Consider the following 115,723-nt stretch of genomic DNA (forward strand, 5'->3'; position numbering starts at 1 on the left):
TATAAAGAAAAGAGGTTTAATTGATTCACCAGTTAGCGTGGCTAAGGAGGCCTCAGGAAACTTACTATCATGGCAGAAAGCACCTCTTCACACGGCTACAGGAGGGAGAATGGGCGCTAGCTGAGGAAATGCCAGATGCTTATAAAAGCATCAGATCTCCAGAGAGCTCACTCACTATCAGGAGAACAGCATGGGGGGAATCACGTCCATGATTCAATTACCTCCCACTGGGTCCCTCCCACAACACTTGGGGATTATAGGGATTACAATTCAAGATGAGATTTGGGTGGAGACATAGCCAAACCATATAACTTGGTAAGTCATTTAACCTCTCTTTACCTCACTTTTCCCACCTGTAGAATGGAAGGATAGTAAAACCTCATTAAATTGATAGGATTAAATGAGCTAATATTGAGCTTAAAACATATTAACTACTCAATATATGTCAATTAGTAGTACTGTTGTCATAGTAGGGAGTAATCGAGGTCCTGACCCCAAGTTCCTACTGACTGGCACATTACTTAATCTCTCTGGGTCTCAGTTTTCTCATCTATAAAATAAGGTTTACTAGATAACTCCCATGGTTTATTTTAATCTTTAAAATGTTATTCATTTTTATACAGATATGTTTAATATAATATTTGTTTTACCCACATACACATTTCAATCTTGACTCGAATTCTAATTTTTCAAAGATTGTCTAAACTTATTCTGTTAGCAAGCAGTTTTGAGGACCCTCTAGTACTGGCCACTTTGCATTAGAATGTGAATACTACATTTGCTCACAAAACTTTTTTTTTTTTTTTTTAATCACAGCTGGTCAGCAAACAACTGATATATTTGAAGCAAAGCCTTTTCAGGCTTAGGGAAATTTAGAATTGCATATTCATTTGAAGCCTATGATAAATATGTTTATCACATAAAAGTAAGAAAAGATCCTCTGAAAATGAAATTCTTTTACCTCAAATTTTACCATTCAAGGTATCTCCAATGTAGATATTTTTATGTTTCTTTCAGTCTTTTTTCACTGCGTTTTTTAGAGACATTCATAATGTATACTCAATTTTGTATCTTTTGTGCTTTATTAGTTTATACCATTTTCATATTACAGCCTTTCTACTGAATTTCAAAGTTAATTTTTCTGTTTATTAAAGTTTTATATGCTTATTTATAAATTTTGCAAAGTATACAAAAAAATAAAGAAAATAAAATCATTCGTAATTGCACTTATGGCCCGCTGTTAAAGTATCACATTTCAAAATACGTTCTTTTTGTAGCTTTAGCAAATTCCAAACAACTAAATATTATACAAAATGTGGTTTTTATTGGCTGCATAAAAAACACTATCACAGAAGTATTGTAACTTATTTTACATTAATTTACAAACCGTGGCATTTCATATTTTTAGTCTCACTTTCGGTGATACTTCTCGACTATGGGATAGATAGATGATCATACATATCACTTATGTGACTGTTAAGATCATTTTTCTATCCCGTTCTTGTCATCCCCCATAATTAAGCTATTCCCGGAGACCTATGCAAACGCTCCACCTTTTGGACCCAAGCGATCCTCCTGCCTCAGCCTCTCCTGTAGCTGGGACCACAGGCACGCGCTATCCTGCCCGGCTTTTTTTTTCTTTTTTGGTTAGAGAGGGCGTTTTGTTGCCCAGGCTGCTCTCTAACTCCTGGGCTTAAGCGATCCTCCCGCTTTGACCTTCCAAAATGCTGGGATTACAAGCACCAGCCACCGCGCCTAGCCCAACATTTAAAAAGTAACAAATGTATTAATTTACAAACTTTCCTCTGGATTTTTGAAAACTCAATTGAACTTTTTCTCTTCTAAAAGACAGTCTATTTACTAAACTTCAGTTTTTCAGGACCCCACACAATGGCAGCTTAAGTTGGACCAACTGGAAAGGCTTTTAGTGGATCTTGAGGAGGATCGGAGGTAAGGCGAATGGGCTTTATTCTCTTAAAATTTCCTGACCGACAGTGGACACACGTTTGCTTGAAGTCACCAGGAGCAAGAATTACATTTCAGGAGCTGGGAAGAAAACGACAGAGGCGGCTCCCTTGCCCCCAAGAAGCGGCCCTGGGTCGGCAGAATCTGACAGACAACTGCGATCGGGGATTTTCCAAGCAGAATGCGGGAGCAGAAGAGGAGGGAAAGTGCGTGCGCCCACGTGACCAAACTTCACTTTCATGCTTGAGGAGCGGAGCTGCCGGGACAAATACCCATCTGCTACCGATACTTTCCCTCTCTTGGGCCTGATAAAAGACCCTCCAAGTTCCGGGAGGCGTGCTTCGAAAATTGTTGGCAGGAAAAAAATAAGTTCAACTGTTGCCATTTAGCAATGCACTGACAGCCTTTTGGGGATCATCACTACTTATGGCTCAGACATCTGCCCTCCGCTTCCTCCGTCCTCTCCCAGCCCTCCTCGAGTTTCAGTTCCACTAAACAGAGAACAGCCAGATCAACAGTTTGGTGGCCGACCAGCCAGTCTCCAGGGCGCGCTCGCCGCGCCGCGGGTCTCACACCTCACCCCGGACTTCGGCTCTTGGTCCGCCCGAGACACCGGCCGCGCCCTTGGTACTCCCTACCCCGGTTCCCTGTTCTCGCACGGCCCTCGAGCCCCCGGCCCCTGTTCCTTCCCCACCGGTCGCGGCGGGCAAAGCGCGTCTCCTCTCCACAGGCGGGGGTGCTGGCCGGGCGCATGCGCGCGACGCTCCCGGGCGTGCCGGCCACACTCCCCCCACCCACTCGGTGAGCTTGTCACTTCCTGCCCTCGCCCCATCTCCGTCCGGGGTCAGTCAGTCGCTCCCTGTCGCTGCCGGAGAGTCTCTGCTTCTCCCTTCCTACGCGCTCCGCGGCGGTAGCTTGGACTCTCCGGGGGAGAGGGCGACAGAGAAAAAGAGAGGCTGACTTAATAAAGTTTCCTCAAACAACAACTTCCACCGAAAAGGCCCACGGTGGGGGGAGACCCCCATTCTTCCCCGCCCCTCTCCTAAGCCTGAGGGACCGTTGCAGGTGGAGCGGCGCTGGGGAGACTCCGGCTGCGGCAATAGCCGTTGCCCCTGCGAGGGGCGCCTCAGGTCCTGCCCGCTCCGGTTCCGGCTTCTTCGGTGGAGACGGCGGCTGCTCCCGGGCGGTTCCTCCTGTCAACTGCCTGCACCCGCGCGCCGCCCGCCTAGCCACACAGCGCGGAGGACGCCGTGAGGCGCCGTCGCCGTCGCCTCGGCCCGCGGAGAGACGTGGTGAGCTGTGGCGCTTCCGCGTCAGCGCCGGCGGGGACTCTTTGGGAGCGCGTCGGGCCCGAGCCCCGGTTCCCTCGCGTGGGCAGCGGAGGCTGCGCCAGGTGGGGCCCGCAGCCGCCTCCCACGCCAGGCTGTCCCCGCAGCCGCCCGGCCTGCCTTCCTTCCGCCCGCCCGCCGGCCCGCCGGCCCGCCCTAGGAGTTGAGTAAGTTGGGCGCACTTGTTTGGGGGGACCGGGTCCCCTCCAGGGAGATCCCAACGCCCGTGCGTGGCGGGAGGGCGCGGCGTGGGCCGGCAGCCGGCGGCAGCGGCACCTCAGTCGGATCGGAGCCCCGCGGTGCCCGCCGCGCACTGCGCTCCCTCCCCGCGCGCCCGGGACGGCGAGGCCGCAGCCGCCCGCGCAGCCGGCCAGGCCTTCGCCCTGCGCTGCGCACCCGAGGCTGCGTTTCCGGGTACGGCGGTGAACCTCTGCGGGGAGTTGGGGCTGAAGGAGGGTCTGTGCGTCTTTCTGTTTTCATCTTCTCGAGGGAGGTGCGGATCCTTGGAGGGAAAGCGGAGGGCTGGTGATGGGAACGTCTCTGGAAAAGGCAGCCCGTGCCCACCAGAAAGTTGAGGGCGAGTGACGGGTTTGTGCTTCTTTCAACAGCCGCGCCGCAATGAAGAGCTTCTTACAGTGAAAGGAAAGTAGGTCGAGTCCACTGAAAATGCCTTTGAGGGACAAATACTGTCAGACTGACCACCATCACCACGGATGTTGTGAACCAGGTATACCCCTCTTCGTCCCCGGTTGCTTTGCCCTCCATCAGAGCCCCTCTGCCTTCTCTTTCTTTCTAGTTTTTTTTTTTTTTTTTTTTTCCCTCCTGCCCTAGTAGTCATTCTTAAGCAGGCTGTAATTTTCCCCAGCATAAGCCAGTTATGAAGCTAAAAGCTTGTACAAACAAGAGGTCTCCCCTGCTTGATCCCTTACAAAAAGTACTGCAAATGTCACCTTAAATCATTTCCACAAGATCAGTCGCTCAGTCCGTTTTCCTTCGTTTTCAAGGCATCCTGCAGTTAGTATACTCTTATGGTCTGTAAATGTTTAAAACTGAAGAGAAAGGAAAAGATAGAATACTAGATTTGTTGTCATGACATTGTGTCATTGAAACTTTAAAAATTGAAAGTTTTTTAATGCATTTTTATCAGCAAATAGTTCTGAAAGCATAAAAGCGAGTTTAGTTTGGGTTTTAAAAGTTTGTAAGTCACTGGGAGAATCAGGTTTTGCTAAGTGTAACCTTTAAAAAAAATTTTTGAGCAGAACATACTATATTGCAAAATAAAAGAGAAATCTCTTTTTTTAAATTTAGGTAGACTACGTAATTATTTCCCGGGTATTTTATGGGATGAAATTTGGTTTAGATGAATTTATGAAATGAAAAAGTTGTCAGAGTCTCTTGAGGAATACTAGTAAACTTTAATTTGATAAACTTGAGATATGAACTGTTGACAGTTTTTTCCACTTAGAACTTTGATATACTTTATGATATGCGTTTTATAAAAAGTATAACTTAAAAGGGAATCATTGAATGCATACCATCATTAAATCAAATAAAGGCTATGCTATTCTAGTTTAAAGGTAGATGTTTATCATTATTTTTGACCTAAAAGTTACTACATTTTTTTATACTTTTACTTGCTTTTTGTTGGAGTATTTTAACTACACTTACGTACTTGGATTTTAACACAGTAGAGTTCATTTTAGGTAATTTTCTGATTAATGAGAAAAAATATCAGTAATAGGGAAGAGCTTTCATTTTCAGAAAACTTTGCTACACATAAGGATAAAATTTGTACTACAACCCTATCTCTACTGTACTTTGCTGAGATCAATAATAACTTACCTGTACTAATAAAACAGGCAATCCCTGGATGGTATCTAGTTTCTATTGAACTGCTCTTGTTTATCTTTCAGGATCCTTTCACATTGCATATTTTGTGTATTTGAACTTAAGATATAGCACTTATGTTTTACCCATGTTGAATGGAATTTGCTTGTTTGGAACTATACAGGTGTGAATGCCATTTAAACTCATGTTCCACTGACCTAGTCTAGTTTTTTTGTTTTTTGTTTTTTTCCTGAGAACACTTCTAATCATTGAAATTGAATTAATGAAACCATCTTAATTAAGAAGAAATTTATTTGCTCATTCATTTCTTTAACAAATCGTTATTGAACACCTATTGAGAGCCAGGTACTGTCAAAGGCAATGGGAATATAAGTGGTGAACAAGACAGATACGGTCCTTTCTTTATAAAATGTTTCAGTGGGAAGAGATAGACACAAAGAAGTAAACAGATAAGCTAATCTGTGATTATACCTTATTTAGTATGTTCTGGTAATGAAAGTTTTCTGAAGACTTTAATGTCTTTTTAAAGATGTTTTCTACAGTTGAACTTTTTAATGCGTATTGAAATGTTTTTGTTTGTTGTTTTTTTCTCCCCAGTTAGCAGGAACTCAGATAAAATTGCATTAGTTTAAAATTTTCATCATCTTTTACTAGAAACTTTTTTTATGCAAGTTAATTTTCAGATTTACCAGGTCAACAGCAGTTATTGTTTCCTTGCCTTCTTAGCATGAATCAAACTTTCTGACAAGTTTGTTGAATGGAAAGCTAGAAGTTTGTTAACTTACAGGGTAGTTCATTGTCATTATTTCAGGGGAAGGTATATATGCTGAGTGGTAGGATATTTCCAAGACTGAAAGAAATATGTTGTAGTATGATAGCTTTTAAAAGAACTTGTCCACAGATGGAGGATGACATAATATTTGAGAAAAATCTGTCCTCATTTGAATTATGAACACTGGGTGAGTCTCCAGAGGAGAGCAGTATATTCCTGAGGAGGTCATTGTGCCTTGAAGAGATAGGTCAATTTATAGTGAAGGGTGGCACTGTAAACCTGACAGTGTATGTATTTTCTTAGATATGTTTTAAGATTTTATTAATAGAAATTTCCCAACCTTCAAAACTAGAATGATACAAGGAACTTGATGTAACTGTCACACAACTCCATCAGTTGTTGTTACATGGACAATCTCTTTTCTCCTATGTTCTCTCCTCCCCCCGCCACCTCCCGCCCCGCCGCCACCGTTCCCTTCTCTACCTTCTACCTACTCTCTCTTCCCCCTAGTGTTTGTAAGCAGTTGCATACCTCATAAGTAGAAGGATCTTTTAAGGGTTTTGTTTTAAGGGAGGAGAGACTCTTAGAAAAGTAAATGTTATATTCTGGGAAGTGTATTTTTAGGATGGTAAGGAAAGATGTTCTGAGGATTTGGGTTTTTGGGTGGGAGAAAGATGCTTTTTTCTAAATGATCATGTAACCTGGGTGGGTCTGGTCTTGGGAGGATGATAGAATATGTAAGAAACAATTTTTATAAAGTATTAATATAATAAGGTTTTCTAGAGTTAAGAGTATGTTTTCAAGTGAAGAAAGAATTGTTTCTTTAGAGTGGGAGCTACACAGATGTATATACCAAGTGGTTGTATCCAGGCACAGCTCAGCTAATCCTGGGTTTATTTTGAATGTTATCTCAGGATGTATGTGTGTTCTGGTGGAAGCAGTGTTCTGAGGGTGATGGGTAAGAATATTTTGCTTTAGCTTTAAAATGAGATATGGCATGTGAAAGTAGAAGTTGGTGTATTTTATATAAAAGGTTTTCTGGAACACATTCATAAATGAAGGAGCTCTAAGGAGAAGAGTGTTTTCCCCAATATCTTTCCCTTATTCATTTCTGTTTTTTCATCCTCCAATTGTAGAATTCTTTTAACTGATAGAGGCAAACTTTGAAGCATTTTGTTTTTTACACTTGTGTGGGTTTTCACCCTTTTTTTGGTAGTTAACTTTTTTTTTTTTTTTTTGGTAGTTATCTGGTGCTATAATGTATAGATAAAACAAATCCATCTATTCAAATAGATGATACTGGTCTGTTTACAAACTTCTGTTTTCCTAAGAGGTTGAATTCTCTTTCTGTTTGATATTGAAAAAAGATTTTTTAGCTTTTGATGTCAGGAAAGCAGTTGATGGATGCGTGTTGATGACGGTGATGGTAGAATGTTTATTGAGCACTTACTATGTTCCAGGCTCTGTTTTAAGTGGCCGACCTGCATTAGCTTATTTAACCCCTATGCAATCCTATGATTTAAGTACTTTGAAAATCTCCATTTTAGAAATGAGAAAAGAGAAATCAGAGAGTTTAATTTGCCCTAATTGTATCTAGTAAATGGCAGAAAAAGAATTTAAACACAGACAGTCCAGGTCTGGAGTCTTATGTTTTTAATTGCTGCAGTTAGTGCCAATGTAAGATAGTCTCAAAATGAGTGTATGTGTGCATATGCGTGTGCAGGTGTGTGTGCGTGTGTGTGTGTGCTTAATTCATCTAAAATACACCTAAAGTGTTTTGTGTTGTTTTTGAGACAGTTTTGCTGTGTTGCCCAGGCTGGAGTGCAGTGGCGTGATCACAGCTCACTGCAACCTCTGCCTCCCGGGCTCAAGTGATCTTCTCAGCTCAGCCTCCCAAGTAGCTGGGACTACAGGCATCAGCCACCATGCCTGGCTAATTTTTGTATTTTTGTAGAGATGGGATCTTGCCATGTTGCCCAGCCTGGTCTTGAACGGCTGGACTCAAACTATCCTCCTGTGTCAGCCTCCCAAAGTGCTGGAATTACAGGCCTGAGCCACTCACTGCACCAGGCCAAGTGCCTCTTACAATTGGGGAAATTTTGTTTGATGAAATGAGTTGGTCCTGAAACATCATTTCTCCTGTTTGTGTACACTGAGCACTAGTCTTGAAGCATAAAGGTGAATCGAAGCCTGTATCTATATACATAGTACAATAGGTTGGTTTTGCCCCCTTATCAGAAAGCTAAGTGCTGGCTAAGCCTAAACCCTGAAGCAAGAGTAGCATACATCATTGAAATCACCCTTCATTTCTCCTCACACTAAGCAGGTGGTCCTGCATTACAATGGTCATAGTTGAGTGGAACATTATAGCATATTTAAAAAAGAGATAATTAAAATGGTGAGTTTTTCTCCACCACAGCCTTCTCCATTTGATAGCTGATGAAGCAGCTCAGTTGTCCTTTTCTGTTGCCTTTATTCATATTACTGAAATTTATTTTATATCTATACTGCTAATCTGAGAATCTTTGGCATTAGGGATAATATAAACCTCTCTATATGAAAATGAGTTAAAAATTTTTTTTAAGGGAAAGATTATTTTTACTTATTGTAAAAATATGTTCTTTCTAAAATGCATACTTTTGAAAGCCAGGCTTTGAAGCAGCATTGAAGTGTGAGGCAGAAAGCAAACATCATCCCTAAAAGCCCACCCTAACAGCATTTATACATATATACATATATATATTAAATTTATGTATTTCTGTATCTACCTATGTATTAATGTAAATAAGATCCTATTCTATAACCTGTGTTTGTTGCTTAACAATTATTGTCATCCTTTGTTGTAAATACACATAGAACTAACTCATGCTTTCTAACAGCCATGAGAAGGTCTGTCATATGGACATTTCATAGTTTATTTGATCTGGTCACTGCTGAGAGACTTTTAAAGTGTTTGAAATTGCTCTCAATTATATACAGTGCTTCAGAGCACTACAGTGAACATTCTTCTGCATCCATCATTGTGCACTTGTTCAGTTATTTCCTTAGGCAGTGAGTTTTGACTTTTTGCTCATAAACGTCCAGAGTTTTACCAGATTATCCAGAGGATTTTGAAATGATTTATTAAGTGTGGCTAGGCCTTAGAATTTTTATTAAATATAGTGGTTCCTCTTTAAAGGGAATAAGAAAGCAAACATGAAGATTGTGTACTAAATAATACCAAAATAGTAAGGTATTTTTACTTAAACCTAATACCTATCTTTTTGCAGCCTTAATTTAGGCTTTACTTGAGAATAGTTTTAGCTTTTTTCTCCATGTTTCATTTTGCCTCATAAAGATGGTTAAAATTATATGTATCTGCATATTATATATATGTCTGTGTGTGCATATGTGTGTGCACAAGTGTGATTATCCATAATGTAATTGTAGCAAGCCATTGTTTTACTTTAATAGTAAATGATTTAAATAACCCTTTTTTTGTGGGGATTGGGGTGGGTGTTTGTCTTCCATGTAGTTTATATCCTGGAACCTGGAGATCCTCCTTTGTTACAGCAACCACTACAGACATCCAAATCTGGTATTCAGCAAATAATTGAGTGCTTTCGATCAGGTATGAATGTTTTAGGATATATTTTTCAATCTTCACATAGTAGTTAAAAACTACATAGAAGTCCTTAAAAATAATTTTTAAAAAACATTAAAATGTGTATGTTGGTTTTCTTTATCGAATATTTAAAATTTTCTTATTTAAAGAAGTAGATGTCTAAATATTGACATGGTTTAGAGATTATTCTTCAGTACTATATGTGGTATATTCATTTTAAAATAAATTTGTTTAGTATGATTTAAAGAAATACATTATGTGGTGTATTTTCTGTTAAAGCACTTCTTAAAGGATCCCTTGATATCTTTTGGCATGTTTTGTGTAAACTCTTAGAACGCAGTAAATTATTCTGGGTTTTCATGAGCTTCGGTATAGTAGATTACTCAGAATGTCTGAGAAGTCATTTGTTCTAGGTTAATTACCTTATCTCTGTTTATGTGATTCACTTTCTTCTCCCTAACCCTTGAGTTTGTGGAGTTTTGGCATCTTTAATAGAGCACAAGATAGAAGAAAGACAATATTCCAGCCCTGATATCTTCAGATACATTTGCTTAGATTTTATTTTTATTAACTGATAATAAGAATTAGCTTTATAATAAATATAATTGTGTAGTTGCAATCTAGTGTTTAAAAACAGGTGTTACTTACAACATGTAAAATGATTGGGAACTGTTAGCACTCCTATGTTATCAGTAAAATGTTAGGTTGCTGTGATTTCTATGATCCACTTGTCCACCTCTTGTAGATTTGACTTCTCTGACACTACAGACTATTCACTCAAATGTGGATAAGCCAATAAATATAACTGATGGATATCTAACTGATGGACACTTAGAGGATTAGAATATCTTGTCATTTTATTTTAAATCTTACTACCTTAATGAAAAATTTCTGAGGTTCAAAGGAAAAAATAATTCATATATAACTACTTGTGTATTCATGAGAAATTTTTTGAGATGCTTGTTTTTAAATTGTTATACAAGGGGAAAGCATGTGTTTGCTTTACTTTAGGATTGTAAGAAATAGGTTATCCCTTAATCTAAATTAAAACATTTATTTTTTTCTCTGACTCTCCAAAAGATCCATTTCTCAGACTTTTCATCTGTAGTACTCATGGTATTGCTTTTATCTATATTTAATTCAGTAAGTATAGAGTGTATACCAAGTGCCTCTCCTTGTATTGGATGGTGGTATAAACTATTTTAGGGATTTTTTATTGTTTTTTTACTTTTGATAATTGCCCTCAACTGACAAATAATTTATGGGTCAAATTTTCCTGTGATAAATTCAATTAAAATAGAATTTTACTCATTAGGGACAGTATATTTCTGGCATAACAGAAAAAATCGTTTGTTTGTTTTAGCTACTTTTCAAATAGAGATTAAAGGTTCTTTTTTTGTTCTTATACCATGGAAATGAGAGCAATAGCTTTTCATATTTAGTAATATTACTTGTTATAGGTTTATTTTTTAAAATTTATAATTCAGAATTAATAAAGCTATACTGTGTCAGTTTATTGTAGTGTTTTTTGATTAAGAAACTTAGAATTGGCCGGGCGCGGTGGCTCAAGCCTGTAATCCCAGCACTTTGGGAGGCCGAGGCGGGTGGATCACGAGGTCGAGAGATCGAGACCATCCTGGTCAACAAGGTGAAACCCCGTCTCTACTAAAAATACAAAAAAAAGTTAGCTGGGCATGGTGGTGCGTGCCTGTAATCCCAGCTACTTAGGAGGCTGAGGCAGGAGAATTGCCTGAGCCCAGGAGGCAGAGGTTGCGGTGAGCCGAGATCGCGCCATTGCACTCCAGCCTGGGTAACGAGAGCGAAACTCCGTCTCAAAAAAAAAAAAAAAAAAAAAAAAAAAAAAAAAAAAAAAAAAAAAAAAAAAAAAGAAACTTAGAATTAATTAAGTCATAAGTGCTATGACTTGTTAAAAAAAAATGCCTTTTCAACAAGAACCTGTATCCAAAATCTCTGTGGGTACAGAATTTAAAAAGATTCCAAAAACCTTTTTTAATTTTAGAAAGCAAATATTTAAAGATGAAATTAATTATTTTCTTACTGTGTTGTGTGTTTGTCATATTTTTACTAAGCTAAAGAAGTGAGGCAGTGAAATGGATAATCTGAAATGGTATATAATTCCAAAGCCATTTTATGTTGATCTTTTGAACTGTGCTCTTTTTAAAATGATATCAGCAAATTTGCCTTTCAAGTTGTTTTTTATTTAGGCAAATTCTGAAAATACTATTATTTTAATTTTCTACGTACCCAACAGTTCTAATTAGAGGTGATTTAGAAATGCGCTGAGTGGTACAGAGAAACTGATTTTGGATTAAAAAAAGAATTATTTTACTTCATTACTATATCCTGTAACTAAGAAATTTTAATTTCTTTAAGATAGTAATCTCTTGCGTTTCTAATTAATCTAAAGTCTACTATGATAGCTCTTCTTTATCACTAAGGTGTTTGAGACTGACTAAAACCTTGGGAGAATGCTACAGAAGTTTGGACTGCATAACTTGGGAAGTAAGGTCCCTTCTAGCTGTGAGGCTCTGTCGGTTCTTCCCTGTTCCACTCTACTCCGAAGCACACCCTCAATGACTCATCTATTTCTAGGCTCTTTACACTACAACTAGGTCACACATATTGCATTTAAAGAACTGTTCTGGTGGTGCTATATATCTTTGATAGATATCTGAAGATAGAATCCTGAAGTCCATGCTTTTGCTTCTGTTAACCTACAGGGTATAAATCAGGTTGAGCAGTGGTAATATGTTAGGTTAGCTACCTTTATCTTCAAGCTCAGATAGTTATCTTCAGCTGCTGTATCATATCCTTTGTGTCTCACCTTCCTCTGCCTACACGGGGCTGTCTATGACCAGGTATTAATTCCTGTACAAGCTGGAAGTTCATAAAAGGTTCTGTCTTAGGAAAGAGTTGACTCATTTTTAATGTCCACCACTCCATGTATGCTATACTGACTGCTTGACCAGTTTTAACCCATTCTGTTTGCCTGACACTTCAGCTTTTGCTTTGAACTGTTTTCTTGGATTTAAATTACAAATTTTTGTTGACTTCTGGTATCTCTTTATTTGTCTGCTTAACTTGCAAGTTAAGCTAAATGAGTTTTCTTTTTCTAATAAGTAATAAATGTTTGTAGTTTTAAATAGTAAAGTACAAAAGGTTATAGAGGAAAAAGTAAGTTTGTATGCTATTCTGTCCTCTAGCTCCACGTTGCTCAGGCAACACTGCTATATGGTTTATGTGTTCTTCCAGAGACCTTTTTATACATATACAAACATATATATCTCATTTTCTTCCTAATACAAATGGTAGCTCACGCTGCCTACTCTTCTGTACCTTTGCTTTATTGACTGTAGAGTCAACTATTTTTGACATCAGTCTCTAGATAAAGCCTGCCTGTTTTGCAGCTGCAGGTTTTCTACTCAGAAATTCCTGACGGTTGGCTGACTTGAGACCTGCTATTTGCTCTGAAGCCCTGGCTTCTGGTACTACCTTGGCTGTGCCTTGCCCTTTGTGTAGTCTTGCTTTGGCTGTTTCGTCCTGCTAGGATCATGTTTGTAATTTGATGTCTTCAAATTTCCCTCCTTTCTGTAACTCTTTATCTTCCTTCCTGTTTGACCTCTCTCCCCAAACTAAACAAAATTTTAAATAGCAGATAAAAAGTATACTACCTTTACATATTTATTAAATATCTTTTATGTATTTATTAAATTGGTTTAGTTGAGTTTAATATTCGTTCAGAATCTCTTAGTTGTCTGGTAGAGGCAAAGGAGTTTTGGAATGCCCCTGTGGTTAGAAAGATAAAAAATGATTTTGCCCAGTATTCAAGACTGGTTTTTAATATGAAGCTGACATCTTCTTTTGAAATTCATGAAATATGTAATATTGTAAGAAGATAAATGTATAATTTGTAGAAAAGATTCTACAGACCTTTTGTACTTTACTATTTAAAACCACAAACATATATTACTTATTATAAAAAGAAAACCCATTTAGCTTAACTTGCAAGTTAAGCAGACAAATAAAGAGATACCAGAAGTCTAGAATACGCTAGAGTAGTATGTGCAGGGTGCTGTATCTTTTTTTTGACTCTAAGGGAGGAATAAGTTGTAACTTAAATAGTATGGTAATGAAAAATGAGAATTAGCTTCATGTGATGCTTTACCGTCATTATCTTTCTAAATTTAGGTTTGATCATTTAACTCTTTGGCTTTTCTTTTAATTACTTAAAACAACTTTAATTGCAGTTAGTTTAAGCTGTGACTGAATGGTGACGCTTCAGTCCTGATTCTGAAGGCAAAGCATAAGGTGGATATGATTTTTCTGAGGTACATAGGAGAGTGCCATACCTATGATGAATTTTTCCTTTTTTGTTGTTATGTAGCAGTTACAGGAAATTTAAAATGGGACTAGTTGTTTTTTTTGTATAAGAAAAAAGTAGATTTGTTTGATTTGTTGTTCTTACATTCAGATTCAAAGCATGTCATTTGGTGTTATGTTCCCAAGACCAAAGCCATTTATATGAGTCTGAGTTTCTCGGGGGGCACAGACCGTATCTTTCTTATTTCCAATGAGTAACATTGTACCTGGTATTTAATATGTGCTCAATAAGTGTTTGTTAGGTTAAACCAAAAGATTCCCCAACTAGGCACTGTCCTAAGATAATTTTATTCTACTTATAAGTTTATTGTGGTATGTGGCAGTGCTCTATAATTAATATATTTTTTTAACCAACCCTTATAGGTGATAGTTTTAGGATAAAACTTTCAATTTCTTAAGTTTTCTTTGCATATTCAAATCCTTATGTTAAGGGATGATCACTAAGAAATTTCCTTCAGGAGTTGTGATAAGGAACACACATTATTTGCTTGCAATGTTTGGATGATATTGTAGTTAAGTGGTCATCTTAAATAAGATTGAGTTTATGTTTGAGCCAATAGTAAACAAGCAGTATACCATATAAGAAGCATTCCTGTGATCAGTTAAAATGGGTGTTGACCAAAATATCAGTGCATTAAGGAAGAAAATGAAACCTTGTCTTTTTCTAGCATAGAAGAGTTGGAATTAATATTGTCATATTGTAATGTGACTACCATCCAACGTAATGTAAAATTGTATGCTGATTCCTTTTGAAAATATATTTTAAACATTTTCATCAGTACATGCAATGCACTTGCCATTAAAGAATAACACAAGGTTAATGCTTGATGAAATGTAACTAATTTTTATTGAGCACCTGTTATATGTGAAAATCTGGAATATACAGTCATTAATCTTTAGCTATCACAAGGCTTTCCTTTGGAAGGCTGGATGTTTGAAAGGTACTGATCTATGTAAACAGTTAGTGGTGATTTCTAAGATAATTTAAAAACCTAAGGCAAGAAAGAGAGCAGTGTAAGAAAAGAAGGAAGGCAGCATGGCTGGCTGTTTCTCAGCATCAAGAGCAGTGGAAGAACTTTATGTTGCTGTCTAGATGACTACATCTGTTGTCTCAAGTGACAGAAAGTTTTAGCTAGCTGTTGACAGAGATACTTAGAACTGGCTGTGTCAAATTGTAAGTGAGCAGAGCAATCGGAATATGGTAGCTGACTTTGAATAAAGCCATTCCATCCCCACGGGAAAAACATAACAAAATCTCAAATGGTGACTGAAACTAAGGGAAAAATTTTTACTATCTGTTTGTAGACTGAGATACATCTTATTTGTCTCATTTGTTAAATATGTAAGTGGAATTAGAAGAGTTTTAATGTCTCATTTTTGACCCCTCCATTAACTTCATGTAGATTTAAACTTATTTTTAGAGAAGTTTTTTTAAAACATAGAGCTCTCTAGTATGCCATTTAGCAAATGTTAATCACACATTATCCTGAGGCATGGGGTAATGTTGAGCATCAGAGATATCTTCTCTGTTCTAATCTTCCAGTTTAATGGGGATATGCAAAAGTAGTTAATTACAAAATAGTAGCATAAGCTCGTATAGATGTCTAGGATGCTATGAGAATATAGATGAAGGATTTTTAACAACAACAACAAAGCAGATAAGATGTGATTGAAGGCTTCCTGGAAGAAGTGACATCTAACCTGGGATCTGAAGGATTATTAGAAGTGAGTCAGATCAGGAAAGTGGGAGAACACTGTAGTCAGAGAGGAAAAATGTAGGTGAAGGCCTGAAAAGGGAGGGAAAGAGAACGTTTTGTGGACCTGAAAGAAATTTGGAATGCTTGGATCAACAATCACACACACACACACACACACACACACACACACACACACACAGAGGGAGAAAGAGAGACAGAGTGTGTGTGTGTGTTAGAGGGAAGTGTTTGTGATTGATAATTAAGACCAATTAGTTAAGGTTAGAGGAAAATACTTTTTTTGGATGTTGAGAATAAATATACAGTCCCTACTGAATATAATTAACTGTTTAATTAAGACTAATTAAGAAATTGATAGGATCTTTATTTTTCTGTGATCAAGAACCTGGTAGACAAAATGATATGTCAATTTAGGGATGCAGTCTTATATTTTTCACTTGACTATTTTTTATGTATAATCTCATGTTGTTTACAGACTGGTTATTTTATGCTTTAAATGCTGCCAGGTACAGCATCTTATTTAAATCTTAAGTTGAATTCTTAAATTAAACTTATTTCAGATTATCTCTGTGTTTCCTCTTCAATCTTTTTTGACTATCCTAAAGACAGAATTGAATCTGTCTGGCAGGTTTTATAGTTTAGAATCAGTGGGCAAAAGTTTCCTGTTTTCTTCCCACTGCTGTTATACTCACCTACACTTCCTGAGAACTAGATATAGGTCAATTAGAAAGCCTTAACCAAAGCGTTTTTATAATCATTCTACCTCTCATCGTTTGTCATTCACTTACAAAATTAACTATGAATATATTAGCAGTCCATTGCCAAGGTATTTTGTAATATGAAATGGACTTCAGAAATATATATATGAAAGTTTACTTTTATATAAAGAATAACACTCAGGCTATTTTCTGAATCTTTTTAAATTTATGTTTTCTGATTTTGTAGTAAGGACTAGTGGAGTACACATAGATTTGGATTTGGGAAATGCAAGAAATTATTTTCATTCTATACATTTTTTTCCAGTAGAAACTCAAGTATATAATTTCCCTGGGATTTAGGTTCATATTTTCTTTAATAATTCTTCAATATAGGTTTGGTTAGGTTTGTTCTATTGTATAATGTGAGTAAACCAAAGTGTAAAGGTTATAAAGCTCTTTAAGGTCACACAGGTAGATAATATCAGGTTTGGAATCTCTAAAGACTTAGTAAAGTTGTGATAACCTAGTAGCTTTTTTGCAGTAGGATTTTGAATGTTTGGATCAACAATAATTCTCTTTCTCTCTCTCTCTTTCTCTCTCTCTGTGTGTGTGTGTATGTGTGTGTGTGTGTGTGTGTGTGTGTGTGTGTGTGTGTTTCAGGGGGTGGGGAAAATGATTTTATTGTTTTCAGAATGATAAAATACACTTCAAAGATTAAATGTAAACAGATTGCAAAAGATTGAATCTGAACTATTTTATTTAACTCTTACAGACCCTACAATATACTACTAAGATACCTTATACTCTTTAGCAGTCCCAGAACTTAATAGACAGGTAAATGTGTCTTAAATGACACAACACTTTGCACCTAGACAACCTTAAGGATATTTTTCTGGGCACTTGGGCTTTTCCTGTTCAAGTCAATATAATGTCATTAAAATTATTTTTTAAATTTGAGGAAAGTAAAGGCACATTGATTAGTAAAGTACTGTAGATCAGTTTTGCCAACTTACCTACAGCAAAGAGCTGTAGGAAAATAGTGACTAAAGACCTTCCGTTTGTATTTTATTTCTGCTAGATGTTTTTATTTTAAATATTGGGTACTTTTTGCCATTTATTTTTTCTCTGTCTAAAGATACTCTGTCATAGTACTTAGATTCCCTAGATAGTAGCGTTTCTTCAACAAATAGTTTTTGAGCGTTATAGGAGCTGAACACGTTGCACTTGTAAATAAGATAGGCTTATTCTTGGCTGCTTTGGAATGTATAATTTAGTAGAGAAGGTAAGCATTAAACTAGTAATTATATCAATACTTAATTGTAATTGGGATATTTTAAGGGAGAAAGGCTTTTAATAAATTTATAGTGCTGTCAAGAGGCCTAAGCAAAGTTCAAAATTATTTCTTAGTATGGACAAAGATTCTCTATTTTGTGGAGCATCACATGAAATAGGCATAATCCCATGTTGGCTCAGAACTTGAAGTAATTTGAGCTGAAGTTAAAAATAAAAGTCACAGGCAGTCCTGTAATAGAGTTTTGACATTCTTTAAGGAATCAGGGGAAAATGTATTGAAAAACTTGCTTACTTCCTAATACAGAAAAGAGCTTGAAAGCACCATCCAAAAGTTTGGCAGGGAGTAATGGGGAAACATTTAATTTTTCTGCCCTACTCCAGATCTATTAAATCAGAATCTCTAGGGCAGGGCAATGCATATCTTTATTCCCAGCTCATTGTAATGATCAACCTCATGTTGGAACCACTGCCTTGGGATATATCAAGAATTGATTGGCTGCTGAAGTGGAAAAGAGGCATCAGTTTTAGTTGTCCTAATTTCCAAATGATAGTAGGATTTTGCTTAGAATTTAGTCTGTAACTTAGTTCTAAATATACTGTGATAGAAATTGGCAATGCCTGTAATTTGTTGTCAAATAGTAACTGCACTTTTGGATTGTCAACAGTGGTTGTCCAGTTTAAAAGTGCATGTTAAAGTTACATTTTGTGTTAAGTTTTTCTTTTTTTCTCTCTCTCAGGAACTAAACAACTTAAGCATATTTTATTAAAAGATGTGGACACTATTTTTGAATGTAAGTTGTGCCGCAGTCTCTTCAGAGGATTACCAAATTTAATTACCCATAAAAAATTCTACTGCCCACCAAGTCTGCAGATGGATGACAGTAAGTTTTATTCATATATTCAGTTATGCATTTTACAGCTAAGTATTCTTACAGAGCAACTATAAATTTGCATTGAAATGGTATCTTGTCACTGATAATTTGATAATAATGTCTAGTTACAGATAATTTTTAGATGGAGATGGAGAATAAAATTAAATACTTGACTCACTGTTATATTCAGTTTCTTAGATACTTTCATATCAATGCTTTCCACTTGGATTTTCCTAAAGATGATCTATAAGTGGTTAGATTTAAGAGGATATTTATTTGTATTAAAATATTAGATATTGTTTTAGAATGTTTATATGGGCCATAAGTGGATTTTCTAGTTTATATTACTTTTTATGTCTTTATTTTTTAACAACTTGCAACCAGTTGTGATTGATCACTTATTTAGATTTCCCTTAAGTAAATGAGAAGGTTTGGAATAAAGAGCAAAGAATGAGGTAAATTTTTTCATTTCTTTGGAATGGTGGAGAGCATTAAAAAGTCTTTATTAATCTTTCTAGTATTTTCTAGGTCTTGCTTTGAAGATCAGTTTTGTTCTCAGAAAAATTTAGATAAGTCATTTCCTCAGAAATTACATTATGTTACAGGCTAACTTGAGATCCATAATAACTTTATGTGATAAAGGCAGATAGCAGACTAATATGAAGTCTTTCTGGAATAGAATGTTGGTTTTGAACGCTGTGTGTTGTCTCTGTATGATTAAGTTAGCAGTATATCTAATCGTATTATTTTTCTTTCTTTAAAGAATTAATGTAAATTAAAAAATTATTCAATAATGGTTTACCTTATTATTTCTTGTTTAGGGATTTAACTCTTAGTTGACTTACAAAAAATGTAGAACCTAATTTGTCAGTCTGATACCATAGATGCATTGTGGATTTTGTGCATTTTTCAACTTAACCTTTTAGGGGTGGGTATGAAATCCAATCTCCAAATAACAAAGTATGGCTTTAATTATAATGAAGCTGACTTAAAGTATATTATAGGGCATTGATTAAATAAAAATTTCATACTTCATATTTATCTGAAAAATTTTCCTGCTATTTGATCTTACTGTTCTTTTTCTCATTGAGATCTAAATTAAAAAGCAGTCTATAGAGATTCATTTCAAATCTAACCTTTTAATTAAAATACTAGTAGAAAATTAGTTTGTCTTTTGGTAGTTATTATTTTTTATTATAGAGTTAACTTACAGAGTGAAATGGAAAAATGGATTTGCTAGATTATTGTGCACTCATCTTGGCAATACTCATTCTAGAAATACTTTTGTGAAAGTATTTTTCTTATAGGCACTACTTTATTCATTTTAAAAGACAGATGAATAGACTAGAAGAGCTATAATGAACCACTTCTTGATTTGTATAGATACCAGATTTGGTACTAGATTTGTAGCTAGATTTTAGTGTAATACAAGGAAATCTAACCAGTGTTAGACAACGCTGTTACAATAGGATGTTTGATTGCCTGTAGAGGGTGTGATTATTGTACAAGAAAATAAAACTATCTCTAGTTTTTAAATAAATCTGTAAAGTTTTTAATCATTTGTTTTAGTAAAATTGTGTCATTTTAAGAAGACATGTAATAGGACTGAGTTTAACAAATACTTCTACACATCATGCCACTTATGTTTACATGTTTGCTTACAAATCTTTCATTTTCATAAGGTGGTCAAATAGACTAGATTAGATTAGACTGTTTCAGATTAAATCGATAGGAATGGTGTTATATTTTCTAAAAAATACCATTTTTGTTTATGTAGTAACATTTTTCATGCTGTTTTATCAATCTTGGGTTATAAGAACTTTGAGTTGCCTTTGCTAGTCTAAAATATTCAGATGAAAAATATGAAATATCATTTTTATTGTTTAGGAACCTAAGTGCTTGTATATTTTATATTAAGAGCATTTGAAGCAAAAGCAGCCCTTCAGGTTGTTATATATTCCTTAACATTTTTGTATATTATGATGAGAATTTAAAGGAAATTTTAGTTTAATACTAGTTTTTATCTTTGTAAAATACTGAAAAGTAGATAATGCTCTTATAAAACTAAACTGATAATAGGTTCTGAGATAGAGGTTCATAATATATCTAAAAATATTAGAGGGCTAGAGCAGGCTAATTACTTCAGATTAAAATGTTGTTTTTTCCTTAACAGACCTTCCTGATGTAAATGATAAACAAAGCCAAGCCATAAATGATCTCCTAGAAGCCATATATCCAAGTGTGGACAAACGAGAATATATTATTAAGCTAGAACCCATAGAAACTAATCAAAATGCAGTGTTTCAATATATTTCAAGGACTGATAATCCTGTTGAAGTCACAGAGTCAAGCAGTACTCCTGAACAAACTGAAGTTCAAATACAGGAAACTAGCACTGAACAGTCAAAAACAGTACCAGTTACAGATACAGAGGTGGAAACTGTAGAGCCCCCTCCTGTTGAGATTGTTACAGATGAAGTTGCACCTACATCTGATGAACAGCCTCATGAGTCACAGGCTGACTTGGAAACGTCTGACAGTTCTGATTTTGGTCACCAGTTGATATGTTGTCTTTGTAGAAAAGAATTCAATTCTAGACGAGGTGTTCGCCGTCACATTCGAAAAGTACACAAGAAAAAGATGGAAGAACTAAAAAAGTACATTGAAACACGAAAGAATCCAAACCAATCCTCTAAAGGACGCAATAAGAATGTTCTAGTTCCATTAAGTAGGAGTTGTCCAGTATGTTGTAAATCATTTGCTACAAAAGCGAATGTAAGGAGGCATTTTGATGAAGTTCATAGAGGACTAAGGAGGGATTCAATTACTCCTGATATAGCAACAAAGCCTGGGCAACCTTTGTTCTTGGATTCTATTTCTGCTAAAAAATCTTTTAAGACTCGAAAACAAAAGTCGTCTTCAAAGGCTGAATACAATTTAACTGCATGCAAATGCCTCCTTTGCAAGAGGAAATACAGTTCACAAATAATGCTCAAAAGACATATGCAAATTGTCCACAAGATAACTCTTTCTGGAACAAACTCTAAAAGAGAGAAAGGCCCTAATAATACTGCCAACAGTTCAGAAATAAAAGTTAAAGTTGAACCAGCAGATTCTGTAGAATCTTCACCCCCTTCCATCACCCATTCTCCACAGAATGAATTAAAGGGAACAAATCATTCAAATGAAAAAAAGAACACACCGGCAGCACAGAAAAATAAAGTTAAACAAGACTCTGAAAGCCCTAAATCAACTAGTCCGTCAGCTGCAGGTGGCCAGCAAAAAACCAGGAAACCAAAACTTTCAGCTGGCTTTGACTTTAAGCAACTTTACTGTAAACTTTGTAAACGTCAGTTTACTTCCAAACAGAACTTGACTAAACACATCGAATTGCACACAGATGGAAATAACATTTATGTTAAATTCTACAAGTGTCCTCTTTGCACTTATGAAACTCGTCGGAAACGCGATGTGATACGACATATAACTGTGGTTCATAAAAAGTCATCTCGTTATCTTGGGAAAATAACAGCCAGTTTAGAGATCAGAGCTATAAAAAAGCCCATTGATTTTGTTCTAAATAAAGTGGCAAAAAGAGGCCCTTCGAGGGATGAAGCAAAACATAGTGATTCAAAACATGATGGCACTTCTAACTCTCCTAGTAAAAAGTATGAAGTAGCTGACGTTGGTATTGAAGTAAAAGTCACAAAAAACTTTTCTCTTCACAGATGCAATAAATGTGGAAAGGCATTTGCCAAAAAGACTTATCTTGAACATCATAAGAAAACTCATAAGGCAAATGCTTCCAATTCACCTGAAGGAAACAAAACCAAAGGCCGAAGTACAAGATCTAAGGCTCTTGTCTGGTGAGGAACAGTTACAGAGTTTTGCTTTTTTTCCCCCATCGAACTAAAAAAAAAAATCATTTGACCATAATTTATAGCTGGTTCCATTTTAACACACATTTGCTTCCATATATCTCATGGCAATGGGAACTGCAAGAGTAATGTGCATATTGCATTTACCTCTTCAGTGACCTTTATTCCAGTGGCTTGGGAACAAAAGTTAACTTCAGAACTTATCTTCCACAGGACAATGCAATGTAGTTACAGGTAGATGGCACAGGGTCAGTGCTTTCCTTTTAATGTTGTAAAATATATACATTTATATTGGTTTATGTTTACAATAGAAGTCTTCTGTTTAACTAACTTTGCACAGGTTTAATTTGATTTAGTGACTTAGTTTACTAATTAATGAATTGTAGGAAAGTTAAATCTATTAGAATGAATTTGTGAAGGTGATAATTATAGGAAAAAATCTTTCAAGGCACTGTAATTATTGTAAAAATTAATCTGTGACGGCTAAATAAAGTGCTGCACTCAGAAGAAAAAAATCCCCAAATTGAATTAAAAATGATTAGCATTTATCACTTACTTTTAACATAGTGCCGCCAGGCAAAGGGGAAAAGTTGGTAAACAGAAGTTTGAATTTTTTTTTTCCCCTTCCCCTTGGGAGTATATGTTAGTTACTTTTTTTTAGTTTTGATTTATGGAAACAATGCTTGCTTAGGTTCCAGATACCCTTATTTTTCCCTCTCTTTTTACTAACCTTTTTGGTGATCATTTTAACATAGTTGATATTATTAACTAGGGATTTTTTTGTGGTTGTGCGTTGTAAGAAAAATAAAATTCTTATTTGGAAAAAAGAAAAATATTTTTTGAGAGGAGTTTTGCTCTTGTTGCCCAGGCTGGAGTGCAATGGCATGATCTTGGCTCACTGCAACCTCCGTCTCCCAGGTTCAAGCAATTCTCCTGCCTCAGCCTCCCAAGTAGCTGATATTAGAGGCATGTGCCACCATGCTTGGCTAATTTTGTATTTTTAGTAGAGATGGGGTTTCACTATGTCAGTCAGGCTTCTCTTGAACTCCTGACCTCAGATGATATGCCCAACTTGGCCTCCCAGAGAGCTGGGATTACAGACATGAGCCACTGCACCCGGCCGAAAAATACTCTTTTTAAAGGTGGTTTTGGAACAAACGTAGATTTTTAAAAATGCAACAAAAATGAGTAGACTCCCTGTACTTGTTTTCTCAAGTCTATATATATTTTAAAAGTTTACCTTCTATACCTGTGTCCCTTGTATTAAGACATTTAATGTATTTATGAGTATTAAATTAGTTTCAGATTCAGGTTCTAAAGCAAAATACTAGTTTGCTGTGTAGGTTAAATGTTGTGGTTTGATTATCACACATTTTTTTGTTTGTGTGGAGAACTTGAGATGAGACCATCTTTTAGAAGTAATTTACTGTTGCATAATTTTAAAAACAAGGTTTTATTGGTAAACTCAAAAGTGTTCATTTATTCCCATTTCTCCTCAGATAACTTCAAGTGATGTACGAAAAGGTTTGGAGTTCATTTTTATGGAAAGACTTTAAATTGGTGTTAGAACCACTAAACATCTTCAAATGGTACTATGAGGAAAAAAAGAAAAACATTTTTCTAAATATTCAACTATAACTGCTGTTTTCTGACTAAAATAATAACCATCTAACCACTTGTTTCTAAGGCACTGCCTATTCCAGCACTTTCAAGTAGCTGTGACATTACATGTTGTCATCACAGCCCATCAGCTAACCACCCTTGACCTTGTGCGTTTGGTCTACAGTTTCTACAAAAATGTTACAAATTTTGTTTTCTAAACAATTTGTTGATTAAGTGATCAACAACCTGAAGAAATAGCAGTTTTTAATTGACAAAGACTTTATATCTTAGTGATTTTAGTTTTGTTTCACTTTATTTGGCAAAATTTTCATCTGAATTGTATAGATAAATGATTTTCTAGTGAGTGTATGTTAGGAACAAAAGACAAAATAGTATCAACACATTATAAATATTTAGCCTACTAAATATTTGTAATTATTTTTACATCCATTTATTTCTAGCTTGTTCTCCAGCACTTAAGTGTTTGAAAGTTTCATTCTAAAATATATACTACAGGAAAGTTCCAGTTCATTTTCATGCATGGATCATTACATTTTTCACTTGTAAACATAGGTTTTTATGAAAATTAAACATTCCCCTATTTTTCTTTAAATTTTATACAAAGCACTTTAATGATAGATGCAACCTTATTTTTCAGTTTCTATTTTTTTAAAGACCACACATTTACTAATGTTAATATGAAGGTAATAAATAGCTTACTGATATTTTATGGATGCCGACAATCCATGCACAACCACTTCTTATGATACTAGTTTATTTCCTTAAATATTGCTACAAAACAAAGATGCGGGTGTAAACCCTGATTTTTTTTCCTCCCAAGAAAAATCTTAAAGGACCACTTTAGGTAATATTTGATTCCTACTGTAAATTTGGAAAATGATGGATCCTCGTCCATTTTTGTAATCAAGTTTTAGAAAAAACAGAAGTACATCTATCTTTATGAAATTTTGGGCAGGTTTTTGTGTATCAATACTTTGTACTTTTTAGGGAATATTTTATTTTTTAGTTATTTGTGTCAAATTATAAAAGGTACAGCAGAAAATATACCATGTTTTTATATAGGTTCACACCTGTACTTAGGAGGGACCCTGTCCATCTATATACTTTTTGTATAAAATTTTAAAATGTTGAAGATCCACAAGGTCTTAATAAAATGATTCTATAGCTAGAAAAACATTTACCCTTCCCAGTGCTTTGCACTAAAATATACTGTGAAAGGAAACTAGAAAGACTGTAACTGTTGCTGGAAATGTTCTATATTGAATGTACATGCTCTTGTTGGAAAAATGTACTATATGTGATGGAAATAAACCAGACTCGAAGTTATTTCAGCTAAATGTGCTTCAGCAAAGGTGCATTGGTTGAAACTTAAATGTTTTATTATCAAATTTAAAATTATTCAGTGACTATGAGCAGCTACACTTGAATTATATTCTGATAGTTTTATTTTTAAGAAATAGAATAATAATTTCTCTTTAATTTAAAAACAGATTTACTTTCCCACATATGGACAATTTGTACTTACAGATCTAACTTTAATAACTAATAGTATAATATATTTAGGGAACTAAATGTGTAGGTGGTATTTCATTTATAAGCCATCTTCATTAGTTGCACATTATTAAACCTATATGTTTGACTTTTGCAAGGTGTTATCTTTTATGCATTCCTACACACAAAACATATTCCAAAGATATTTTCCAGATAAATACCAATAACCCCTGAAAAGATTTGAGGATTCCTAAAAGCTTGGGGTTGCTTTTTGCAGCATCCTCTCATTTGTATGCCAGACTTTCCCTTTCTGCCGACTTGTTAAATACTATAGAGAAGAAAGAAAAATTGGCGTTGGAGGAGGGGAGCCTATTGATGGAATTCCGTTACTCTGCCCACCTGTTTCTACGGGACCATTCACAGTATGTCTCCTCTATAGTAATTCTGGGGCCACAGGATAGGCATCCAGACCAGGAAATAAATGAGAGTTCCAAGGCGGTCAAAAGATTTCATTTGGGTCATGTAGGAAAAATAGCACTGTGTCAGGACTTGCTAGGGAGACTGAAAACATTTTATTGTAATAGCTGAATTAATGGACCATGGCATATATAAGAGAAGCTGAACTAGGATCAGTTTACAAAGGTAGAACAAACAAGTGACTAGAAAGTATTGTTCTTTGTATTCCTTTGTGGTCTTCATCCTTCCTGATTTGACTTGAGCTGTATCATTTCAGAGCCTCAGGCTTAAGGCTCTTGAGGAGAAGAGGCCTAGTAAGTTTGTGCCAGAAGCCAGGCTACATACACACATATGTTGATGACTTTTGTTGTTAGAATGAGGATTACAGCAGATAAAGACCCATCAGAAACTGTGTATTTTATATAAGACCTATCTGGCTATAAATTATATCTACCATTGCTGCTATTTGAGCAATTAAGAGTTTTCCTCTAGAACTGAACTTAACCTTCCTTGCTAAAAATGTCTCCCATTCCTAAGTGTGGTGGAAGAGGAGAAACAAGTATAGGTTGCACTTCATAAGTTTGTGTAGTGCAAGTGAGAGTTGGATGAAGAATAGCTGACATTGGGCAGGTGTTCATTAGACATGCCTTGAATACACAACTGCTATCTTTTTGGTTTATGCATTGATAAATGCATACCTATACCTCCCCTTTGCTCTTTAAGAAGAAAACCTTTGAAGAATGTATGCATTACCCATTCTTAGGTTTTAGGGTTTTTTTTTTTGCCTACTGTTGTATATATGAATTAAGTTTTTGGTTGACACAGGTTGCTTTAGTTGTTGAAGTATACCTTCACATTTTTTAGGAAAGTATTTATTATATTACTTTATGGTCAATAAATAGTCTGTTCTACTCAGTTTGCATTAAAGTATGCAATGGATGCAGTAGCTGGGAGTTCGTGGTTTTGCTATGGCATGAGGCCGTGGGTGTAGAAAGAGGAGTTTCCCTATAGGTGTTATGGTAAATACATGTGGAGATAGGTACCAGTGGCTATTATTCCCTGTTGTGAAGTTGCAAAAGATCTCTTCAATCCGACTTCTGAAAATGAGATAGAGATGCTTGGAAATTAGGTTTCCAGGTTTCCTGCAGTGACCCACTGAAGTATTCTAGAACTTAGTTTGCAGTTGGAGGAGTTATTTTTCTAATGGAATCCATAGATTATCAGGATTATGATTTAGCTATGGTGTTCAGTTGATCTGAAGCCAAGCTCTAAGATATGTCCAGTATGACATCGGCTGTGCTGTTAGACAAAATCCTTCCGTACTCTGCGCTGTTCTTTCACCTCTCTTTGACTTTAAGAGCTAAAGGGATCCTTGGTATTGAAAAGGAATAAGGATCAGCAATTTAAGGCATTAAACACATGGTAGAATGCAGAATAAAAGCATGTATCACTTAAACTTAACTGCAATTATTTTGGCTTTTCTAACTTTTCAAATTCATTGTTCTTCTCGTAATTTGTTTCTATACCCTATTCCTCTGAGCTTCCATTTCCTATCTTGCCTTTTTTTCTTCTGGTTTAATAGAGATCATTAGTACCAAAATTGCTAAAGTGTTTTTTTGAAGGGTAAGAGTGGAAAATGCAGCTCATTTCCTCCTAAATCTTTATTGCTCCACACCAAATTTGAGAGGCTTATGATTTTTAAGCCTCTTCTAGGTATTTTCACCACAACACCACAAACAAAAGGGACCTAGCATACCATAGGTGCATCTGTTTGAGAAACTGTGCAAAGTTGGAGGTTTTGCTGTTTGAGTCCACTCAGCAGAATTAATTTTGCTTGATTGTGTATTTTTGATGTCAGGGACTGTCTTGATAATTTTGTACGGTGTCTAGCACATTTTCATCTATAGCAGGGTACTTTAAATAATGTTTGATAACGGTATTAAGGCAAGTATTAATGGTATTAAGGCAGGTAAGTCTTTTCCATCTCTAAATTGTACTACCATATTCTTTGAGACTTAGTCTTAAACTTTTATCTTCTCAATATTGATGGATTTCATTTATTTTAGGAAATTTCGCCAGTGCTAAGTATTTATGAGAAAGAAAGATAATTCTTAGTAATAGCTAATAATGATGAACATTTATGGTGTGCTTGTTATATGCCAACCACTCTGCTAAATCTTTACATGCCTAATGTACCTAATCCTACCAACAACCCTGTGAAGACCTGTTCTTTTCATTATCCCTATTTTATAGAACAGAAAATAGAAGCTTAGAGAATTTCAGTGGTTTATTAGGTTCACATAGCTGGTAAGAGACTTACACTAGATCTGACAATGCCTGTGCCCTTAGTGCAACCTTACATTTGTGCATTTTAGTGTTTGCAAGCATATTTATTACATTATATTTTTGTTAGCTTAATGTAATGATCTGGAGCTAGATTAGTTGTTGAAATTTTTGGATCCATAAATTATTTCCTATGTGAGACCTTGTGCAAGTTTACTTAAAACCTTCTGTGCCTTAGTTACCTATAAAATGGGGATATTGTTTCTTACCTCATAGGCTTTTCTGAGGATGAAATGAAAAATACCTATAATGCACTTAGAATAGTTTCTGGCATGTTACAATAAATGTTGTATAATATTACTGTAAGTGACTTGTACAACATATTCAAATACAGAATTTTTACTTATTTAAATTTAGATGGAAATTTATGCATTAGGTGAGAGAATTTTATTGCTACACATTCAATTTTATCTGCAGATTTTATATTTAATTGGGACAATGAAGGCAACTAATTATATTATTTGCTACCAATTCTGTTATAGTCATATATTAGCATATCATTCTCATAAATTTTTCATTTTCTTTGAAAAAGACATTAGGGAGTTTTAAGCATGTCGAATATAAGTTAGGCTTTGTTTTTATGGTTTCTCCCCAGAATAACACATCTTTCTCAACATTTTCATTAGTCATTTGTCTTACCACACTACTTTTTTCCTTTTGGCCATGTGTAAAATACTGACATGAAGCAAATATTAATTGGATAACATTGCCAAAATATTTTTATGAAACAAAACTAGTAGCAATGTAGTACTAGAAAGGAGTCATTCAATTATGGAAGGAAGATTCTTCAGGAGAGCACGATTTGGGCTGTCAGGAATGTTTTTGGTGAATGTGTCATGAAGAGATAAAAAGAGAACGGCAATTATCAAAAGTCCTGCCAGTGGTTGTCATTTGTGGCAGTACTCCATGTTTTAGCTAAGGCCCCAGTGCTGTTAAGTTATCTGCTAAGAGAGTTTGCTGTCACACCTGACTGTTTTTGATCTGGGTTTTTAAGGTGATGATTTTAGAAATGTCACTGTTTAGGGATTAGTATAATTTGCATCACCAGAGAACCCTTGTGTCCCTAGGTTTGGATGACCCTTTACATCCTGAACTTCAGATCAAATGCTGCTGTTCTTATACCTGTGCAACTTCTTTGTGTTTCTGATATTCAAGTGCTTCTGTCAGGTAGCTAGAATATATTCCTGGGATGCAAACATTGTAATCTTTAAGCAGTAGAATGGTGTGATTAAAAAAAAGAGCCAAAATAACAATAGCAAAAACCCGCTGTGGGTGCTTGAGCATCCTGTTCTGTATAATTTGGTAACATTTTCAGTACAAGAGTATGTAATGATATTATGTTCAGACAAGAAGTTATACCAAAATGAACCTTGGGTGCATTTATCTTTCATTACAACTTAGGTTTTGAATATTGGATTTTAATCTCTTCTGTTTGTGGTACTCTCCTGAAAATAAATTAGCTCTGAGAAATAGAACTGTGGCTTTTAGTCAGACTTTCTCAGCTGTGCAAAAGTGTTTTTAAAAACAGTTGAAACTTTTCTTGCTTTGGTATACCTGAACCCTAAAGTACTTGCTAGTTGTGACTTGTAGTAGCTTTTATTTTAGATGGACAGAAAAAACAAGGAATACTTCTAAGAAAAAAATAGTGAAGCATTAGGAACACAGTATGTACAAATTGTTGAATTATATAACCCGTCTCCCCCCACTGCCCAGAACTTTTAGGGAAATAATTTTTATGTAGTTTCCTTCAATTTTGACATATAAGTTGTTGGGGAGGGTAGTTTTACATAAACTTCTGTAGGAGAGTAGCCATGTCATTTGCATGCCTCTTAGTTACTAGATATTTATCGAATTCCTTGTGATGCAATGCATCACATTTATAGATGTTTGAGAACTTTTGAGCCTCATTCTCCTTTCTTTGTATAGGTAGGCTTTGAGAGGATGATAGGCTAATGGGGGCCATAGAGACTAAAAAAAAAAACAAAAAAAAAAAAAACAAAAAAACCCCCACACATTTAGTGAAACTTATGAATACTTTTCCAGACTTAGAAGTTATACTTTCCACAAAATGTCTTCCTAATTTTCCAATTTTTCCTTTATTTACCTGGCCATCTTGACTAATCAGCTATTGTTTATTGTGATTCTAAGAGAACAAATTCACTAATCAGCTATTGTTTATTGTGATTCTAAGAGAACAAATTCACTTATTTCCCATAAAATTCAGACACAAACAGATTTACATATACATAGGAGCAAGAAACTTTTTAAGGAGTTTTTGGTTTTGTTTCTTTTACTGCCCTGGATATCTTTTTAATTTCAAAGTGCACAATTGTAATGGTAGGAGGTATTAATTCTTCAGGTTCAGGGTAAAGGCCCTTCTCTCTAGAACAGTTAACTAGGGGTAAGTAACACAGTGTCCAAACCACAAATGCTGCAAGATGGAAGTCAGACCCACAATGCTTGGATTGCCAGCCACCACCCAGCTTTTCATGTCATCTAATTGGAGGTGTGTGAGTGTGTATGTACCCATATATACAAATACTATGTTATGCTCTTTTTTTGAGTTGCAAGCACAGAATTTTACTTGGTAGTTTGGAAGGGGAGGTCTATTAGAAGACTTCATGTGGGAAATATGGGAGATATGAGTGGCCAGGCCTTATAGGAATCTAATTGTACAACTTGGCTTCACCATACAGATTTCAATTAGGTAGGTGTTATGGAAACTAGAAAAAAAAATCAATGCAACTCTAGTGTCTGGTTGTTGCCCTTTGAGCAGTAGAAGTATTGCTTCTCTGCTGCTGTTAGCCATTTTCAGACTTTTGCCTTATTATTATCTTTAAAACGAATTATCTCACTCTGTATCTTCTCAATATGGTTGTAATTGCCTCAGTCTGCCCTCTGCTCTATGTCTTTCAGCTACTTTCCCCCTCCATACATAGCTTGAGTTCAGTCTCCTATAAGAGGAAATGTAATTGGTCCAGTTAGATACATTGCCTGCTGGGCAAATCTCTCATGTCAGGCCCCTTCACAGGTTGCTGGCCAGTCTGTAGATAGACTGCTCTTGGGATAGTTGCTCTCTCGGTCCTGTCATTTGTGATCATGGTGGCAGAGTCAGTGGCATAAAACATGGCTCTGGACCCCATAGGAGGAATCTTTTGGTGGGAATCTTTTAAAAGACGGTCCTAAAATGTGATGAGCTTTTCAGTATACATGTTTTTCTTCCTTTTGAACAGTGACAGAATGAAAGGCAACTTGCGATCTTGACTGTTAATGTCAATGCAGTGTCACTGATGCTGCATCCTTTCCATACTGAGAAAATGTGGAAAATAGTCTTTTGATCAGTATCTGTAATTCCTTTTCTAAACTGCCTGATGACATTCCTCCTTTGGTTTTGTAGATTCATATACAGCCTGAAGTTTTCACTCAGAAAGAACCATTACATTTTTTGTAGCAGCGTATTAGGCCATTGTGTCAGTTGCTGCTAGTTTCCAGACAACCACAATTATGCTGTACAGTTTGAGTTGGTAATTTAGTATTGTTTCTGCTTTTCTATTTGTGCTTTCCACATTTGGGCTTACTGTGCAATGGCTGCTTTATTTCTTGTCATTCATTCCTTCATTGACAGACAGTGTCAAGCATCCATCATGTGCCTAGCATTATTCCATTCTTTTGGGGAAACAATCATATAGTAGTTAAAGCATGGATTTTTAAGAGTCGTGAAGTCCCGAGTTAAAGTCCTGGCTTCTTTGCTTACTAGCTCTGTAGTTTGGGCAAGTTACCAAATCTTTCTAAGCTCCAATTTTCTTGTATGTAAAATGGTTATATTAGAAACTACCTTACAGGTACTTCTGTTGTGGGAATTTATAAAAGCTTAATGATGTATATAATGTACTTAGCACAATACCTGGCTCAGGGAAGAGCTCAGTAAATATTACTGTTGTAGTGATCACTGAAATTCTATCCGTTTCTTTCTGAAATACTCTCTAGCACTTAGCTTCTGGTTATCTTTCTTTGCCATTTGATGTTCATTGCCTTCTTGGCATTAATTCAACCGTTAAATGAAAAGTCAATGTAACATCTGTGATAAAGTCAAGATACACAGAAGTTTATTAAATTAGAGCACGTCTTTGTTTTATGGACCTTTATGCTGGAGTTTGATGCCATTTTTGGTGGCACATTTTGCTAATTGTTGAAGAATTTGCAGACCTTTTATGATATTATTTTGCTTCTTCATGATTAATGTCTTACTGAACAATATGTAGTTTTGAATAGCAAAACTCAGGACAGCTTTTTTTTTCTTCATTTTTTTCATAAACATTAGGCTATGAGTACAGGAATGTATTTTGAGTTTACAAGAAGGAATTGTCTTTTCTTCATATCACCAGTGCCTCATAGTGTACCTAGTACATAATAGTAACTAAGAGAATGATGGAGGAAGGCAGGAACAACACTTCTGATATTTTCAGGCTTATCAGTAGTCAATAATCTGTCTTGCCTTTTACTTCTTTTCCTATTACATTATCTTCTAATCTCTCTAGCTTCTCTACATGAGATTTCTCTTCATTTCTGGATACTTATGGTTTCTGTTGCCTATCTTCATTGCGTGAATATTCTAGCTTTTGTCATTGCTACTAAGTAATAGTGACAGGTTCAGACTCACGGGAGTGCTACCTTGACTGTATTAGTATTAGCCCATATATAATTGCATGCTATATGGGTATGCATTTAGTGATTTTTTTAATAATTCTTAATTCTTACCTTTGTTTAATTCATACTTGTCTAATTCCATGAAATGCAGCTTACCTTCCACTTCATGTTCCATTCCCAGATCCAAACAAAGCATGCCTACAATTGTTGATTGATTGCACTTTCTGTCATTTATATAATCTTAAGAAGTGGAGTTGATTGGTTATCATTTCATTTCTCTAAGCTTCCAACTTTTTTTTTTTTTTAAGTGAAAGCAGTTTATTAAGAAAGTAGAGGAATAAAATGGCTATTCCATAGGGAGAGCAGCCCTGAGGGCTGCTGGTTACCCCTCCCCCCCTTTTTTTAAATTATAGTTTATGTTCTGGGATACATGTGCAGAATGTGCAGGTTTGTTACATAGGCATACACATGCCATGGTGGTTTGCTGCACCCATTAATTTGTTATCTGCCATTAGATTTTTCTCCTAATGCTATTCCCTCCCCTAGCCCCCTACCCGCTGACAGGCCCCAGTATATGCTATTCCCCTCCCTGTGTCCATGTGTTCTCATTGTTCAACTCCCACTTACGAGTGAGAACATGCAGTGTTTGGTTTTCTGTTCCTGTGTTAGTTTGCTGAGTATTTCCAGCTTCATCTGTGTCCCTGTAAAGGACATTAACTCATCCTTTTTTGTGGCTGAATAGTAATTCATGGTGTATATGTGCCACATTTTCTTTATCCAGTCTATCATTGATGGGTTGGTTCCTGTTCTTAAGCCTTCAACCCCATTTTTGCTTCCTTTATAAAAGTCAGCTCTTGTTTGTATCATGACAAAAGGTAGAGGACATTTGTTTATGCTGTCTTTTCACATAAGGATTTTTTTTTTTTTTTAGTTCTGTCCCTTTTTTGGAGAAAGAGTCGTTCTTCTGCTTCAGGTCCAGCACTTCCACCCTGTTCTGTCTACTTCACTGGACTTTCTTCCGACAACTCCTCCTCTTTACCCCTCCCTCGCTTCTGTCTCCCTGTTCACTAGCTCTTATTCCTTAACCTGCAAACATGCTTAAATTCCTTTCAGTCAAAAAATAAACCTGTAGACTACCTTCAACCTAGGTACTGCCATCTAGTCTGTCAGCCTTTCATGTTCTCTCATTCTACCCTGTTTTGGTACTGATTCTGTCACACTGTAATTGCTTATTTCCTTGTTTTCCTTCTGCATCAGACTGTAAGCTTCTGAGAAATCTGTCTCTTAATCACAGTTGATTCCTCAAAGCCCACGCCATTTCTAGTGCATAGTGGGCATTCAGTAAATATTTTTTGAATGAATGAATAAACAATATCAAAGCCATCCCTATGCCATTCACTTTGTGAACCATCTGCATTTTTTTTCTAGCCCTACATTTCAATTGAAAGTTCACTTGAAGGTCACCACATAAATGTGAAATCTGGTGGCTTCTTTTTTTACATCATGCTTGACCTCTGCAACCACTAATGCTTACAAATTTACCTTTCCCACATATTCATGGTCACCTATAACTGGGTAACTTTGGGGCAGTCTCAGTATTGCATTCAAAAGAAGCAGACAAGCCCCAAACCTTCGGAAAGTAATGAACTTCTGTAATATTTTACTGAAGTCTTGTAAAGAGATAGAAATAGACAGTTACATAAAGCTCAGCAAACTTAAAATAAGTTCTCTTTACCCATGTTTCTTCCCAAATCCTTATACAACTTGGCAGCTTCAAACTCTCTTCTGTAACAGTTCACCCAAAACTTGTAGAATGAGAAAATAAATTACGTTTTTTTTTAAAAAACAAACAAACAAAAACCCCTTGTCTCTTGTCCCCTGTCTTCATCATCTGTGTTCATTTTCTTCCAAGAATAGATTATTCTTTCCAGTTGAAATCACTTTAGCCTCTTGGCTTCTTCCAACCAAGTTCTTTCCTAAGCCAATTATCTTAGTATTCCAGAAGTCCAGGAGCATTGTCTTGATTTCATTTGGTTTGCTCCTATCAACTTTTTTTGCATAATTTTATTTAATCTTAATTAGTATTCCCTGACCTTCTGAGTGTCCGCCTTCTGTGTCTCTGTGGTGCCCCATTTATAACTCTCAGGAAATAATTGTATCTCATCTGTAGGCCATACATTTCTTAAGGGTAGGAGTCTTGTCTTTTTTATACTCCTGTATCCAGCATAGTACCTGGAACATGGTGGATGTTGATAAATGTTTATTGGACTGATGCTTCTGTGAAATTTAATACTTTCTCTTTTGCCGCTGGCTTTTGTTACTAGGTCTTTATGGATTAAGGTTTCCTTAATCTCTTTGTTTTTATATTATTTTAGTGAATTCTCCATTCCCAATGTATCACTTATCACTTCTATAAAGATGACTCCAGGTCCATTTTCTAGTCTGGCTGTTCTCCTTATTATAAGACCATTTGTTTTCAAAGTTGCATGTCGGACATCTCCACATGAATAGATCTCCAGTATCTTAAATGCAACAAAAAACGCAGTAATCCAAACTTATCTTCCTTTTAAAATTTGTTCCTCTCTTAAGTGCTCCTTGTCTCAGTTATTCTAACCCCTACCCTTCCAGTTACCTATGCTAGTTAGAATCCTGGCAAATGCCTTAACTTCTTTCTTTTACACTCTCCCTAATCTGTGATCAATGCCTGTCCATCCTGCCTCTGAATGTTTCTCACACTTGCTTCCCCTTCCCATCTCCACTTTTAGTAGTTTTGTTATCACTTACCTTCACTATTGCAGTAGTCTCTTAACTGACCTCTTCACTTATCTGTCTTCCATGCTGTTAGGAATATCTTCCTAAAACACAGATCTGTTGTTACTGTATGTTCATCACTTGACTAATTTACTTATCTTTCAGGTCTCTGCCAAATGTCATTTCTAAATAAAGATAATCTAAATATGTCAGCCTCCCTTGTTGCTTTGTTTCATGTTTCTTTTCTACTGTCATCGAATACAGTTTTTGATTATGTTTATATTGCACATGATTTGTTTAATGTATTTCTTTCCACTGGAGAGATTTATGTAAGAGACTAGGACAGTTCTGTAGACCCTGGGCCTATCACAATGCTTGGGACATAGTAACACTTGTCTGTGTAACTCCTATCTGCTGAATGAGTGGATGGATAATAGCAAAGTACAGGCAGTACAAACAGATACCAGATAGCAAAGGCAGGGAAGTTACAGAGTCCTAGAACCTTACTACATCTCACAGACCTTACTCTGTGGTTTAAAATAGTAATGGTCTTCTCCCTTTTGCTTTTTGCATTTATTTCCCTAAGGATGAGGCTGAACAAATTATTACCCTACACTTAACACTTTAGTAGGGCACTGTGGACCCTTTCCAATCAGAAGAGGGAACCAGACTTGACGATGAGTCAATCAAAGCAGTTGTAGTGTCAAACTTGTCTCATGGAGGCTATTTGTATTTCTGAGGAAATTCCAATCAAATAACAGATTACTAGACTTTTTTCCTGGTCAAAATATTATTTTGGGGCATTTTCTGCAAAAAGCTTTTTGGGAAAGGTGGCTCTTAGGCTGGGGCCTGGAATACTTGTATCTCTGTGCTTGTCTTGGAATAATTCTGTCTTCATTGGAACTGTGCACATGATGAGTCTGAGGTCTCATAGAGAACCTTCACTGTGTAGCTTCTCATATATTCAGCATCTTAGGAGAGAATCATATTCAACATAGTTTTGCTTTAAGCTTTTTACTTGATACCAGCAGTTTTGCCTTAAGTTCTAAAGCTTAATGACAAAACTGTTGAATGAGAACCTTTCGAAAGGTATACTTTTCTACATAAGCTGAGTTTGTTCATCCAAAGTCATCAAGAATTGGTTATGTTTAGAATACGTGGAATGAATGAATATCAGTGAATTCAAGAACATAGTTTATGGGCCAAATTTTATTGGACTTTTAAATTTCTTTATATATAATTCCATTCACCCATTTATTCATCCATCTACACTTGAGCAACTGCTTTATGCCAAGACTGTGCTAAACATTTAGGATTTGAAGAAAAATAAGACTTGATTACTCTCAAGAAGTTTATAAGTCTAAGCTTTTTTCATGTCAGAGGCCAAGGTGATTTTTTTTTCCTTTTTTTCCACTCAGGCTGAAGTACATAGTGTGTAATCCTAGTTTACTCTAGCCTCCTGGGCTCAGGTGATTCTCCTTCCTTACCTTCCTGAGTAGCTGGGATACAGGCCTGTACCATCACACTTAGCTAATTTTTATTATTTATTTTTTGTAGAGATGGGATCTTTCTATGTTGCTTAGGCTAATCTTGAATCCTGGCCTCAAGCAATCCTCCTGACTTGGCCTTCCAAAGCAATGGGATTACAGGCATGCCCACCACACCAGACCTTAGAGTGACTTTTCTAAAGTGCAAATTCGTGCTTCATCTTTTTCCAACGTCTCAGCTTGGAATGTCCCCTTGTATTACCCACCTCTCCTCTTTTAGGACTCCTCTCTTAGGAACTCTCCCTGTCTTTCCAAGGCAGCTGTAGATGTCCCTTCAATGTACTCATCCCACCCTCTCCCTCTCCTGCTGTGGCAGTTACTACCATGTTTTGTAACTACATGTTTATTTGGGTCTGCCCAGCTAGACTGAAAGCCCCTGAAGGCAGGGCTGTGTCCTTGTGTCCTGAGTGCTGAGCACAGTACCTAGTCCACAGTTTGTGATCAATAGAATTTGTGGAGGGAATGCATTTTGGATGGAGGCTGTTGGTAAAGTGACCTGCCAAAATGCTCCAGTATCATGTCAGGATCAGTCTTCTTTGCTCATTATTGATGAGCAATACTAAATTATGTCTTTATTCCTAATTTAATTATACTCAAGCACACATTTGCATGCTTCATTACATGCCTTAGTGATATCAGTGATAACTGATAAAATATTTTTTCATATTTTAGTTCTCATGTTTTTGAGTCTTTATTTTAACTTTGTTGATTGAATTATTTGAGTTGCTGTTAGTATAAATAGAGTTGCCCTCTTGGATGATTTACCATGTTAAAAAAATCACAAGTAATATTATGTGCTAGTGATACCTTGTGATTTCAAATGTATTTTGTTCAAGCAAAGAACCAGTTTGGGTTTCAGAGTTGACCTCAACTTTTCGGTAGGACAGAATATTGAATCTATTATAAAGGATTATATGTAAATATATAAATTAACATTTGTCTGTTTGACAAAATAGAGTGCCTGAAACATGAATATATAAAATGTTATTTTCAATGTACTAGAGAGTTTGGTATTTAAAGGAATTCTGTACTTTGGTAAAGCCAAGATTCCTTTGATTACACTAGTGGTTGGTTATTTAATCAGGATATGAATTCAAATTTCCTACAAAATTTTGAAAACATGCAGATGTCTGGCTTACTCCACACCTATCAGATTGTAATTTCTAGTGGTAGTGTCCAAGCTTCTGTATGTTTTGTACCAATTACCTGGGGAATTTGATGGATTAGCCAGATCTACTCAACTATATAAACCAGAGAACCTTAAACCTTAACATGTATGTATATATATATATATATATATATATATATATATATATATATATATGTGGGACCTTGTTAAAATGCAGATTCTGAGTCAGGCGCTCTGGGTGTGACATCCATGTGATGTCTGTGCTGACGGTATGTGATCCACACTTTGAATAATAAGGCTATAAATAATAACCCTCTGCATTTTAAAAGATTTTCTTTTTTTAAAAAAATTAAGTGTGGTGTATCTGTTCCTACACTTGCTTATTCTGTAAGATGAGTGTAATGGGCTTTAGATTCAGTCTAAAATAGTTTTGTTTTGGATATTGTCTTCCATTAAAGTTTCAGTACACAGGGGATGAAACTTTGTCTTTCATTTTTTCCAATGATCATCAGATAAATGATAAGCATGAATCTGAAAGTCATTTCTCATTTCCAATCCTGCTGTCAGCTATGGTCCTTTGAGGTCAAATAAAAGATGAGTAGAAGAAGCAAGTCATCTATTCAGAGACTCTGTTGCCTCTTAAAAATAAAACTCAACTCTGAAAATTACACATGCTTAATTTTCATTATGATATTGTTAGGACTAGGTGTGTTTATTGTTTTTTAGGCATCGACTGACAATTTTGTTTTTTGATAGGCTCTATTTCAAAAATAACTTTAATTTCTTTATCTAAAAATAACTTTAATTTCTTCATTTAAAAATATTTTCCTTTCAGATCCTCTTTATTATATTATTAATTTGGTATGTGCAATACAGAGGTGGAAATAGAGTTACAGCTTTTAAATAACTAAATTATCTTTGCTCCTAAGAATTAAAAATAATCCAAACTTTACTGGGTTGAATATAAAGCTGAAGGGATACTAGGGCTATGATATGTGACAGGAGGTTTACTGATGTAACTGCAGTTGATTTAGGGGCTTTGGGGTGGTGGCAGCTAGAATTGTTTACATGCTACTGATGGCGCATATGGTGTCCCAGGTATGCAGGCAAACAGGTATTTGCTGGGTTGAATTAACCCAGATTCCTTTTAGTCTCTTGAGTAATGCAGGCCTTTGTATTACATGTTAATTAAAGAGTTTATTACTTGTAAGACTAGTTGTGTTTGAAATGAGATATTTGCTTTTTAAAAGTTGAAGATTTCAACTTAGCACACTTTATTGAATAGAAGATGAAATAAATTATTTTAAAATATGATCAGGGACAGATTAGTAATAATTAGCAAGTTAAATGAAACAATTTCTTTTGGCAAAGCTTGTTCAGTATCAAAAGTTAAAGCATTCCATGATTATTCTTCAGATTTCACTGTCTTACATTGACTTATTTCATTCAGTCAGTAAACAAATGAGCTCCTGCTTTGTGTGAGGCACTGAGTCAGGTACAGAACTAAGCAATGCAGTTCCTCTTCAAGTATGATGGAGGAGGAATACATTATAAGGACATAGAAGTGGAATACTAAGGCACACTGAGAAGTTAGGAAATACTTATTCCTAAATTTATTCTTGAGTTTTGAAAGAGATAGGCAGAAAAGGTTTCCATGTAGGTACAGAAACATGAAATCACATGTAGATTAAAGGAAGGAGTATGAGACAGGGAAATGGCCAAATCAAGGCTTTTATGTACCAAGTAAATAGTTTGAACTATATTTCAAGATTAGGAATAGCTGTTGAAATATTTTAAATAAAGACAAATGATAGCATCAAGGGGACTGAATTGGAGTAGGGGTGGGGAGGTAGGATTGTGTGGGGGAAATCAATTAGTAGACTGTTTCAGAAGTCTAAGAGTGATAGGACCTAAATTTAGGTTTTGGCAATGAGACTATAGAAAAGGATACAGATAAAATAATTATTTCAGAAATGAAATTTTCCAGGCAGTGGAGACGAAGAAAGAATCTAGTGTGATTCCATTTCAGACATTCTTGTTGAGCAGATGGGTGGCACCCTTCTTCAAGGTGAAGAATACAGAAGGAAGAAGAACACTTTTCCAGGGGGAAATACTGAATTAAATATGAGATTTGTTGAGTTTGAGGTGCCAGTGGGACATCTAATTGGAGATGCTTAATAGGAGTAGGATATATAGGTTAGAGGTCAGGAGAGAAATTGCTCAGGGGCTAGAAATTTGGAAGTCAGTAGTGTTCACGTAGTTGTTGAAGCAATAGACTTTGAAGGGATTACCAGGAAGAATAAATAGAATCAACGAATTATGCTACTACCTGAGTTCTCATTCTTTTCATTTATCATGTAATTTATAATACCAACCTGTTTCAGTTTTTCATTTGGGACTAAGTATCTGGCTATCTCTGGTTCTCTCTCTGTGTCCTCTCACCTCCATATAAAATATGTAATATAACATGTATTTGATGTTACTCTGAGAAGTACTGAATATCTAAACTGTAATAGTATTAGACAATGTGAATTAATTTATGTGTTATGTTCAGAGAGCTTTTAAGATAAAATCTGTAAGACTTATTTTAAAAGATATTTATTAGCAATTTATTAGTGTTCTTGGACTAAATAAGATTTATTTGTTAAGTCCCATAGCTTTGATCTGTCCAGGAATTTTCATGATTTAGTCTCCATGCCTCTGATCAAGGCAGGTACTGTCTGTGTGCCTAATCTAGTGAGCGAAACTAGGAGAAATCCATCTGGCTGATGAGATCCTGATAGAATTTGACGTAATCCGTATGAGAAACTTAAGTAATTTAGTATCCATAGCCAGAGTCTAAGGGAAAAAAGGTACTGTTAAAGATTGAACAGATGACTTAAATATATGAATTACACTTTGCAAAGCTGCACTTTTTGGACTGGTGAATACCTAATTAATAAAATGTAAATCCTGCATTATCATCCTGTGGCCCTAACTGGTTTTTCCCTTTTCCACCTCCTTTCTGGAGGAAGAACCTAACGATAAAACTGTTTTTGATCTTGCCATCTCGAAAACCACTAGTATTAAAGTGGAAATTTTTGTCTCCTTGAAAGTGAAATGAAGCAGCCTATTTACTACCACCCACCCCCAGGCCAGTGGGTACTTATGAGGGCATGCAAAATGAATTTTTACAAGTCAGCCCTGCTTGGGATTGAAACCATTCGTTTAATAAAGAAAGCATAGGTCCGTATACCACTCAAGATGCCATTGGTCTATATCCAACTCTTTTGGCGTTAACTTTCAAAATATGCCTTTAAAGGAAAGAATTCCCGGGAGACTTTGTCAAGTTTCAATAGAGTAAATTTTATGAATAAGTTATAACTCCTAAAAACTGAAGTCAGTAATAGAAATGACAGACCTGAATTAGATGAGGATAGCTATAATAAAACAACTTTTTGTTATTCTCTTCTGATCTATAGTTAAAAAAAAAAAACCCACACGTTTTCAAAGTTTTTTGTTTTAATGTTTTACAAATGGTTTCTTTTTCTTGTTATTTATCCTTTAAATTAATCAATAATGGGTATTAGCATTACAGACTAATATCCACATCAAATAACAACAAGGCACACCGCTGTAACACACAATTATATTAACCATAAACTTTAAATACCTGTTTCGAGTCTCTTTTTAAATACATTTGTTTAAACATCATTTTTTGTTTTCCTGGCAAGCTTCTATATTCTCATTCATACCCCAGTAAATCACTAAGAGATTATTGATGAAGATATGTGTATTTGGGTGTTTGAAGGATTGTAACAAAAATTTAAAGTAGAATAGAATTTTAGAATATATGCTTTCTGCATTGAGGACTTCATTTGCTTTATAACCTTCTTCATATTTGTTTATATTCCTTCTTGCCCTATGCCAACATTTAAGAAATACATTTTTGGAAATTTCTTACAAGGTTTGTCAGTATGCTACCAATAAACACATACACAAACACACCTTTTTATAAATCACTAGATCACTGACAGAGGGTTTTTTGGTTTATTTTGTTTAGACATTTTTCATATGGTAAAACCCACAGAACTGAATTTCATCACCCAGGCCCAATTCACAGACTCAATCAATGGCAAAGTAAAACTGGCACCTCTTGATTTCTTGGTTTACGTTTTTTTGGGTGGAGCTGATTCCTGACCATGAAAGTTGTGTTAGGAAATAATATTAGGTACCTGCAAGAAAATACTGGAAGATGATTGCTAAACATCCTGTATGATTTTCTCATACCTCACGGCCCTGCCTATTAAAAAGTTGGATTTAGATGTGTGTTGATCTTGCCTAGTCAGCCAGTTTTGATGTATTACTAGCATGTCACCATTCCCATGTAGTATTCTATACAGAAAATTTGGCAACCGAACATTTGAAAAATAATTTTTAATATTTTTAGCCAAGTTACTATTTAGAATCAAACTCTTTCTAAAACTTAATTCATCATCCTCTTATCTATGATTACTGCTCCCATCCTACTAGAACTGACTCTCCTAGCTTGACTTCTTCATTTTATCCATGCTGCTGATCGATTTTAATCTTTGCTTATGACACAGACTTCAAAGTCCTATTTCTTCAATGAATCTGTTCTTGATAGTTCCAAGTCATGGAGTCCTCTTCTGATAAATTCACATTTCCTTACCATTTATTTTTCACTTCCATCCTTTATGTTATTATTGCATTATTAATTACATTGTTCTGCAAGATTAGACCCTAAGCCCTTTGAGACCCAAGGCTCGCAGTTTTACCCTGCAGCATGTAGGATTATGAAAGAATGGGTCACTAGGCCTGTCCACATTCTCCCTGTCCTATAAGGTCTCAATAAGGTTTTGATTCCTTTTTTGTAGTGCCTTCTTCATGTCCTACTTTTCCTGGTTAAGCTTTCTATTGCTCTACTCTTGGTTACCTCTGGTTCTTTTAGTATCTTCTGTTTATAAAGATTATCGATGATTTTTAGAATATTTTTTTGGAGACATAGGGGTGATTTTCAGCTTTTTCCTATCTCAGGTTCAATTTTGAAACTCTACCACAAAAATTCTACCTCTTTATATTTACATTTAATATTTATTCAATAATTGAAATGTTTTGAGAGTGTATATCTCAGAAGCAATAGTTTGCATATGTTAAAAAGGTGGGTTAACCACACATTTGATACAGAATAAAAAGAAGAGTAAGTCATTGCATATTAAGGCTTATAGTTACTTTATTTAACACCTGTTATTTTGTATATACCTTTGATTGAGCCATAATTTTGTTGAGTCGTACATGGAGAATCTAGAGATTTAGTATCTTAAAATGGAAAAAATTGAGGTAAGTGATTGCACAAGGTCAAATGTGTAGTCAGGAATAGAAGCCAGCTATCTCTTAAATATTATTTTAATATGTAATAACATGTTTTTTAAAAGTACAAAAAAGTATACTGTGAAAGGTAAGTTTTTTCCCACCTGATCTCTCAGTTCTTCCATTATCTTCCCAGAGGGAAGAAGTTACCAGTTTCTGGGAGTTTTAAGAGCTATTTCATGTATGTACAACAATAGAAGTATATACATTGTCCTTCACACAAATGGTAGCATATTATACATACTTTTCTGCACCTTGCGCTTTTTTACTTAACAATATGTCTGGAAATTGTAGAACCTGGGATTTTTTGTTCCTTGGTGCACGAGCCTTCCATTTTGCTATACTGCCTATTATTTAGACAACTGTTTGTTGTTAATATGAATGGACAGAGTATTAAATTATTTCTAGTATATGTGTTGAGTACCTCTCATGCAACATGATGTAGTATTTCACATTTCTTTCAGGAAGAGAGGGTCACTGATTAATTTTGTGATAAATAATGTTGAAAGTTAAAAAATAAGGGAAATTTATAAATAGCTGTTATTGCTGTTTACCAAAAACAGCTAATTGTATATTTACTTTTCTATTCAAGAAATAATTGGCAGATGAAGTTTCCGGGGAAATCACTTACTTTCAGACTTGTGTAAAAATGTATACAGTTTGTACAGTTTATCTCAAGACTAGTGAGAAGCAGTGATGTTGTAAGTATCAAACCATAGATGTTTGTTTCATTTTCTAAATTTTAAAATCTCCAACCTCAAATGCATATCACAGAAATAGTTTTTCATTTGTTTCTCAAAACAGTAACTATATCTTTTTATCTTGGTATGACTCATGATCATCTATATAAAAATACACCATTAATTTTGATCATTCTGGGGTTTTTTTGGCCAACTTATCAGTGCAATTATTGCTTTAATTTTCAGAGAAAAATAGAGCCTGTCAGAACTGTTTGATTTTAGATCTTATGGACCAGATTGTATGACAAAAGACAAATCCATTAAAAAATGTGTCCCATGCCAAGTGTCCGTGATAATATTCATAGAGGTTGAGTACTTAAATTTGAACTTTATGTTATATAATTAGTCAGTAATTCTGCTTTCTTCCTAAAGATGGCAGGCCTTTGCAATGTATTATTTACCATGTAATTCTGTTTGAAAATAGTATTAACTATTCTCCAACTGTTGTTGATTGGAAAAAAAGTTAATCAGACTAAAAATCTATTTTCATAACACCATCATCATAGTTAAAATTCAGTAGTTGAACAAGTAAGATCATATTCTTGAGGTTCATAGCTTTAGTGCAGCTTTTATGTGCGTTATCCTGAACCCTGAATACAGGGTTCTAATTGCATTCTGACTTTGGGATTCTTGATGTGAGATAATGAACTAAAAGTCTTGTCAAGAATTATGATGAGTCATATTAGGATCCTGCTATATTTATTGAGTTTCTCTCCTATGGAAATGATGTCAGGAAACAAAAACTGGCCAAGAAAAGATCCCAAAAAGAAACAACATCCCTAAGTAATGATATATTGCATGTATTTGTGGATACCTGAAATGTTTTTACATTTATTCTTTGGTAAAAGTTTATATGTCCAAGTTCTTGAACTTTTTCTTTTTGCTTAGGTGACTGATTCTTTTAATAATCAAAATAAGTACTTATTGGTGCCATTGGGAAAAAAAGAAACACCTTTGGCCTTCTCTGCTGTAACAACTAAGCTCACAAGGTAGTGCTCTAGATCATGGAAAAACACTATATTTTGTTCCTCCTTTTCCCATCATTTCCATTTCTAATTAAAATGGTTATTTCTTTTGTGTGTGTATGTGTGCATGTGTGTGTGTGTGTGTGTGTGTGTGTGTAATCACGGGGATTTTGCTGTTTAAAGAAGGTGAACAGCAAGACAGAGGGCAGGCTGGCCTCCCTGCCAGGTCTCACAGATAACTTTGATGTGGCCACTGCTTTCTAAGGCTGACCCTGATTATTGGTTCATCCAGTGAGGCAACTAGGTACTAGAAGCCTGCACCACTTTAGCCTCATAGATAGTAGCGTATAAATACCACAATTCGGTTCTTTAATTTGTGATAGGAAGTATCAGGCCCAATAGTTTCTCATGTTTATGGTTCAGTACATTTTCTTCCAGTAGGCATCTACATAGAGAGATAAATTATAATCAGAAGGTTGCTTGATGAGCATTGAATCAGCTCTCAGCAACCAGTGTCAGCAAGCTTTGGTAGTGCAACACACTCATCTTCCCCATAGGAATGCAACTGCCCCTCAGACCAGATATTGTTCAATATTCAGAGCATCCTTTCTACTAGACCAGGCCACAGATGTACAGCCAGCTTTTACTTTCTTCATTTCTTACAGAGGTGTTACAGACTTTCTCCTTTAATACATTTTTTCAATTAAAATTTATTACAGTTGAGCTAATTAATGTATGTAAAACACTTAGCCCAATTCCTGGCATACAGTAAGTACATGATAACTATTACTATGAATAAGCATAACCGGTTTTGAGTCCAAGTCACCCTGTTACTTGTAATATCAAAGACAGTCTTTTGGGCCATTTTAATAGATGAGTGTGATCCATCTTTTACATTTTGAGTTATTTTGATCCTTTAAATCTTTTCATTTAATTCTTCAATTTCGTTTCGTTTAACCGTAACATTGACTCCATGAGCTAATTAGGACAGTGCCTTTGACTCTGTGTGCTTTTGCTGTTATTTTAACTTTGAGATTTTTAATTCTTTTAAATTTCAGTTTCTTGCTCTGAAATACCCCGTTCTCCATATTTCCCCCATGTGTAATGTGAATCTGCTGGAAGAGATGAAGTTACTGCTCAGTTCCAGAATACATTTGATTTTATATCTTATTTGAGTATATGATGTCAGTTGTAGCCCTTTCCATTAATTGTGCTTGGTTTCATTTTAAGCTCTTTAAATTCTTTCTTATAGAGTATAAAGTTGTTTTGAAAATGATAGCAGCATCTGAATCCTTAGCAGGATGGCTATGGCACTGGGAGGTTGTGATGGAAAATCCATGGGTAAAAGTAGGATTTCAGCAGTCAGCAATGACACTACAACCCTGACAGATACACGACTGACAAAACATTTTGTGTGAAAATGAGTACAGAAAGGAATGATTCAGATGAGTCAGTTGGTTACCCCAGAAAAAATATTCATTGTCAGTCTTCTGCTCTCCCATCCATCTGGGAGGTGAATTACTCTTTTAAGAGTGGCAAAGAAGATTCAGGAAAACTGGAGAAATTACCACAGCTCTTTCTGGTGCTTGTAAAAATACATATGGTGGAGTTTTGAAGGTGGTGGTCTCAGAAGCACATTTTGAGAACTGGGTTCAAAGGTAGGAACCATTGTCGGAGTTCAGAAGAGAGAGAGAGAGAGATCATTCAAGGCTGCAGTAATCAGGAAAAGCCTAATGAAAGAGATTGGCTTTGGTCTGGGTCTTGAGAGATGGACAGAATTTGAATAGATGAGAGGAGGGAGAAAACGTTTTTCAATGGGTGAAATGCCAAGAACAAAACTATAGAGGCTGGAAACAGTAGTGTAAGGAAATGCAGAATCAAATAGTTTGACTCAAAGGTTCTTAAATGGGGCCCATGAAAGAAAATTGAGGTCTTCTGTCAGATGACACCACTCACTTCAGACTTGGAAGAAATGGGCAGCTATGCGTATTTCTCTTCAGCATGCAACTAGATGAAACTGTTGATGCCTCTCAATGCATCCAGCTTCACATTTTCATGTGCTTGCTGATGTCATCAAAGGAGAACTCCATTTTAGAACACCTTTTGGAAACTGGAAAGATTGTCAGCATCTTCAGAATAATCTTACTCAAGTGGAAGAAGAAAAATTGCACTCTGAGGGCAGCTGGTGCACCTGTGATGTCAGGAACACAGCATGGTTTTCCTGCTTGATGAGGAAAGGATTGCTGCACGTCATTGTGCCTCGTTACTTTCCATATCAGCAGCTGTCGCCACCTTTCCAAAAGGTGTTGCCAAGAAATAGGAACAGGGTGTGATGTTTTTCTCTAACCAGACAGAAATCTGCTGAGTTTCCAGAAGTCTTAACTGAATTTGAAGGCGGAGGAAAGAATGTAACTTGAGTCTAACTTGAAAGTCTTGGAGGAATTTGGTGTTCCAGTATGCAGGCCACCTTAATCTGGCAAATTTCATTCTATGAAGTTTTGCTTTGGTTCTATTAAATACGTACTTTTGCTAGTCAAGGATTTCAGCACTTGTTGCCATAGGGAAAAAGTTGTAATGGATTATCAAAGAAGTAGTATATATTGCCATGTCAAAAGCCAAAGCACAATTTCAACTCATTTAAACTAATCTCATTGAGATGTACTAGCGAAGTCAGAATTTTCTAAACATTTTTCCCCCCAGGAAACAGCCATTTTTCTTTCAAAAGAGAAAGAAGGCATAATCCTTTATAAATATTGCTTATGTTCAGGAAATCAGTTTCTGGTGCAGTGAAACAAAGTATATGGTGTATGCATTTCTGTGCATGTTTCTGGAGGAGGAAGTCCATATCTTTAGTCAGAACCCCGTAACTAGTCTTTAACTTCCCTGAACGGCTAAGAACTATTGATTTAGCTATTGTGGAGACAGTGGGTTACTCTGGATAAATCTGAGCAAAGAAATGACAGGAAATCAGCTCATCTGTAGAATATGGGATGTGAAGCTTTGGCAGGACAGTGGTGAGTGATTTAGGGATGCAGGTTAGCCCCCGCATCTGAGTAATCTGAAGGTAATTTTCTAGATAGAGCTTCTCAAATGTAGGAACGTTATCTTTTTTGTTCTTACTGTCTGAGGACAGTGCAGAAGATATAATAGGCACTCCAAAAATGTCAAGTTAAATTGAAATCACTGGTTAGCAAAAGCTGGACTGTAGCACCAATAATAAATGCTCTTCTGTCTTATCTGTATTTAACACTGTTTGGTTACAACATTTGGTGAATAATAAGTTTTCTGAGAGAAAATGTTTTATAAAAACTCCTACAACCTTCATTTTATTCAGGAGCAGTTGGTTAACAAAAACTTTTGGCCTTAAGGGGATTTGTTCTCTTTGGACATTTTATGTTTTTCTGATTTTTTTTTTTTAACCAAAATTATGCTTCCAGACACAATAATTGTATCCAGTACCTTCAGGGTTAAGGAAACTTACAGGATGGTATGATTACTTATGTCATCACATGTTGCTTTTAAGCAACAAAGCAACATTCCAATAAACATCTAATCTTGGATTTGCTCATCATTAAATAAAACTAGCCTGACAACTCTGAGCTCACTTTAGCTTAAAATATATTTGAAACTTATAATGGATCTTCTATAGATCTAATAACAAAGGCCTGGAACCCCTCTCCGGTATTAAATTATTATAATTATCACTTTTATGCACATTCCTGGAACAAGGTTTAGCAAAACCAAGACTCTGTAGGTATTAACTTAAATTTTTAAATTAATTTATGATTAGGAGACCAGGATGTTAAGCTTAGATTCTAGTTCATCATCATATTTTAGTTTTGATCCCATTGAATTATTTCAAACTAAAGAGAAATTCACTGAATTACTGTAAAACATTGGTATTACCTAAAACATTTGTTCCACATTTTTCTATTTTTAGGAAACTTTGTGTTCCCAAGTCAGTGAAATTACAAATCAAATTACATTTCTCATTTCTCAAAAGCCCAGAATTTTTCTTCTGAAGTGGAAATTATTACTATAGTTAAATAAGGTACAGCATCACAAAAGACAGTGGCTTTGATTAACTGCAAAATGTTTAAGTAATAAACTCTTCCGTAATACTGTAATATACACATAACTTTTGAAGAAAATAAACTACTTTTGTGGACTATCTATTCATTTAAAAAAATCTTTTGATGTCCACCACTTTGCTACACAATAGAAAATAAATACTTTCATGAATTTGAATTGAGATAAATATACAATGGGTATGTAAGAATGGAGTAAAATTCCTTGTATTATATATTTTTTACTATAAAATATGCATATAGTATGAAATTTGGGAAACATAAGTTAAAAAAGGGTGTCCTGTAGCTTTATCAGCTGGAGATAACTGCTTAACGTTTTGGTGTGTTTCTCTCCATTATTACAAAAGTGATGTGTCATTTGTACACACATGTACACGTAAGTATACACTCACATATAGTACAAATGGAGATGAAACTGATTTTTTTGATTGCATATATCAATTCTTTTCCATATCATTAGATATCATTTCACAGCATTATTTTAATAGCAGTTTAGTATTCACTGTAAGAAAGAGACTATAACCAATACCTTATTGTTGGGTATAGGACATTTCCATTCTTATTGCCCTTTTTTCTGGGATTTTTTTTTCTATTATAGGTACTGCGCTGAACACCCTGTATGAAAAATTTGTACGTATTCATAGTTATTCCTTAAGGGAAAATTCTCAAGCTAGACTTTCTGGGTCAAACAGTATTCAGCCATGTAAGGGTTCTGATACATTTTCCTAAATTGCCAACCAGTTGTTGCATGAGAGCTGAATTGGATCTGTTTTCCTCTGACCACTGCAGTTTTCTCTCGTGGCACCCTGTTGGGCGAAAGTGGCACCGCACTGCCCGTGGGTCTGCAGCTCTTGCGGGGCTGAGAGGCGTCGGCGCGCTTTCCCTGGTTTCTAACCCTCGTGTCTTTGTCTTTCCTTCCTGGGGACCGCTGCCACCCGTGCGGGCCGAAGCCTCGCGAAGCCGTCGCCCCGCAGCGCCGCCGCCCTGCGCCCGGCCGGCCCCGGGAGCCGCTGCCCGCCCGCGGGCGCCGTCACCACGCGTCAGGCTGCAGCCAGCTGCCGCGCCAAGCTCCGCGGTGGCGCCGCCCGGGAGCGCCAGCTCGCATCCCGGGGCCTGGGTAAGCCCGCGGCCCCGTGAGCGCCGCCGCCTGGCCGCCGGCGGGACCTCGCCCTCCCTTCGCACCGCGGTACCTCAGGCGCCTCGCCGCGGCCGTCTCCACGGGCAGTCCTGTCATCCGCAGACTCCTGAGTCCTCTGCCTCGCCTCAAACCCTTCTCACCGGCCCTGTTTTGAGTCCCGCGAAGCCCTCTAGAGGACCACGTGCCTTAGGGACGGGCTGGGGCGGCCTCCGTGCGAGTCGTGGCTGCTCCAGGGCAGTACGTCCTCTGCCTGCCAAAATCCCGGCTTCTTTGAGAATCTTGTCACTGGACAATACCATCTTTTTTTTTTTTTTTTTTTTTTTTTTTTTTCCAGTTTGTAATTTATAGATTTCCTATTCATAGTGAGTTTTGTCATAATTAGTTCCTCAAAGACTAGCTCCTACTTGAACCTTCACCTCAAATCCTGGCATCGACAAGCTAGTTCCCCAGCCCCCGACCCCCCACCACCACAACCACAACCCCAAATATTGCCATCTGCTAGAAGATTGTTTTAATAATTGTACATATCCTCTGTGAGTGTGGGGTGCTTGACACAACCTGAAGTTGTGTTAGGCATAACTGTGGTTGACCTTGAACTCCAACATCTAGTCCCCACCTTCCTATAACTTCATCTCCAGTGATCATTTCTCCCCTTCAGACTAAGTCCTTGCTCCTGCAGTTCCAGACCTTGTCATCATTAGAATCTGCGTCTTCTCTACAGTCTTGTCTGTGGTGACCATGACCTCTCAGATCTCCTGCTCCAGGGAGTGGAGATGATGACAGGTCCCCCTGCCTTCCCAAAGCATTCACTGTTGGGTTTGCACTGAGGCCATGCTTCTCCAGCACTACTCCCAGTCAGTGATCGGGCACAGCATGGGGTGCTGGAGGTGGCACGTTCATGGAAGATGCGGGACTCCTGTGATGAGCAAGTTTGGCTTGGGAACACCTGAGCACTCTGGTTGAAACTTTCTGAGAACTGTGCTGCATGCACTCTGAGGCTCTTGGGCCCAGTTCGCCTCTCCTTTCACAGATGTCAGACCCGTATTATGACATGAAGTTTCCCTTGCCCTCTCCTGCTTCTTCCCCTTTATCCTTCACAGGAGTTACCTCAATAAAACTCGTGCACACTGTACCCTGTCTTGGTGTCTGCTTCTAAAAGGACCTGAACTAGCACATCATCCGGCATTCCATGCTCCAATCACCATCTTCCTAGCCTAGATTTCTTGCTCACTGACAGCTAATTCGTTTGCTTCATTTTTTCCACTGTTTATCAGCCCCTGTCTTGCATTCTCATCCTTGCTTAGCCTAGATTCTCTGGTCCATTATCATCATCATTCTCCTTGAAATACAGTGCTTTCAGCACTCTTGAACCTCAATTTCTATTTACTTTCCTGACAAAATCTCAATTCTGGATAAATCTTACCATCTGCCTTCCATTGGCCTTTCTGGGACAACTGAACATTTTGTTTGAGAAAAACACACAATTAAACCAACTAATTTTTACTTTCAATCCATTAACTCAGACCTCAAGTTGGTGCTGTTGCTCCTACCTTTTCTCAGTTCCTCACATCTGAAACTATTGTTCATACCTTTTCATCTCCTCAAAATGGTCTGATCTTTTCCTCCCTGTTTGCTTCACATTTCCCGAAGAAAACAGAATTTCCTCATCTTGTCACCACAAGTCCCTCCAACCCAGCTACCTTGGTAACCTTCCTTTCTGTGATAGGGAACTTCACAGGCAAGTCCCTCCTTTTATGCCCCAAATCCCAGCCCCTTTGCCTTTTCAAGGACTTCCTCCTTAGGTTTTCACTTTTCTCTCTTCTGCATCCTCAATCCCGTCTCCTCTCAATGGATTATTCCCTGTACATGTGCTCCAGTGTATTTCATTTTAACCACACCATTCCTCGTTCACATCTTCTCCATCTGTGAGCCATTTCTCAGCTCTCCTTTAGAACCAAACTTTTAAATGGAGTTGTCTATTCTTTCCTATAGGTATATTGTGACACCTGTCCTACCCGGTCTCTCTGCCACCATTCTTAACCACTCCAATACATTTTTGATAGAGTGGCAGCAATAACCTTTCTCACAAATTGAATTAAGCAAACTGTTGCTTTTAGGGTAAAATCGAAACCCCTTACCATGGCTCATATAGCCTTGCACAATTTGACCCTTACCTATCCTTCTACCCTAGTCTATGCTCCTCTCTTTACTGCCCACTCGAATGCAGCCACACTGATTCCTCCAATATGCCAAGATATTTTCTGCACCTCAGGGGCCTAGGAAATGATGTTCTGTCTATTTAAGCTGCTTTTCACAGCCACCCTCTCTCCCACAACAACCCTATCCTTTAGATAACTGATGAAATATAACATATTGAGAAAGACCTGCACGGAGCACTCTATTGAAAGTAGACCCTACCTTTCTCTCTTCCCGTTTGCTGTATCAGTCCTCTGTTTTCTTCATCACTCTAATCCTGTATCTCAACTTGTAATGTTATTTACTTGTTTATTTACCTTTTGGGGAGGTCTGTTTCTCATACTAGAAAGTATAAAGGAAGAGACCGTGTTTGGATGTCTAGATTCTTCAACATTGTATTCTCCACCTGTAGCACAATATTTGACACATATTAGGTACATAGTAAATATCTGTTGAAGGAATGAATGAACATATTTGGTATTTTTTCTGTTGAGGGTTCACTTTTTATTGATTTGTAAGAACTCTTTATATATTAAAACCACTAACTATTTGTTTGTTCTGTATGCTGCAGACAGTTTGTCCTTTGTCAAGTATCTATCAATTTAATCCATGATGTTTTTGATAAACAGAAATACTGCAGTTTTCATTTAGATAAATCTGTCTTCCATGATTTCTGCTTTTGGTGATATGTTTAAAAAGGTCTTCTCTTTCCCAATGTTATATAAATATCTCTGCTTTTTTATTTTAATTTTTTAGATTTGAATTTTTACTCCAAATGGAATTTATTTTTGATATAGGTGTGATTAAGGGTCTAAATATTTATTTAGTTGTTACATCATCATTTATTGAAAACTTCCTTTTCTACTGTTTTAAAAATTCCACATATATCAAATATTAAATTCTTACACACACTTGTAGTGGTTTCTGAATTTATTGTTTGTTTAATTTTTTTGTATTCTCTGTTCCTGAACCATGCTCTTTTAGTTATTGTCATTTTATCATTGGCTTTACTGTGTATTTAGCATCTTAATTAATGGGGTAAATGTTACTTTTTAAAAAAAAATATTTTTAGATATATTTGTGCATGTATCCTCCCAGGTAAGCTTTAGTTATGTTTTGATCATATTCCAGAAGAAATTATATTGCAATTTTGTTTAGAATTGCTTTAACAGTATAGACTAATTTGGGGAGAATTGCCAACTTTGTAATATTAAATTTCTCATTTATGAACTTGTCGTGTGTCAAGGTTACTGAAGACAATTCCCAAATGTTCTTTAGTAATTTTGTATGTCTTGCATATTTTTATTAATTGCATTATTAGACATTTCATTTATTTTATTGCATTTGAATGGGATCATTTTTCCATTATTTTTAATAACTGATTGCTCCTTCTGGGGTCTAGCTATTGATTTTTGTGTTGGTAGCTTTTCTGAAACCCTTCATTAATACTCCTAGTTGATTCTTTTCTAAGTAGCCAGTCATTTTAAATATAATTAATGATGATTTTTCTCTCTTCCTTTGTAGTACTTATGTCTTATGTGTTAAATAAGTGATGGTGATAACTTTGCCCTTATTCCTGAATTGTTAGGTATGCCATTAAATTTTACCAGCTTTTAAATATTAGCTCTTAGACTGAAATACAGGTCTTTATCAGGTTAAGGATGTGGTTTGCTGGTTCAAATATACTAAGCATTTTATTGAAAGTTGTTCAGTTATATTAACCATACTCTAGGCAACTAGAAATGATCATGTGGTTTTAATCTTCTGGCCTGCTATCACAATAAATAATGTTAATAGTTTCTCAATATTGGATTATTTGTGCATGAGATGTATCCTGTTTCATCATGGTGGTTCCCCTCCTTTTTTTGTATAACAATATTGAACTTAATTTCTTACATTTTATTTGGATTATTGCATTTACATTTATGAATAAGATTGGGTTGTAGTTTTACATTTTTGAATTCTACCTTTATCAGCTTCAAAAAAATGAATTTTCCATCTTGTTCTATGCTCTAGATTGGTACATAATATATGAATTGGCTATTCTTTGGGGTCTGGAGAAACTCAACCATAACACTGTTCAGAACTCAATCTCCTTAAGGGAGGATGAGTCGAAGACAATTCTCTGAAAACTTAAAAACTTTTCCTATAGTTTTAACTATCACTTCTTGAGTATCAATTTAAAGAATTGTATTTTTAAAGAAAATCATGCATTTTCATAGAATTTTAAAATTTGTTGTCTATATATAATTATAATTAAAAATATTTTTCTCTGTATCTCTGGTTATGGCTTCTTTCTCATTTCTAGTCTTTTTTGTTACTTTTTTCCTTTCTTTTATTAGACTTGCCAGTCTTTTTAAGGAACCAACACTTGAGTATTTCATCAATTCTATTTTTTCTATTTGATATAATATTAATATAACTTTTCATCTTTAGTCCATTCCTTATTTTTTATAAGTTTATTTTTTTGTTTTATGAATGTTTTGTACTAATTGATGACTTAGCTAATTTATTTTTATTTTTTCTTATTTAATAATAGGACACGTAAGACTATAACTTTACCTCTGGGCACAGCTTTGACTGCATCTCAAAGGTCTTGGTATGTAGTCTCTTAATTGTTGCCATTTAATAATAACAGATTATAATTGCTGCTTTTATTTTATTTTTAATGTATTATTTAGGATAGTTTTGTGATGTTTTTGTTATTGTTAATCCTGCTTTCTTTTTAATAAAGAATAAACTTATTAATATTTATGTCGCCACTTTAATAAAGAGCTGATTTTGTTTGGAAAAAGTGAAATTATCTGTGAAGTAGTCTCATCTGAAGTTGTATACAAGCACCGTGGAGAGTCCCTTGTTAGAAGATTCTACCAATAGCACCAGCTAGTGGCAGCTATAATAATCACTGACAGCAGGGACTTGGTACACCACTAATGGCAATAATTTACAGGAATTCTGCTTTTATGAAGTCCTATTTACCCATATAAAAGTCAAGAGAGAACTTTAAAAATGTTTATTGCACCAGAAATCCTCAAGTATGATAAAATTTAAAAGATCAAATGATAATTAGAGCAACTCATCAAAGTTTATGAAATTAGGAACGATTTGAATATTGTGAACATAGACTTTGTCTCAAAATTTTGGCATTAGAACAATTTTTCTTTTAGACTTGGCAAAAGTAGTTTGAAAGGTATTTGGTTTTTATAATTACAGAAGTAATTTATGTACATAAATAAAATAAAAGTTCCCTGTAACTTCATTACCCACAGAAAAGCATTGCTAAAATTCTATTGTATTTCCTTCTAAGATAGTTCCTGTAAATCTTTTTCTCTCTTTCTTTTTGTTGAATGGGGCTCATGCTCTTTTTGCTTATTTTTTCAATTATTATTTGTGATCATCTAACTGTGATGTTGAAAATGGAGATGATTGGTAACTCATTTATCTCAGTAACAGTAGCTCTAGGGCAGGGCTCTTCTTGCTGTGGTTTCTACTGTCTGAGCTGCTTGCTTTTCAAACTGGAGCCTTGAAAGCTCCCTGATATCCTTCCACTTATTCATTTGTTCTTTTAACTGGCCATAAGTATTTTATATCCTGTGTACTCAAGAACTCTGATATAGTGATTTTTTTTTTTAGTTGATTGATAGCATTTTCAGAATTCTACTGCTAAGAGATATACATACATGTGCAGGCATGTGTGCATACACACACACATACATAAGCACACACTACACGAGTCTGGGACATATAACTTACTTTTTTTTGTCTATTTCAGGATTCACAGGCCACATTCTTATATTAAAGGCTCCTGGGCAGGTGTGGTGGCTCACACCTGTAATCCCAGCACTTTGGAAGACAGAGGCAGACAGATCACTTGGGTCAGGAGTTTGAGACCAGCCTGGCCAACATGGTGAAGCCTCATTTTTACTAAAAATACAAGCAAAAAAAAAAAAAAAGCCGGGCATGGTGGTGCACACCTGTAATCTCAGTACTCGGGAGGCTGAGGCAGGAGAATCGCTAGAACCTGGGAGGCGGAGGTTGAAGTGAAGCAAGATGGTGCCATTGCATTCCACACTCCAGCCTGGGCAACAGAGTGAGATGCTATCAAAAAACAAAACAAAAGGCTCCTAGGAAAAAAAGTCTGCTTCAAAATATGTATTTCTTCAATCATTTTGTTATTGAATACTTTCTTCCAATAAGACCTGCTAATAATTTTTATACAGCTTTGGAAAACAGTGAATTGTTTATTGGTTTAGCAACATAGTCATGGGTCTTTAGCTTTGTTACACATATAAGTGTCAATTAAATTAGCATTAATAGTCAACTCTCAATTGATTTATCATATGGAGAAAGTTTACTTTTTCTTTTTTTTTGACATGGAGTTTCACTCTTGTCACCCAGGCTGGAGTGCAATGGGACTGTCTCAGCTCACTGCAACCTCCGCCTCTTGAATTCAGGTGATTCTCCCATCTCAGCCTTCTGGGTAGCTGGGATTATAGACACACACCACCGGTGCCAGCTAATTTTTGTATTTTTAGTAGAGACAGAGTTTGACCATGTTGGCCAGGCTGGTCTCAAACTCCTGACCTCAGGTGATCTACCCACCTTGGCCTCTCAAAGTGTTGGGATTACAGGCATGAGCCACCGCACCCAGCCAGAGAAAGTTTACTTTTTGATGCTTCTTGTTGCTTACTGATTAGTTGGTCTGGCTGTGCTGTAGGATGTGGTCTCAGGATTGCAGTCAGACAGGCAAGACAGGCCCTACTTTAGGCCCATGCTTTACAGGGCTTCCCCTGGCTCTCCTTTGGGCACCTGCTCTGCCAGGGTAAAGCATCTGTGCAGGCAAGGGCATATGTCCACTTAGAACCTAAGCTCTCTTCTTTAGGATACATTCTGGGCTCCTTGGGCCCAGAACTCTCAATCCAAGACCCACCTTCAGGTTCATCCTATTGTGCCACCAGTTGAGCACACCTAGGACCAAAGGGAGGCCAAAGGATGGCCATTTGCTGAGGTGTGGATGTAGCCTGGTTCTTCAGGCTAAAGAACCACACACAAGCATGTGAGGCCCTTTGGTGAGATGCAGTAGGGGTATGGAATAGGGACTTATACTTACCAGGCCACCATGTTCTAGCATGGGACTCCAAGGAATCTAAAAATTCTTAATTTGAATGTAAACTTCTAGGAAATTTCATAGGTATATTTGTCAGCATAGAACAATAGAACACATTTTATTTGACAATTCATTCACTTTGTAACTTTGAAAATATTTGGGGCTGGGTGCAGTGGCTCATGCCTGTAGTCCCAGCTACTGAAGTGGCTGAGGCAGGAGGACTGCTTGAACCCACAAGGTGGAAGCTGCAGTGAGCTATGATGGAGTCCCTGCCAGAAAGAAAAAGGGGAAGGAAGGGAGGGAGGCAAGGAGAGAGGGAGGCAAGGAAAGAAAATAAAAGAAAGAAGAAAATTTTTGGACATACGATATATAAGCTTCCATTTTACTCTGCAAATATTAGGGGTGAGATTGGTGCTTAGAGGCTCCAAGCAAAAGTTGCAATCACAATGGCACTGGGAAGTCTTGGGGCCTGAGAGGAAAGTGACTGCAGGGTGCAACCTGAGAGAGAACCCTGGGTGTCAGTCATAACACTCAGCCTGATGGAGCCCTAAAGCTTGGCATGAAGCACCAGAGCCTTCAGTCTTTGAATAGACCATACACTGAACAATGAGTACCTCAGCAGGGACCTGTGACCACAGTGGACTGAAGACTAGAGACTCCTACCCCAAGTCCTAGGCACTACAGAAGCCTCTGGAATTCCGTGCTCTAGCAGACCTGCCAAAACATGGCTGATTGTGATTATTTTCCCACAGTAGCGAGTGAGAAATTCAGAAATCAAATTGAATTTTATTTAGAAAATTAATAGCATATCTGTTACACCCAAGTGTAATGGTATGAGAGTCACACTAGCTATATTGTAATAAGCACAGAATAGTAGAAAACAAAGCACAGCATGCCTTGGAAGAGTGAAACACAGGAACCTCTCTTGGTCTGGAAGTTTAGGGAAAGTTCTGGAAAGGGCGACATTTATCTAAGAGGTGGAAAATGAGCGGAGTTTTCAGGGACAGTGTTCACGGTAAGAAAAGAAGAAGAGCATAGCAAACAGGAGAGAAGACCATATGGGGAGGTTGGAGGTGGGAGATAATAGGATGAATTAGAACTGAATGGAGGCCTGCAGGGTTTGGGAGTTGAAAGCACGACAGAGAGTGGATGGATGAGACAAAGAGGAATGACACAATGATGCTTTCTCTCATCATGGTGCACTGTAACCACATCATGAACTTCTCCAGGAAAATAACCAGACCACGGCTTTTACCTTCAATGAATTCATGGTCTAGTGATTCTAATAAGAAAATAAAGAGGTAAGTGCTGCACTAAACATCTACTCACGGTTATCTGAGAGCATGGAAAAAAGAGCACTGAAATATTGCTGAGTGAATCAGAAAAGGATTTTCAAGAACTTGAGTGCCTGAGTTGAGCCTGGAAATTGAGTGGGAATTTTCCTGGACACAAATGGGTTGTGAAGGAAAGAGAATGGGAAAGGGAAGAGCAACAGAGCAACAGCAAAGTCTTGGGGGATAGAAAAATGCAGTGTGGATGGAGGCTGGGGTGCATGTCTTGCTAAAGAGCTTGGATGTTTTCATCTCTTTAAAGACTATGAGAAAGATCATTCCAAGAACAATGTGGAGGATGAGTTTGAGAGATCTGAAACCAGTGCAGGGAGACATGGTAAAATGTATTGCCATTATATAGGTGAGAGTTGGGGTCACTGAATGAGAGAACTGGTGTGGAGGTGGTGCTGGGGAGAAGATGGTCTCAAGAGATGTTTCACAAATGGAAGAAACCAACTGGCTTCCCCCAAATCTTAGTGCCTCATCAGCTTGGCTTCATACAACCGGTAGGTTAATAATGGGCCAATCTGTAAGAGAAATTTGATGATCCCATTCACAGTAACCTATCAATGATAACAGTTCAATGCACTTCTCAGAGGATATTTAATTTAAAACAGTATTTCTGGAATGGGCAAAGAGTGTGTTGAATGATGGAATTTCAGATGCTTTGGGGTTTGATAGGGAGGTAATTACTGGGTACAGGAAAGGCAGGAAGAAGAGACACTCTTCCCTTAAATCAGTGTTTCTCGACTAGGGGCAATTTAGTCCCCCAGTGGACATTTGGCAGTCTGAAGGCACTTCTGGCTGCCATAAACTTGGAATGGATGTTCTAGAGGTCATTGTCCCTTCAATGCATAGGACAGCCCCCTCACAGCAAATAATTATCTAGCCCAATATGGCAATAGTACTAAGGTTGAGAAACCCTGCCATAAATCATAGTTTGAGTGGCTCTGTATGAAAACTTCCCCTGTATCTGAGTAATGTAATTATTAGGTTAAACAATCGTAACTTGTGGGACAAAATCAGAAAGTAACTTCTATTCTGGTCTTCAACTGTTCCTTTAAAATGATTCTATGCGATTTGTTCTTGACCTGTTATTTGATGAAAACTTCAGCAGACCTCATGAATTTTCTGGTCACTGTTATACAACGAAAAAAAGTCCTGTATTCACTTGAAACCATAGAGTACATTCTCAATTCAGTAATTAGCATGTCTATTCTCTTATAATAATAAATTTGATTTAAAGTGGAGCCTCTCCCTTCCCCTGGTGTGGGGAAGGCTGCACTTTTCACTGGCAGGCTTCTCCCTTCCCAGGCCCAGCGCTCTGACTCCTCCCCAGCTTGCCAAGGCTCTGGGTTTGGAGCACGGGGTGGGAGGTGGGGAAGGGCACCAGGAAAGTTATTCATAGACTGATAGTGTAGTGAGTTAGTGTGGAACTCTCTGCCTGGCAGGTATTTAACGATGATTTTATCCTCATGGATGTTCGGGGGGGACTTTATCACCTAGCGTTCCCTTTTGTGAATGATACACTTTCTCCTAGCTTGGGGCTTCTTGAAAAACCATCTGTGGTAAAGAACCAAGGTTTTTTGTTTTTGTTTTAATTTCCATTCTGCCGTGGATTGATACTTTTGAAAACACACAGTAAAAATGAATGACTGCAAAGATAAAATAAGAAAAAAAGTCTTACAAAATAGAAGCCCACATTTTAAATCATCACACTGAATAGACATAAAATTACTGTCAAGCTGCTATAAAATTTTCTAAAAGCATACTTTCAAGGGCTGCGGGCAGTGGCTCATGCCTGTAATTCCAGCACTTTGAGAGGCCGAAGGAAACAGATCACTTGAGCTCAGGAATTTGAGACCAACCTGGCCAACATGGGAAAACCCCATCTTTACTAAAAATACAAAAATTAGCCAGGTGTAGTGGCCTGTGACTGTGGTCCCAGCTACTCAGGAGGCTGAGGTGGGAGGATCACTTGATCCCTGGAGGTGGAGGTTGGAGTGAGCCGAGATCGCACTACTGCCCTACAGTCTGGGCGACAGAGTGAGACCCTGTCTCAATAACAATAAAGCAAAGCTTACTTTCGATTTCTGTACTATTCCCACCATACTGGTTAATACATCGGTAACAGTCAATGGACCAGCCTTGATCTTCAGGTACCACATGAAGAGCACAGATCTAGCTTGTTGCTCCTTCCCTTCTTCCCTAGTCCCTGGAAAATGGTGGTATTTGGCTTATCTCCTCTGAGGCTTGTCTGCTCTCACAGCAACTGAATCAGTCTCTCTTTCTCTCTCTCTCTCTCTCTCTCTCTCTCTCTCTCTCTCTCTCTCTCTCTTTCTCTCTCATTGTCCACTTGTGGTCCATGGCATCTTTGCCCTGATGTGGTCTTGGAGCACAGGTTGCCCAATGAGACTTCCTCCCCTGGCTCACTGCCCAGCTGCTAGCCAGTGGGTGCTCCTCAGATGTGCTTGGACAGAACAACTGCTCCATGCAGAGATGTCCATGTCTAATCCCCAGAACCAATGAACACATGTTGCTTTACATCACAAAAAAAGACTCTGAGGGAGGCATGTGATTAAGGATCTTAAAACATGGAGATGGTCTTAGCTTATCCAGGTGGTCCCAAATGTAATTATGTTTCCTCTAAGTAAAAGAGGAGGTAGGAGAAGTAGAGAAGATGTGATGACAGAAGCAGAGGCTGAAGGGAGACACCAAGGAATGCTGGTGGTCTCAGAAGCTGAGAAAGGGAAGGGAGATGATTCTCCACTACAGACCCCAGAAGCAACACGCCCCTGCTAACACCTTGATCTTATCTACAGAGACTTCTGACTTCCAGAACTTTAAGATGCCCAAAATGTGACTCCAGCCTGGGTGACAGAGAAAGACCCAATCTCAAAAATATATATAGAAAAGAAAGCCACTAAAATTGTGGTAATTTGTTGTAGCAGTAGTGGAAAACTAACACAGGCAGGGCTAAGACCAAAGTTCACTCTGGGCCCAGAATTGAAGGAAAGCATAATTTCATCCAAGTGGTCCTTTAAAGTCCCTCTGCTTTGACCTGTCATAGGTTAGATTTCAGTTTTATTTCTGAAGTGCATGGTGTTTAGAACCTTGGTATAACTTTCTCTTAAGCAGCTTCTTAGCTCCCTGTGGAAAAAAAATAAAGCCTCGAGTTTACCTGCCAGGCCTTAATGAGCAGTTTACCAATGTTGAACTGAATGAAAAAGCTTTCTGAAATTATAAGCCTTAAATCTGCAGTTTTACTTATAAGTCTTTATTTTACTGATACAGAATATCTGTGCCTATTTTGGGAATACATGTGATATTTGCATACATGTATACAAGTAATGATCAAAGCAGGGTAACTGGAATATCAATCACCTCAAGCATTTATCTTTTCTTTTTGTGGGGAGCATTTTAATTCTTCTCTTCTAGCTGTTTTGAATTATACAATATGTTATTATTAACTATAGTCACCCTACTATATTATCAAATACTAGACATTACTCCTTCTATCTAACTGTATTTTTGTACCTGTTAACCAACCTCACTTCATTGCCCCACTTTTCATACCCTCTCCAGCCTCTGGTAACCACCAGTCAACTCTCTCTCTCTCCATGAGATGTACTTTTTTTTTTTCAGCTCCCACTTATGAGTGAGAACACGCAATATTTATCTTTCTGTGCCTGGATTATTCCACTTAACATAATGACCCTCAGTTCCATCTATACTACTATAAATGATAAGATTTCATTCTTCTTATGGCCAAATAATATTCCATTGTGTATATATAGCACGTTTTCTTTATCTGTTTATCTGTCGTTGGACACTTAGGTTGATTTTATATCTTGGCTATTGCGAATAGTGCTGTGGTAAACTTGAGAGTGCAGATATCTCTTCAATATTTTGACTTGCTTTCTTTTAGATATCTACCCAGCAGTGAGATTGCTGGATGATATGGTGGTTCTGTTTTTAGTCTTTTGAGAAACTTCCATAGTTTCCTATAGTGGCTGTACTAATTTACATTCCCACCAACAGTGTGTGAGACTTCCTCTTTCTCTGCATCTTCACAAGCATCTGTTATTTTTTGTCTTTTTGATAAGCCATTGTAACTTGAATGAGATGGTATTTCATTGTGGTTTTAATTTGCATTTCTCTGGTGATTAGTGGTGTTGAGCACTTTTTCATATATCTGTTGGCAATTTTTATGTCTTCTTTTGAGAAATGCTTATTCAGATATTTTGCCCATTTTCATATTATTTATTTGTTTTTATTTTATTTTTTATTTTTTTGAGACAGTGTCTCAGTCTGTCACCAGGCTGCAGTGCAGTGGCATGATCTCAGCTCACTGAAACCTCCACCTCCCGAGTTCAAAGAATTATCATGTCTTGGCCTCTTGAGTAGCTGGGATTGCAGGCATGCACCACCATACCTGGCTAATTTTTTTGTGTTTTTAGTAGAGTTGGGTCTTGCCATGTTGGCCAGGCTGGTCTAGAACTTCTGCCTTTTGCCCATTTTTAAATCAGATTATTTGTTTTTAGTTAGTTGTTGTCATCGCTTTTGTATTCTGGCTATTAGTCTCTTGTCTGATGAAATATTTTCTCTCATTCCATAGATTGTGCCTTTATTTTGTTGATTGTTTCCTCTGCTGTGTAGAAGTTTTTTAGATTGATACAATCCCATTTGTCTGTTTTAGCTTTTGTTGCCTGTGCCTTTAAGATCTTATCCAAAAAGTCTTTGTTCTGATCAATTTCCTGAAGCATTTCCCTTATGCTGCTTTCCAGTAGTTTTTAAATTTCATTATCTGAGATAGATTTAGGTCTTTAATACATTTTGATTTGATTTTTTTTTTTTTTTGGGTATGGTGAGAGATAAGGATCTAGCTTCATTCTCCTGCATATGGTTACTGTGGTTTGTCAGCACTGTTCATTAAAGAGACTGTCCTTTCTTCAGCACATGTTCTTGGCATTTTGTGGAAAATGAGTGGGCTGTAAATGTGTGGATTTATTTTCAGGTTGTCTATTCTGTTCTATTGGTCTATGTGTCTATTTTTATGTCAGTATCATACTTTTTTGTTTACTATGGGTTTGTAGTATATTTGAAGTCAGGTAGTATGATGACTTCAGTTTTATTCTTATTGCTCAGGATTGCTTTGGCTATTCAGGGTCTTTTGTGGTTTCATATGAATTTTAGGACTGTTTTTGCTATTTCTGTGAAGAATGTCATTGGTATTTTGATAGGGATTGTATTGAACTGGAGATAACTTTGGGTAGTATGGATATTTTAACAATGTTAATTCTTCTAATCTATGAGAATGGGATATTCTAAGTCATCCTTTAACACTATTAATTGTTTCTAACTAAAAGGGATATGCAGTTATCAATTCCACTTTTTTGATGGTTTTAATTATTTTCTATAACACTTTTAAAATCCAAATATTGTGAAGTGCGTTGTAGAAATTAGATTTGATGCAAATAATATCATTCATCCCTCTTTGTAGGTTTTTGTTTACAGTGTTAGCAGAAATCTGAAAATGATGTATACAAACTCAAGATTTTTAGGATAAAGCAACACTTAAAGGAAAATATGGTTTGCTATTGTTTTACTCAACAGATTCTCACTACTCCATGATATATGACGCTTTATCATTTTGCATAATACATCAAATACAATGGCCTAATGGTCTGGAACTTCTGCTTTTTGCCCATTTTAAAATCAGATTATTTGTTTTTAGTCAGTTGTTACCTTTCCTTATATATTCTGGCTATTAGTCTCTTGACTGATGAAATATTCTCTCTCATTATGTAGGTTTTGTCTTCATTTTGTTGTTTCCTCTGCTGTGTAGAAGTTTTGTAGATTGATATAATCCCATTTATCTATTTTAGCTTCAGATGTTCTTCTGAAAGCACTTCAGCTATTATATGATTCCATTATTTTCAAGTCAGTAGAAGTTCTGTATTTAAAAGGGTAGGCTGAGGTTCAGAAAGAAAGAGCAGTGAGGGCAAGACTTAAAGTTCACAGTTCTTGGAAATGTTCCTATTCATACTTCTTAATATAGCCATTTGCTCACTATTTAAAATGTAAGATAGCATATTAAATTCAATAGAATGTCAGAAGTTATTTCTCTAAATTAATTGCCCAGGAAATATTTTTACATAATTCGATGATCATCCTCTTGCATATAACTTTTTCGAGTAGTTGCCCACATCAGCACCATATCATAAGCAGAAAATCAAAGGAACCAAATGAGAAACTAGAAATATGTTACTTGAGAAAATCCATTTTGAAAAGACCGGTTTCCTGGCTGAAGCAAATGCTTTAGGATAATCACATTTTTAAAAAATGTTACACTTTCTTTCTTTATTTTTTTTTCTTTTAGACCTCTGCATTCTCATGTAAGTTGATAAAGATGACAAAGGAACTAAAAAGAGGAGAAATGATTTGCTTTTGAGCTGTCATTATTTCGGAGTCCCTATGCAAATAACTCAGTTTATTTTGATTGAATGAGTTAATAGAAATGAATGCAGAGAATTGAAGTACAAATTGAAAAAGAGTGTGACTTAATAGGATAAGCAGGGCATTGGGACATGGATCTGATGTTTAAACATTTTTGGTCACAGACACTATCTTTCGATGCTGACTTCTAGGTTACGAATAAAGTGGAATCCATGTAACTCATGTAACTCAGCGCTTTTGGAAAACGGAGGAAATAAGCCCTGATGTTAATTCTTGCTGAAATCAGGGTGTTCCTTACCATAGCTTTCTTTCTTTTTTTTTTTTTTTTTTCAGATGAAGTTTTGCTCTTGTTGCCCAGGCTGGAGGGCTAGAGTAGAGTGGTGCGATCTCAGCTCACTGCAACCTCCACTTTCTGGATTCAAGTGATTCTCCTGCCTCAGCCTCCCAAGTAGCTGGTATTACAGGCGCCTGCCATCATGCCCAGCTAATTTTTGTACTTTTAGTAGAGACAGGGTTTCACCATGTTGGCTAGGCTGGTCTCAAACTCCTGACCTCGTGATTTGCCTGCTTCACCCTCCCAAAGTGCTGGGATTATGGGCGTGAGTCGTCCTGCCCATAGTTTTCCATTTTTAGATGAATTGTTTTTATTTGATTTTGATTTTGATTTTTTTGAGATGGAGTCTTGCTCTGTCATCAGGCTGGAGTGCAATGGCATGATCTTAGCTCACTGCAACCTCTGCCTCCCGGGTTCAAGCAATTCTTCTGCCTCAGCCTTGTGAGTAGCTGGGACTACAAGTGCACGCCACCATGCCCAGCTAATTTTTGTGTTTTTAGTAGAGACAGGGTTTCACTATATTGTCCCAGATGATCTCCATCTCTTGACCTCGTGATCCGCCTACCTCATCCTCCCAAAGTACTGGGATGTTTTTTATTTTTACATTTAAGATTCCTAACACTGTTGGCAGTGGGGATTCTTTCTTCTCAGTGCTACTACTAGAGAGAATCAAGTCTCTAACAAGATATTTAAAACTTAAAAAAGGAGGTAGCATTATCCTAAATTCTATCCTGTCTGGAAGAAAAATCAGGTTGTTCAGAAGGTAGCCAGCTTCCTCACAGCTCAGGCACAGGCCTGAACTGGCCGATGTAATCTTAAGTCTCCATAAAGATTTTTTGGTAAAGACAACAAATCCACGGATTGAGAAAGAAGTCTTCAGAAATGATACACTATGGTTCAGCACTGAAAAGTTCCTATGTAGAAGGAAAGGCTCAGAAACAGAGCAACGGGACATACATTTGATACCAGTGAATCGGATATTCATTGTTGGAAGAACAACTTCAATGCTGTATTTCAAAACCAAGTTCTTTAAGGTACCTAAGAAAGGAAGTCTCTACAAGTAAAGGAAGGTGTGGTATGTTTCATTCCTGAGATACGGGCAAAAGGATGACCTATTGTAGCCCAACTAAAACCTCTGAAAGCAGAAGAACTTGCCGCATCTCTCAGAATAGGTAATAGAATTTTAAAGCAAAGAGAGAAGCAGGTGGGACCAATCCACGCCTGGTGCAACTCTGCCGTAAGGCATCAAACATGAATTTATTGCAAAATTCCTGCTCACCTTTGACTAGACGCTCCTTAACTTCAAGTGACATGTGATTTCATGGAGGAAGAAAATTAAACCATGAGTTTAGTCAAAGTGGCAATGCTCGCAAAATCTAAGTGTTCTTTGATGTGTCTTGAAATTATAATGTCAATGCAAAGGTGCGAGACAGGATCAAGATCAGGTGAGCACAGATTACTGGACACCTCTCTCTAAGTATAAAAGCAATTGTTTTAGTAAGTATAAAATAAAAATTCCAAGACAAGAAAGCAGTGCTATTTACTGCTTAGTAGTACATAAATGAGTGGCACCTTAGATTCCATAACTTGTCCTGGAATCCAATGTCTACCACAGGCCCATCATCCTGAGGGAGTTCAGTAAGAAGTTATTGATTGGCTGGCAGAATGAATGGTGCAGGACACCTGGAACTGGATGCTTTTTACGTGGGCACTCGGGAAGTTTGCAAAGAACACCTAGGTTTTACTAGCATTGCCACTTTGACTAAACTCATAGATTAATTTTTCTCCCTCAAATTAGGTGGGTTATCTCTGGCTGTGTGGATTCCTACTACGCTTGAAATGTACTACTGTTATTCCACATACTAAACAAAGAGAACATGTGTGTCTCATTGGAAAAGATCTTAGTTATGTAGACAAGAGGAGGGACAGTAGCTCTAGATGTGAATTCTTTTCTGTCTTACACCAGCTTTAAACTGGGGTATAGCAGAGACACTAAGACCACAGACTTTGGAGGAGTCAGGCAGGGACTGGTGGTACCACTGACTTGACAAGTGGCTTTCATGAAGTTATTATTTAAGTCTCAGTAGCTTCCTCTGTGAAAGGATAATAATAAAGGAGCTCTCATATAATGGGGGTGTTTGCTGAGCACAGTATCTGGCACATAGTAAGTGTCCAATGAATGTTGTAATGATTATTAAAATAAAGATAGAAGGAATCAGTTTTCCCTCTCTAAATTATGGGAGAAGAAAATAGATGAAAAGTTATGTGAATGAATTTTAGCCACCAAACTGATTAAAATTATAAAAGCTGGGCGTGAAAAGTGGCACAATTACTTTGGAAAAAATTCTGGCAGGTTCTTATAAAATTAAACACATGTCTATCTGATGACTCAGAAATTGCGGCCAGGCATGGTGGCTCATACCTGCAATCATAATCCGAGCACTTTGGGAGGCTGAGGCAGGCAGACCACCTGAGGTTAAGAGTTCAAGACCAGCCTGGCTAGCATGGCAAAGCCCCATCTCTACTAAAAATACAAAAATTAGCTGGCAATAGTGGTGCATGTCTGTAGTCCTAGCTACTTGGGAGGCTGAGGCAGCAAAATCTCTTGAACCCTGGAGGTGGAGGATGCAGTGAGCTGAGATTGTGCCACTGCACTCCAGCCTGGGCAACAGAGTGAGACTCCATCTCAAAAAAAAAAAAAAAAAAAAAAAGAGGGCTGGGTGTGGTGGCTCACACCTGTTATCCCAGCGCTTTGGGAGGCTGAAACAGGTGGATCACGAGGTCAGAAGTTCAAGACCAGCTTGGCCAAGATAGTGAAACCCTGTCTCTACTAAAGATGCAAAAATTAGCTGGGCACGGTGGCAGGCACTTGTAATCCCAGTTACTTGGGAGGCTTAGGCAGAAGAATTGCTTGAACCCAGGTGGCAGAGGTTGCAGTGAGCCGAGAGCGCACCAATGCAATCCAGTCTGGGTGATAGAGTGAGACTCCATCAAACAAAAAAAGAAAGAAAGAAAGAAAGAAAGAAAGAAAGAAATTGTATTGCTAAGTATTTATCTAAGGGAAACAAATGCATATGTCCACCAAAAACTTGTGCAAGTGTATTCATATCTGCTTTATTCCTGGTAGCTGAATACTGGCAACATCTGAGGTGTTTTCAAGAGGAGAATGGACCAACTGTGGTATATCCATATAATTGAATACTACTCAGCAATAAAAAGAATGAACTTCTGGCACTCCAAAAAATGTGAATCAATCTCAAAATACCATGCTGAGTAAAGGAAGCTTTACACAAAAAAGTATAAAATGCATGATTTTATTTTAATAGTTTTATAATGGGAAAAATTGATCTATGGTAAAAAAAAAATGAGAACAGTAGTTATAGCTGGTGTGGGGGGTAGGGATTGACTGGAGAGGGACCGGAAGGAAATTTCTAGAATTATTATAATGTTCTAAACATTGATAGAGATTTGGATTAGATAGGTGAGTGCATTTGTCAAAACATAATGAATGACTTAAAATGTGTGCATTTCACTGTATGTAAGTTTAATCTCAAAGAGAGGAAAGAGCTGTAGACAAATATTGAACTCTAGCTGATGATATGCATGCTGATGTGTTCAGGAGTGACAGATACTAATGTCTGCAACCTACTTTGCAATGCATCAGAAAGATGAATAGAAGGATGAAGATGGATGGTAAATATGTTATAAAGAAAACATAGTAAAGTGTAAGGTGTAGAGGGATAGATGGATAAATATAAAGCAAATGTAGTAAAATGTTAACTGTTAGGTTTAGGTGGGAGAATTCTGGTGTGCACAGTACAGTTCTTCCCATTTTTCTGTATATTCGAAAACTTCTGTAGTAGAAAGATGGGGAAATATGGCATATTTGTACTTACCTAGTGATGTGTTCCTCTTTCTAAAGTTGAGAGGCCAATGCATGCAACTCCTGGTTAGACCTGTTCCTCCTCCGTTTTCCTTCCTCTCACACAGTTCTACTCTATTTCCAGTTCTTTGTTTGTGGGGTTTGATTTCTAGTTACTTCCTACACATTAGGCAGAACTTGAATATTCTGACTGTCTTGGCCTCTCTGTTGCTCAGCTGTTATCAATGACAGTTTCTTAGGGCACTCAAATTCCTGTCCTCACCTATTCTCACCTGTGTTTCCTCAAGTCTTCTGAATTCTCTCAGGGGGATGGTTCTGCCTCCACAGCTCATAAACGCCACCATAAGATGGCGCATGGAGGGAGGAACGAGATACTCGCCTGAAGGCTGGTCTAGCCAGTGCTGCTTCCTCGTGGATGTATGTGTGTGCTTGATGGTGCTGTATGTGCTGGCATCTCTGGGTGCTTTTTTTTTTTTTTCTTTTTTTTAACTCTGGGAATTGGAATATTTATCCCACAGGAGATAAGGGCTGTTATATTAACTTTCTATAGTGTCAAGGACATTGACTCAGAAGTCAGGAGACCTGCTTCCTTGCCCTGCTCTTCCACTAACTCTAGTTATAAAACCCTGGATGAATCATTTGCACTCTAGGCCTTGGCCCCTAAATCCAGAAAATGAGAGATTGGAGTAGAAACTGTGTAAGGACTGTTCTAATCTTAAAAATCTGAGGCCAGGTGTTTAGATCAGTTCAGGGTTCAAATCCTGTTTTGTTGCTTTTTAATTATGTGGTCTTAGCAAAATTATTTATATTTTTTGAACACCTAGTTTTTTAAATCTGCAAAATAGAAATAGTGCTAACAATGTAATATTTATGTCTTAGGGTTTTCTAATGGATTAAAAGAAACAAAGCATGTAAAAACCTCAGCGCAGGTTCTGGTGCACAGTGAGTATGTTCCCAATGCTAGCTGCTGCCACTGTCACTACTATTGCTGCTGCTTCTGCTATGGCTACTCCTACCGTGAGAATAAACTGGAAAGACTATCGTGAGTATATTTAGCTGTACAAATTCTCCAAGGGCTTCATGTTTCTTTCTCTCTCTTGGATAGACCTTCATTGTTATTCTTTTTCCATTTATATAATGTGAACTTAAATATTTTCTCTCTGATTTAGAATTGCTTAGATGTATTTTCAGTAACTTTAGGGAGTGTGCTTTTAAAAAAATATTGACTTTTCAGGTGGGATATCATATTAAAAATAAGAATCCATTTTAATTCAACATTCTTTTTATGATCTTTCATCTTCTAAAGGCAACAATTTTCATATTCTTTGTTCTGCAAATCGTAAGGACTAAACTGAAAAATCAATTCTTCATAAGAAAGGAGAAAAGAACAGTTATTAAGAAGTAAAGAATAGTCTGAGGATGGTGTGAGCAGGAGATCAATGGAACCATCGGAGAGGTCGTTAGTTCTTTACTAAAAACTAAACCATCACCTCAGGCTGTTGATGATGTATGTCTAATTCCATTGGAGTCAATCTATTGACATACAGGCAAATACCTGTCAGCTGCAGCTCTCAGAATCTCCGCCTTTTTCCTTTCACTCTTAAAAAAAAAAAAACAAAAAGTCACAACAACTCAGAATATTAATCCAGTTAGGTGAATGCAATATTTAAAAAATAATTTTAGCATAAGACACAGGGTGCTTTTTAGAGATCTAATATCCTCTGCTAATTAGAAGCATTAAACAGAACTTTTAGCAGCCAGAGAGTACAAATGTTAACCCCAAAGTTGAATTATATTTATAATGTAAATAATAATACATTATTTCTGAATGCTAGGAATCTAGAATCATGATTACACATAAGATAGGGGTATTTGATCAGAAATCCATGATATGTATGTATATGTGTGTGTGTGTGTATATAATATATAATATATATAATATATATTATACATTACATATTATAATATATACAACATATTATATGTATTATGATATATATAATATATATTTAATACTTATATACACACACACATATACATACATATCACAGACTTCTGATCAAATACTCCTATCTTATGTGTAATCATGATTCTAGATTCCTAGTATTCTGAAATCATATATTATTATTTATGTTATAAATATAATTCAACTTTGGGGTTACCATTTGTACTCTCTGGCTGCTAAAAGTTCTGTTTAATGCTTCTAATTAGCAGAGGATATTAGATCAGCAGAGGATATTAGATCTCTAAAAAACACCCTGTGTCTTATGCTAAAATTATATATATATAAAACAAAGGTTTTATATATATAATATATATATTATACATAATATATATATTATACATTATATATTATATATATATACATATATATAAAACCTTTGTCTTGAAGCATCTTGCTATCTCTTTGAGGGTCTTGTGGGAAATATGGGCACAGAGGACAGACCTGCAAATGTACACTCATTAGCACTGTGGCTCCAAATTCTAATGTAAAACCTTAGAGTTGAGGAATCCTTTGCTGCTACAAGAAACATCTGTGAAGTATGTACTAAGGCAGGCAGAAAGACCACTCTCGTAGTTCATTTAAAAATCTCAGGTATCACTACTACTGGCAAGGAAAGGCCAGTTTAAAGCAAACTAGCCCCTGGGCTCCTACCTAGGTCTTCTCAGGCTGGCACAGAAGTTTCTTGCCTGGGAAAGAGTTTGTGTTTCAACTTGGGAGATAGCCAGACCCTGAGGAGATCCCACTGGGTAGAAAGAAAGCATGGGGAGGAGGAGTAGGTGAAGATGGCACCCAGGAACTTAGCAGCTGCAGCCAGGCTGCTGAATCCTTAGTTCCATGCCCCAGTGGATAGAGAATGGTTGCAGCATCTATTGTGAGGTGACTGACACAGGTGTAAGTTATATTCTCAGTTGCTCCATCTGTACAGTGAGAATAATAATGGTAATTGTTGCATAGGGTTGCAAGAATTAAATGAACTAATTTATATGTTTATTACTATCTCCTTGCATAATTATATCTTCAATAAATGTTAGCAATTATTATTATGAACAATCTCACAGAGCATGTCAGTGCTAGATTATATGAAAGAATAAAGGTGATATGGAAGGTGCTGAATTTTGTCAAAGCCACTGCTTTCGTAGAGCAAGAAGTTAAACTCATTTTCAGAAAGACTCTAAATTTTGTAGTTGTTAAGGTTAAATATAGTTGTTAATATTAAATGTTGCCTGTGACAGGAAACATTTCATGTTTTATTCTTCAAGTTAAACAGTACATACTATAAACTCCACACTTTATCCAAATCACCATCACTTTTGGAAAAGTACATTCAATGGAGAAGTTTGTCCTTCCACCATTAAGATCTCCAAGGTTTTGAGCCCCAGAACTGTTGTGGTAAATGTGCCCTCTCTTGCATGCGGGACACTTCCTCACTACCACATTGGGCATGTGGCTGGGAAAAGATTCTCTGTTGTCCATTACAGCTCAGGAATGTAACTGATTACTAATCCTTTTTATTCCAATTTCCTAAATAACCATGTTGTTTCTAAAATTTTTTTTTAACCACTAGTTACTTTATGAAAACAAACAGGATAAAATAAATGGGAAAAGCCCACAGTTGGAAAGCAAATGTCTGACGCTTTACAAAGTTAAATGTTCCTCTTGGGGCTAACTATGAAATTCAAATTCCTAGCCTGCAGCAGCAGGAGACGTGAACGGTGGAGAGGAGACCCCTGATAAATGCATGAGTGTTTTGTTTTTGGCAGGCGTGATGTTCGCATAGTCACAAAATTCAAGTGGTCCACACAAAATAATAATCTTTTATCTAGAACGAAGTAATTAGAAAAAAAATTCTTGACAATTCAAAGTGGTACAGTCACTGTCAAACAGAGCCCTCCTTCCTTCTCTCCTCTCCTGCTCCCTGGCTGTGATCTAAGTCCCTGGGGAGTCTTACCCATCACCCTCAGTGTCTTAGATCACAGCCAGGGAGCAGGGGAGGAGAGGAGGAAGGAGGACTCCGTTTGACAATGATGAGGTCTTACCCCAACACCCCCAGGGACTTAGATCTCTTAGGCCTGTGCCTAAGAGAACAGATACCGCAGGGGAGCAAGACAGCCCAGATTCCCTCCCTGGACACCAGGGCTGTCTTGCTTCCCTGTGGCATCTGTTCTCTTAGGCACAGACCACACACGGTGAGTGTTCCACAGAAGCTTAGCATTTTCCTCTCCAGAGTTGGTCCTAACTATGGCTCTGGTTGGCATTTGCGGTTCTGAGGGTCAGCAACATCCTCCCAGGCCCTACTGTTCCATCTGCAGTCTCAGCTATCAGTCTGCTTGCCTGGAACCAGCCACAGCTTAGTAACTTTGCTGGCTTTCAATCATTGGCTGCCTTCAATGCCTCTCTGGATTTCTTGGAGGCCTCAAGAATTGAGGTGGGAGAGGGATGTTCATCTCTGACCTATCTCTGCTTACAGGGCCAGCTGCCAGGGTCCGCTCTACTGCAGCTGCATGCTGGTAGGGAGTGCAGGGAGGCTGCCTTCTTCCTGAGATCTCTGATGGTAAGCAGGGCACAGTTCCCCTCTGGCCTCAAATCCCCAATCTACTAAAGAATTTCAACTCCTTCCCCTCTACAGCTGAAAGGGAGCAGGCAAGAAACAGTATGTGCCCCTAGGGCCTTCATGAAATCATTATACACTGCAGGACAGCGGCACACCTGAGGGAGCCCTATTCACATTATAGACACCATTGATTTGTACATTTATTCTGATGATTTTCTGGAAAATAGAAGTCACATATCTCGAGGAAGGCTTCCCCCCCCCTCCCAATTCACACAAAGATACCACATACACAAATGGTAGCCCAGCTGCCCTGGCCAGTATGGAAACCCTTCTTCTTCTCCAGGCTCCTCTCCCCAGCCCAGAATCTGCTCTTCATGTGGTGGAAACTTGTCTTTTACATCAACACACACTGTTTCCCACTCTCTGGACTATTGCTGAAATACTGTGCTCAGAGTTCTCTTGGCCCAGTTACTGGTATTCAAGATTTAAGATGTGGAAATCCACCCCATCTGACCACTTCCCCTAGTATTTCCTTTTACAAATACCTGGTTCTTAGAATGAAAAGTCAGCGCTATCAAGGCTCTAATTGGGAACTCAAAGCTGGGAATTTGACTCATTTACGCTGGGCAGGATGTTTCAGCACAGACAAAAGAGATCTTGGTGATGAAAAGATGAGGAACCACAGGTCTTGGCTCAGGGGAGATAAACCAGAATGATTCTCTGCAGTTGTTGAACCAGCAGATCAGGGAGAGAAGCGCTGAGAGAGACACCATCTAGGGATAAAGGTAAAGTGCCATTGGCTGGTGGGATGGCAGGAGGGGCATCTATTGTGCTAAGTCTCACAAATATGTTCAGAGTAGGACAGATTTGGAAGAGTGAAGAACTACCACAATGGTCCTGTCTCAGCTGAAGTTCTGTATAAACCTATCAGGACTTGGGATGTGACCACTGGCTTCTGGGAAGCAGCCTTGTAGGAGAAACATGGTGTAGGATGCAGGTTTTTTCTGGGCACAGGTATCAGCTGTGTGAGATTCATGGAAGAACAGCCATCAACAGAGACAGATGGGGCTCGTTACAGCTTCCGAGATTCACTAAGGGACGCATTAAAAGTGCAAACAGGACAGGGCAGGCAGCAGGCTACTTGCAACCTTCGATCTCCTTCTTACCTATTAGAAACCACGTTGCCAGATGTTTCTTTTTCAAAGGGGAGGATGATGCGATATAATCACCTTTCTACAAAACCTCTGTGAAAGCACCCAAGCTCAGCGCTGCTCAGCTTGCAGCCTGGGTTTGTGAAAAGCACAGCCCTGCTTTCTTCATCTTTGTTTTCTCTGCTTTGCTCATCACCTCCTACCTTACCACCGACTCACACAGCTAAGCTGCGTCTCCTGGCCATGCCAGCTCCACACCAGCCTGGGAGGAAAGTGAGGTTTCAAAGTTTCGTTATTACCTGTAATTCAGAGAACTACAAAAGCCCTGCTGTGCTGCATCTAAGGTTCGCTGTATGTACATAACAGTTTTTTAAGAGGCTAAAAATTTAAAAACAAGAAAGGAACAGCAGAAAGCCTATAATATTTTAACTATTTTTTCTACAATTTTGATTTCTATTAATCCATGGAAACAGATCACTCATCATATGACTTGAAAGGTATATTTTTTTAAAAGAGTAGCTAGGAGGTCAACATTAACCTTCTCTTCTACTTAAAAAAAAGAAAAGAAAAAGGAATGCCAGATATATAATGAACCCTTGCAAGTCCAACTTCTGTATGTTGCTAGTATCTGAGTTTATGTCAGTGGAGTCCTTTACGTGAGAGATGACCTCATTTGGGCTTTATTTTTATTCTGGTAACTGTAGCTGCTTGCATGACGGGGAGACAAGAGAGCTCTCATGTATCGAGTGTCTAATATGAGCTGAACTCTGTGCTGGGTACTCAGTATTTGTCACCTCATTTATTACTCGCAATAGTTTTGTGAAATATGTGTTAGTATCGCCACTTTATAGATGAATAGAAGGAGACTCTGAGAAACCATATAATTGAATTAAGTGAACATAGCTGGTAAGTAGGATCTGAATCTAGGACCTTCTGACTCCAAAGTTCATGATATTTTTATTATGTCTGTGGCCTTGGATGGTTCAAATGATCTAATCATGTACTACATTCCAGTGCATAGAGGTATTTTACCATTTTTTTGGAAAAAAAAAAAACTAGTTTCCTCAGTTCTACTTGGTTCACAAAATTCTTGCTAACCCTGTTCTATTAAATGGTTTTACCTATCCGTTTTTTTAGACCCTCCAACCAACTCTTAATTGTTTAAATGCTAATCTAAGTCTCTGTTTATGGCAAACGCAAGTGTTCCCATCACACAGGTTTATGTGATTATCTGTAAATATCACCCAAAGAAAGCTATTCACACTTCTTTTTAGTTTTTTTAGGTTTGTTTTTTAATTGAGTTACTGATATTTTGATATTAATGGCTAGAAGTGGAATTGCTGAATTATATGACAATTCGGTGTTTAAACTTTTGACAAATTACCATACTGTTTTCCACAACACTGCCCTGTTTTATATTCCCACCAGCAAGGCATATGCATAAGCATTCCAATTTCTACACAATATTGTCAACACTTTTTTTTTTAATTGGTATTATAGCTATCCTAGTAGGTATAAGGTGATATCTCATTATTACGTTTTAAAGTTTTATTTTATTTTTAAATTTTATTTTAGGTTCAGGGGTACATATGCAGGTTTGTCACATAGAAAGCTCAGGTCACAGGGGTTTGTTGTGCAGATTATTCCTTCACCCAGGTACTAATCCTAGTATTTATTCTTCTGAACTTCTCCCTCCTCCTCCTCTCAACCCTCAAGTAGGCCCCAGTGTCTGTTGTTCCCCTCCTAGTATCCATGTGTTCTCATAGTTTAGATCCTACTTATAAATTAGAACTAGAGATATTTGGTTTTCTGTTCCTGTGTTAGTTTGCTAAGGATTATGGCCTCCAGCTCCATTCATGTCCCTGCAAAGAATATGATCTCATTCTTTTTTATGTTTGCATAATATCCCATGGTGTATATGTGCCACATTTTCTTTATGAAGCCTAATATTGATGGGCATTTAGGTTGATTTCATGTCTTTGCTCTTGTGAATAGTGATGCAGTGAACATAGGTGTGTATGTATCTTTTTGGTAGAATGATATATATTCCTTTGGGTATATAACCAATAATGAAATTGCTGGATTGAATGGTAGTTCTGTTTTCAGCTCTTTGAGGAATCACCACACTGTTTTCCACAATGGCTAGACTAATTTACACTCTCACCAACAGTATATAAGCATTCCCTTTACTCCACAACCTCACCAGCATCTACCTTTTGACTTTTTAATAGCAGCCATTCTGACCGGTAGGAGATGATATATCATTGTGGTTTTGATTAATGTTTTTCTAATGGTCAGTATCATGAGCTTTCATTCATATGCTTTTTGGTCACATGTATATCTTCTTTAGAAAAGTGTCTGTTTATGTTCTTTACCCACTTTTTATTTTATTTTATTTTTATGTAAATTTAAGTTCCTTATGGATTCTGGATATTAGATCTTTGTCAGATGCATAGTTCGCAAATACTTTCTCTCATTCTTTAGGCTGTTTACCCTGTTGATAGTTTCCTTTGCTGTGCAGAAACTCTTTAGCTTAATTAGATCCCATTTGTCAATTTTTGCTCTTGTTGCAACTGCTTTCAGTGCTTTGGCATGATATCTTTGCCAGTTCCTATGTCCAGAATGGTATTGCCTAGGTTATCATCCAGGGTTTTTACAGTTTTGGTTTTAGGCTGAAGTCTTTAGTGCATCTCAAGTTGATTTTTGAATGTGGCATAAGGAAGTGGTCCAGTTTCAATTTTCTGCATAAGGTTATCCAGTTATCCCAGCACCATTTATTGACTAGGGAGTCCTTTCTTCACTGCTTGTTTTTGTCAGCTTTGTTGAAGGTCACATGATCGTAGGTGTACAGCTTTATTTCTGGGTTCTCTATTCTGTTCTGTTGGTCTGTGTATCTGTTATTGTAGCAGTACCGTGACTTTTGGGTTATTGTAGTCCTGTGGTATAATTTGAAGTTGGGTGGTGTGATGTCTCCAGCTTTGCTCTTTTGCTTAAAATTGCCTTGGCTATTTGGGGTCTTTTTTGTTTGTTTGTTTTGTTTTGGTTCTACATGAATTTTAAAATAGTTATTTTCTATTGTGAAGAATGTCACTGGTAGTTTGACAGAAATAACATTGAACCTGTAAATGTAAATTGCTTTGAGCAGTATGGCGATTTTAATAATAACTTCCTCTTCATGAGCATGAAATGTTTTTCTATTTCTTTGATTTCTTTGAGTAGTGTTTTGTAGTTCTCATTGCAGAGATCTTCCTCCTCGCTGGTTGTCTTCCTAGGCATTTTACTCTTTTTTTGTGATACTGACGAATGGGTTTATATTCCTGATTTGGCTTTCGGCTTGGCTGGTTTTGGTGGGTAGAGAGTTCCGTAGAGGTCTATTAGATATACTTGGTTCATTTAGTTCAGGTCCTGGATATCTTTTTTTTTTCTTTTTGAGATGGAGTCCCAGTCTACTGCCTAAGCTGGAGTGTAGTGGTGCGATTTCCACTTACTGCAAACTCCTCCTGGGTTCAAGCAATTCTCCCACCTTAGCCTCCTGAGTAGGACTACAGGCATATGCCAACATGCCCAGCTAATTTTTGTATTTTTAGTGGAGATGGGGTTTCACCATGTTAGCAGGATGGTCCCAAACTACTGACCTCATGATCCTCCCACCTTGGCCTCCCAAAGTGCTGGGATTATAGGCATGAGCCACCAGGCCCGGCCATTCCTGGATATCTTTGTTAATATCCTGCTTCGGTGATCTGTTTAATATTTCAGTGAAGTGTTAAGTCTTCCATTATCATTGTATGGGAGAGTATGTCTCTTTGTATGTTTCTAAGAGCTACAAAAGATTCTGCTTTAGGAATCTGGGCATTCTTGTATTGAGTGTGTATATATTTAAGATAGTTAGGTCTACTTTTGGAATTGAAACCTTTACCATTATGTAATGAATACTCTTCTTTGACTTTTTTGGTCTTTGTTGGTTAAAAGTCTGTTTTGTCTGAAATTAGGATTGTAACCCTTTCTTTATTATGATTTCCATTTTCTTGGTAGATTTTCCTCCATCCCTTCATGTTGAACCTATGGATGTCACTGCCTATGAGATGGGTCTCTTGGAAAGTATACCATTGGGTCCTGCTTTTTTGTCCAGTTTGCCACTCTGTGCCTTTTAAATGGATCATTGATATGGTTTGGCTGTGTCCCCACTCAAATCTCATATTGAATTGTGGTTCCTATAATCCCCATGTGTCATGGGAGGGACTAGATGGAGATAATTGAATCATGGGGATGGTTTCCTCCATTCTGTTCTTATGATAGTCAGTTAGTTCTCACAAGATCTAATAGTTTTATAGTGCCCAGTGAAGGGGGAAGATCTCCTTCCATCTTGTGAAGAGGTGCCCTCCACTACTATTGTAAGTTTCCTGAGGCCTCCCCAGCCATGCTGGACCATGAGTCAATTAAACTTCTTTCCTTTATAAATTACCCAGTCTTGGGTTTGTCTTTATTAGCAGCATGAGAATGGACTAATAAAGGCAGATAGCTTGTTTACATTCAAGGTTAGTATTAGTATGTGTGGAGTTGATTCTGTCATTGGGTTGTTAGCTGGTTATTATAACGGCTTGTTTGTGTGGTTGCTTTATAGTGTCCCTGGTCTTGTACTTAAGTGTGGTTTTGTATTGTCTGGTAATGATCTTTCCTTTCCATATTTAGTGCTCCTTTCAAGATTTATTTATTATAAGGTAGATCTAGTGGTAATGAACTCTCTCAGTCTTTGCTTGTTTACTTATTTTTTCTTCAGAAATGAAGCTTAGTTTGGCTGAATACAAAATTCTTGGTTGAAGAGTTTTTTCATTAAGAATGTTGAATATATTCCCCCAATCTCTTCTGGCTTATAAGGCTGGTTTCTGCTAAGAGGTCCACTGTTAGCTTGATGGGGTTCTGTTTGTAGGTGGCATTCCCTTTCTCTCTAGCTATCTTGAACATTCTTTCTTTTATTTCAACCTTGGAAAATCTGATGATCATGTATCTTGTGGGTGGTTTTTTTGTGTACAGTCTTGTAGGGGTTCTCTGTTCTTCCTGAATTTGACTCTTGGATTCTCTAGTGAGGTTGAAAATTTTCATGGACAATATCCTAAAATATATTTTCTAAGTTGTCTGCTTTCTCCATGTCCCTTTCAGGGATGCCAATGATTCATAGATTTGGCCTTTTTACATAATTCTATATTTATTTATTTATTTTTGAGACAGAGTCTCGTTCAGGTGCCAGGCACCAGGCTGGAGTACAGTGGTGCAATCTCAGCTCACTGCAACCTCTGCCTCCCAGGTTCAAGCAATTCTCCTGCCTTAGCCTCCTGAGTAGCTGGGATTACAGGCGCACGCCACCATGCCCAGCTAATTTTTGTATTTTTAGTAGAGATGGGGTTTCACCATGTTGGCCAGGATGGTCTTGGTCTCTTGACCTTGTGATTCGCCCACCTTGGCATCCCAAGGTACTGGGATTACAGGCGTGAGCCACTGTACCTGGCCAATTCTATATTTCTTTGAGGTTTTGTTTATTTTACTTTTTTTCTTTATTTTTGTCTGACTGTCTATTTCAGAGAGCCAGTCTTCAAGTTCTGAGATTCTTTTTTTTTTTTTGAGGCAGAGTTTCACTCTTGTTACCCAGGCTGGAGTGCAATGGCGCAATCTCAGCTCACCGCAACCTCTGCCTCCTGGGTTCAGGCAATTCTCCTGCCTCAGCCTCCTGAGTAGCTGGGATTACAGGCACGTGCCACCATGCCCAGCTAATTTTTTTTATTTTTAGTAGAGACGGGGTTTCACCATGTTGACCAGGATGGTCTCGATCTCTTGACTTTGTGATCCACCCGCCTTGGCCTCCCAAAGTGCTGGGATTACAGGCTTGAGCCACCGCGCCCGGCCAAGTTCTGAGATTCTTTCTTCAGCTTGGTCTATTCTGCTGCTAATACTTGTGATTGCATTGTGAAATTCTTGTAGTGTGTTTTTCAGTTCTATCAGATCAGTTAGGTTCTTTTCGATATTGATATTTTTATACTTTAAGTTCTGGGATACATATGAACATGTGTTATATAGGTGTACATGTGCTATGGTGGTTTGCTGCACCCATCAACCTGTCATCTATATTAGGTATTTCTCCTATTGCTATCCATCCCCTATTCTCCTCCTGCTGGCAGGCCCCAGTGTGTGATGTTTCCCTCCCTGTGTCCATGTGTACTCATTGTTCAGTTCTCACTTATAAGTTAGAACATGTGGTGTTTGGTTTTCTGTTCCTGTGTTAGTTTGCTGAGAATGATGGTTTCCAGCTTCATCCATGTCCCTGCAAAGGACATGAACTCAATGCTTTTACACTGTTGGTAGGAGTGTAAATTAGTTCAGCCATTGTGGAAGACAGTGTGGTGATTCCTCAAGGATCTAAAACCAGAATACAATTAGACCCAGCAATCGCATTACTGGGTATATGCCCAAAGGATTATAAATCATTCTACTATAATGACACATACACATGTATTTTTATTGCAGTACTATTTACTATAGCAAAGACTTGGAACCAACCAAATGCTCATCAGTGATAGACTGGATAAAGAAAATGTGGGACATATGCAGCATGGAATACTATACTGCCATAAAAAGGTTCTTTTTTATACTGACTATTTTGTCTCTCGACTCCTGTATCATTTTATTGTGATTCTTAGTTTCCTTGGTTTGGGTTTTACTTTTCTCCTGAACCTTGATAATCTTCATTTCTATCCATATTCTGAATTCTATTTGTGTTATTTCAGCCAATTTAGGCTGATAAGAACCCTCATTGGAAAACTAATGAAACAATTTGGAGGACATAAGACACTCTGGTTAGTTGAGTTGCTGGAGTTCTTGCATTGGAGTTCTTTCTCATCTCTGTTGAGTTGCTGGAGTTCTTGCATGGAGTTCTTTCTCATCTCTGCATGTAGATGTTCCCTTAGCTGCAGTGTAGATTGAGTGTAGTCAGTAGACTTCTTTTCTGGATGTTTTCACTGAACTGAGGCTTTTTGCAGGGTGTTTATTTGTAGTTGCCGTCTTATTTTCACAGGGGATATGTTAGCAAGATATTTTGGTGTTGAAGCTTTGAGGTGTGATCCAGTAAGTGCTGCTTAAGTGTAGTAGTCAGTTGGTAGACTCTTGCTCAGTTGCTTTGCTCCCCTGTATTTCCTCACAGTTGCAGCTGTGCTCCCTCTCAATTCTCTGAAAGTGTGGGCTCTTCTCCCACTTGAGAATTGGCTGTAGATTGCAGCTTGGCACTCCCAGGCTGCCCACCACAGCTCTGGGGTGATTTTGGGGTTTACGTTTTCTCCCCAGCTTGGAGGTAAGATAGTAAAAGACCTTAGTAGTGGTTGTGGCTGAGGGTGAGGCTTTACCCCAGAAAGATGCAGATCAGCAATTGCTTACTGCAGTCATCCCAGGATGGGAGGTTTGTGCTGTGGGGGTTCCTTGCCTGTTGTTGAGCAAGGAGTATGGATGGGATTCATAGGAGATGGACTGATCTTTCCTTGGGTTGACAGCTGCCTCTTGGTGGAGTGATAAGGCACTTTCGGTTTTTGCTCCTTTGTTTGTCTGAGGGTAACAGGGGCAGAAGGGTTGTCAGATGCCTCTGGGAGTCTCTTCCCAGGGAAATTCAGCGTCATTACCTGTGAGTATGCTCAGCCATGGGTGGGATGACTATTCTGTGGCCATAAGCCAAGGGCTCTGCCTGGTGTAAAGTGGGGATGGGGGTTCTAGGGAAGAAGGGCTGGACTCCTTTCCATATAGTGGTATGATGTGCTGGAGGTGCCAATATAATGACTAAGTCCTTTGTTCTTTTCCCAGCCCAAGGGCTGTTAGGGCTGTGCCACTGCATCTGCAGTGGTGAAGTTGTGGGTTGACTCTGGAATGTTCTTCTCAGAGAAATGTTGGGTTGCTTCTGATTGAAGTGGTCAGACAGCAGCAGGGTGTTTGAGCTATAATCCCAGGTCAGGCGGCCCTGCCCAGTGAGGAACAATGAGGACTGGGACCTTTGTGAACAGTCTGGTCACTTTTCTGTGAAGTGGGTGCTCTTTTCAAGAGTTTGGTCCAGCCTCTGGTTTCCACAGACTCTCCAGAGCCTGGAGACAGCAAGGGTGAGGGCTGCAAGACAGCAAAGATGGCATCCCACCATTTCCACTGGGAGCTCTGTCTCAGGGAGTTGCAGAGCTGCTACTTGCTCAATATCCCCAGCAGGCGGTGGCTGGAGGCCCAGGCCTGGAGGACCTGCCCAGTGAGGAAATACAAGTTGAGGAACCTATGTAACAAACAGTTTGGGTGCTTTTCCATAAGGATACTTCAGTATGCTGGTTGTTCACTCCAGTCCCTAGTCACCTCGGATTTTCTAGTACCTGAAGTGAAGACTGTCAAACAGCAAAGATGGTGGCCTGCCCCTCCCACTGGGATCTCCATCCCAAGGAGGTATGGACCTGTTGCTGGCCCAAACACGCTGGCTGGGATGACAGGGGACACTGGTTGAGAGGTTCTGCCCAGTGAGGAGGAGTGGGATTGGGGACTTTGATAAAAAAGCTATCTGGCCACATTTCTGTAGAGAAGTTATACTGTGTTGGGGGTCTTCTCAGCCCTTAATTGCCTTTGCCTCTCCAAAACCTGAAGGCAACAACAGCTAAGGCTGTGAAACAGCAAAGATGGAAGCCTGCCCCTCCCTCTGGGAGCTCCATCTTAGGGAGGTGCAAAGCTGCTACCCATAACTGACTCGAATTCCTAGCCAATGGGTCTCATCCTACAAGGTGCTGTGGAAGTGGGGCCTGCAGACCATTGCTGCTCTGCTCCCTGGATTCAGCCTCTTTCCTAGGGATATGTACAGGGGTCTAACCTCTTGCTTTGCTGGAGTTGCAGGCACTTTTGCTGGGAAGCCCTGAAATCTAAACCTTTTAGGTTTTCATGTGTGCCTGACTGCTCTGCTGAGACTTCGTGTGGCTCTGTGTGTCAGACAGAAGGCCCTGGGAAAGTAGGTTCATAAGATGACCCAAGGCTTGCAAAGACTGTGGGAGAAGCATGAGTCCCTGGGGTTGCTCACTTGCTCACCCCTTCCCTGGGTTGGGCAGGCTCCCCGGCTCTGGTGGCCTCCCAGGTGGGTGGTTATCCTGCCTTGGTTTTCTCCATTCCATATGGGTCAAGTTGTTTTCTTGATGAATTCCAATGCATGTACATAGATGTATCAGTGGAGGTGCTGTATTTACTTGCTTCTTCTGTTTTTCTCCACGAGAGTGGCATAGACTAGCTGCTTCTAGTCAACCATCTTAACCAGCCACCTCTGTAATTTGTACTAATGTTGTATTTAAAATGGGGTGTTGTGTCCTGTTCTTTCCCTCTCCCTATTAACAAGTAAACTGTTTGCTATATTGGTTTATCAGTGGTTATGCTCCAAATTGCATCTCTATAATACAAAAAGTTTATACAATAATATAGTCTTTTAAGATTGTAAACTCCTCAAGTCTTGTAGTTTAATCCAGTAAGCATGTATCTAATATCTTTAATGGATTACAGGGTAAGAAGGATAAAAGATGACCAAGGTTTATCCTTTCCCTCCAGGAATTCAGTCTGTTAGGCAAGAGAGATGTGCAACTATTAAGATAGTTCTGCTATGATGAAAGTTTTGGTAAATGCCATAGTAGAGGTGAAAATTACAGTGCCAAAAATACATAGTTTACTGGAAAAAATGTTTTCAAATGTTTCTGATTAATCTAAAACATTATAATCTCAAAATTGTAAAGCTAGAAGGATGTTTGGAAGTCATCTATTTCAAATCCCTCATTTGAACAAGATGTGGGACCCAAGATGCATAGAGGCAGAGTAATTTGCCCAAGGTCACGTATCATGAATTGTTAGTCTCATACCTACTTCCACGGTCATGTTCTTCCCATGATGCCAAAATGGTTTTGGAGTTAGTTTTCTAGCACAGTGAGACACAAAAGAAGTGCTTCTTAGTTAGGATGTTGATTTAACCCAGAATCCATATGCCACCCCTAATTTTTCTTCATCTAGAAAAAAGATTCTCTCTAGAAAATACTGTAATTAAGGTAAATTTTTTGCAAATGTTGCCCAAATATATTCCCCCTACTCAGAGAAGACAATTATTAAGAAAGGGAGGGACTCTGGAGTTGAAGGACTTTGGGCATGCACACATGTGTGTGTAGAGGGAGGTAGAGAGAGAAACAGAAGTTGTCTTTATTATCTATTTCTTGGACCTTGATTCTTTTCAGATGTGGTTCCCCTTATAGCCTTATATAATACAGTGGAATCTGAAATGTTTATATACTCTTGACATTGTCAGGTTAACTTTTTGGAGCACTGATAATGTGCTGGGCTCTATGTGGAAAGATAAGTGAATCTGTTAAAACACATTTGCTGAGCACTTGTGATATTCCAGGTACTGCCTTAGGCATGTGAATACAGGGGTGAAAAAAACAGTTTGTTCTCCAAAGAGGCTTAAATTCTAATGGGGGAAATTAAGTAATAAACATGTAAATGAAATAACCTCAGTTATTGTACAGGCTGTAGAAGATAAAACCAGATAGGGTGGTAGAGGGTGGGTGGGGTTAGGGTTAGAGAGACTTCAGCTAGCATGCTGGGGCATGAAATTTGAATGATGACAGGGCTGCCAACTCATAAAGATGTATGAGAGAAGTATTCCAAGCAGAAAAACTGCAGGTGGGAATGTGCTTTGCATGAGTAACGAACAACAAGAGGGATGGTCAGGGTGGAACGAATAAGAGAGAGTGTTAGAAGAAATATGTAAAGATCATAATAGTGCCTGAGATGCTAAAGAATTTGTTTTGTTTAAGTGTGATGAAAAACATGCTTTGGAAAGATCACTTTCTTTGGCTGCTGCATGAGAGAAAGACTTCAGGAGTCAAAAACAAGAAGGGAGATTATGGGGATGAATCAAATGAGAGATAATGGGGCAAATGAACTCAGGTGTAACAATGAAAAGGTTGAGAAGTAGTAAGATGGGAAAGTATTTTGATGGAGGAATTGACAGGGATTATTTATGAATTAGATATAGAGTTTAAGGGGAAGAAAGGATGAAACTTAGGTTTTATCCCTCAAGGAACTAAAGGAGAAGGTAATATAGTTTAATAATATGAGGAAAGGTTTGTTCAAAAGGAGTAAACTTGGTTTAGATGAGGAAAAGGTAAAATCAATAGTTCTGGTCATGTTAAATTTAAGATTCCTATTAGACATCTACATGAAACTGGAGAGCAAGAAAAAAAAAATAACAAAACAATGAGTAAAGAACTTGTCCTTGAAGTTTTGCTATGAAGAGGAGCCAGGAATGAAGCTGGTAATTGTGGAAATAGTTGTTTTTTTAAGATCATTTTTAAAGAAGTCATTACAATTTTTAGTCATTTTAAGTTTTTTCCAGTAGTTTTTAAAAAATGTCTTATTTGTGTGGTGCTAGGAATCACCCAGGAGAGAGAGAAAAATAAAATGACTGTGCCAAAGGGAAAGAGAAATATACGAAAAGGAATATTTTGAGGAAGTGCAAAGGAATGAATCCAGGCCATTTTTCTGCCTGGTGGGATTATCTGGTAGAGTTGATGATCCACCTGAGATTTGTGGTTATTTTGGTTATTTTAGAAGTGCAATAACATTCTTCTTTCTCTCCCAAAATTGTAGCCAATTGAGAAAAATGCAGACTTATTTTCCTCTGCTATCCCTCTATTCCTTTCAGGAAGATTAAGAAAAATTTTTATTTGTTCAATGTATTTTAAAAGTTTCCATCTTTCCTATATGGTGCCCAGTTCTTTCTGGGTATTTTTTTCTTTTCCTTTCCATGTTCTGTCTGCCAGAGATTTTTTAAAAACATGCTTCTTTGGATTTTGCCCTTTAGATTGTCCAATAGTGAGTTCTGAGTCTGCCCAATTATTTGTTGCTAAAACAAATATTGTCTACCACACTCCTGCATTGGATTATTCCTTCTAGAAACAATATACCCACCATATCATTATGTGGCTTTTATATTATTGTCTTGCATAGCTTCAGTTTAGTCCATCTCATCTTTGTTGGCATTTTCCTTAGAGTCATAATTTTATTAATTTTTCAAGCATTTTTTAGGGTACTGCCTACAAAACAACTATTGCTTTGAAACTTACCTAATATTTCTTCACATTTTTATCTAGTCTTTCAGTTTGTTTTAAATTTTGTTTAAATATGTGCAAGCATTTCTTTGAGAGTTTCTTAGTCCATTTTATGCTGCTATAGCAGAATACCACAGACTAGGTAATTTATAATGAACAGAAATTTATTTGGCTCATGATTCTGGAGCCTGAGAAGTCCAAGAGCATGGCACTGGCATCTGGTGAGGGCCTTAGTTCTGCATCATCCCATGTAGAAGGTTGAAGGGCAAGAGAAGGGGAGAGTGAGAGAGCATGATGGGACTGAACTCACTTTTATAACCAACATACTTTCAGGATAACTATCCCACTCCTATGATAATGACTTTAATTCGCTCATGAAAGCAGAGCCCTTGTGACCTTTTATGAGGTCCCACCTCCCAGTATTGTTGCATTGGAGATTAAGTTTCCAACAGATAAATTCTGGTGGACATGTTCAAACCATAGCAGGCATGTTATATTAAAATGAAAAAAAAAATCCTGTGGTCTAATCCCATATATACAAAAAATAAGAAATAGTATAACATTATCACATGAAAGAAAATTATCTCAGAAAGACATGCTCATTAATGGATTAAAATGCCAAACTACCATTTCAAAACAAGCTAAAAGACATTTTTAAATGATACATGACAGAATGGGAATTAGAAATACTCAAGCTGAAAGATAATTTAATAAAAAATTATAAATTAAAACACTGATTGTACAAGAAAAACATCACCGGAAGCATCATAAAATGAATAAACATAAAAAATAATGCCCAAAATGAGAATGGAAAATTTAAACACAAAAATTGATAAAAAACCATTTAAGAGAAAAATGACAAATAGTGAAGATGGGTCAAGAAGATCCAACATATGGATAATAGAAGTTTTTGAAGAAAAATTTGCAAGGAAGCAAATAGAACAAATACTAGAAATTATATTTTAAGAAAACATTCCTGAAAAAAATTAAAATGGCATATTGAAAGAACACACTTAAAATTTGCCTGCAGAAAGACCAACACCAAGACATATGCTACTGGAATTTAAAAGAAAAGAAAAATCCTTTATGCATACAGGCAAACCCCATCCAACCAACAAAGAAAGTATGGTCTACAAGAGAAAGAATATTAAACTTTTAACAGCAGTGCTTTATGACAGGAGAAAATGGTGGAGTAGTGTATTCAAGCTACATAAAGAAAGAAAAAGTGGACAAGGAATTTTTTTGTCCAGAAAAATTGACTTTCAAGTATAAAAGGCTTAGACAAACATAACAACATAAAAGAACAGGAAATATTGAACATTTCTTAAGGAATCCAATAGACAGCAAGCTCCAGCCAATTAGAGAAAGACTGATATAAATACAAGTGGTATTATAATTGATTCTGTTGTTATTTAGAGGACTGTTGTATTTGTAATAAGGGCTAAAGTAAATGAGTAGTCATGGGTTATATTAATTCGATCATTTCATGTGTCTGTCCTTGAGAACGAGGATTCTCAATGTGGAAGAAAGGTTTTTTAGATGTAATATAGGAGAGGTTAAGTAAAAACCCATAGCATTAATTTTGAATTGTGCTTCTTGACATTTCTGTGCCAAGAGTACGGTCTTGAAATATGTTTTCCCAATAAAAGACACCAGGAATATTGAGGAAATAACTGATTTCAGGTCTGGGACAGGAAATGAAAGAGTTTAGAATATCTTGTTATAAGAGCTAGTAAGATGGCTATCAAACTGGAAGAGGTTCCCATTGGCTAGAAACAGGATAATCTAGCTTTATTAAGGACAGGAAGCTCAATAGATTGAAACCCATAAAATGTGTTTAAATTAATGAGTTTATAATGATATGTAATTATTGATAGTATTCAGAAAATGGCAGGAAATTAATTCATTATTTTGGAACTATCTACTCCACTTTTTTAAAAGGGAAAAAATAAAACATTTACTATATGAACAATACAAGTGGGTGTGCTGGGTAACTAAATAGTAGATAAATGAAACATCTATTTATAAAAATATTACAGCTAATAAATAAAGACACAGTGTAGAAATAGAATTTTACTACTCCAAATGAATTCATGGATCTGAATGATGTGCAGTAATGAGAGACATTAACATCACATAAGAGACAAAATAATTGCTTTCAGACTTACCAAAGGAATTTAACCTGAGTCTGTCTAATCAAGAGTCTTTCTCTAGCTGCTAATTTGCAGGAAGCACAAAGGACAGAATAATATGTTGAATCATGAATCTGCAACCAGTGATATCCAGACTGTGGGAAACCAAATCAAATGATATATGACCTCAAAAAGATAAAATGTAAGAAAAAGAAAAAGATGGAAGGGAAAATCTGTAGATTAAAGGAGACTTAAAAGACCTAATGAAATATTCAAAATGGCCAAGATTAAGCTATTGAGTCCAAAGATGCATGCATGGGCAATAAAACGAACAAAAAGGAAATAGAAGGCAGTGATTATAATAATATGAGGTTACTTCTGGAGGGAGGGAGGAAGCTGTGATTGGGATAGGACATGTGAAGACTTCTGGAATGGTTGGCAAAAGGCAATTTCTTTTTAGAAATATTTCATTTTTAATTTTTGTGGGTACATGCTAGGTGAATGCATTTGTGGAGTACATGAGATATTTTGATACAGGAATGCAATGTGTAATGATCACATCATGGAAAATGAAGTATCCATTCCTTCTAGCATTTATCCTTTGGGTTACAAACGTAACCTTTTTATTATTTAAAAAGGGTATTATTATACCCTTTTTATTATTTAAAAATATATAATTTAGTTATTATTGACTGTAATCCCCATGTTATTCAAACAGTGGGTCTATTTTATTCTTTCTGTTTTTTTCCCCCATTATTCATCCCCACATTTCTACCCCACTCCACTACTACCCTTTTCAGCCTCTAGTAACCATCCTTCTACTCTCTCTCTCCATGAGTTCAGCAGTTTTGATTTTTAGATCCAACAAATAAATGAGAACATGCAATGTTTGTCTTTCTGTGCTGGCTTATTTCACTTACCTTAATGGCCTCCAGCTCCATCCATGTTTTTGCAAATGTCAGGATCTAATTTTTTATTATGGCCAAATAGTACTTCATTGTGTATATGTACCACATTTTCTTTATCCAGTCATCTATTTCGGGGCCCTTAGGTTGCACCCGAATCTTGGCTATTGTGAACAGTGCTGCAAGAACATGGGGGTACAGATATCTCTTCTATATACTGATTTCCTTTCTTTTGAGGATATACCCAGCAATGGGATTGCTGGATCACATGATAGCTCTATTTTCAGTTTTCTGAGGAACCTCCAAACTGTTTTCCATAGTGTTCATGCTAATTTACATTCCTGCCAAGAGCATACAAGAGTTCCCTTTCTCCACATCTTCTGTAGCATTTTTATTGCCTGTCTTTTGGATAAAAGCATTTTTTACTGGGGTGAGATGATATGTAGTTTTGATTTGCATTTCTCTGATGATCAATAATGTTGAGCACCTTTTCATATGCCTGTTTGCCATTTATATGTCTTCTTTTGAGAAATACCTATTTAAATCTTTTGTGTATTTTTAAATTGGGTTATTAGATTTTTTTTTTCCTATAGAGTTGTTTCAGCTCCCTATATATTCTGGTTATTAATCCCTTGTCAGATGGGCAACTTGCAAATATTTTTTCCCAGTCTGTGGGTTGTCTCATCATTTTGTTTATTATTTTCTTTTTTAACTTGATATGATCTCATTTGTCCATTTTTGCTTTGGTTGTCTGTGCTTATGGGATATTACTTAAGAAATCTTTGCCCATTCCAACATCCTTGAGAGTTTCACCAATGTTTTATTGTAGTATTTTCATAGGTTGAGGTCTTAGATGTAAGTCTTTAATCCCTTGTTTGAGTTTTGTGTATGGTGAGTTATAGGGATCTAGTTTCATCTATCTGAATATGGATATCCAGTTTTTCCAGCATCATTCACAGAAGAGATTGTCTTTTCCCCCAGTGTATATTCCTGGCTCCTTTGTTAAAAATAAGTTCACTGTAGGTACTTGCATTTGTTTCTGGGTTATCTGTTCTATTCCATTGGTCTATGTGTCTGTTTTATGCCAGTACCATGCTGTTTTGGTTACTATATCTCTGTAGTATAATTTGAATCAAGTAGTGTGATTCCTCCAATTTTGTTCTTTTTGCTCAGGATGGCTTTGGCTACTCTGGGTCATTTTGGTTTCATGTAAATTTTATGATGGTTTTTTCTATTTCTGTAAAGAATGTCATTGGTATTTTGATAGGGATTTCATTGAATCTCTAGATTGCTTTGGGCAATATGGACATTTTAACAATATTGAGTTTTCCAACCTATGAACATGGAATATCTTTTTATTTTTAACGTCCTCTTCAATTTCTTTCATCAGTATTTTACAATTTTTGTTATGGAGATCTTTCACTACTTTGGTTAATTTCTAGGTATTGCATTTTACTTGTGGCTATTGTAAATGTGATTAGTTTTTTATTTCTTTTACATGTTGTTCACTGTTGGCATATAGAAATACAACTGATTTTTGTATGTTGGTTTTGTATATGCACCTTTACTAATTTTATTGATTTGTTCTGGCAATTTTTTTGATTGAGTCTTTGGGATTTTCTAAATATAAGATCATATCATCTGCAAACAAGGGTAATTTGACTTCTTTCTTTCCAATTTGGATGCCTATTATTCATTTTTCTTGTTTTATAGCTCTAGTTAGGAATTCCAGTACTACGTGGAATAACAATGGTTACAGTGTGGCATCCTTGTTGTGTTACAGATCTTTGAGGAAAGGCTTTCAGTTTTTTCTGCATTCAGTATAATGCCACCTGTGGGTCTGTCATACATGGCTTTTATAATGTTGAGATATGTTTCTTCTATATGGATTTTTTGCAGGTTTTTTTTTTTATAATGAAGGGATGTTGGATTTTATTAAATGCCTTTTTAGCATCAATTGAAATGGTTATAAGGTTTTCCTTCATTCTGTTGATACCATTTACCATATTGATTGGTTTGTATATGTTGAACCATCATTGCATTCTTGGGGAGAAATCCCATTTGGTCATCATGAATGCTCTATTTAATGCAATGTTGAATTAAGTTTGCCAGTATTTTGTTGAGGATTTTTATAGCACTATTCATCAGAGATACTGGCCTGTAGTTTTCTTTCTTTGATGTGTCTTTGCCTGGTTTTGATATCAGGGTAATACTGGCCTAACAGAATGAGTTTGGAAGTATTCCCTCCTAATTTGAGTAAGATTGATATTAGTTCTTTAGATTTTTGGTAGAATTCAGTAGTGAAATCACTGGATCCTGTTTTGTTTTTGTTTTTGTTTTTGTTTTTGTTTTTCCCCTGGGAAACTTTTTATTATGGCTTTGATCTTATTATTTGTTATTGGTCTGTTCAGGTTTTGGATTTCTTCATAGTTTAATCTTAGTAGGTTTGTGTCTCTATAAATTTATCCATTTTCTCTAGATTTTTCAATTTATTGGCATATAGTTGCTCATAGCAGCCACTGATAATCCTTTGATTTTCTGTGGTACCAATTATAATTTCTCCTTTTTATGTCTTTAAAAAAATTTATTCAAGTCTTCTCAATTTTTCTTAGTAGGCCTAAAGGTTTATCATTTTTTTTTTACCCCAAAAAACAACCTTTTCTTTGGTTTCATTTAATATCTTCTATATTGTTTTTTTTTTCATTTCATTTTCATTCATTTCTGCTCTGATCTTTATTATTTCTTTTCTTCTACTAATTGTGGGTTTGGTTTGCACTTGCATTTCTAGTTCCTTAAGATGCATCATTTGGTTATTTATTTGAAGTTTTTCTCCTTTTTTTGATGTAGGTACTCATAGATGTAAATTTCTCTCTTAATACTGCTTTTGCTGTATTCCACAGGCTTTTGTATTTTGTGTTGCCATTGCCATTTGTTTCAAGGATTTAAAAAATTTTCTTCTTAATTTCTTCATTGACCCACTCTTCATTCAGGAGTACATTGTTTAATTTCTGTGTGTTTGTATAATTTCCAGAATTCTTCTCGTGTGGCAAGTTCTTGAGCTGTGTGTCATGGTTGGTTGTAAGAGTGTTTGCTTTGTAATATCGACTAAGCTATATATTTATCATGTGCTATTTTCTGTGTTTGTTATAATGGTAAAGGAAATTTCATGTGGCTATGCTTTCTAAAGTCTAAGCCACCCTATCACACTTCACCAGGAGCCTCTGATGCAGGACAGGTAAGCCCCAAATTTGAGGCTTGGCTGGTGAGGTTTCTTGGCTTTGTCCAGTAAAGAATTTGAGGGTGAGTCAGTAGTAGTGAATAGCAACTTTTATTGAAGTGGCAGTTCATAGTAGCAGCAGAGGTACTGCTCCCTGTGGAGCAGAGCTACCCCATAGGCAGTAGATGCCCAAATAGCGCTCAGAGGCCGTTCTGCACTCGTATTTATACCCAATTTTAATTTTATGCAAATTAAGGGACATCTTATGCAGACATTTCTAGGACGAGGGTGGTAACTTCCAGGTTGCTGGGCTCTTATCATGGAAAGGGAGCAGTAACTTCTGGGTGTTGCCATGTCAATGGGAAGCTGACATGGCACACTGATAGGTGTGTCTTATGGGGAGGTGCTTCCACCCTGGGTCTGTTTTAGCTAGTCCTCAACTTGGTCTAGTGTCCAAGCCCCACCTCCAGAGTCTAGTCCTGCCTCTTACCTCACCTCAATCAAAGTGTTACTTTTCCTTCAAATTCCATTCTTTGTTTATTTTTCAAGATCTCAACCCAGGCACAAGTCAGGCCTAATACATTCTGATTTGTTAGGGACAGGTCCTGATTTTGCTGGAGGTCTGAGAGTAATTATGAATAGTGTTCCCTTTCTTTCTTAAAAGTGTCTCTGTTTGGACAATGAACTGTATAGTATAGCCGCCCTACTAATAAATAATGCTATTTCCTTTCTGTCCAGATTCAGACTTACTGAGAAATAGCCTAGGAACCCAACTGATAGCAAAATGTCAGCTTCATGACTGAGACAGCTGGTGGAGCATGAAGCTCCAGGTCTTGTTAATGTCTTACCCCAGAATCAGGCAGATGTACCACCTAGACACAAGCAGCACCAAGCACCATGTCACCATTGCTCTCCACCCAGTCTGCAGTGGGACCACCTCATAGAACAGCAGAGGAATGAGTAAGGGGGTGGGGGGCGGTGAGAAAGGCCAATAATGTTGCTCTGCAGTGCTTGCTCTGCATGGAAACATGAATCTGTGGAGAAAAGGTTTCCTCTGTGACTGTCACACATTTAAAATGAAGGCAATTGTATATATGGTTTTCTACAGCTCTGTTCCATGGGTCCCTTGGGCACATTGAGCAAGTGAACAGGTTGGTTTAACTTGGGATTTGGATTTTGTCAGGTGAGTGCTAAAGTCTAATGTCAACCAACTGTAACCTATAAATGTATTTGGAGCAAACCAATCAACCCTATAAAAAATAAAACAAGTGGGGAAATTCAAGCAATGGCCTTTTTTCAAAGTGATAGTGGTATTGTGGTTATGTTAAAAAGAGATACTAACTTTAGAGATGTATAAGGAAATAGTTACAAATGAAATGATAGAATGTCTGGGATTGTCTTTGAAATAATCTAGTGAGTGGGCACACATGGTGGCTTATGTCTATAATATCAGTATTTTGTGAGGCTGAGATGGGGAGGATCACTTGAACCCAGGAGTTTGAAACCAGCCTGGGCAACATAGTGAGACCCTCATCTCTACAAAAACAAAAATCCAGTGGGAATGGGACTGGGTAAAACAAGAGGATTAGATTAGATCTTTTCATATAATCCCATATTTCTTGGAGGCTTTGTTCATTTCTTTTCACTCTTTTTTCTCTAATCTTGCCTTCTCATTTTATTTCATTCAGTTGTTCTTCAATCTCTGATACCCTTTCTCTGCTTGATTGATTTGGCTATTGAAACTTACGTATGCTTCACAAAGTTCTTGTGCTGTATTTTTCAGCTCCATCAAATCATTTATGTTCTTCTCTAAGCTGGTTATTCTAGTTAGCATTTCATCTAACATTTTTTCAAGGTTCTTAGTTTCTTTACATTGGGTTAGAACATGTTCCTTTAACTTGGAGAAGTTTGTTATTACCCACCTTCTGAAGCCTCCTTCTGTCAATTCATCAAACTCATTCTCCATCCAGTTTTGTTCCCCCTACTGGTGAGGGGTTGTGATCCCTTGGAGGAGAAGAAGCATTCTGGTTTTTGGTGATTTCAGCCACTTTGTGCTGGTTTCTTCCTATCTTCATAGATTTATCTACCTTTGGTCTTTGAAGTTGGTGATTTTCAGATAGGATCTCTGAGTGGATGTCCTTTCTGTTGATGTTGAAGCTATTTATTTCTGTTTTTTAGTTTTCCTTCTAACAGGCCTCTCTGCCTGAGGACTGCTGGAGGTCAACTCCAGACCCTGCTTGCCTGAGAATCACCAGCAGGGGCTGCAGAATAGCAAGGATTGCTGTCTGTTCCTTCTTCTGGTAGCTTTGTCCCAGAAGGGTACCCACGAGATGTCATCCAGACTTCTGTATGAAGTGTCTCTTAGGATAAACAGGGGTCAGGGAGCCACTTGAGAATGCAGTTTGTCCCTTATCAGAGCTCAAGTACTCTGCTGAGAGCTCCATTGTTCCCTTCAGAGCTGCTGGGCAGGGACATTTAAGTCTGCTGAAGTGAATCTCACAACTGCCCCTTTTCCCAGTTGCTCTGTCCTGAAGGAGGGTCTTTATTTATAAGTCCCTGACAGGCTACTGCCTTTTTTCAGAGATGCCCTGTCCAGCAAGTAGGGAGTCTAGAGACAGTCTGCCTGCAAAGACCTTGTTGAGCTGCCATGGGCTCCACTCATCTGCTGTGTAACCTTTCTTGTGATTTTGTTTACACAGGCAAGGTGAAAATTGCTTCGTTAATGGCAGATTGCCTTGGTAATGGCAGACACCCCTCCCCCCAACGAGCTCGATTGTCCCAGATTGAGTTCAAACTACTGTGCTGGCTGTGAAAATCTCGAGCCCATGGGTTTCAGCTTGCTGGTCTTTGTGGGGGTGGGACTTGCCCAACCAGATCACTTAGCTCCCTGCCTTCAGCCCCCTTGTTTTCAGGGGAATGAGCGGTTCTGTCTCGCAGGCATTCCAGGCCACCCAGTTTTGTGCTGGAAATCCACATGACACTGGCAGTTAGCTCCTGGTCTATGAGTTTGGTTGGAAATGCAGAGATCCCTCGCCTTCTTTGTTGTTCTCACTGGAAACTGCACTCTGGAGCTGTTCCTATTTGGCCATCTTGGCAGAAGTCCTCAATATTTCTATATTTTCATGGTATAAAAATGAACTACTCCTTAAACGTAATATTATGAATGATTGGTAAATGGATGAAAGTGACAGTAAGTTAACAATTAATATAACTATGTACAGTGAAAAACTAACAAGTCCAAATTAAGTTTTGGAGGTATTTTACATTAGATTACAGTTATGCATTGCTTAATGACAGAGATATCCTCTTCTGAGAAATGCATCATTAGGAGATTTTTGTCATAGTGCAGACATCAGAGCGTGTACTTACACAAACCTAGGTAGTATAGCCTACTACACACCCAGGCTCTAAGGTATAACTTATTGTTCCTGAGCTACAAACCTGTATAGCATGTTAGTGTATTGAATTCTGTAGGACACTGGAACACAATGAAAGTATTTATGTATTCATCTATAGCTAAACATAGGAAAGACATAGCAAAAATTCAGTATAAAAGACAAAGAAATGGTACACCTGCATAAGGCACTTGCCATGAACAGAACTTGCAGAACTCAAAGTTACTCTTGGTGTCCGAGAGTGAGTGGTGAGTCAATGTGAAGGACTAGGACATTGCCTTACACTACTGTAGACTTTATAAACACTAATAGTATTTCTATTAGGTTATACTGAATTTATAAAAATTATTTTTCTTTCTTCAATAAGTTAACCTTAACTTATTGTAATTTTTTTACTTTGTACGTTTAAAATTTTTTCTAACTTTTTGACTTTTGTGATAACACTTAGGTTTAAACACAAGCATGTTGTATAGCTGTACAGAAATATTTTCTTTCTTTATAGTCTTATTCTATGAACATTTTTCCTATTTTAAAAAACTTTAGGGCCCAGTGTGACAGCTTGCATTATAATACCAGTACTTTGGGAGACTGAGGTGGGAGGATTGCTTGAGCCCAGAAGTTTGAGGCTGCAGTGAGCTATGCTGGTACCACTGTACTACAAACTGGACAAAAACATACTCTAGCCTAGGCCTACATAGGAGCAGGATCATCAGTATGACTGTCTTCCACCTCCACACCTTGCTCTACTAGAAGATCTTCAGGAGCAATAATACACATGGAGCTTCCATCTCCTACGATAGCAATGCAGTCTTCTGGAATACACCTGAAGGACTGCCTGAGGCTGTTTTACAGCTAACTTTTTAAAAAACAATTAGACATAGTACACTCTAAAATGATGATTAAAAGTATTGTCTAATAAATACATAACCCAATAACATAGCCATTTATTATCATTACCAAGTGTTATATATTATATACAATAGCATGTGCTATACTTCTATAGACTGATAGTGTGGCCCATTGCTGACTGAAACACCATCATGTGGTGCATGACTGTAATTTCAGGTATGGGCTATAAAGAAGCAAATATCAGTACAAATTTATCAGTTTTTATGACAAAGTATTTTGTTCTATTTAATTGCTTTTAAGTTTTTAAGAATAGAGAATATTCGTATTTTGTGAGGTCTTGTTCTAATTTTTCGAGTGACTTCTAGACCCTCATGGATATGTTGTTATTGCAGGGGCATTTTGTGAAGGTGGAGCTTGAGACTCTTGGCATTTAAAAGAGGGCAGGGATTTAAGGTGAAAGGAGGCAAAGAGATACGATAAAAAGAAAAGGAGGAAAAAAAGGAAAGACAAATCAAGGAGAATTTAACATCTATTCAGAGTTAAAAACATATTTGGCTCTGGTTTGGGGGCTGAAAATAGAGAATCTCAAATTTTGATTTAATTATGTAGTATATGCGGTAGGATGGTCTGGTGTGGTGAAAAGTTCATGCTCTGAAATCAGACCAACCTGGGTTTAGTTCCACTGAACTGGTGACATTAGACAAGTTCCTGAACTTTCCTGAGGCTTATGTAAAATGGCAATGTTTGTAGTACCAAATTGGATAATACTCATAAAGAACTTAGCACAGTGAGTAGACCATAATAAACCCTCTGTTAAATGTGAGCTATTACCATTATCTGAGACCAAACAATGAGGCAGTAATTTAATTATACATTTAATATCAATCTGAGACTATTAAGATGAAAGTGATGCCAATGAAAATGATCAATAATTTTGTGGTTTTACAGAAACACGGAACAGGCTCCATTTACATACATAAATGAATCTGAGATTTTAAAAGCTCCCTGCCTGGGGCATTCTCAAGGATCCTGCCTCTCATATATCATAATTAACTCCATTATAACCACTGAACTGAAGCTGTGGATTTATTACTGCCAAAAAACTGACATTTAAAAACCGTGGCCAGAGCTAATCTGAGGGTGGAAGAACATTGTATTGAGGTAGCACATGACTATTGAGAAAAAGGTGTTACCTTTTCTCACACAAAGTTTGACCACTTGAAGTTCAAATGAATGTGGGTTGATTGAAAATGCCTGGTGGTGTCATTTAGCTGTTTCTTAAAAAGGTTTTTGAAGACTTTAAGCTGTAACATTTCAGCCTGTGGAGCTAAACAGATGCTTCCAGGGACTTGGTGTGAGTAATGTTTTCCTATTATAGCCTGGGTCATAATTCATCAAATATTGCTTTAGTGGCCTGGAAGAGGCAATATATCTCTTGAATATGCACAGGGGATGTATTCTAATGCTGGAAGATCTGGTTCAGTAACCAAAAACATATTTAGAGCTAAAAATGGAAATTCCAGTGAGAAAGTCCATGATTTAGATAAATATTTAGGCAGGGCACAGTGGCTTATGCCTGTAGGCTTTGGGAGGCTAAGATGAGAGGATTGCTTGAGGCCAGGAGTTCAAGACATGCCTGGGTAACATAGAAAGACCCCATATCTACAGAAAAATGAAGAAATTTCCTGGGTATGTGTTGCATGCCTATAGACCCAACGACTTGGGAGGGTGAGGCAGGAGGATCTCTTGACCCCAGGAAGTCGAGGCTGCAATGAGCTATGACTGCACAACTGCATTCTAGCCTGGGTGACAATGCAATACGCTGTCTCTAAAGTAAATGCACAAATAAATTTCTAGAGGATCTGCTTCAAGTTAGCTAACCATCAGCTCCCAAGATATTGATGCCATTTGTGCTCAGAACAGAACAAAGCTCTTGTGGGAACAGAATTATGACTAATTTTAATTTTTCAACATAACCATTAGCATCTTTCCTCCAATTGTAGAGCAGCCGAGTCCAGTAATATGAGTTGATTTTGTGCTGTTGTAGATGACAGTGTCACTCTTGTTTTAGTGTATTTTTCACATTTTTCCATGAGTTGCCTCATATCATTCATTTAGTGGGTGGGTTATTGCCTTAGATAGTATTTAACTGCTCTCAAGATATCTGGAAATATTTGAGGCATGGGACAGCATTTAGTGGGTTATTGCCTTAGATTAGTGTTTAACTGTTCTCAAGGTATCTGAAAATATTTGAGGCATGGGACAGGTGTGGCTAGCCTAGCCACCCTCTTATTCTTATCCCCACAAATGATCAGATTAGCAGTTCAATTAAGAGGAAATGCTTCCTGGAAAACTACCAGCCTGTTCACTGAATGAGGTACTGTGGCATGGAAAACAGGGCTAGCCAGCCCTTGTAGTATTTTAGTTGAATTCACCTGCATAATATTAAATAAACTCTTCACTTCTCATTGTAGAAAAGTAGAAAGAAGAGGGCAAAAGCAGAGAGAGGATGAAAACACACTAATGAGCAAGCCATATTCTCTAACTTTTGACCCAAGCAGCATCACTTTACTAACAAGAACTTTCAGTGGATTGCACCAATTCTTCCTTCTCATTTTATTTTCTTGTTTTTTTTTCTTTGAACTTTTATTTTAGGTTTAGTAGGTATGTGTGCAGGTTTGTTACAAGGGTAAATTGCATGTTACTGGATTTGGTGTACAAATGATCCCATCACCCAGTAGGGAGCATAGTACCAGACAGCTTTTCAACCTTTACCTTCTCATCCTCCCTGCTCTAGTAGTCTCAAGTGTCCATTGTTCTCATGTTTATGTCCATGCGTACTCATTGTTTAGCTCCTACTTACGAGTGAGAACATGTGATATTTGGTTTTCTGTTTCTGCCTTAGTTTGCTTATGATAATGACCTCCAGCTGCATCCATGTTGTTGCAAAGGACACAATTTTATTTTTTATGGCTGCATAGTATTCCATAGTGGATATATACCACATTTTCTTTATCCACCATTGATGAGCATCTAAGTTGATTCTGTGTCTTTGCTATTGTGAATAGTGCTGTAATAAACATTCATGTGCATGTGTCTTTTCGGTAGAATGATTTATTTTCCTTTGGGCATATAATTAGTAATGGGATTGCAGGGTCAAATGCTAGGTCTATTTTAAGTTATTTGAGAAATCTCCAAACTGCTTTCCACAGAGGCTGAACTAATTTACATTACCACCAATAGTGTATGAGTGTTACCTTTTCTCTGCAACCTCACCAGCATGTGTTATTTGTAGATTTTTAAATAATAGCCATTCTAACTGGCATAAGATAGTATTTCATTTGGCTCTGATATTCACTTTTCTAATGATTACTGATGTTGAGTATTTTTAAATTTATTTGTTGGCCACATGAATGTTTTCTTTTGAGAAGTGTCTGTTCATGTCATTTGCCTATTTTTAAATGAGATTATTTGTTTTTTGTTTGTTGAATTGTTTAAGTTCCTTAGAGATTTTGGATATTAGACCTTTGTGTCAGATGCACAGTTTGTGAATATTTTCTCCCATTCTGCATGTTGTCTGTTTACTCTACTGATAGTTTCTTTTGCTCTGTAGAAGCTCTTTAATTAGTTTCTACTTGTCAATTTTTGGTTTTGTTGCAAATGCTTTTGTGTACTTAGAAATAAATTCTTTCCCAAGGCCCATGTCTGAAATGGTATTTTCTAGTTTTCCTCTAGGATTTTAATAGTTTTACATCTTACATTTAAGTTTTTAATCCGTATTGCATTAATTTTTGTATATGGTGAGAGGTAGGGGTCCAGATTCAATCTTCTGCATATGCCTACCAAGTTGTCCCTAAACAATTTATTGAATAAATAACAGAAGTCCTTTTACTATTGCTTTTAATTGTCAATTTTGCTAAAGATCAGGTGTGGCTTTATATCTGGGTTTTCTATCCTGTTCCATTGGTCTATGTGTCTGTTTTTGTACCAGTACTATGCTGTTTTGGTTACCATAGCCTTGTAGTATAGCTTGAAATCATGTAATTGAACTGCTAATCTGATCATTTGTGGGGATAAGATGCTGCCAGCTTTGTACTTTTTGCTTAGGATTGCTTTGGCTATTTGGACTCTTTTATGGTTCCATATTAATTTTAGAATAGTTTTTTCTAATTCTATGAAAAACAACATTCGTAAATAGGAATAACATTGAATTTGTAAATTGCTTTGGGCTTATGGCCATTTTAACAATATTGATTCTTCCAATCCATGAGCACATAATGTTTTTTCATTTATTTGTGTTGTCTCTGATTTATTTCAACAACATTTCATAATTCTCATTGTAGAGATATTTTACCTCCTTGGTTAGCTGTATTTCTAGTTTTTTAAAAAATTGATTTTCTGGTTATTATAAATGGGATTACATTCTAGATTTGGCTCTCAGCTTGAAGGTTATTGGTGTATAGAAATGCTACTGAGTTTTGTATATTGATTTTGTATCCTAAACCTTTACTGAAGTCATTTGTCAGTCATAGGTGCCTTTTGGCAGATTTCTTGAGGGTTTTCTAAGTATAGTATCGCATTGTCAGCAAAGAGAGATAATTTGATTTCTTCTTTTCCTATCTGGATGCTTTTTATTTCTTTCTTTTGCCTGATTGCTCTGGCTGGAACTTTCAGTACTATATTTCATGGGAATGGTGAGAATAGGCATCCTTGTCTTGTTTCAGTTTTCAAGGGGAATGCTTCCAGCTTTTGCCCATTAAGTATGATGTTGGCTGTGGGTTTGTCAGAAATGGCTCTTATTATTTTAAAGTATGTTCCTTTGATGTCTAGTTTGTTGAGGGCTTTTAACATGAAGAAGTGTTGAATTTTATTGAAAGTCTTTTCTGCATTTATTAATATGATCATATGATTTTTGTTTTTAATTCTCTTCACATGGTGAATCACATTGATTTATTTGTGTATGTCGATCCAACCTTGCATTCTAGGGATAAAGCCTACTTGATCATGATGAATTAACTTGTTGATATGCTGCTGAATTCAGTTTGCTAGTATTTAGTTGAGAATTTTTGCATCTATGTTCATCAGGGACATGGTCCTGAAGTTTTCTTTTGTTGTGCCAGGTTTTGGTATCAGAATGATGCTGGCCTTGTAGAATGAGTTAGGGAGGAGTCCCTCCTCCCTGATTTCTTGAAATAATTTTAGTAGGATTGGTACTAGCTCTTTGTTGGACGTCTGGTCAAATTGAGCTGTCGATCTGTCTGGTCCAGGATTTTTTTTAGTTGTTAGGTTTTTTAAATTACTATTGAATTTCGGAACTTGTTATTGGTCTGTTAAGAGTTTCAGTTTCTTCCTGGTTTATTCTTGGAGGCCATGTGTTTCCAGGAATTTATCCATTCATTCTAGATTTTCTAGTTTATATGCATAGAGGTGTTAGTAATGGTCTCTGAGGTTTTTTTGTTTGTTTGTTTTTTTGTTTGTTTGTTTGTTTTGTTTTTGTTTTTTTTTTGATGGGATTGGTTGTAATATCATCTTTGTAATTTCTGGTTGTGCTTATTTGGATCTTCTCTCTTTCTTTCTTTGTTAACCTGGCTAGTGATATATCATTCTTATTTATTCTTTGAAAAAAACCCAAACTTTTGGTTTTATTGACCTTTTTAATAGATTTTTGGGTCTCAATTTCATTTAATTCTACTCTGATTTTGATTTTGGTTATTTCTTTTCTTCTGCTAGCTTTAGGGTTAGTTTGCTCTTGTTTTTTCTGGTTCCTCTAGATATGATGTTAGGTTGTTGATTTGAGATCTTTATAACTACTTCATGTAGGCAGTTAGTTCTATAAACTTTCCTTTAACACTGCTTTAATGGTTTTCCAAAGATTTTGGTGTAGTGTATAACTGTTTTCATTCATTTCAGAAAGTTTTTGATTTCTGTTTTAATTTCGTTCATTACCCAAAAGCTATTCAGGATCAAATTGTTTAATTTCTATGTAATTTTATTGTTTTCAGGGCTCTTGATATTGATTTCTATTTTTCTTGCACCTTGGTTTAAGAGGGTGGTTAGTATGATTTTAGTTATTTTTTTTTTAAATTTACTGAAACTTGCTTTATAGCTGAGTGTGTGGTTGATCTTGAGTATGTGCCATGTGTAGGTAAGAAAAATGTAATTCTGTTGTTGTTTGGTGGAGTATTTGGTAGATGTCTATGAAGTCCAATTAGTCAAGTGTTGAATTTAAGTCCAGAATGTCTTTGTTAGTTTTCTGCCTTGATGATCTGCCTAATGTTAGTGGAGGTGTTGCAGTTTCCCACTATTATCATGTGGCTAAGTCTCTTTATAGGTCTTTAAGAACTTGTCTTATGAATTTAGGTGCTCTAGTGTTGGGTGCATGTGTATTTAAGATACTTAAGTTTTCCTGTAGAACCCTTTATCATTATGTAATGCTCTTCTTTGTCCTTTTTGATCATTGTTAGTTTAAAGTCTTTTTGATCTGATATAAGAATAGCAACCCCTGCTCTCTTTAGTCTTCTGTTTGCATGATAGCTCTTTCTCCATCCTTTTGCTTTATGGGTGTTATGTGTGAGATGGATCTCTTGAAGACAGCAGACAGTTGGGTCTTGCTTCTTTATCCAACTTGCTACTTTGTGTCTTTTAAATTCGTCATTTAGCCTGTTTACATTCAAAGTTAATATTGATACGTGAGGATTTCATTTTATCATTATATTGTTGGCTAGTGGTTATGTAAACTTAATTGTGTAGTTGCTTGCTAGTGTCACTGGTCTATGTACTTAAGTGTTTTTTTTTTCCATTTAAAAGAAAGTTTTTATTAACAAAAGTTTTTCTTAATCTACATTTCAACTTTAGCATTAAATAGTCCAAGGGCTTCATTTATGAACACATATTTCAGTTTAGTCCTCTTAGATGCATTTGCTTGCTGTGCATTTATGTTTAACAGGTAAAAGCTATTGGTTACCAACTATTTCAAAAAAGGTAGCTAACTACACTGGAAAATGAAAATTTATAGAATTTTATCATTAGATCAGAGTTTTTAAAAAAATCAAAGGATAAGGATTTGTTTAAAAATCTCTTATCAGCCGGGTGCAGTGGCTTACATTTGTAATCCCAGCACTTTGGGAGGCCGAGTCAGGCAGATCACAAGGTCAGGAGTTTGAGACTAGCCTGTCCAATATGGTGAAATCCCGTTTCTACTAAAAAAATACAAAAAATTAGCTGGGTGTGGTGGTGCATGTCTGTAGTCCTAGCTACTTGGGAGACTAAGGCAGGAGAATCACTTGAACCCCCAAGGCAGAGGTTGCAGTGAGCCAAGATTGTGCCACTGCACTCCATCCTGGGTGGTGAGAGAGTGAGACTCTGTCTCAAAAAAAAATCTTTTATTTGGGCATTACACCCATTTCAGAACAAGTATAATTTGCAGAAATTATACAATTCAGATTTTCATCAAATACCAATTATTTAGTGATCTTTTATTTAGCTGAAATGTCATTTCACTTGTAAAAACTATCTCAGGTTACAAAAAAGAATCAGAAACCTTATTAAATTTAACCTGCTTTTACAAATGTCCTAAGAATTCTTAAGCTAAACAATTTTTAAGTAGAAAAATGAAAATTTAAAAATAGTTTGTTATACTATTTCTGTGGTTTATGTACATATATTAACTGGTCTCTTTGATAGAAAACTTAACTAGAAGTTTATCACATTGTGCACTGTAAAATAAAGGCAAGAGTTAATCATTTTCTAGCAAAAATACTCTCTATGCAACAATTGCAAATGTCAAAGCTATTATTTAGTGGTTGATAATTGCCTGCTACAAAATATGAAACAATGTACATTTACTGGATTGTTTTTCAGTTTGCAGCTGCCCTCTGACATCCCAAGTAAGGAATTGCCATAAACAAAAACTGCAATGCAATTCACTTAGTGATTAGTTTCAGGCCAAGCCTCCCCCCACCATTATCCTTGTTCTTCCCACTGCCCCTAAATCCTGCTGTGACACTGAATTATTAAAAACATTAAGTACGTGGGGTTTATGCTTCAGAGCAAGACATCACTTGAGTAATTTCGAAAGATCTACAGGTCCTTCATGTAAAAAAGATGTTTTGTGGTCACAATTACCTCAAAAAGTAATTATATTCAAAGAATTTGACATATCATGTCTTAGCAATTACAAAACCATGATTCTGACACATGGCAATTTTTAAGTTAGACAATGTGAAATGTTAGAATATGTGAACAGCTGTTCTTCTATTTAAGTTAGAGCACTGCAAAACCAGGTAATGACTTTATTTTTTTCAGTTAACATAACAAGCCCTGGGTACAGCATACTAAATCACAAAGTACAAATCCAAGGAAGTTAATACGTTTACTAAGTTATAAGAATTTGGCAAATCAATACAGTACTCTGTAATGAAACTATACTTTTCTTGGAGTCCTGTTACTTTAGTGGTAGTTTTCACTCCAAAAATATTTAAGTACCAAATCAAAACACTGGTTTTTAATGGTGGTTTATAGCAGAGCAAGTTATTTTACACAAAATACATTTTAAAACTACACAATTTCCCCTTTTAAGTGAGTTCTCTTGTGCAAGCTGTTGACGTGTACAGCAGCAGGGCAATGGGCATCATAGGAGGTGGCTTTGCTCTTTTCTGGTTCTAGAGCTGGTCCAAAGTCAGGTGGAGTTCCAATGCATGAAAAGCTTGAAAAGACCACCTTAAGGAGATTCAAGATTTCCAAGGAGTTCTTGTTGAATTTTCACAGAAATACTGGAACCCTCAGAATCAAATAGTAATTTCAAACAACATTAATTTCAAATGATCCCTTTTATTTAGAGGCCCTCAATCTGGTTAAAGTCACATAGCCTTACACCAGCTTATTAAAAAAAACTACCTAAAATATAGTTGTATTTTTAAAATAATAAATAAATATACAGTCAGCTCAGAGAGACCTGGGGTACCTGATGTTGTCTACCAACTGTCATGATCACATCTCTGCAAATGCTGCTGATGCCATTTGCATTCTTATGTTTCCTCTTGCTGAGGCTGTCAGTTCTTGAATCTCAGCATTTAATTTATATATTATCCATTCCATTGCTTCTCGGTCTTTACTAGCATTTGAGGATATCATACTTGCCGTCAGTCCTTCAAGGTAACTGCTGAGGCTAACTCCTTTCACAGTGATTATGGCTTCTTGAGTCAAAATAGTTTTTTCTGGGTCCTGAGGATGTAGTTTGTATACAAGTCTCTCATCCACTGAAACCATATTTGTAAATGAAATATTATTAGATTTAAGTTCTATTGCTTTTTCTACAAGATCGGTTACAGAATGTTCTTGCCCTTATGTTTTCGTTCTTGCTGCACCAATAAGAGACTTCACAATGGAAGGGAGTCCCCACTCTGTGCTGAGAAGTCTGTGGCTGTGCAAGTTTCGAGAGGGATCTATATATCTGTCCAACACGTCAACTCCAACCACACTTGGGTTCACAGGGTTTGGGTATTTCTGCATTGTAGCTATTGTAACAGTTTCCCCATGGAGGGGTCAAAGACATGCTCTGAAGTCCAGATCTCCATGGTGCCAGCATCTTGAGTGATGTCTGGGTGGCACCAGGGGAGAACAAGGCACAGAGGCTACACCAGCCCCTGCCCTGCCCACCCCCAGCAGCCCCAGCACCCCCAAGTGTGTGTGCCTTTTTTTTTTTTTTCGATGGCAGGAATATTTCTTTTGTTGTCATGTTTAGCACTTCCTTAAGAACCTTATATAAGGAAGGCCTAGTGGTAGCACATTTCCTTACCATGTGCTTGTCTGAAAAGGACTTTATTTCTCCTTTGCTTATGAAGCTTAGTTTCGCTGGATATGAAGTTCTTAACTTTCTTTTCTTTAAAAAGAAATTTAAGAAAATTTCTTTTCTTTAAGGACACTGAAAATAGGCCCCCAGTCTCTTCTGGTTTATAAGGTTTCTGCTGAAAGGTCCACTGTTAACCTGATGTGGTTTTCTTTGTAAGTAACTGGCCCCTTTTCTCTACCTTTAAGAAGCTACCAGAGGAAGGAACAGGTAGCAATCCTTGCTGTTCTGCAGCCCCCGTGGGTGATTCCCAGGCAAGCAGGGTCTGAAATGGACCTCTAGCAGTCCTGCAGCAGAGGGGCCTGACTGCTAGAAAGACAACTAAAAAAAAAAGAAAGAAATAGCTTCAACAGAAAGCACATCCACTCAGATAAACCATCTGAAAGTCACCAACTTCAAAAACTAAAGGTAGATAAATCCACAAAGATGGGAAGAAACCAGAGCAAAAAGGATGAAACCACCAAAAACCAAAACGCCTCTTCTCTTCCAAGGATCACAACCCCTCACCAGCAAGGGAACAAAACTGGATGGAGAATGAGTTTGATGAATTGACAGAAGGAGGCTTCAGAAGGTAGGTAATAACAAACTTCTCTGAGCTTAAGGAACATGTTCTAATCCAATGTAAAGAAACTAAGAACCTTGAAAAAATATTAGACGAAATGCTAACTAGAATAATCAGCTTAGAGAAGAACATAAATGAATTGATGGAGCTGAAAAACACAGCACAAGAACTTTGTGAAGCATACACAAGTTTCAATAGCTGAATCAATCAAGCAGAAGAAAGGATATCAGAGATTGCACATCAACTGAATGAAATAAAATAAGGCAAGATTAGAGTAAAAAGCGTGAAAAGAAATGAACAAAGCCTCCAAGAAATATGGGATTATATGAAAAGATCTAATCTATATTTCATGGGTGTACCTACCTAAATGTGATGGGGAGAATGAATCCAAGCTGGAAAACTCCCTTCGGGATATTATCCAGGAGAACTTCCCCAACTTAGCAAGGCAGGCCAACATTCAAATCCAGGAAATACAGAGAAAACCACAAAGATATCAAGAAGAGCAACCCCAAGGCACATAATTGTCAGACTCAAGAGGGTTGAAATGAAGGAAAAAATGCTAAGGGCAGCCAGAGAGAAAGGTTGGGTCGCCCGCAAAGGGAAGCCCATCAGACTCACAGTGGATCTCTTGGCAAAAACCCTACAGGCCAGAAGACAGTGGGGGCCAATATTCAACATCCTTGAACAACTTTCAACCCAGAATTTCATATCCAGACAAACTAAGCTTCATAAGTGAAGGAGAAATAACATCCTTTACAGACAAGCAATTGCTGAGAGATTTTATCACCACCAGGCCTGCCTTACAAGAGCACCTTTAAGATTTTTTTCTTTCACGTTGGTCTTAGAGAATCTGATGACTGAGTCTTGTAAATGGCCATCCTACATAGTATCTTGCAGGGGTTTTCTGAATTTCTTGAATTTACATGTCAACCTCTCTAGCACGATTAGAAAAATTTTTATAAACTATATACTGAAATATATTTTCCAAGTTGCTTACTTTCTTTCCTTCTCTTTCAGGAATGTTAATGAGTCATAGGTTTGGTCTCCTTACATATTTCTTGTAGGTTTTGTTCATTTTATAAAATTATTTTTTCTGTATTTCTGTCTGCTTGCATTGATTCAAAGGAGCAATCTTCAAGGTCTGAGATTTATTCCTCAGCTTGTTCTATTCTATTGTTAATACTTCCATTGTATTCCTAAATTCCTGTAGTTAATTCTTCCATTCCAGATGTTCAGTTTGAATCTTTCTTAAAATGGTTATATCATCTTTCAACTCTTAGATCATTTAAGTTGAATATAGTTGATTGACTTCAACTATAAGTTGGAGGTATGGATGTTTTCAGATGGACAACCCTCAATATAGCACTTCTGGGCTGTGTGCTCGAGCCCTAGGGGGCTGGGACCATCCCTATGCCTTTGCCCTCCGACCCCTCTAGGTTGAACACTGGTTGTACTGAGGTTGGAGGGTTGAAGTGGTCCTAGGCCACTGAAAAAAGTGCTCTGTTGGTGGCTGCTGGCTAAAGTGCTGCATCAGGTATTGCCAGCAAAAGCATTCCAGTGGGACAGTCAGGGGGCCATTGGGGAAAGTGCTCCAGTAGAGCATTGGGGGCCACCACTGAAAGTGCTATGGTGGGGTGACAGAGGCCACCAGTAAAAGCACTATGGTGTTGGTGATTGGCAAAAGTGCTCTAGCAGAGCAGTGGAGGCTTCACAATGTTCCTGATTTCATGGAAATGGCCAGGTAGGGACCCTGGGAGGGACCAGAGGATGGGCGTGTGTGTATGTAGATCACACTTACCTTGGTCCCATGGTAAAGACAGCCCTGCTTGCCAGGTCAAGCAGTTAACAAAGGTCAGAGCCACCTAGAGGAGTATGGAGAGCCTTGCGATTTGTCTGTATTCCTTTGCAGCTCTTTGCTCACCAAATTCCCCAGGTTCCATGCAGACTAGATCTCTGTCTCTACCAACTACTCTCCTTGTAGTATTCCCTGCAATATTAAATGCTCATGGGGGCCATGCGATCTCCTGTAGCTAGAATCCCAGAGGTCCATTGTAAGAGTTGGCCACTCTGCAATTCCTTCACTCACCCCTTTCTTGGGAGCTTTCAGGGGCAGGAATGAGACCCAGCACTTGGCAACCTTGTGCAGGGTTCCCAGCTTCCTCCCCCTTCAGCCCCAGTGTATGCATCATTTCTCCATCCACTCTCAGTGCATTCTCTCTTAAGATCTGTTTGGAATATGCTAGGCTACTCTGGTCTCTTTTGGTAGCAGAAGCTCTTCCTGACTGCATTTAGTCAGCCATCTTATCCTGCCTCCTCTTTACTCCCACAATATCCTATTTTCTATCTCTCTTTCTTCTGAATTTTCTGATGGTCTTAAAAAGAATAAAAATAAAAAAAATAATTGGATGAAAACTTAATTTTCTCATTAAAAAAAAAAAAAGGAAACACTACCTTTGTAACTTACCGTCTTTCTCCCTGATCAGGTAGATCAGGGTTATTATCTTAGGGAGAGACAAGTGAAAAAGACAAATTCTTGACTTTTAATTTCCAATAGGTTAACAGTTTCTTGATGTCTTCTATGGCAGAGTCAAAGAGTTAAATTGGAGAGGTTCAGGATTTTGAAAGAGAAAAGGTATTTTGAGTTCCCAAAGCCTAAGAGACTGAAGGATTCAGAGCACAATGTTTATATGGTAGACATTAGAATGGGAAGACAGCGCAAAGTGACAGCTAATTCTTCCCCTCAACGGGCTTGGTGATAGATATGGCTCTTGCTGATATGGCTCTGGGGGAAGTGCCTCATTCTCAGCCTCCACCATGGACCAGCAGCAATAATCATATCCAACCCATGTAGTACCTACTATGTGCCAACCATTATACATATGTTAATAACCTTAGTGTACATATGTTAATAACCTTATGATATAGACCCCATTTTGTAGATAAGAAAAGTGAGGCACAAACCAGTCAAGAGACTGGTCCAAAGTCTTATAGCTAGTGAGTGGCAGAGCCAGTGTTTGCACTCAGGAAGTTTGACTCTAGAGTCCTGGTTTAGCAGTGACCAGTTCCTGGGTGAGGTTGAGAAAAGGCTCAGATTGATTTGGAGGGTTCTAAGAGCAGGGAAGAATTGTGCTTGCTTTGTGGGTAAGGCCTGAGGGCACAGCAAACTTCATGGGCACATTGAAGCAGTAGCAAAGCAGACAGGGCAATGAGGCAAATCTAGGTGAGAAGGGCTCTGGCAATTCTGAGGCTCCTGCAGCTTAAAGAAGAGCCCACAAGAATTTTCCATGTCCCTAGTGGGTTGTGGACGTGGCTGAGAGAGGTTGTGACAAAGGTTTCCAGTCAGGAGCAGCATGGAAAAGCCAAAGGCCGTAGTGGACCCAAGCACACTGGCAGGGAATGCTATGGAGATCAAGACCACTGACCAAAGGCCAGCAGGTGAAAGTGCTGTCATCAGATGCCAGTGGAGAAGCTATCTCACTTCTCAGCACCATGTTACACACAGTTCCCACAGAACTGCACTGACATCCTGAAACAATGAAAGGGAAAGCATGAAACCCTGAATTTTTATCTAATTTTATCCCTGAAGTGACTGAAGAACCACTAATTTGAATTAATTTAAATTGGGAAGATTAACTTTCCTGCAACAGAGAAGACTCAGAGCTTGTGATAGAAGTTAAGCTTGATTACAGAAAAAAGTAAAGGTTCTATTTTTGCACCCCAGGTTATCAGCTTGCGAAAACTGTATTCAGCGTATAATTCTACTTAAACTATGTGCATTCAGCATGAGAAGCCACCACATGAACTTTCTGTTAAGTTATCAAATAGAAAAGTGCTTGGTAGCTGGCCTGAGGAGATGGGATGGACTCTGAATCCACGTTTCTGGTGCAGACACAATTCCTTGAAAAGCAATTTCCACTCAATTACATTTACATTGCCTAGGTTGGAAGCAGTAAAGGGAAATGAAGGACATTTCAGTGCCAATCTTATATTGGCTACTGATACTAAATTATCTCTGGATTAGAAACATTGTGGTCCATATTGTGGTAGTAAAAGAACTTCATACCCTGGCTATGGATGAGGCTAATGTGTTGGTTTATAGACCTTGCATTCCCCAGAGTGCCTTATAAATCTGTGAGTTTTTCCCAAGTGCTCCATTTTACATTTGGATCCTTGAAAGAGCTGGAAAATCAGATGAATAAACACACACACATGCTAAGAGTTACCTGGTTAATTATGCATGGCAGGAACTATGCTTGTTCCATTTCTTTTTTTCTGTTTCTTTCATAAAGTTTTTTAAACATTTTTTTTTGTCACAGAAACATTTTCTGATGCAAAAGGGGCTTCTATTTTCTGAATAGAGGGGAACAAAATCATTCAGTAAGAATTTATTGGCCTTGAAAAGAAGTTTAAATAGCCAAAGTGGATCTGCAGTCAGCTCCTGAACAAAGAACAAGCAGATTCTTATTGTTGCTGCAGTCATTTAATATTTATTGAGAATCGTCAATGCAAAGAGCTCTATTTTGGACACACCACCTAATTATTTCTTAGTTTTGTTGTTGGTAGATAAGTATGTTTGAAGTCTTTTCCATCAAAATGTTCTTCATTGAGTCCAGGTATGGTGGCTTTTGCCTGTAATACCAGCACTTTGGGAGGCTGAGGCAGTAGGATCACTTAAGGCCAGGAGTTCAAGAGCAACCTGCTCAACATAGAAAGACCTCATTTCTTTAAAAAAAAAAAATTAGCTGGACATGGCGGTGCACACTTGTAGTCTCAGCTACTTGGGAGGCTAAAGGGGGAGGCTCGTTTGAGCCCAGGAGTCTGAGGTTATGAAGAGTTATGGCTGCACCACCTCATTCCAGCCTGGGCAATAGAGCAAGATCCTGTCTAAAAAAAAAAGATCTTTACTGAATTTACTTGCATGCTTCTTGGCTAAATCAAGCTGCTGGCTGGGAGCCAGGGGAGGCTTTAAGTTGTTCTATGACTCTATGCTTCAATTTCTTCCTTATTGCTAAAATGAAAATAATATCTGCTGCAGACATGTATCATAGAGATGTTAGGGTAATTTGTGAGTTATTACCTGAAAAGCACTTTAAGTAGCCTAGGAGAAAAGAATCATAAAGTATAAACCAGCATTACTTTCACATTGCCAAGGACAGATCTTATCATCTCACCACATAGCAGGTTGCCCAAGAACATCCACTTAGGGCAGAAAGTAGTGATTCAGAGGTCTTTAAATGCACCTCACATTTTTCAACATCTTCCCATCCCAACACATGGAGCTGCAGGACCCAAGAGGCACAGGCCCTTAGCCTGTGGCACAGCCTCAGCATTTTAGTTCTTTGTCTATCAACTCTGAAAATGCCATTCACAGGATTGACTTAGAGAACGTCACCAGAGTAATCAGAAAGTCCTTTACAAATAAAAAGTGCTATATATAAATGAAGAATAATACTCAAGCACATGCATTTTGAGTGCAGAGATATGGGTATTCATATCTGTTCAACCCTTTATTTGCAGGAAATGAGTATGTTGGCTGAGCTAAAGCTGTCTACAGCTTTTAAGACAACAGCTGTGAGATACTTAAAAACATATGCTGCTCCACGTTTTATCGGCTTGACATTGGCAGATTGAAGATTTAAAATGAGTTTCAAAGATTTTCCATCATATTGCATGTTTTGAAAGCTTTTTCATAAAGAATACAATTATTAACAGTCTATTATACTAAGCCACCTCTCTGATGGGCCTGCTGTGGAAAATCCCACCAAAAGAATGGGGTATCCAGTGGGTGACCAGAATTTTCTTGGACATGTAAGAACTCTTTCAGCCTACAGCAGGGTCCATCGAAGTCCAAGATTGGCAACAATCCCCCTCAAAAGTAGCACAAATCTAAACATTGTTAGTTTGGCAGACCATGGCTCATTTTCAACTTTCAAGCCCTTTATGGTATTATAAGCACAATAATATTTCCTATATTATGCTTCTTTTGAATTGGGGGTACACGTTGTCTGTATTCTGGATAGCTAGTCAATTCTTGAACATTATGGTTGCCTAGTAAATCCTGAAAAGCATACCATCATTGATGAAGAGCAGACACAAACAGATATTTTGTCTCTTTTATATTTTCCAAATTCCCTTGAAGTAGAGTTCAATGCCATTATGAAGATACTTTTTGTTCTCCAGTGTTGAATTAGGAGTATATATGACACATACTCCTTAGAGTTCCAAGAGAGTTATTTATTTATTTTTGTTTATGTGTTAGATGGAGGTTTCCTGACAGCAGATTCTGGGAAGCCAAAGGCCTCCTGGAAGATCCAGGCTATTCCTGTAGATTGTCCTTGTTGGAGAATTGCAGCCCTGAGCCTAGCAGGGTAGTTACTGATTGGTCAGTCATAGCAACACCAAGCCAACAAGGAAGAAAATGGTGACCGAGGAAGCAGATGGACAGATAACCCCAGGGTGCCAAAGCTGACATCAGGGCATGACCATATGTGAAGATGAGGAGAAGACTCTGGAGGGGGGTGTCAAGATTAGGGGGAGGCTTGAGTATAGGAAAAGGGTGGTCCAATAAAGGGAAAATATATCAAACACATGAGAAATGAAGCCAGTTGGGGGAGGGAGAGATGGAAAAGGAATAGGGAGTAAGTAAAAGAGATTTTCCTAGGACCAAATAAAACAATGTGCCATGAGTTATGGAAGTCAATTAGCTCAACCCTCTGCTCCTGCTGCTCAGCAAAGAAGGAGGATAAGAACAAAAGCTAGATTCCAGCCCCTCTATCCTCTGTCATGTAGCAAGGGGTGTTTTTCTGAATGGGCTTTAACATTTTGCATTTCCCTGATGCTCATGAGGAAGAGGCAAACCCCCTTGGACTGAGTCTTACATGCCACTTCTAAGATAAGATGGCTGTGAAATAGTGATTGTCTTGTTCCTTTAAAGATTTTAAACTTGTTGGGTGCGGTAGCTAATTCCTGTAACTCCAACATTTTGGGAGGCTGTGGCAGGAGG

At 37.4% G+C, this 115,723-nt stretch overlaps 1 protein-coding gene and 1 pseudogene across 9 annotated transcripts; one reads left to right on the forward strand and one right to left on the reverse strand.

The window, feature by feature from the left end:
* The first annotated feature begins 2,937 nt into the window (after positions 1–2,937).
* ZNF800 (zinc finger protein 800) lies at positions 2,938–69,471 on the forward strand. Of its 9 annotated transcripts, none has more exons than XM_039472976.2 (6): positions 2,938–3,460; positions 3,902–4,020; positions 9,428–9,523; positions 18,362–18,505; positions 20,670–22,362; positions 23,874–30,293. In XM_039472976.2, coding segments are annotated over exons 2-6 (1,995 nt in total). In that variant the 5' UTR covers positions 2,938–3,460; positions 3,902–3,959; the 3' UTR covers positions 23,875–30,293. The 9 variants fall into 9 exon arrangements, with proteins under 9 accessions (XP_039328910.1, XP_074235213.1, XP_039328907.1 ...); XM_039472973.2 differs by lacking the exon at positions 23,874–30,293 and adding an exon at positions 50,475–50,734 and having other exon boundaries at positions 3,185–3,257; XM_074379111.1 differs by having other exon boundaries at positions 3,185–3,257.
* Positions 69,472–107,249: 37,778 nt separating this feature from the next.
* On the reverse strand, positions 107,250–107,886 carry LOC101033630 (PRELI domain containing protein 3B pseudogene; annotated as a pseudogene).
* Positions 107,887–115,723: the final 7,837 nt, after the last annotated feature.

Source organism: Saimiri boliviensis, chromosome 10 (assembly GCF_048565385.1).
Source record: "Saimiri boliviensis isolate mSaiBol1 chromosome 10, mSaiBol1.pri, whole genome shotgun sequence".
Taxonomy (NCBI): Eukaryota; Metazoa; Chordata; class Mammalia; order Primates; family Cebidae; genus Saimiri; species Saimiri boliviensis.

Coding starts and splice junctions, on each gene's coding strand:
- ZNF800 (XM_039472973.2), top strand. CDS start 3,960: ATGCCTTTGAGGGACAAATACTGTCAGACTGACCACCATCACCACGGA. Junction 4,021..9,427: donor CCACGGATGTTGTGAACCAG/GTATACCCCTCT, acceptor TCTTCCATGTAG/TTTATATCCTGGAACCTGGA. Junction 9,524..18,361: donor AATTGAGTGCTTTCGATCAG/GTATGAATGTTT, acceptor TCTCTCTCTCAG/GAACTAAACAACTTAAGCAT.